The sequence below is a fragment of the Balaenoptera physalus genome, assembly GCF_965194825.1.
Source record: "Balaenoptera physalus genome assembly, chromosome: 18".
In the NCBI taxonomy this organism is placed as follows: domain Eukaryota; kingdom Metazoa; phylum Chordata; class Mammalia; order Artiodactyla; family Balaenopteridae; genus Balaenoptera; species Balaenoptera physalus.
The window spans coordinates 444154-556920 of NC_138899.1; the positions used below are offsets into that span (position 1 = coordinate 444154).

A 112767-nucleotide genomic window follows, 5' to 3' on the forward strand; every position below is an offset into this window, starting at 1 on the left:
TCTGAGCCCACAGCAGCCCAGGGCCAGCCCCCTGCCGTGGCTCCAGGCCAGCGCGGCCCCTGGTCCCAGGTGGCTAAGCCGCAGCCCCCAAGGTCGCGCTCCTCGGGGTCCCTCCTCTCCCGAGGCTGCTGGGGGGGCAGACGGCAGGGGTGCTACCACTCCCAGCATGGCACTCGGAGGGCAGAGGCGCTCAGGAAAGGGAGGGCACTGCGCCTGGCCGCCAGGCAGCTAACCCCACGTAGCAAGACCAGCCCAAAGCTGGCCCCAGGAGGGAGACCAGGAGAGGGCCAGGTCTTGCAGGCCAAGAGGCAGAGTCGGGGTGGGAAGCAGGTGCCGGGTGGGGGGAGAGAGCCGCTGGCCCGGCCTGTCTGCTGGGGGCGGGCAGCTTGTGTCCAGTTGTCATCAACTGGAGATGGTCTCGGGATGAGGAGAAGCCAAGGGGGGTGACTGCCGCGGTCAGCCTCACCCCCAGGCCCCTGGGCCTTCCCCTCCTCCCGGACACCTGGGCCCCGGCCGGCAAGGGGACCCCGCTGGAGACTCAGCACCGGCAGACGTGGAGATGGCATCCCCAACGTGCGGGTGGGGACCAGCCCAGCCCCGGCAGTGACCCGCCGGCTAGGGGCGGGGCCAGGCGCACAGTCCGGGCCTCTCAGCGGAGCCCGCAAGCCCACAGGCTGGGGTTTGCCGACCTCTGAACCAGCCCAGGGAAGGCGAAGGGGCCTGCGAAGCTGCAGCTGAGGTGCCAGGAAACCCGAACCGAGTCTTCACTCTCGCCGCCCAAGCCGCCGCCAGCTTGCATGTCCGCTCCAGGGCCTGGAGAGCCAAGCGTCGCTGGTGCATTCCGTCCCGGGACCACTGGATCCTGTTTGAGTGAAAGGGTGCAAAAGAGGTGGACTATTTACTGCTGGCGCTCCTGACCCTGCGCGGGAGGCCTGGCTGGACCGGCCTCCTCTGTCCTGCCTGTGCTGAGCGCCGGGCCACAGCCATGCGGCGGCCTGGCGGGAGGGGCTCAGCTGACCCACGAGGCGCTGCAGCTGGTCTAGCAAACCAGACACAACCCCGACTTGGACGAGGGGGCCGCCTCCTGCACGGAGATCCCCTTCATGTCGTCGGGCATCTGCCCGTCAGGCCGCCACACGTTCAGGTCCCCAAAGATGCCCTTCTCGATCATCTCCTCCTGCCAAGGGATGGGGCAGGTGCCGGTGGCGAATTCCTGGAAGAATTCTGTGTCCTCTTTGTCAAAGGCCACGCCCCTGACTGTGGAAAAGGCACCCACGTCCTGGATGTTCTTTGCATAGACAGTCCTGGAGTCTGGGACGAAGGGGGGGGTCAGCATCCCTGTGAGAGGACGGAAGACACGGGGCGTGAAGGGCCAGCCAGCGGAAGGAGGCGGCCGCGTGCCGAGAGCCTCCGCTCAGCCAGCAGGGCCGCTGCCCCTCATGCGGCCCTGGCGGTGACGAGGAGAGCGACACCCGCCACAGGGCGCTGAGCCAGGCTGGAGACTCAGAGTCCGGTCTGGACACACGTTGCCAGAAGCCAGCCCCTATCTGCGCCCCCTCCGCCCTGCCCAGAAGCCCCGTCATGAGGGTCGGCGGGCCCTTGGCTGCACTGCCCCCGACGCCGCCGTGCCCACCGTCTCTGCAGACCCCCCAGCCCCAGTGCCGGCCTCCCCATCTGCAGGTCTACACCTCAATCACAACGTGCTTAGAACTGAACTCCCTGTGCCTTCACCCCGTCCCTCCTCGGCACAGACCCTGTGGCCTCGGGACTCAATCCGGCTCCGGCTTCCCCGGTCCTGACCGCTCGCTCGGGCTGCCTGACCTCCCTGGGCCTGGGGCTGGTCTGGGCAGCTCACCCTGGCGCCCGGCACCTTCAGATCAGCCGGGGCTGCCACTGCCCTGACCCTTCCCCACCAAAGAAACTTCTCCTACTGGGGCATCGGGCCGTGAGGTCACAGGCTCGCACTTCCTGGGTGTGGGTTCTGGTGGGTGTGGTGGGTGCCACGCTTCTCTCCTGCAGACACGCGTGCACAGACACACTCGCACACACTAGCTTGCACGCGACATGACAGCAGACGCTGGTGGAACGACGGCTGGAGAAATCCCGCCTCAACTTGGATCACGGGCTCCTTCAAGGAAACGCCTGACAGCGGGTTCAGATCTTCAGCTCACAGGTGTTTCCCACACACCCCATCCAACCCTCGCCGCCTCCTCGGGTCCCCAGGAGACCCACCCCGTGAACATCCAGTCCTGGGCGCGCTGGGATGAGCAGGGAACAGGGACGGTGGTGTCATCGGGGGCAGAGGATGCTCGGGGGGGGGGGGGGTCCGCCCAGGCCGCCCGCCCCCCAACCTCACGCTAAGCTGCCGAACGCCAACGGGACGGGGCGGCCAGCGAGGGTCGCCCAGGAGCCCCCAGCCCCAGCTCCCACACGCGGACAGTACCGGCCTCCAGCTGCCGCCAGTTGATGTCCCTGAAGAGCGGGCTGGCGCGGAGCCCATCACAGGAGCCGTCCCTGAACCCCAGGCGCCTCTCGGGGTCCTTCTGCAGCAGCGCCTCGCAGAAGTCCTTGCTGGCCTGGCTGAACTTGTCGGGGTAGGTGACCACCTCCTCCAGGACCCGCTGCTTCAGCTCCTTGTTCTCCACCTGCACGGCGGACACAGCGCCGTCAGCCCACGTCACACCCCGGCCAGGCCCACCCGCGTCGCCCCAGCTGCCACGGCAGCTCCGGACACGGCAGCTCCGTGGGCCCGGCCGGCCCTGCTCTCGGGGGTGCCTGACGCCCCCCTCCCGCGTGTTAGCACTTAAGGGCTCAGTGTCACTGGTCAGGGCGTGAGACCCTGAAGGTGGACACCTTGCACTCCCACGACCACCCCCCCCAGCTTGCCCGGCGAGGTGGCAGAGGTTCGCCAAGGGCAGACGCCCACAGGGTCCATGGAGCCTTAGTCCAGACCAGCTTTCCCGAACGTGACTTCCAGACCACAAAATTCACTTCCAGTGGATCCATCCCCAGGGAGCTCCCCGACAATCAGCCCGAAAGTCTCCAGCCCCACCTCAACCAAACGCTGCCCATTTCCTCTCCCTGTCAGTCAGATTTGCCCTTCCTGAAACGTCCTAAAACTTCACGGAAGTGGGATCATCCAGAGTCACTCTTCCGGGGCCAGATCCTTTCATTCAGTGGTGAGTTTGAGACCTGTCCGTGTCATGGGTGTACCCGAGGTTCCTTCCCATCGAACACAGGGACCTCGGGTGGACCACAGAATGGAGGGACCACAGATGCCCTGAAGATGGACCACAGAAGGCATGACCCAGAGACGGGCCATAGAATGAAGGGGCCACGGATGGACCATGGAATGCAGGGACCACGGATGGACCATGGAACGCAGGGACCACGGATGGACCAGAGGATGGACAGACCACGACGGTTCACTTTCTCATGAAATCTCCTCCTGCTCATTTTCACCAGAAAACAGGGGTCCTGTCAGGGCCGTGGGCTCCGCCAGGGCTCTGAGGTGGCGCTCGTATGGTGGCCTGAGGGCAACGTGGACCCCACACTGTGCTGCTTTACCCTGCTCTTCTGAGCTGAGGTCGGGAGAGACCCGTTGCTGGAGCCCGAGGCAGAGGTGCAGACGCACAGAGCGACCCTTCGCGTTAGTCAGGGGAGGGGCTCTCACTCTCGGGGGACTGGAGACCGGACTGTCCCCACAACTATGTCAGGAAAGGAGCGGGGACTGGGCGGGGGCCCTCGGGGAGGTCCAGCAGAAGAAACTGATGGCTGTGACCTCCAGGCAGGCCGAGGGGCCGTGAGCATGGACGAGCGAGGGGCCACGTCTAAAGTACGGTTCACAGCAGGCCTCCCTCCTCAGCCCCTCACGCCTGCCCCACAGACAGCCTCAGCTCCGAGCAGAGTCAGCGCGGGGTCCAGGGAAGGGGCTGCTTTGCTCCTTTTGTTGTGAACAGTGGTGGGGGCTCTGAACGACACCTATTCGCGGTTCTGCTGGGCTGGGCAGAGCTCCCCGGGGAGACGTGGGGCCGCCACGCGGACAGGAGGCGGGGGGCGCGGGAGGCAGGGCCCCAGCACGGCCACCCCCTGTGCCCGCTGCCCCCAGGACGTCCAGGGAAGCGGCCGGGCCTGGAGCAGGGCCTGCAGCTCAGCACCCGGGGAGGCGAGCGCTGGCCTCCGGGAAGGGCAGGGAGGCCGCCAGCGGGTGAGCCACGCCCCCCAGAGCGAGCGCTGCTCGTGGGGGCGGGGCTTGGGGGATGGTCCAGGCTCCTCTTCTCCTGACACGCTCCTTGGCGCACGGAGACCCAGGAGATGAGGTCACCATGTGCACCATGAGAAGCCTAGTGGTCCCCGAAGGGAAGGTCACCAGGTCAGCTGGGGGACACTGCTCCTGTGACCCCAACAAGGAGGGTCACCAGGTCCTGAGGGGACCCTGCTCCTATGACACGCACACACACACACGCACACACGCGCACACACACACACACACGCACGCACGCACGCGCACACACACACACACACGCACACACGCGCGCACACACACACACACACACACACACACACACACACACACACGGAGCTGATGCCAGCTCAGCTGCAGGGACACCGCTGGCCACCTCCTACCTTCTCTCCGCGGGCTCGGAAAGGGCCTCTGGCCGCGATCATCTCATACAGCGTGACCCCCAGGGAGAAGTAATCCACGGCAAAGTCGTACTCCTCACCCCGCAAGAGCTCCGGGGCCATGAAGCCTGCGACAGGAGCACAGCGCGACTCGGAGACCAGCACCCGGCACGCACCTCCCGTCTCCCCGGAACCCAGCACGGTCCTCGCGCCGGGACACGCGGGGCTGCCCCGCGCCCACCCACCAGGAAGCGCTCCCCCGGTTGTGAGTGTCCCCTTGGGCACAGCCATCCCTGGCAGGAGCCCCCTCCACCCAGGGTGGGTCTCAGCCCCACTGTGGAGCCCATGGCGGACAGAGCCAGTGTCTGAGGCTCACGCAGGACCTGTGGTCAGAGGCAGGCGCTCAGGCCCGAAAGGGCACAAAAGGAGAGGCTGAAGCCCCGATGCTCCTAAGAGCGGTCTGGACCCCCAGTGGCCCGTGCGCTCCACTTCTGGGGAGTCGGGGCCACGTGCTGGGCCCTGCAGGCTGAAGGGGACACCCTGAGAACCAGCTCCAGCCTCCTTCCCTTTGTGCCCTGTGCAGAGGCCAGCCCAGCACGTGGGAAGGGTAGACGGGCAGCATCTGGGGCCCATGGTCCACTCCCCCGGGGCCGAGTAGGTAGTTGAGGCTGGGCGCCGGGGTGACTTCTGTGCTCAGATGACTAGACACCCCCCCAAAGGCAAAGCTGAGCGTGTCCTTTTGTTTCCAGCCCTGCCTGGTCCTTCAGCGTTTACGTGTGTTCGCGGCAAGTTCCCAGGAGGGACATGGCTGGATAACACGGGCCACGCTGCTGTGGCCACAGGACATTCTCCCGGAGGTTACAGGAGTCAAGTTCCAAAGAACCCCCTGGCCCTGAACACAGCCTCTTTTCAGGGATTACAGTGCTGGCCAGACGGCTCAGACTCTGGAGAAAGACACGTCCCACCAACCACAACTTCTCCGTGAAAATGGGCCCGAGAGGAGGGCCCGCCGACCACAGAGACGCCACATCCCTGCAGCAAATAGCCCGCTGGCCCCTCCAGTCTGCTCCACCCGCTGGGACCCAGTGACACATCTGTCTCCCGGGGTCTCACGCGGCGACGATGAATCTTTTTCGTGTGAAAGACGGCACGAGCGGGCAGTGGGTGAGTGAACGCAGCCTCGGTCTAGGCGTCTCCCCCGAGCCCCGCAGTGCTGGCACAGCAAGTGCCCCTCCGGGTGGACTGCGGCTGAACCGGGGGCGGAGGCTCGGCTCTGGGGACCTGGGCTGGAGGGAGCAGGGGGGCCAGGGGAGAGGGCACGGAGGGCTCCCCGAGCCTTCGCTGGACGCCCCACCTCCTAACTCACACCGACCCCAGCCTCTGCTGCCACTGCTTGAGGCCCCCGCGCCGCCTGACCCCAAACACACAGGCCAGCACAGCCCGCGGCAGAGCCCCCCGTCCAGGGCTCAGAGCCGCTCAGCAGCCGCGGCAAAGCCTGGGCGCCCCCTAGCGGCCGGTCGGACCTCGTGCAAGCAGGGCCGGTGACACCCCAGGTCCACCGACTCCAACCCTGGACCCGATCAGCCAGGAACAGGCGAGCGGCATTTCGCTCACACGCTCACGCCCTGGAGAGGAACCTCAGAGGATCCGGAAAATTCACGACAGGACCTCTTCCCAAACAGAGCCGCAGATGAGACAGACCCACCGTGGCAACAGGCACAACCCCAAAAGGAGCCCAAAGCGCAGGATGGGGGCTTCAGGGACAAAGCAAGACCCAAGCGGCCCAAGTCCCAGGAGCAGCTCTTTCTCCCCGAAGCCGGGCAAACAGGGAAGAAGCAGATCTGCTAAGAAGTCCTACAGAAAACCCGGCCATCAGGAGCGCAGCGTGCTCGGAGCGTCTGCCGCACCGTGTGTGAGCGCGAGCCTGGCTGTCACCCCGGCCCCTGCGGCGGGCACCAGCGCCCCCTGCCCCCCCTCTCCCGCTCGGATGCCTCTTCTCTGCGCCCACCTGCCTGGGGGTGAGAGGAGATGAGGTGGGGACAGGAGACGCCAGGCACGCACATGCACACAGACACACAGACGCACACGTGCACAGTCACACACACAGACACACGCACAGTCCAGGGGGCATCTCACAGCTGAGCACCTGCCAGGCCCTGCCCACCCACCCTGCCTCTGTGCTGCTTCCCTCAGTGCAGAGCCCCAGGCTCTGCCCGTGGCCGGCACCGGGGAGCTTCCGTCACAGAGGGCACGCGTGACAAACAAGGAGTGATTGTTCAGGGGGTCGGGGGTCATCCCTGCGTGGGTGCCGGTCCCCCGGTCTCACCCTGAGAGGGGAGGGATGAGGGAGCATCTTGCCGACAAGCCCCAGCCCTCACTGTGACGCCCACCCCAGGCCACGGGACCCCAGGACCCCGGGCCTCGTCCCCTTCGCCCCCCATAGCGGCTGCCCTCGCCCCGGCTCTCAGGCCCTAACCTGGCGTCCCCGCGAAGCCCTTGGTCTTGGTCTGCCCTTCCTTCAGCTCCACGGCCAGCCCAAGGTCAGAAATTCGGATGTTGCCTGGAGAACAAACATGGGCTCAGGTCACACGCGGCTCCACAAACAAAGGCCCCTGGGGTTCCTGGACACACACACGTGCACGAGCATGGCACACACACACAGGGGCCGCCGCTCCCCGCTCAGACTGCGGAGGGACCGAGGGTCCCAGCAGCGCTCGCAGCTGGAATCCGGGGCATAATCCCCCTAAAGCCAGCCTCCTCGTGGCTCTGTCTTCCCCGAGCTCTGCAGCAATGGCCTTTGGGGCACCAGTGTGTCCGTCTGACCTGTGATGGGGAGGGAAGGGGGGCTCTAAAGGGACTTAACGGGAACCTCAGTCTTGGGGGTTATTTCCTGACGAGAATCCCAGTTTGACTCCTCACGAAGACAGCAAGCTAAGTGATCGAGTGGGGACTCAGCCATAACCGTTAGCTGTTTACTAATAGTTCCACACCCTCTGGCATCCTGGACTAACTCCCTGTTGCCCTGGGCGCCTAGCCATGCACCAGATTTCACCAAAGCCCGTTAATAATCTCCCTCGGGGATAATTCCATGTGGTCACAAAATAGCTGAACAAACTTGAGGTGTGTCTTGGTGCCGTAAAACTATAACGAACATCTATCAAAGCTGGTCCCTCCCCTACCGATGACCAAGCAGGCTACAGAGGTGAGCAGGGCGAGGGGAGGCCGGGAGGGGAGGCCGCCTCACCGTCATCGTCCAGGAGCACGTTCTCGGGCTTGAGGTCTCGGTAGATGATACCCCGCTGGTGCAGGTGCTCCAGGCCGCTGATGATCTGGGCCGTGTAGAAGATGGCGCGCGGCTCCTGGAAGCCGGGGTTCTCCTCGTCCACGTTGTAGATGTGGTACCTGGGGGCAGACCACATGGAGCCTGTGCTTCTCTGGCACAACCAGAAGCTGCGTGCCCACGGTTTTGATGGGAAGTAAAATCTCGGGAAAGCGTTGAGGCCTCCGAATCCCACGTTGTGTCGGCAAAGCGTCCGTCATTTCAGCCTCGGCGTCCAGCCTGAGGGGCCCGCGGCCACCGGCCACTGGTGTCTGTGTCCTCACAGCCCCTCAGCACAGCTATTACAGGGGCAAGGCAGAGCAGCTGTCCCCACCCCACCTCCCCTGCCCCGGCCCACGGGGAGAGAACAGGGAAACAGGCCCCAAGGCCATTTTATAGCCACCGGTGAAGGAGCCAGGCAGAGGGAGGCGAAGGCGGGCCACGTGGCCAGCCCACATCCCATCCAAAGTGAGCGGCTGACCCAGAGCCCAGGAGGCATGTGGGCCGTTTCCCCAGAGACACACAGACTCCCCGGCGGGCCCTCAGAGGACGCCCCCCGGCCTCCCAGACTCTCCCATCTCCCGTTTCCCTGTCACGTTGTACAGAGACGCAAAACCTAACAAGCAAAGTATTTAAACTAGAGAACAACCAGGGAGAGGAGAGGCAGGCCAGTAATCTCGAAGAAAACAAGAGAGAAACCCTCACGCCAGCCGAAGCAACAGCATGAATGGCTTTTATGCTACATGTACATTTTACTACAGTGTCCTGTAGTACAGTGTGGGGTAGTACAACGCAGCGCGGTACAGTAGCACGTACGGTGTACTATAGTACAATGCAGTATAGGACGGGGTAAAGTAGTGCAGCATGGTGCAGCACAGTACGGTATACCGCCTGAGGTAGTGCAGTACAGCGTAGTGCAGGGTAGTGCAGTGTCGATACAATGTAGTATATATAGTGCAGTGGAATACAGTAGCATGTACAGCATAGCACAGCGTCACGGCCCAGCACAGTGCAGGGCAGGGTAGGCGAGTAAAGCGTCACGCTCTCTCCGCTCTCCAGCTCGTGCTATTTGCGCTTTCCAGACCCTTCGCTCCTCCTCCGTGATCTTGCACAGGTGGCTCAGTCAGGGCCTCAGAGCCTCACCTGGAAAAATGGGGCCAACACCTGGCCCCAAGCTCACCTGGCAGAGTTTCAATGCAGGCAAACCCAGGCCCGAGAACAGAGGCACAGCGACGGCCCCCTTGTGTGAGGGCCGTGCGAGTCGTCTAAGTGTCTCAAGTGTGTTAGCTGACTCTCCACAGCAACCTCGGAACACCAGTATCTCATCTCTATCCCCATTTTACAGACCAGCACGCTGGGGCAAGAGCGGCCGTGTTGCCCAGCTGGCACGTGGGTCTTTTCCCCTCTGAGAGCCAGTGATCCAACTTCTTCTGGGAGCCCAGGGCCGGGCCCTCAGGTCTCCGGCAAACCCAGGCCCCGTAGGGCGATGACGCCCTCTGGTTCTCCCTGCGGTGGATGGCCAAGCCACAGCTCCCAGAGTCGGCCACGCGGTGCTTCCTCTCTGCCACCACCCCCAGAGTGCGTCGTTGACGAAGTTTGTCTTCGTTTGCCATCCCTCCTGAAGCACGGCCCTCACCCCGCTTGAGGCCCCCTCCCACCCCTTTACCCACCCGTCCACTAGCACTCGATTCACAGCTCCACACGCCCTGCTGCCCACACCGTTCACCCCGCCGTCCACATGAACCCGAGGCCCACAGGACGGGCCCACGACTAGAGAGCTTAGGCCACCTCCCCCAGGGCTCCTGCACTTCGCTGGGACTGAGGACACATCGTTTCGAGGACCAGCAATCCGACGACAAAGAGGAGGGCTCAGATGGGGACCGGGCTTCTTGCCTTTATCACCACGTTCTCAGCACGTGGGAAGCAGCCCCCGGGGCCCCAGAGAGCCCCTCTGCACACTCGGCCGCGTGGGCCCTCCCATCCTGCTCCTACATCGGAGAGAGAAGCGCTTACCTTATGTCGCCTCCATTCATGATGGTCATCACCAGACAGAGGTCGGTTTTGGTTTCGAACGCATAGGCCAGAGACACGATGAACCTGCTGTGGACTTTGGCGAGAATCTTCTTCTCCACCATCGCGCCCTGGAAAGCAGGGTAAGAGCCCAGGGTTAGGCGGGAAAGTGATATTGCCAAAAAGGGCCAAGTTCCACAAACCAGAAAATGTCGCGATAAAACAGAATCAGAGTTGCCGGTATATTTTAAAAGTGGCTGTACAGAGCAATTGCAGATAACTTAGAGACATGCCTCACATGCCCCGTTTCACAGAGACAAGATAGGGCCTGGGAACCCGTCACATGCAGAGGACTTCGGGGTTCCTAGGGCCGCCAGCAAGAGGGCTCCTGGCAACCAGCCTTAGAAATGGGGCTGAGGGTCCCGGCAGGTCCCCAGGCAGCCTGTCGGCACTGACCTTCCCTTCCAGCTCTTCCTGCTGCAATCCCAGCCCCTCTCCTCCCATCCAGGCCTCTGAACAGCACCTTTTCAAGCCACCCCGCATCCCTGTTCATTTTCTATATTTATTTTAAGAGCCCATGAAGTCCATTTAACGTGCTTTTGAAAGCTGTGTTGGGTAAGGAGAAAGAGCCCTTTTGAAGGAGGAGTTCTTGATGTTGACAAGCCCTTTCTACCCCCTGCGTGGGAAAATTTTACTTTGTAAAAGTTAGATAAGTTTCCTGAACTCGGGAGAAGAGAGGCTTAATACCCTAACAGTTGGATTCAGATTGCAGGTAGATTGGTCCTGAAGGTAACTGCTGCCCCCAAAGGCCATCAGGCAGAGCACCATCGAGGGGCCCCGGGGTGGGGTGCGCTGGGGTAGCTGCTGTTTGCCCCCAGCATGATCTGTTCCGTGCAGCGGGAACGGGAGGGAAGCCCACGCAGGCAGAACGCGCGGCTGGAGCTTAAGCAGCTTTGGCTGATCCCGCCCGAGCGGAGCCTGATGCCAGAGGGAGGGTGGGCGCCGCTCAGAGCAGCTGCTTCCGCCACCCCCAACCCCCGGCCCAGACAGCGCTGCACGCGGGCACCTCGGGGCCTCCCCACACCAGCCCCGGGGAGACTCCCCCTGCAGCCTCCTCACAGCACAAGCCAGGGAAAGTTCCAGAAAGTCAGAGTAAAGCATCTGGGCACTCATCCCAGCAGCCTCCCTGACACCGGCTGCTGCAGCGCGTGGCCCTGGTGACAAGCCGAGAGGCGTGGTGCCGTGCGGCACAGGACCCGCGCCAGCCACGCAGGGCCGCCCTGCAAGGAGGGGCGCGGCGGACCCCGCCCGTCCCGGGCACCGAGGCTGGTGGTTTAGAGCGGCTGGACAAGCCGAGCATCCGAGCACCGCCGGCACCTGCCGCTCCGAGCCAGGGCCTTGGCCGCCAGGCAGACAGGCGGACTCGACGAGGGGGCGCGGGGGACCGACCCCGCCCAGGGCCGCACGGCGGGGGCGCCCACCACGGGGTGAGCCGGCCCAGGACGCCCCAGCCCCTACCCGCCCCCCGATGCCTCGGCGGCCCACCTTGTAGCCCTTCCTCTTCTTCAGCCGCTTCTTGTTCAGCTTTTTGCACGCGTACATCTTCCCGGTGGCCTTCATCTGGCAGGCAGACACCTCCCCGAAGCCGCCCCGCCCCAGGACCCTGAAGTCCAGGAACCAGTCCTCGCCCACAGGCTGGGCCTCCAGCCACTTCCACTGCAGGAAGCGCTGGAAGTACAGGCTGTCCAGGTACTGCTGGAAGGGGGCCTGGCTCAGGTGCGCCAGGGTGGCCCACAGGAGGGGCTGGAAGAGCCCGGCCCCGGCCCCCGCCGGCCCCTCCCGGGCCTGCGCCGCCGTCTCCTCGTCCAGGAAGCCGCAGAAGAGCTTGGCCTGGGGGTCCAGGTACTCGGCCCGGATGGCCTGGGCCTTCTGCGGCCGGAGGTCGTCATCGGCAGTGTCATAGTCCTCGACGTCCCTCCAGAGCCCCAGGGCCGGCACGTGCTGCTCGTGGGCCTGCAGGAACTGCTGGAAGAGCCGCTTGCCGATGGGCTGCTCCGAGCACACACTCTCGAAGCCCAGGTCCAGGCTCGCCTGGAGCGCCTCGCACTTGGACAGCGGGGGCAGCTTGAGCCGGGCCAAGTACTTCCTGTCCCGGGAGGTCGGGCCGCTGCTCGCGTCGAAGCTGGCGCGGGCAGCGATGAAGGCCGAGTTGGCCACCACCGTCTCCAGGGACCCGAAATCCATCCCGGCGCCGGCCTCCCTCCGCGTCCGGCTCCCACGTCCCAAGCCGGCCTAACCCACTGCCCTTGGCCTGTGGCCCGTCCCCGCCCTCTGGGGACAGGAGGCTGGCCGGGCACCGGGAGCCCCAGGAAGCCAGCTGACACAGCTCGGGCGAGATCCCGGCCGGAGTGGAGGACACGCAGGGCGGGAGCAGGTGCCAGAAAAAGACAATCCCTAAGCCGCTCGCAGACGGATTAGACGGGCCACCCTGCCCCGCTCCTTCCCACGGGGAAGGACACACCTGGCCCCAGGCCCAGCGCGCAGGAGCCCCGAGCCTCCCCGTCTGGCCCGCTGGCCCAAGCAGATGAGCTGGACCCTCCGCCTGTTTCCTGGTGGGGACACGGGGCCCAGCTGAAGGGAGGGGCCCAGGAGAAACCTTAAGTCACAAAGATGGCTGGTGTTTTCCCTGCTATGTGTCATTTTTTCTTCAGAAAACCCGCGAGTGAGAATAAAACCAGCTGATGGTAGGAGTTTAGGAATAGGCTTTCTGGGCGTCCACGGGTGAGACCCCTGGCCAGGGGACTGGTCAGTATGTGAGGACCAACATTTGTCCTGAGCTGACACTGAGAGCAGCTGCGTCATGCTGGTGGCTCTGATGACCTAAGGTAACCCCGGCCCTTGCCGAGGGATTAGCTTCACATCAGCCCCCTGCCCTCACCTGGGCTGCGCTGGCTGGTGGAGGAGAAACGCCAAGAGAAACGTTCAGGTGAAATTAGGACGGGGATGCAGGAGACCCCAGCTACACCCAGGCTGAGGTCCCACACAGAGAGAGGCAGGAGAGAGAAGGGAACGAAGAGGCCAGGGACACACCAGGGCACACCTGAGACACACCTGGGGGACACCTGAGACATACCTGGGACATACCTGGGGCACACCTGAGGGACACCTGAGGCTCACCTGAGGCTCACCTGAGACCCACCTGGGGCTCACCTGAGACTCACTGGGGGCACACCTAAGACACACCTGGGACATAGCTGGGGCATAGCTGGGACACAGCTGGAGGACACCTGGGACACACCTGAGGCACACCTGGGGGATACCTGAGACACACCTGGGACATACCTGGGGCACACCTGAGACACACCTGGGACACACCTGGGGCTCACCTGAGACACACTGGGGGCACACCTAAGACACACCTGGGACATAGCTGGGGCACAGCTGGGACACAGCTGGAGGACACCTGGGACACACCTGAGGCACACCTGGGGGATACCTGAGACACACCTGGGACATACCTGGGGCACACCTGAGACACACCTGGGACATACCTGGGGCTCACCTGAGACACACTGGGGGCACACCTAAGACACACCTGGGACATAGCTGGGGCACAGCTGGGACACAGCTGGAGGACACCTGGGGCACACCTGAGACACCTGGGGCACACCTGAGACACACCTGGGACATAGCTGGGGCACAGCTGGGACACAGCTGGAGGACACCTGGGGCACACCTGAGACACACCTGGGACATACCTGGAGCACAGCTGGGACACACCTGAGACAGCTGGGACACAGCTGGAGGACACTTGGGACACACCTGAGGCACACCTGGGGCACACCTGGGTACGGCCTTGTCTGCCTTGTTCTAGTACACAGTAGGTGCTTGGTACCTGTATGGGAAAGAATGACAAGGAAGTGATGGGGGTTGGTTACAGTTTAGAGAGGAGAGGAAGAGAAGGGCCACAGAAATGAAGAACACCCCAGCCAGAAGAGGCCAGGTAACCAACTCCACGCGGGGAGGAGAGGGTCGAGAGGGCCGTGAGATTCTGCCAGTGGGTGTGAGGAGACAGGCGGACTCTGTGTAGCAGCTGGGGAAGCAGAAACAAGAACTTGCAGCTGAGCAGGTGGGTTGGTGCGTCCAGCCTGGTGCTTACTAGCAGGCGACCTTGAGCTGATCTCCTCAAACCCTTCCTGCCTTTTCTTTAACCCATCAGTGTTCAGACGGGTCGGCGGCTCCGGCTCCAAGGCGTGTTGTGGACTGGAGCCCCTTCTACGTGTGTCCCTCACCGTGTGTCCCCAGACAGCGCCTCCCAGCAGTGCCGGGGACTCGAATCGCCTGGAGAAATAAAGATCTGCCTCGGTGGGCCTGGGGTGGGGCCGGCGCCCGGGTCAGGAGCCCCTGCGAGAGGCGGTGTCTGAGGACGGCAACTCCCACTGGATTAACGCTGAGCCGAACTACCTCCTGGGGAAGTGGGAAGCATTCAGATAAACGGCGTTAAATATGTTTCCGATCACGGGACTCAGAGATGGAAGAGTGAACTTGGCTCTCTAAGAGGGGTCAAGTACGCAGAGCTTCCCAAACTCATTTGGCCCTTTTTTAAAAGTTTTTATTTAGAGGAATTGTAGATTCACGTGCAGTTATGAGAAATAACCCAGAGGCCCCTGCACCCCTCACCCAGTCCCCCAGTGGTGGCATCTCCCCAAACTGTAGCTCAGGATCACAGCGCAGATACCGATGCCACCACAGCAAACGCTCAGGAGCCCCCGACACCACACGGTCCCCCTTTGTAGACTCCCGCCTCCCTCCCACCCCACGGTCCGCCTTTATAGACTCCCGCCTCCCTCCCACCCCAAACGCTGTCCTGAACCCGGGTGACCACTAATCTGTTCTCCATTTCCATGAAGTTGTCATTTCAAGAACGTTTTCTAAGTGGAAGGTTTACGCCTCAGCCCCGCTCTTTCTTCTCTCCTTGCAGGACTCCAGTGGCGCAGACGTTAGGCCTTTCCTACGGCCCCCGGGTCACTGAGGCTGGGCACTTTTTTTCTGGCTCTACTTTCTATTGTTCAAATCCGGAAATTTCTATTGTTTTTTCTTCCATGTCAGTGGTTCTTTCCTCTGTCCCTTCCCTTCTGCTCCTGAATCCATTCTTTGATCTTTTTATTTTGGTTATTGTATTTTTTGAATCTAAAATCTCCATTTGGTTCTTCTTTGTGTCTTCTATTTCTTTCCTTAAACTTTCTACTTCTCTTTTTCCATTTGTTTCAAGCACAATCACCATTGCTCGCTGAAGCATTTCACAACCTGTCAGGTGATTTCAGAACCTGTCACCTCAGGCTTGGCGTCTACTGATCATCTCGTTTTAACTTCATTTGGAGGTCTTCCCGGTTCTTGCTCTGATGAGTGATTATCCGTTGAAAGCTGGCAATCTTCCTATCATCCAGTCCTTCGGTGTTCGCGGGCTTCCGCTGACCCCACGGCAGCTGTGGAGGGGTGGGCTCCGGTCCCTTGCTGCCGGGGGGTGGGAGTCGAGCCCCCTGCATAGGAAGGGAGAGCTCCCGCATCGCCCGGAGCTCACTCTCTTTGGGGCGTCCGTCCCACGTTGTCCCGCGGGACACGCTGAGCAGCCCAGGGCCCCCCTCCCCGCCCCAGGCCTCCCCCCCCAACGGGCACGTGTCCCAGGAAGGTCATCGTGACAACGCGTGTGCAGCTCAGCACACACGCTCATGCTTCTGGGAATTCAGAGACTAAGTGTGGAGGATTTCGTTCAAAGACTTCCAGGAAGAATTCATACTGTGCTTGTCCCAAGAGTGTCTCTGTACTTTCCGGACCAGGGCGGCACCGATTCTGTGCCCAGCAGTTCCCACCCTGTGTCTTCAGGCCTCGGCGCGGGGGTCCCAGACCCACAGGCTGTGGATGGTGAGACCGCAGCCTAAGGCCACACTGTGTTTTTACTGCCCTAAAGTTCCGAACCTGTGAAGGGGAACGGTGTGAAGGAAAATACCTACGATTGGTCCATTCAGAGACTATGAGTCCAAGCTAAAATGCTGCGATTCCATCTGAATTTTAGGGTGTTCGTTTTGCTGACAAACTCTAAATCATCCTAAAGAAAATAAACATAATGGCTAGAGGGCTTTTCACTATTTTTATCCCCGAAGAACACTTCCAATTTGGCTACGTGGGTCCCTCAGAGGGAAAGTGACAATGGATGGACGCCCAGCTCTTTGTATACAATCCCCACCCTTTCAGTCGGGTCCTGACTTAGATATTTGTAAAGACGCCTCGGTGCCACGTCATATGTGCCCGGCGCTGCCCTTTCCTCCTAATCTCAGAGGTGGGTGCCCCAGCCATGTGGACCGCCAAGGCCGCTTGGTTCTGGCCACGCATTAGGTGGTCCGGGGGCTCGTAGTTGTCCAGACGCTCAGGCCACCCGTCAGGTCAGCTCCCTCAGAAACTTGGGGGTGGGACAGGTGTCACAGGTTTCCAAGGCACCCCAGGTGGCTCAGACGTGCTGCCAGGCTGAGCGTCCCCTGCCTAGACACTGCCACGGTCCTGCAGCCACAAGCGAGGCCACGGGAGCTCCCAGGTCCACTGGGTCCCCGCGGGGTCAGAGTCTGCATTTCAGCGACACGCCCGGGGACCGGTGTGCATTCGGTTTCGAAAACACCTGTAGATTGTATGGCTGTGGATTCCTCCATGGACACAAAGTCCTACAGGGCCCAACACTGGCTCTCAGAGGACGCCACGCTCATCACCGAGCTCAGCTCAGGAGTGACGGGAACCCCTGCGGCCCCGCGTCCGGCCGCCCCGGGCACCGGCAGGCTCGGCTCTCCAGCATCAGGAGTGACAGCGGCGGGAGCCCCAGCCGCCGCCTCATCGTGACCCGGGGCGCCTGCTGCAATCAGCTCAGAACAGGGGGCACCTCGGCCGCGGGTGGGCGTCGGGGTCCAGGCCCCTCCGCGTGCAGACCGCTCTCTTCACACCTCCCTCCCCAAGGAAGTGCGATGGGCAGAGCTGGGCACCTGGCAGGCCTCCTTGCTCATTATCAGAGCAGATAAAGTTCCGGGCCAAGGGCACCCGAGAGGAGGAGTGAGCCACCCTGATTTGCCCAGGGAGGGGGTGGAGGGGCACCTGACGGCAGGGGAACCCGCCAGGCCTGCCCGGGCGCCGGCGCTTGACGGCCGAGCAGTGATAACACCCTGCTGGGCTCGCCCCGGAACCCAGAGCCGCAATGCCCTTGACCTCTGAGGGGGAGACCATAAAACCCAAGGGGACGTCCTCCCCCAAGTGTCCTTTGGCAGGAGCGGGGCGATGGCGGCGCTGCAGGAGAAGAAGTCATGCAGCCAGAGGATGGAGGAGTTCCAGCACTACTGCTGGAACCCGGACACGGGCCAGATGCTGGGCCGGACGCTGTCCCGCTGGGGTCCGTGCGGCAGGGCAGGGGCGCCGGGGGAGGGCAGGGGACCAGCCAGCAGCCGCGTGGGGCTGGCGGTCTCAGTGCCCAGACGCAGGCCCTGGCCGGCCTCTCCTCCCCCACTGGGTGATCCCAAAGGCCCCCCTCAGCCCTGACGCCCCCCGACACCCCCGGGCACCTGAGAGCGGGGAGCAGCTAAGCATCAGCCCCAGAGGCTCAGCCTTAGATTTGAGAACAGCGGTTCTAAAGCTACGCTCCTAAAACTATAATTTTTAAAAAGGCTTTTAAGTAAGGGGTGCAGGGTTATCGGGGTGATGAGAATGGTCTGGAACCAGATAGCTGGATGGGTGCCCAGCGCCGTGCGTGAACGCTCACCCTGAGCGGTGACGCATTTGGTGGGCTGCACGCGTGTTCCCCGCGACCAAGCAGCTGTCGCTGCGTCTGACCCGCCTCTTCCCGCAGTGTGGATCAGCCTCTACTACGTGGCCTTCTACGTGGTCATGACCGGCATCTTCGCCCTGTGCATCTACGTGCTGATGTGCACGATCGACCCGTACACTCCCGACTACCAGGACCAGCTCAAGTCACCAGGTACTGGGCGTCGGGCCCTGCTCTGCCCGGGGCTGCCGGGTCAGGACACGACCCCGCGGGGAGGAGGTCGGGGAGGACGGCTACCAGGGGATCAGGAAGGGGGGCGAGGGGAGCTCGGCGTCCGTGTGGCGTCACCAGCACCGAGGCTGCCCTCCTGTGGAGGCCTCGCCTCCCCAGCAGCAAAGTAGGTCCAGAGCACGAGTGCCGTCTAAGTGCAGCGTGGCCCATGCGACGAGGGGTCGGAGCCAGCGCCAAAGAGGAGGAAGTCACTGGTGGCGAGACTCCCAAATCCTGGGGAGGGTGTTTGGACCGAGACCCCCCCACGCGGCCAGCTAACCTGCGATGCCTGCAGAAAACAAAAACAAAGGGAGGCGGGGAGAAACGAAGGAAGGAAATCTTCTTCCAGCCCAGCTACTCAGAGTGTTTGTCACCCCTGCGTCCTTAACTCTTTCTGAGGAAGATAATAACCCAAGAACATCCCACAGCAGCGCTGAGCTCTGCCTCCCTCGGTGGATCTTCTGCAAATCGTCGTGACAACTGGGGCTCAATTTTTTGAATCAACCAATGGATAAAACATGGAGGATTTCGATGTCATTTCAGAACAGAATGTAATAGATTACAAGCTTGAGAACACACTGATAGAATGTGCCCCAAACCCAGAGGCTGGCAGGCAGGCCGGCCTCCTGTGGGAGGGAGCCGTGGGCCCTGGCCAGGCCTCGTGGGACAGCGCGGCCCCCCAGCCCCTGGGCAGGGTCCCGGGCCCTGCTGGCTGCAGCCTCCTCGCCAGGGGCGGGGGGACCCTCGAAGGCCTGGCCCCGAAGCGTCCCAGGCATGGCCTCCCCCAGGCCGGGGCCAACCGCCCAGCAAACGGCCTGGATGTACAACCAAAGACCAAGCGTCACGTCCTTTTTCCAGGGGTGACCTTGAGGCCAGATGTCTACGGGGAGAAAGGCCTAGACATTTCCTACAACGTGTCTGACAACAGGACCTGGACAGAACTAACGCAGGCCCTGCACCACTTCCTGGCAGGTAGAGTGTAGAATGCACCTCAGTCTCCGTTCTTTCCTCGTCTCAGGAACCCCCGGGGGCGGGGAGGGGGGCTGCAGCTCGGGCAGGGCTGCAGGTGTGTCTGTCCCCCAGGCTACTCACCCGCGGCCCAGGAGGACAACATCAACTGCACATCCGAGAGGTACTTCTTCCAGGAGAGATTCCTGGCCCCGAACCACACCAAGTTCTCCTGCAAGTTCACAGCAGACATGCTGCAAAACTGCTCTGGCCGGCCGGACCCCACCTTTGGTTTTGAGGAAGGAAAGCCGTGTTTCATTATCAAGATGAACAGGGTGAGTGAGGGGGTCGGAGGTGAGAAGGGAACCGGGCCCCTGTCTCTCCTGCACGTGTGCCAGCGGCGAGCGTGCCTTCCCTCAAACACAACTGGGAGCCGCCATCCAGACCCACCACCCACTTGACCGTGGCGTGCGCCCCCCGCGAGCCGCAGAGCCTGGGGCAGCCCTGTGTGCACGGCGCCTGGAGGAAGCCGGGCCGCGGTCAGCGCGGGGAGGGCACCTGGGAACCGTCTGGGGACAGGCGCAGAGAGAGGCTGCCCGTGAGAACACAGCAAACCACGGGAGGCACGTCCACGCTGCGGGGAGAGGGGACATCTCGGCAGGGCCCCGGGGAGGGTGGGGTCTGAGGACCCGGCTCCACGCTGGCATCTGCGTGGCACTCTTCATTTTCCTCCCTAAGAGGCCGGGGGGGCCACGCACTGGCACACCACGCTGGGCCCCCGGGCCCAGCTGGGGTGCGGTCCCGGCTGCCTGGCAGGTGTGCAGCGAGGGAGGGCAGTGGTCCCCCACGAGCCAGGAGGGCACTGCACTGGACCCTGGGCACCAGCAGGCGCATCCGGGGGCCAGGCCGTCGGCACAGGTGGGCTTGGGGAGCTCAGACCCCCGTCCAGCTCTGCCACCTGCCAGCCAAGACCACGGCCCCGGCGTGGAGCTTCCGGCTTTGAAGCAGGAGTTGGTACACCCCCCCAGACCCTCCCCGGCACCTGTCCTCCACGCTCACAGACGGGCACAGAGGCCATGTCCGAACCTTTCCCTTTCAGATCGTCAAGTTTCTCCCCGGCAACAGCACGGCCCCCAGGGTGGACTGCACTTTCCTGGTGAGTGACTGGCCACAGCTGTCTTGTTTAGGCTGGAAAACCTGCGGGAAATACTGATCTGGTTTTCCCTAAAATCACCTCAACCGTCAGCCTAACAAGCCAGGTGCATGAATTGCATGAACCTTCACTTAAGAGTGGTTTTATCGTGGGGGATTAAAAACGTGGTAAGAATTATCAAGAAAAAATGTTCTATATGGTATTGCAAGATGCCAAATGGCACAGCTATATGATCCTGGAGAATAGTTTTACTGTCTCTGGAAAAAAAAACAACTTAACAACCTGGTAAGAAAAACAACGCTCGTCATTGTTTTACTTCAAAAAGCATTTGGGACAGTGTATCACTGACATGCTTCAAAATGTTTGTGGCTATTTGGAAAAACCAAGGCACTTCTACTACGCTGCTTTGTCCTTTTTATTTGCTTATTTACAAAAATATGCAAGTTACCGACAGCTACTGTTGTCTGGCAGTGTGTGTATATAAATGCTGCCAACAGTTGGCATTAATTTAGTCCAGTTTTTCTCAAAACATGCTTTTAAGTACAACATGAAAAAACTAAATTTGTCTTCACTGAATATTTTCTAAAGTTTGTTTTCACGATCACGCCCTCAGCCAAGGCTCTCTGCCGTCAGCACGGGAGCCCCACCGGGGTGACCCCCCCCAAAGCCTGCAGTCTCCCCGGAGCGCAGCATTCGTCCTGTTTTGTTTTTCCTCGTTGAGTTTCCTCGACCACACATGTGTAGGCTGACCCGGGATCTGCACAGACACCAAAGTACCCTTCCTCTGCCCTCAGACGAGCTCAAGCCGTCGGGCGATTCGCTGGCTCTGACAGTGAAAGGAAGCAAACCCCACGACAGCGTATGGGTCCTTCCCGAGTCTCGGCAGATCAGCCACCCAGCCTTGTGGGCCTTCATTCCCACACGCTCGGCTCTATTGCCTTTTTTATCCTAAGAGGGTTTAAAATGGAAGAAAATAAAGTTTGATAAGTCACCCGGGGTCTTGCTCGGCTGATGATAAAGATGAGATCTAGTTTACGCCAACTGCACGTGTGGTCACGGCGCACACGTACGCACACACGTGGACTTGCGTGCAGAAGCATGCGCGGCGCGGACACGAGTGCGCCACATCCAGCCTTTCTCACGGCGGCCTCTCGCCCGCAGGACCAGCACCGGGATGCCCCGGCCCTGCAGGTGGAGTACTTCCCACCCAGAGGGGTCTACAGCCTGCACTACTTCCCCTACTACGGGAAGAAGGCCCAGGTACGTGTGCGCCACTGTCCCCAGCAGCTGCTCCGGAATCGGATCAAACTGAGCAATCACCAGCAGAAGGGAAGCCCTAAATGTTCCACCTGTAAAAACGAAACAAGGCCGTACTTAGCCCAGCCGGACCACTTAATCTTCGGGTGCTTCCCAAACCCATGTTCTCGTAACTACCTGAAAACACATCGTTCTCACGCAAAATAAATATCAAATCTAATCTTTTACCTTCCAAGGGCCTCCTTAGAAGGCCCTTAGACAACTGCATATCCATTTAAAATCATTTTCTCCAAATCTCTTGCTTTATCCTCTGTGTTGTTTTTATATTAATTTTCATCAAGTGTGATTTCAAGTTGAATCTGTCACTGGTCTGTCCACCCCCCCCCCACCCCCTGGGCCAAGTCTCCTCGTTTCTAAGCAGGGACACATTTGTGTCCCAGTGAGTCCCGGGCGGCTCTCGGGCGACACGGGAGTACCCAGCCAAGCCCCCGGCCGCCCTCGAGGGTCCTAACGCACGTCCGCCTCAGCCCCACTACAGCAACCCGCTGGTGGCCGCGAAGCTTCTCAACGTCCCCAGGAACAGGGAGGTTGTCATCGTGTGCAAGATCCTGGCGGAGCACGTGACCTTCGACAACCCCCATGACCCCTATGAGGGGAAGGTGGAGTTCAAGCTGAAAATCCAGAAGTAGAGGAGCCAGGCGGCTGGCCCCCAGGTGCAGGGTGACCGCAGACGCCGCGTCCAGCTAAATCCGGCACCGGAGGCAGCTCCGCACCAGAGAGGGCCCCGTGCGCCCAGCTCTCAGAGCCACAATCCTGTGAAATCTCTGTCACTTTTTAGGTAGAATTTGTAGCCACGATAAAAACCCTGGGCTAACACGGTGACCCTAAGGCAGCAGCTGTGCAACTAACAAGACCCCAAAAGGACTCATCTCTTCCACGTGGACATCACCTTTCTTGCTGTAATTTATTTTTTCTATACGTTAATATGAAGACCGGTAGTGCGTTGATATGAAACGCGACTTAGGATTTCATGCATTCTGGTTGCCGGCTTTAAAAAATGCAGTTCCTAAACTGTAAAAATCAAGTTTATTAAATTCACTCTTAATCTATGTAAAAGAGTCATGTCTCTCCTGATGAGGGGGAAGAATTAACTAAAAACTCAAACTAACTGAAATTCAGTTAACTAAATTAACTTAAGAAGAATTAACTAAAATTAATGAACTAAAAAACCTCTCCCTTTAACACTTTCAGTTGCAAGTCAGGGACATTACAAACCGGAGTGGAAGGGGCTGCCCCGAGAGCGCACAGTTCTGGGACGTAAGGGTGTCCCCAGGCGGCGAAGCCCAAACCCCAGAGGTGACCTTCCTCGGAGCACAGTCTCCCCTCCAGCCTCCAGGGCGGGGGGCAGTCTGCAGCCCCAGCCCATTCAGAAAACCCTGAAACGAGAACATTCTGTCCCAAGGACAAACCTGCTCTCACCTGTCGCCCACTTTTCACCCCACCCGGAGCTGGCAGCCCGGAGTCCTAACCCCACGGAAGAAGCCCCGCAGAGGCTCAGGGGACAGGGGACCCGCAGCCCAGCCCCGAAGGCCGCCGGGGCCCGGGGTGCGGGCGTCTCTGCTCCACGTTGCCGACCCCACCGGCAAAAACCCTGAGCCACCTGGGAAGTGCCAGGTCAGGCCAGAGATCAGGCCACCTCAGGGATGTCACGACACATCAGAGGTTGGAGGTCAGAGGTCCAGCCACCCCAGAAGAGACACCGAGGCCTCGATGGGGGTGGGGTGGGGGTGCCCGTCGGGGGGCCCGAGCACAGTAGGCTGCCTGACTCGGGGTCCCTCCTCCAGCTGCCCTGGGAGGCCAGGGCTGCTGATTCCATTTCACAGGGAAGGAAACCGAGGCCCAGCAGCTGGAGGGGCTGCCCCCACGGGGGGTGCAGGGGACACGGAACCTCAGACCCGGCTACCTGCCGACCACAAAGCGCCCCTTGGAAAGAAGTGCTAGAACCTTCTGTCAGGTTGCTGTCGAATACACGGAACAACCAGCACCTGGCGGAGGGGTGGCACAGGCTCTGGGGTCAGAGGTCAGAGGCCTAGGTTCGAGTCCAGACGTTCCTCTCTCGGGAGCTCGCTGACACGCCCCGGGGACCACTGCTGCGCCAACACCCAGAGTCAGTGCTCGGCCCAAGTAGCCACAGGCCTCCTGGTTTGCAGAACCCCACTACTCACCAGCTTGTAAGATGTGACCTTTGGAATCAAACACCTCCCCTGGAGGTCACAGACCACACCGCAGGGAAGTGGGCGTGGACGGACGCAGGCTGGACACCCTGACGGGTGACGCTCCGGGATGCCTGGGCCGCAGCTGACCACCTACCAGGAGGAGCAGGAGAGGCGACGATGCCAGAACCTTGTCCCCCGTCCAAGGCGCTCCCGCAGCAGCGGAGCCAGCAGACCCTCGGCCACCCGGGTCACCACCAGTGGAAGGTCGGGGGTCTCCTGCCCGCGCCTGGGTGCCCAGCTTGGCCAGACCCGCCCGGGTGCCCTGGAGGAGGAGGGGCCGCAGGGGCGCAGCCGCAGGGGACTCGGCCGGAGATGCGGGGCTGGCCGCGTCCTCACCGCACGGGCGCCGACACCGCCCCCGTCTCTCCAGCCACGGCCCTCAGGACACTTCAGGCAGCCACGGTCAGGAAGAAAGGAGGAACTGCCGCATCCCTCAGGAGACGCGACTCTGCTCAAGGCCGCAACCGTGCACTGCGACGTCCACGGATGTCTTCCACCAACGTGAATAAAACACTGAGCTGCCCCACCTCACCTTACAATCTGACTCTTCTTCCAAAAGTCAAATACATAAAGTCTGTCTCGACTTCTAGGATCCGGGAGAAAGGCAAGGAACGACCTCGGCCCGGCTCTCTCACCGTGGGCGTGTCCGCGAGGGCATCCAGCCTGCACCCCTCCGCCCCCTGCTTCCCTGTGGAGCTTCGTGACCTTTCCGGGATGTGTTTGCAAAGTTCACGTTTTGTAAGGATTCGCACGTTAAAGGTCGTGGGTACGTTTCTTCTAAAAACAAGGCAAGGCACAAACTCTCTCCCCACCACCGGCCGCGTCCCCGGGACCTCCTTCCTCGGCCCCGCCGCTGGGCAGCGACAGGACAGGCTGGGGGCCTCGGCGGGTCCTGCGTGCACTGCTGGGCCTGGACCCTCTCCTCCCTCCAGAGAAGGGCACGGCTGACGGGACAAAACGAGCTCCCGACAGCAATCCCGAATCAGAGGGACACACGACTTGTTTAAAATGCCCATGCGCACTTTATTAATAAAAACTAACAGTGCCAAGTTAAACAAGTCAAACAATTAAAGTCTCTTTATTCCACAAAATATTACAGAAAAGTTTGTTTGTGTTCCAATAAAAAGACTATTATTTTAGAACAGGCAGCTAACAGCAACTGTGCAGTTAATGGTTCTTGGTGAATAAGTTTTAAAAGAGACTACTGCCTGTCCTGAAATTCCTTTTTCTTTTTATAAAAAAAGAACTATTAAAAATGATTGACAAATTTTGAGTTAAAAAACTGTTAAAACATTCTCTATATTTAATTTCAACTTTATAATAGATTACAGGAAGATGCTTACGAAACAAATACAACATTTGTTTCAGTACATGTCTTTAAATGACAGACTTATAAGTATGTAAACAACTATATAATAAAAGTTCCCAAACGCTGCCTGTAAGAAATCAGGCAAATTTTACTATAAGCAATAAACCATTCCAAGCTTTCAGACAGTTTCCATAGCTGCACCAGCATGGCAGTAAACTTTTACCAAACCAAACAAACAAAAACCAAAAAGAACTTCGCAATTCGTTGGCTGCAACACAGAGCAAAACCAAAGTAGAAACCCGATGGAGTCACGCAGTCAATATAATTTAAGGGAAATAAGGTCGTAATAAAACGTCGAGAAGCAGAGCCTCGCCATCTGCCGGTTCCGCGGCGCCTCCCCCTCGGCGGCTGCCTCGGGCCCGCCGGGCAGCAGGGCCTTTATCTCCCTCGGCGTGGACGGAGCACAACGTCTCCAGCAAACTCGGCAAGAACTGTGAAGGGGCGAAATGAACTCTGAATTTTAAAAAAACAGCAAACGAAAACACAAAATCCGAAAGAGTAAAGAGAGGCCGTGCGTCGGCATCAGACACTCGTCAGGACCCCGCAGAGAACGGCGCGTTGCTTATCGGCGGCGCACGCCGAGCCCAGCAGCTCAGCGCGCTCTTCTCGGGAGGAGGACGGAAGACACAGAAGGACCCCCGTTCACAGCCGTTCTCCTCCCGGACGCGTCCCTGGAGCCGACGGGGCTCAGTCCTCCTCCTCGTCCTCGTGGAAGTCCTCGTCCTCGTCCTCCTCCCCGACGTACGACACGGGCGTCTCCACCCGCGACCCGCTGTACTGCGACCCGCTGGAGCTCGTGGCCAGCGCCCCGTCCGCGCCGTTGGCCAGGTCACTGCAAGGACAGGAGGTGTCAGTGGCCGCGTCTGCGGCGCCAGAGACGGGCCGGCGTCCCCGGGAGGTCTGGGTGTTCTCAGCTACACGAACAGAAACGGAAAACCTCACCCACGTGCAGCACAGAACCCAACACTCCCGAGGCTGACCTCACCCGTCACGCCCCCTTCACACATCACCACCGGACGAGGGGCCCCGGCAGGGCGCCAACACTGAGTCCTCCCCATTTATCATCACGTCGGAAGCGAGACTCAGGCGCACCAACCGGAAGACCCCCGAGACTCTCCTCCCAGGCCTCCGCCCGTGACTTCCCTGCCCTCCCCGAAGGGTGGGAGCCGGGGAGTAAAGGGGCACCCAGTGAGCGTGTGCTGGCGTGTGCGTGTGCCCGCTCGTGGAAACTCCGTCCCAGGCCCCACCCTCAGCTCCCCCGGCGTCCGTGCTGAGCCAGGAAGCTGAGGGTGACGGGCGCGTCTTACTGCAGCCTGCGCCTCCAGGACTGCCCCGAGGACCCCACGGCTCTTGCAGGTTTTATTTTTCGGAATGCCGCCTGACGAGGGTCCCTGGGGCGGGCCCAGGCGGGGACCACGGACCCAGGGGGCAGAGCTGCGGGGCAGGGCTCTAGAGCAGCCAGAGCTGCCCAGCCCCGCGCCCCCGTCTTCAAATGGGTCGCCGGAACCCACCCGCGTTTGCATCACGCTCCTGGGAGCCTCATCCGGAAACACATGACAACCTCTGGTTGCCACAACTGGGGCTGGGGGTGCTAGCATCCGAGGCCGAGGGCACAACCCAGTGCCCCACAAGGCACGGCAGCACCCACAGCAAAGAGTGGTCCGGCCCAAGATGTCAACAGGCCCGCGGGCGAGACCCCGGCCTAGAATGGAGGGGCTTTAGGAGCCGGAATCCTGGGCAAAGACCCCCGCTTCAGCCACCGCCCGCGTCCCAGCACAGCGCACACGAGACGCGAGGGTCAGCTGTGGTCAGTTACGGTCCCAGGGCACCAAGGGGAGACGGCCACGCCCACCGCGAGGGGAGGGAAGGCGCCGTTTCTTCTGAGCTACAACTTGCTCAGGCGCCATCACAAGTCATTCAGTGTCTTCATGTCTGAGCTGAACAGCAAGGGAAGGTCCCGAGGGGACCCCGACCTAGGGCTACAACTTGACACAGGTCCTCCAGGCCCCAGACTCGGAGGAGGCCTGTCTCCACGCGGAGACACAGCGGCACCCCCGGGGGTTCCTCACGGCATCCTCTCTGCGCCCGACCTGTGGCCTTCAACCGCCCTCCACAAAACGGGGGAGCTTATTTGGTAAACCGTGAGTCTGTTTAAAGATAACAGGACACGAAAGGGTCAGAACCACCCTGGAAACGCGGCCGTGATACACTTGAATCAGACGGCACGGGGCAGGGGGAGGGCGATGACTGAGTAAAAGGGCTCTTGTCCCGCCACGCGGGTCAGGACCCTGAGAGGCCGGTGGCACCACAGAAGCCCCACAGGCCAGAGCTGCACAGATGCCTAACGTTAAAGGTGTTTTCCCGTTGGCAGAAAACCACACGCATGTATCTTAATACCTTTCACTGGTATTTACTGACGCTGCTCTTCGACAAAGTAATCCCACATCTGGGAAAGCCAGCCTGGCGACCAAGCCAGGAAGGGTGGAAAACTGAGCCATCAGGCTGCTCGTTGCAGCTTTTCTTGTAACTGGGAACCACCTAAATGTTGAACCAGAGGGCAGCTCAATAAACAAAAAGGGCCTTTGTAAAAACAGCGTATCCACCACCACGGTCAGTATCTCTTCTGAAATGGTAATGGCTTTGCTTCCCTCTTTAGAAAACCTGACGTGAGCCTCTGAAATTTAATCAATAAAAAGAATTTCTTAAAGAGGAACGTTTAGGAAATACCCGAATTCCACCTCTTGGTATAACCAGTGTTCAGATTTTACAAACTGGGCTACACACACAGCGGCAGATTCAGAGTTAAAAACGGAACCAACCTCAGTCAAAACCCAAACAGATGCAGACACCCTGCGGCCTCCCTCAGTCCCGCCGAGGTCAACACAGACCCCACGGGCGCTGGGACCCTCACGGGGCGACCCCGCCCCTCCCTCAGGGCCACACTGTGGCTGGGCCAGCGCTGCACGGGGACCAGAGGACACGGTGCCCGCAGAGCCCCCTCGAAGGTGTGCACACGTGACTTATCAGTCAATTCCATTTTGTTGGACCTACACTCTACTGATTTCACTTACACTTTAAGAAACTGAACATTTATTGATATTTAGAATTGATATAAATATGTATAACACATAATACTACACAAAAAATAAAACGACTGTTTTGTCACTACTTAACGTTGAAATTACTTTACATGTATCTTTAAAAAACTAAGACAAACCCTGAGGCCTGACATGGTTCTGCTCTGTGGGACTGCTAGGTCAAAAGTCAAATACACATTGATTTAAATGATAAAGCTCCTTCGATAATATAAAATACATTCAATACACAGTAACGTGAAAAAAAGGAACAATATTATATGCGTATTGTGACTTCAAGTGTGTTAAAAAAACAATTAAAAAAAGAGATGGAGAAATAGCCTGTCACTCAGGCTGCCGGCCGTGGGGTTCAGGTGGCTTTGCCCGCACTTCACTGAAGTACTTTTCAAAGAAGTAAAAACCATGTACTACTTTTAACCTTTAGAGGAAAGAAACCAATCAGAAAAAACAAATCTCCTTTGCACAACGGACGAGCTCTGGGGGGCGTCCGGAGTAGGGGGAGGTCTGCCCTGCACTGGGAGCCCCGTTCCGAGCGGCTGAGCAGCGGTTGTTCACACATGACTCCGGGCGTCCCGCTGCCAGGTGACAGTGGCCCCACCACCCCCAGGCCCCGCCGGGGACAGCAGTTACCTGGCAGAGAGCCTTGTGCCGTTGGCAGTTGAAACTGCCGACGTGACAAAGACACCGCCGAGTGATCCCTGAGCCATTTCTGGAAAGAGAAAGAAAAGAAAGCAAATTTCACAAAGCAGAGACCGCAGGAAACAGGCCCACGAGCTGAGACGGGACGGCTCTCCAGGCGAGGCCCCTCGGACCGCCCAGCGCCACGCCCGCTACCAGCCAGAAGGCAGCCCGCTCGCTGGGCCCGGCCACCGGACCAAGCCTCGCGAAAACAGCACGGAAGTCCTCCCTTTACGTCTTTGAATCGGTGCAGCCACTGACGCCGCCACCACAGTGCCACGGAAGGGCAACCGTCACCATAACGCAGAGGCGGGACCCAAGGGGAGAAAAGACCTATGTCGACCCCTGTCCTGGACGCAGCTGTATCACCAAGAACGGGGGCCGGAGTGAGGGCAGTGGGGGTCTCACAGGGCAGCTGCTGGCATCGAGAGGGGGTGGGAGGCGCCACTTTCACTGGACGCTCTGAGGCCAGACGCCCACTTATTCTGAGCCGCTGGGAGCGCTCAGGGAGTAAATCCACACCAGAGGCGCACGGGCTGCTTCTCCTCTCTCACCACAAAGCCCTTCCCCTCGGTGGCTGGGACGCCCCAGCTCAGCCAAGGAGCCGGCAGAACGGATGCCGGGGACCCAGCAGGCACCCCACACCTGCCGTCGGGGGCAGGCCCAGGGCTGCCAAGACGACACTTTTCTCGGTCACTTTGCTGCAGTGACTAAGCCACTCCCTGGGGTCGGGTCCACGCCTGCCACGCTCCTCACAGACCTGGGGCCCTACCTGGAAGGTGAGGTCCCGACGTAACACCTGCACCGCATGAACCACACGGCTCGGCCTTGTCGCCGCCCCCCGCCCCCCGTGTCCCGAGGGGACACGGCCCCGCCAGATGGCGTCCTACGGCTGCCGCACCGGCACCCCACAGCCCGCCACCGTCCCACGCCCCATTTGCCTCTGCTCTGGGCACCGGGCGGGAGCCAACCCCAGCGGAGGGGCGGGCGTTCCGTCCAGGACGGAGCGGACCTGTCACGTAGGGTTCCAGCGCCTTCGGCACCAAACTTCTCGCCACCTTCAGGTCGTCGGCGGAGCAGCTCCCGGACTCCAGGCCGCAGGCCATCCCCATGCGCTTCAGCACCTCGATGTCATCGTGGATTTCAAACGTGTTGTCAAAATTAAACAGGTACTCAAACCTCGAGGAGAAAGTCACCGTCAGAAGAGCGCCGTCTCCACGACGGAGTTGGACACCTGGCTCGGGGGCCCCGAGCGGGACACCCCGCTCACCCCAAACCCCCCTCAGCCACACAACCCACCAGCTCAGAACCAGCAACCAGGGAGCGCGGGCGGCACCTACGCAGCCCGGGGCTGCCCCCGCCCCCTGGCCGCCCCCGGCCGGGCCCCGAGCACCGCCTGCTGTCCTGACAACAGTTCTCCTTCTCAAGGAGACGCAGTCAGGGAAGCGAGGAGAACCCCTGCAAGGTAAGGTGGACGCTGGAAGACCGTACTCGGTGGCTGCAAGTGAGACACGCAGCACACCCACCAGACGGGCCACCTTCTCCCCCCACACCCCCCCGACCAGGCGTCTTCACGCGGCCAAGGCCCTTCCCGCCACGACCTACTTGTCGTTGGAAATGCTGCAGTCGATGACCGTCTTCTTGCTGGTGTTCACGATGATGAAAGGCAGGTGGATGACGGAGTTGGCGGGGGGCGGCCGGCTGGCCTGCTGCTCCGCCTGGCGGTTCCTCTGCACCAGGTTCTTAAAGGCGATTTGCTAAAAAGATGCACGATTGACGTGCAGCCACACCTGCCGCCGCCGGCCACCTGACCCTCCCTGGGCGTCAACGGCCCTGCCCGGCCCCCCCTTAGAGACCAGAGCGGCCGGGGGACGCAAGCTCCAGGGAGCCACCCAGCGGAGAACACATGTCCAAAAACCAAACACGTGGAGGGGAGACGACGGGGACACGGGCGCCCACGCCACCAAACAGCAATCACGCTGCCTCCACGGCAGGCGCTGCATTACCTGCAGGATAAGTTCCTGGAGCTGCGACTGTTTCTGCTTTATTCTTTCCAGCCTTCTCTGTCTCTCCACCTTCAAAGACAAGCCATCGACATAAAACATCACCACAACTGGTTTCCACAGCGTATTTTAAAATCCAAGGCAACACAGGGTCACCCAGGAAAGGTCCTCGCCAAAAACGTGTGCCCTGGGCCTGACAGTGGGGAAACAGAAGAACCTAGAATGTGGCAGACGCTGCGGGCACAGGCCAGTTTCTCTTCATCTCGAAACTACACAACCTTCTTCCATCTTCTCATCTTCTGGACACGGCTATGTTATCTTTTTAAAAACCCCACAAACTGGGATGCAGAGTTCACCCACACTGGGGGCACCCCGCCGCCCGGACTGGGCCGACTGCCCCGCCACCAGCGTCTGCAGCCCCAGACGGACGGAGGGTCACCGTCAAGTGGGAAAGCACGGACATGATCAGGGGCTTCAGGACACGGGGACACCTGCCCCCCAGCTCCGCCCAAGACACTCAGCAGGGGCCAGTGGTGCAGATGACCGACGCCTGCTAGGAACACGCGGCGGCCACAGGGCCGGAGATACCTCCAGGTTCTGACACTCCTGGGCGGAGTTGGTGGGCAGGCCGATCCACCTGATCTCCTTCTTCTCCTTGGAGATGATGTTCATGGCCATCAGCACGTTCAGGGCGTCGTAGACGCGCCGTCTGATGTTCTTCTGGTCGTAGGCCTGGCGGAGACGGAGGGGGTTTCCAGACGGCCCAGAACCCAAACACACCGGAGGCTGTGCACCGCCCGCCCCCCGTACGGCCCCGCTCAGCCCGCCGGGCCAGGCAGGGGGTGTCGCCACGGGGAGGCGGCCGACACACGGGGCCGGAGCCGGTGCGCGCCGTGGAAGCGCTGGGGACGCTGGGGCATCATCACACAAGCAGGTCAGGACACCTTTGGAAGCGTTTTCAGAACTTCTCCGCGTGCCTGAGGTTGTTCCAGACACGGACGGCGGGCCGGGTGCCCTGTCCGCCAGCCCCGCCGCGCACACACTCACCGACTCGTTCGGTAAGATGTGGTTGTCGGCAGCACTGAACTCTGCCACCAGCTCATCCGCCACCTCGTTGTAGGACGTGGTCCCCTTCCGCTGCACCTTCTCGCAGACCTTCATGGAGAAATGCCTCAGCCCCTTACCGTTCTTCTCCCCTTTCCTGTTACGCTTCCTTCAGAAACACAACAGAAAAGCAGCGGCCTCAGCACACAGCGCCAGCCCAGGATCCAGACCCGCCGCCTAGGACTGGCGGGCGCCTCGAGGGGGTCCCGCGGGCTGCGCTCGACCGAGCAGGGACGGGAGCCTGGCTCCGTCTCCCCGTCCAGGGACCCCCTCCTTCCTTTAAAGGCCGGAGAACAAACTTAAGTGGCCGGACCTTACATGTGTATCTTCAACTCTCGGGAAAAGTGGGGCACATGACCCAAAGGGCAGACCCCAGGACACGCCTGATGTGTATCGAGACGCCAAACGCTGCTTCTCAAAAAGATGTCGACCGACATCAGGAGTTATGGAAGTTCTGCTGCAAATACAGGAATCTGGGGGCAAACGTGAGCCGGCTGAGATGAGCCAGTGCAGACACCCTGACGGCCACGTGGCAGCCGGCGCCCAGCGCTGAGGCTGGGGCACTTCCCCTTGGCGGAGAGCCCCAGCGTCTGACCTTCCTGAGTCGCCACAGCGAGGAAACGGTCGCCCCAAGTTTCCAACTGATGAATTTCGGGAGCGGATGATTTTGGTTTAGAACCAATACAGACACGATTCTACAGCTTTGTTTTTGTTTGTTTTTAGGGAAAGTTGCACAGCTGACCTCTGAGTAAAATCGCTTTCACGTCACTTTGCTTTTGGAGGAAAGGATCAAAGGAACAGGGTGCTGTGGCCGTCACACAGGGCTGTCCCCACGGCCATGTTCAGCTGTTTAGGAGAAGCTGCTGAGACCCGCCACGTTTATTGGGGTTCGAGAAACGGTACTTTCTGGTACAGACAGCTCAAAGTGTGAAAGCTACCGCTGCGTTAAGAAGCCAGAGCCCACCCCCAAAACCACAGGGCGGCGTGGTCCACGCATCTACGCCGGGCACGCGCTGGCCAGTGCCCGATGCTCTGGCGTGCTGCTCGGCCACGCAGCCAGAGGCTGGGGGTAAATTCTAGGCAAGTGCTCACCCGGCAGACCAAGGTGAGGGGTCTGAAGGCTGGTTCTGGGAGACAAAGTGAGTGTTAGGGGTGTGTGGGCTTCCTACCACGATAGTGTTTGGCGCTGCAGGTCTCTGAGGCGTACCAATTACCTACAGTCAAAAAAGACAATTCAGAACAGTCAGAATCTCCCACACACGATGCTGTCACTTCATCATTTCTCATTACCTACAGCCGCCGCTGAGTTCCATTAACCACAAAGGTTAGAGCACGGTCACGTGAGCACCCAGCGGGGACACGTGGAGCCCTGGGCAGCGGGGGACGCCCAGCGGCCTGGCCGGGCCTGGGGACAACTCCGGGTGGGACCCTCACGTTCCTCTTTTACTTCCTTTCCTTTCAACGACACATGACAGGATAAAACTCTACGCTTCAGCGGTGCTACAATGAGGCCCAAAAATGAAGAAAAAAAGGAACGCAGGGCTAGCGAGGCTTGCTGCAGTGCCCCACCAGCCCACCCAGCCAAGCGGGGAGCCCCGGGCGCCCCAGACAGCACAGGGCGGAGGAGAGGCAATGGCACCGGGGCTAAGGCAGGGGTCCCGCCGCCCCCAACACACAGACACCCGTCCCTGCCCAGAAGGCCTGTCTTCTGACACCGAGCACTCGGAACCCTGGCCCGTCAACCGACCGTCACACGTTAACGGGGGACACGGGGACACTGCCTCACCCAGCCAAGTAACATTCTAGCTTCCCAAAGATCTCGTGCCCGACCCAGGACACCACTCGGAAGCACCGTTTCCTGGTGACCGCACGGTGACGTCGCCGAATGTGTCAGCACTGGGTCCCCAGCGCTGGGCGCGTGGAGAGCAGGCCGTGTCCGGGCTATTTTAAGCGGGACACTCCCGCTAGTCTGCTGCTTAGTGGGATAAGGGTTACCTGCCGTGGCCCTGGGACAGCTGACCTGGCACACTGCAAATTATCCCTAAGCCCAGGTCACCTGTCAATGTTAATGATCCACAAACCACAGAAAGAAAAACAGCTTAGCTGAATTTCATTCTTTTAATTCACGTTCCCAGTGTCACGATAAAGCATCGTCACAGTGTTTTTCAAACTGTAGGTCACTCTCATCCAAAAGACATGAAATCAAACAGCAAGTGCTCTGGAAAGGGAAACAGGATGGAAAAGAGGATGAACCCCCAGAGGTGAGGGCCTCACGGGTGTGCGCTGACGGGGCCCCGGGTCTCGGTGGGAGGTGCGTGCGGCCAAAGCCCGTGGTCACCGGCTCGGGAACCTCGAGACCCGTCCCTCTCAGCACTCAGCCCGCTACGTCCTCAGGAGAGCAGGCCCAGGACGCCGGCCCAGCCCTGCGTGGCCCGCACAGGCCAGGCTGCTGCCGCGCCCCCCAAGAGGGGTGCCCAGCCTCGGTGTGACTGCCCCAGCAGACACAAGCGCCCACTCCACCGTCCACCCCTAAGGACACCTCCCGTGGGTTCCACTGTTCTGCAAGGAGAACACAGCACCAGGCACACAGCAGGCGCCCAACAGGTGCTCACTACAAGGGCAGCCTCCTTCGACAACAGGACAGGGGAGCGGGGAGCACTCCCTGGGGCCACGGGCCGCTCACTGCCCACAGCCTCGCGGAGGACACCGCAGGTCTTCTCCCCTCACTCCCCTATTGTCACTATTTTCCATGGACTTCCCTCCTGTGGGAACCTGCCAGCTCTTCTGCTTTTAGCCCTCTCTGTCTGTAGAGGTGGGCAGGCCTCTGTGGCAGGCCAGCTTTAACTCTCAGAACTGGGGTTCTGGGAAGAACACATTTCCATAACTAGCTCGGCTCCGAGACGGCGTGGGGCAAGTCAGCGGTGGAACTTCAGGTTGACAAGCTGAAGGTCGGAAAGGCACCAACAGAAAACTCTTCACGTTGGTCTTCCTCCCAACTATTTAAACTGGCACTAACGACAGAACTGTTGCTACAATCACCGAGCTATTCTCAGGCGTGACTGCTCTAACGTAACGCACAGTACCTATAAAATAAAATGATGTGAATTATAACTTCTATCAAAAAGACATTTATTGAATATCTGTGACGTGCCCAGTAAGGCCTAGGACTCCCACACACCACGGATTTGAAAAATCACAGCAATGCCGCTGAGCAAACGTGGTCACAGCTCACCGACGGGGGCGAAGCGACGGGGAGCAGGCACACAGCTGCCCGGGGGGCCGCCTGGCGGGGCGTGGGCAGCAGGTGCAGGTGGGCGGTGAACGCCCCTCCTCGCACGGCCCCGTGGAGCCCGCGAGTCCCGTCAGGAAGGGAGCCGCCAAACCCCACCGGTGGGAGCTGATGGGCCGGTGGGAGTAACTCGGAGGAGAGGCGCCTGGCACAGTCCCAGGAGCGCAGACCCGCCTCTGACGCCCTCCCATCGGCCAGGATGCGCAGGGAAGCCCCCGCCCTGCAGCGCCTGACGGCCAGCAAGGCCCTGACCCCACCCTGAGGCCCGCACGGACACCAGTCTCGTGTCCCGGGACGGCAGTCAGCCCGCCCTGAGGAGGGTCCAGGCCCGGGAGCGGCCAGCCCTCGGGCTGCTCTGCCCGAGCGCACGCGTCACCCCAGGAAAACACCGTCAGGGCAGATTCGGGACCAGCGCGGCCGGCGGGGAAGCCGCCCTGGCCTGGCCGGGTCCCGCCGTCCAGCGGCACACGCAGGAAGGCCCAAGCCGGGGCAGGACACACGGCACTGGCCACGTGCTCCTGAAACCCGCGGGCACAGGAAGGGAAGCCACAGGGCCAACCGGGCACCACCCTCCCGGCCTTACCACTTGCTGAGCGATGTTGACATTGGACTGTCCGAACGTTTTTGGCAAGAGCTGCTTCCCAAGCGTGTTTACTGTGGAGGGATGGACAGCCACTAAGGACACCACACCTGCAACGCAAGGAGACTAGAGGTCACGCCTTTCCTGAATTGAGGCTCAGAGTGTCCATGTCAGGATGACGGTGCCCCTCGGGATAGCCTCACTGCCCCTCTTACCGTGTTAGACCCACGGTCCGCTGCGAGCACCGCTACTAAGCCCGATTCTCAAATCTGAGGCAGCTGCACCCACGCTGCCGCTCTCCCTACAACGACCCCTACCCACACCTGTGCCCTCACGTCCAGGGATCGGGGGCTCCGGTGCACCCAGGCCGTCACCAACCTACCCGAGCCCTGTGGGCTGTCTGCCCACCGACAGAATGTTCTGGTGGGACCACAGGCCCCGAAGCCAATAGCTCTTAAAGTCTGCAATTCTAAGACACTTACAGAACTTCACAGTTGGAATTAACTTGTATTCCAACACCTCTGTGTGCGTTTACAACCTGGCGTAGAAATCTAACGATCTGCTTTTCCTTGAGAAGTAGAATCCGTTTCTGTTTCCAGGAAGAGTGACTTGCAAGGAGCTACCACCTCTCTAAACACTCAGATAACCTAACACAGAGGCGGGGAAACACCTCAGCGGGGACGGAAACTTCCCTCCCCTCAACACGGGCCTGCTGAGAGCACTGTGTGCCCAGCACCAGCCTCGGCCCCAGGGATACAACAGTGAACCCCCTGCCCTGCCGACACCAGAGGGCACGCGTGCCCGGGGGAAACCGGCAGGCAGGCCCGGGTGCACGAGCATCCTGGAAGGGCCGGGACGGTCTCAGGTGAAGACATGGATTTCCAGCCCCACTTGAGGGAGGGAGAAAGCCCCCTGTGGACAGGACCCCCTGGTTCCCCTAAAGCGCACGGGCTCCGGTCCCCACAGGGTGGATGGCGGGGGTTCTACGGGCGGAGAGCCTTGCACCAGGCTGCCACCGGAGGGCGTTCTCCTTCACTTCCACCAGGTTCAGCAATAGGGAGAGACATGGTCTTCCATCCGGCCTGGTCTGAGGTCTCATTTTTGAACTCTTCACAATCCATGCATTTTAAATAAACTTCTTCAAATTCCAGTAAACAATGAATTTTGCTGCTACGTATGAACAATGAATAATTTCTATTAACCTAAGCTGACGAAGACAGATATGCATCCTTCAACTGCCTAAATATTAATATTTTTACCAATCAACCCAAAAAAATTTAAACTATTGGCTGTAAGCAAAATAGGTTTATCTGCCTTGAGTTTTTTATGTCCCTCTAAAAATAGAGATCTGTATCTTAACAAAAACAAATATTTAAAAAATTGTTTTAGATATGAGAAAGATATTTTTTTTTAATTATTTATTTGTTTATTTATTTTGGCTGTGTTGGGTCTTCGTTTCTGTGCGAGGGCTTTCTCTAGTTGCGGCAAGCGGGGGCCACTCTTCATCGCGGTGCGCGGGCCTCTCACTATCGCGGCCTCTCTTGTTGCGGAGCACAGGCTCCAGACACGCAGGCTCACTAGTTATGGCGCATGGGCCTAGTTGCTCCGCGGCACGTGGGATCTTCCCAGACCAGGGCTCGAATCCGTGTCCCCGGCATTGGCAGGCAGATTCTCAACCACTGTGCCACCAGGGAAGCCCGAGAAATATATTTTAAAAGACAAAACATTATTCTGTTTTGCACTGAGAGATTTAAAACACACTTAGGCAATTAAACATACCACTTTCAGATTTACGTACAGATGAGTAACTAGTAAGTTTCCAAAAATACGGAATTCGTTATTTTCACTAAAAAGAATAACTTTTTTTTCAATTCGGAAATGATTCCGTTTTCAACGACCTGTGAGCACGGAAGCTTGCTGGGTCAAAGCCCACAGCAGCTGCCCGGCAGGGCTCCCGGCGCTGGCCTTTAGAGCCCATCTGTCCGTCGTTACACGGAGGCCACATCCACGGAGGGCTGGGCGGCCACCTTGCCGCTGGCCTGCAGGTCTGGCTACGACACCCAGCCGCTACCCGGGCTCCCACCTTTGCCCAGCTCGGGGTTGTGGGGGGGGACTCGAGGGTGGACCGGGCCAGCCCCTCCTCACCTGCACCCACGCCGTCTGTCCCACCCCTGGGATCTTCCCCTTGAATGTTACTGTGTGAGAAACGCTGCAAATAGGAGTAGTTATTTTGCAGGCAGCCTTACGCCAGTACACAGCATGCACAGAATAACGAGTATCATTTCACTGTCTCTGCCGAAAAGCTCCCCACTCCACCCCGCCAGCAGCTATCGCACTCAGAGCGTTCGCTCCGTTTTCCACGCTTCCCACACACACCCACGCATCCAAGAACAACGTGAGTGCTGTTTGCGGGCCTTTAAATCTAGAAGATAGTACATACTGTACATATTCTGCAACTTTGATTCTGCTGTTTTTGAAACTGATCCACAGAGAGATCTAGCTGACTTCCTCTAAGGCTGGGCCAATTCCATTTTAATATCATATAACTTGTGTAACTATACAAACATACAGTGTAATACCTACGTGTTCCTGGGGCTGAGTGCCACTTCTCCAAGGGAACCTGGGTCCCAGGTGACCTTGTGCGTCACGGGATTCAGCCCGGCACTGGCCTGCGGCTGTTCCGCGGCACGAGCACATGCATGCACACACCCCAGCGCCCTCTCCCAGGTCCCTGACAACTGTTGACTCAGCTGAGATTTACCACTTTTGGTCAACAGCCGGCATGGAATGGTATTTCCCTTTTGGTTTAATCTGGCCAGAGAAATCAGAATGCTTCACACATTTTCCTAATAAAGGTGCCACACGCAACCCATTTATGGGGGCGGGGGCCTAACATCTCGGCCACAGGGAGGGTTAAATTATAACACAAGCTAGGAATCTGCTCCCTAGAAATGACATTGCTTTAGCCATAAAATGTACTACAAAGCCTTTCTTAAAGGAACTACCAAACAAAATATTTTCAAATATAACATTATGAATTGGAGAATTCCTTTCAAAAAAAATGAGTTAAGAATATATATTGTCTGACTTGTTATAACCATTAACAGAAAAAGGATTCTAAAAATATTACATAGTTTTATAATTAGTAACCATATCATTAATATCTACAGGTTTTAAGATACCTTAAGTATGAAAATGTGAGGTTTAGCGTTTTCTTGAGAATAATTTTAAGCAAACATTTAAAAGTTACCAGAACCTAATGTTTGCAGAGTTACTATTTGCCTGCCATGCTACAAATACTCTGTGGGCTAACGTGGCCAAAAGGGTCAGGACAAGGCGGCCACTCCGCACGCTGGGTCTTCCCAGCCCCGCCAGCCGCTGGCGTCACTGGCACTGGAAGAGCCCGGCGGCTTCCTTGGTTCTCAGTCATCAGCGGGAGCTGCCCTCCTGGGCCATTACAGCGGCCACACCTGCCCACGTGGACACGCCACTCACGGGCAGGCCCTGCAGGAGCTCCTGCGTGGATCAAGGTGCAGCACCCGCGGGCCTGGGGCACCCTCTGGCCGTCTTGGCGCCCTGACCCCGGCCACTCCTGGGCGACTCCCCACCACGTCCTGGGGAGCAGCCTTCCACCTCCTCGAGAACCGTCCCCATCTGGAACTTCCTCTGAGCGCCCCCTCCCTGCCCCAGGGGGCCTCTGTGGGGAGGGGCACCTCGCCCTCCTACAACAGGCCTCCCAGCAATAGCGGAAGCTGGTTGAGGTCACCCTGCGGGCGTGTGTCTGAAGGGCAGGTTCCGAGTCTCAAGAATCGTAAAGTGACACCAAGCCTCCAGCCACACGTCACTACTAAGTTCTCACTTCTGCTGCCCGAGAAGCCCGTCCTCAGGCTGAGGGACAGCGTGAACCAGAGTGACCCGCGTCCCCAGAGGACGCCCCTCACCAGTGAGAGGAGGACCCGCCCTGGGAGAGCACCTGCGGGGAGTGGAAGATGGTGGCCTACGCGCACCCCGTACTCGGGTGCCCAGAGCTGCCATCGGGCCAAAAGAGGCGGCACCAGATGTTGCCGGGAGAGGACGACGCAGGTCCCAGGACACCACGTACGTGGACGGACACCAGGTGTCAGATGCCCTCGAGGAAACGTGCACTTAAACACACGTTTACGTCTTCAACTACACCCTTGGGTATGATCAGCGTTTTTTTTCAGTGAACACGTATTATTTGTATGATGAAAACTTTCCAATTTGAGAGGCAACAGCAAGCGCGACGAAGGCAGACACAGATCAGAGGAAGGAGGGCCCTGCAGCTGTGGCCCTGCACGGCACGGCCTGGTCCGCCAGGCATCACAGGCCAGCACCTCGAGGTGGGCGTCCTTCTGGCCCAGCAAATCCACATCTGGGAAACCGGCTCAAATACACCCACTAGCAGGCGTCCATCCCGTGTCCCTACAGGAAGAAAACTGCAAAGCTTGGGGCCCCTGGGAAGAGGGGCTGCAACGACCCGTCCCACCCCCTCCCCTCAATCCCAAGGGTGCAGACAGACGTCAAGGCCCATTCAAGACACACCGCGGACGAGGAGACGCCACTCTCTCATGGGGGCACCACGCACCCGCAGGTGTGAGGTGGGCCTGATGGGCCTCAGCATGGCTGCCCTGAGGCGGAAGGAGTATCCGTGACCCGCGCTGTGTTCTCTTCCTCACACTTTGCTACTTTTCCCGAATCTCCGCACATAGCACGCAACTTGCAAACCAAAATAAACTGGGGCGCTGACCCCGGTCCTTCGGGGGCTCCAGGCAGCCAGCTCCCCAAGTGGGGCTCCCACCGCTGACAGGGGTCTTCACGTCAGGGGAACTCACACCCACCCCCCACTGAACACACTTATCCCGAGACGGGCGCCCTTACCTTTTCCAGGACTAAGGTTCTGGTCTATGAAGACCTTGAGTTCCCCGTTGGCTTCAATTAGACCGGCCTGCGGGGGCAACAACAGCACAGTGAGGGGGCGTCGGGAGCGCGACAGGCAACCCAGCAACCCGCCGCCCGCACACCTCGCGACACGCCTCAGAGGGACCTCGCTGCCCCCACGCAGCCGCGAGGCCCGGGGGCACGAGCCGCCTCACCCACCGTGATCGCTCGTCAGCAGCGGGGAAACGATCCTCCCAGCCCCTGAAGCTTTTGGGACACCGTGCAACGCTTCCCTTAGTTATCAATTAAGTCGCATGTCATTTTACACTTGGGGTCAGCGACGCGTAACCGCGGGTGGACCACCGGGAAAGCAAACTGGTGCTCTGGCCTGAGAACAGCGCCTTTGGCTCCATCAGAGCGCCGGGCACCGCGCCCCCAGCATCAGGACAGACCACCTCTGCGCACGGGGGGCGTGGGCCTGGGGCCCGGGCGTGTCCGTCCCTGCCCTTCGCGGCCACGGGGCCGCGGGACGCACCCAACACCCGCCAGCGCCCCCCTCGTCCCGGGGCGACCAGAGGGGCACAGGGCAGCGCCTCACGGTCAAGCGCATTTGGGGCACCAGCACAACGGGCCGCTGAACGGAAGGAGCGTGTGCCCGACACGTGCGACCACGGAGGGCTCGGAGCACCACCCGAACTGTCACAGGGACGGCCTCGGGTGGGACACGCTGGGGACCCGGACCTCCACGGGCCAGCCACGGCACCACCCTGCCCGCCCGCGTCAGGCCCGTGTGGCAGCGGCTTCCCACGTCTGAGAACCGCCGGCGCTTCTCTGCCCCGCCGAGCGTCAGGAGGGGCGCCCGCAGCCACCCCCTGGACACAGCGGCTCTGCCCGGAGCGGGGCCCCAAATCCGGCTCTCCCTACCGGACCTGGCCGCCAGACACGGACACGCGTGCGTGTGCACACACAGACGCACACAGACACACATGCACGTAAACACACACCAATGCACACCACACGCTCACACATCCACATACCCGTGCGCACTCACACACGTGACCCTGCATGTACACACACACACACGCTCACACACGCACATACACAGCAATGCACACCTCGCACGCGCCCGCAAGAGCCAGGTGTGAAAACAAAAGCTAACGGAGACCCTGCCCAGCGCCCCCCGAGACCGGCCGTGGAGAAGCTCACCTCAGCCCTGCACCGAGGTGGGGCTGGGCGGGCATGTCCGTGAGGCGCTCAAACGCATGCACGTCCCCCACGGGTAGGCAGGGGAGCCCCCCGACCTGCTGAGGCCCCAGACAAAGGCAGGCCACACGGGAGGGGCCACCCGCCAGCCAAGCCCAGCAATGCCCTGTGGCCGTTTCCTGACCCTCCGATCCCAGAAAACAAGGGGACCAAGTGCCTGACCACAAGGACCACGGGGGATCACGGCTGGGGAGCCCACATCTCACGGGTCCCAGAAACGCCCCAGTAACGCAGGCTCGGAGCCCCAGTGCCCCAGAGCGAAGACCCACCACGGTCAGAAAGGGCCGTATAAGGACACGCACACCTGACACAGGCGAGGAGGGAGCCTGGTCCCCCTCGCCTGGACGGCAGCACCAGGCAGGGGGCCCCAGGCCCCCCGCCCTTCCCTCCGGCTTCCGTGTCCCCCGTCCTGCTCCCCCAGAGCTGACTCCGCGTGGACGCTGCAGCCGCAGAGCAGAGACCCAATGCGGACATGCTGGCTGGCGGTCGAGGAGGTCTGCCCGCCCCCATGACGAGGCCAGTGCCCGCAGGGCACGGGGGCAGCCCGCCCTGGGGACCAGCGTCCCCTGCTCCGAGCAATGCCGCTGCCCCCCGTCGGCCAGGGCCCCGACGCCCCCGGCCTGCTCGGTTCTCACGCTTGGCCCACAGCGACGTGACCCACGATCGCTTGGCAACTCATGGCCAGGAAGCCCTGCGTTGGGGCGTTCGCCCCCCACCCTGGACGCAGGGCCCACCCTCTGTTCCTCGGCTGCAGGCTCTCCGCAGCGGCTGCCCGGCCAGAGCCGACGGGCACGGCCCGTCCCGCAAACTGCTGAGGGTGGGGCAAGGGGCCACCCTTCTCTGCCAGCCCCAGCCTCCCACCTAAGCCAGGGGGACCTGGACCAGGAGACGCACGAGACACGAGGCACATGGCACACGAGCTCTGAACCAGAGCCGGCTCCGCGGCGACACTGCACGGAAGCGCCCTCCTGACGCTGGATGCCACGCCGCCTGCACCCGCCGCGCGGCGCTCCCGAGCCGCTCACGCCCCAGCGAGGAGCCAACGTGGAGACGTGGCCGGAACCCATGGCAGCACCTGCGGCTCCCGCCGGGCTCTCGGCGGTCCCCTCGCGGGTGACAGGTGAAGCCTGTCTGGGCCACTGCAGGGGCCCCCCACGGGGGCCAGCTGACCCCCCGTGGTGACGTCACCCAGAGCCACGGATCAGGCTCCGCCGCCTCCAGAGAGACCCCCAGAGCTGCCGGGAGCTCGGCCCTGATCTCCCAGCAGGGGCGAGAAGCCTGTGACACCCGACACCCGACTGAGGCCCAGCGGCCGGAGGTGCCCGTCCCTCACACGGACGGCCACGTGGACGGCAGGCCGCACCCAGCCAGGCTCCCAGGCGCAGACACTCCCTCTACTTCCCAGCACAACGTGTCAGCATCACAGAGGAGACACAAGCTCGCCTGCCCGTGAAGGAAACCGAAATACCTGAGAAATCCTTCCTCCAGACAACCTGAAGCACAGCAACGCGCAAGTGTCCCACCAGCCCCGAGGGACCTCCTCGCTGAGCCTGGAGGAGCAGCTGGACCTGGAGCCTCAGAGCCGAGCGCCGGCCTCGGGGGACCCGCCCTCACCGGGGACCAGGGGGGACCAGGGACTGTGGCCCACGGCGGGGCCGCCCCTCCTCCTGTGCTGCTCGCTCCGGGTGCCGCCTCACCCCTCGGACGCCGCCAGACCCGGGGACAGACCTCTCAGCAAGGCCACCCGCACCCGACCCTCCCCAGCTGCTGGGAGAACACCTGTTTGCTGTCACTTTCAGCCACTGAATTTTGGGGTCATTGTTCCCTCCCAGAGATGACGCTGGTTACACGTTTCCTCAGAACATAAAGTGTTGCCGTTCACCCTCCGGCCGTCACTTCGGGGGCAAACCTCACAGCCGTGGGCAGCCGCGGCCATGACCCCTGGATGTGACGCGACCGCAAACCGTCAAAGACACGCGGTCACAGCCCAGCAATTTACCAGGCTGCCTGACCCCGGGAGTCCTTTCTGAGGGGCTAAGTGAGCGACACCGGCCTCAGGCAGGCGGGCGGCAGCCACAGGAAAGCAGCTCAAGGTGTCAGAGCAACAGCAGACCCTCGAGGTCACCCCGCTGCCAGGACGACTGCGACTCATCCTTCTAAACACCAGGGACGCTGCACACAGACGTCCCCCATCAACCCCGCACCCAAGGCCCCTCTCGCCCGGCTCTGCAGGAAGGTGACAGAAGGCATCTGCGGGCCTGAAGACGACTCAGGCCGACACCCTAGCCCGCCCCAGGCTCCGTGTGGGCACAGCATCTCTGCACCGCCCCTGCCCTGCGGGACACCGCACCAGAGCAGGACAGACCGCGGACAGCGCAGATCTCGGGAGAGGGGCCGGTCCATCCCAGGTACGCGTGGAGTGCTCGTGGGCATAGACACCCACAGGCCACCCTCCACCCCGAGTCTCGGCGGCAGTCTTTTCTAAAACACCCGCTTCAGGAGCAGGAGCCCCAAGGGCAGCTGGGAGTCCAAGGAAGGCCTCGGGGCCTCTGCCTGCACCTCGCAGCCCAGAGGCTACGACCTCAGGGCCTTGACAACAAGCATCAAAACACAGGTGGCGCTCTACCTTTAAGAGGTATTTCTGAAATTGCAGTTAATTGGAACGTAAGTGCTCTGGACTTTGTTTCTGACAAAATCTTGATATTTAAGATGCAAACCTGGCTTCCTCTAGGGAAATACCACGCTGCTAAATCCATTACATGTAAACCAACAACAAAGGCACTCGTTTGCCATAACTCACCTTAATTTTTCTTAGAAAAACCATATTCAGCCTTTTGTGTTCACATTTAATAGAAAAAGTTGGTTACTCAATTTTAGTAGGTAAAGCTATCCCATTCACAGTAGCAATAACGGTAAAACACGTGTCCCCAAAACACGTAATGCTACTAGAAAGAGCTGACCCCATTAAGAACGAAAGCTGAAAAGTTGACGACAACTACTTTACTTAAACTAGCAAACCTTACTAGTGCCGCCACCACCACGCTCCAGGCCTGAGAAATGCCAAGTGGGGCCCTAGCTCGTCACATGCCCCCAGGAGGCGTGACCTGGCCGAGCCCTGCGGCATCTCCTCCCCCATCTGCCTCCGCATCACCTCCCGGCCTCCTTCACTGGACCACGAGGATTCCGCATACCCCAGGGCCCGCCCACCGGGGAGGCCGTGAGCAGGGGGCTGGGGGCGGGGCGGGGGCGGGGCGGGGGGGGGGGAGGGCGGAGGGAGCCAGTGTGCAGGCGCACACCCCTCACCTCAATAACCACCTCCTGACTCATCCTGAAAGGCTGTGGCACTCCCCGAGCCGCAAGGCACACCCAGCGCATCAGTGCTGTCACGGTGACAAGACAAAAAGACAAAATCCATCCTCACTGGCCCTCGTGGAAATCATTAGAAAACCTAGTCCACAGCGTCCGGAACGTCGGCACTGACGCGCGTGCGGGAGAAACCTTAGGTCCTTCCACCACAGCGGTCACAGGAGCAGCCCTAACGTAAAAGGGCACGGACCCCGAAGAACACTGCCCGCCTCGCCGAGGGACCCGCGCCCTGTGAGCGAGCCAGGCCCCCGCCCGCGGGGCTTCACGCCCTGCCCGGTCCCCCCCCCCCCCGAGTGCGGCCTGACCTAGCGGCCAAATCTGCAAAGGCCAGGGCAGGTCGCCAGGGGCCAAGTCGCCTGCCCGCTGGCTCACCGCCCCTCCCACCTGTGTCTTGTGCCCGTCTCTGTCTCTCCCCATCTCTCTGTCTCCGTCTCCCTCTGTCTCCTCGGCCCCCTCACTCGCTCTCAGGATGTGAGGGCGACAAGCAGCCCCCGGGGGCCTCGGGGACCATCGAGGACACCTTTGGGTGCCGTGTTCCTGCCGCAGACGCCACGGGTGACAACACTGCTCTCCAGGTCCCTAGACTCTGGGTGACCTGCTACGGAGCTGACCACGGCCACCTGCCACGGAAGGGCCACCATGGAGACACTATGAACCAAGGAGGCCGGAGCACCAGGGCGAGGGCTGAGGTCCATCACGTGAAGAAAGACTCCAGGAGGAGAGCACAGCTCGGGAGGCTGTGCCTGGGACCTCAGATCCAGCTCCTGCCACAAACAGAACAGGCGAAACTGGCCCCTGGCGCTCGCAAGGCGGTGCAGGGGAAGCTGCCTGAACGGGGGAGGACCCAGGGCCACGTCCACGTGAAACACCCCACGGGGTCCTGGTGGCAGAGCCCCTCCGGGTCCGGGACCAGCGGGGAGGCACTCGGGACTCACCATTCAGTGTTTGGGGTATTTCTCTTCTTTACTTATTTGCATTATTTTTTGAGGTACAGCTGACGTACAACATCATACAAGTTTCAGGTGTAAAGGTGCCTTCGAGAGACACGTCCTGGAACGTTTGATGCCGCGACAGTAGGAGTGTAACCAGTCCCGGGGGAGGCAGGACGGTGGGACAGCCCTGAAGCGAGTCACTCGGGACGCGACAGGGGCGCGGGGCCGTGCTCACGGCCCCTCCACCCCTGCACACACTTGAGGTGGCCCACGAAGCCTCCTCTAACCATCCACGTTCATATTCACCAACACGAAAGCGTCCGGGACAAACCCGTGGAGACAAACAGCAGGAACAGAACGTCCGAGAGCACTTATGCAAAGCCGTGTAACGGACGTGTAAGTTATTCCCGAAACAATCTCCAAAATCTAACAGCAAGGCCACCCTGCACTGCGATTTCAGATGACTCTTAACTTTCTTTCCGACTCCACGTGGATTTTTAAATAAACCCTCTACTTCCGTAACTGGGCGAAACATAAGGCTACTGCCGCTTCCTCAACAGAGGATCCAGAGGCCCCAGGATCCCAAGATCCAGGAAGCACGAGGTTGGGGCTGCAAGCCGCGGCTCTGAGGCCGCAACCCCACCCCCGGCATGCACGGAGAGGAAACCAGGTGGCGGCCAGAGCCACGGCCACAGCGAGTGGCCTGAGCCACAGGCACAGGGCAGCATCGGCCACAGGTCTGGAGAGGAGACGGCCGGCGAGCACCAACACTTCCCGCGCCAGGCCCAGGGCCCGTCACCAGTGGGGGTCACACTCACAAGGCCCAGCGGGCTCCAGGGATCGGGGGGCGCAGGTGAGGCAGGCGGGGCCAGGAACCGGGGTGAGGCTGCAGAGCTCAAGTGAGACCCTGACTCCCTGCCGGGATGCTGGCCGCTGTCCCCGAGGGGCACACGACCGGGAGGCAGGGCACAGCCCAGCCCGCGTCTTCTGCTTCCTCCTTCGGGGCCCTGACGCCCGGCTCGGAAATGCCAGGGCTCCAGGGCCTCCTGTAGGGCATCAGAGCCCCACGCCCCCCAAGACCCACGTGTGAAGGAGCGCTTCCCCCCACTCCGCCCCAAGCTGCACCCAGCGCCACGCAGATCGTTTAAACCACCACCTTCCACCCACCAGAGAGCAGGTGCCGCCCCACTCCCCAGCCCCCAACACCAGGTCCTGGGTCTCCCGTCAGACCCGGGAGCCCCGCTCCCAGCCTCACCCGCCCTAGAAGGACGCGGCCTCTAACCCATGATCTGACCAGCCTCACTCATCACGGCCAGAAGAACATCAAATCCACTCCACAACAGGCGCAAACGCAAGACTGCCCTAAGAAAACGTGACATGGCTCCAAGACAACTTCTAAATACCTGCTTACGTCCTGCTTTCTGGCCTTTCTGCAGCAGATCTGCAGGGGCTAGCCCTGCTGCACCCCCTAGCAGGCGACGGAGACTAGGACCCCGCCCATCTGCAAGTCGCCCCCAGGGGAACATGATTTCAGGTTCTTTAGGACCAGAAAGGCTGACCCAATGGGCGGGCTTCTCCCCTTCCCCAAAGCCCCCGAGGCCTGTGCTGGGTTTGCCCCTCGTCCGCCCTCCCACCCACTGTGCCCGGCCACAGCCCCTCAAGGGGGACCCCTTCCCCCCAACAAGTCCCTGCTGCCCTCAACCCACGGGCACGTCCACACTGCAGCCAGGGCTGGAGGTGGAGGAGGCGGCACAGGAGGAGAGGCAGGGTCCCCCCTGCATCCCGATTCTGGTGGCCTGGGGCCCCTGCACCCCATCTCCGGCAGCCTGTGGCCCTCTGCATCCCGATTCTGGTGGCCTGGGCCCCTGCACCCCATCTCCGGCAGCCTGTGGCCCCCTGCACCCCGATTCTGGTGGCCTGGGGCCCCTGCACCCCATCTCCGGCAGCCTGTGGCCCCCTGCACCCCGATTCTGGTGGCCTGGGCCCCTGCACCCCATCTCCGGCAGCCTGTGGCCCCCTGCACCCCGATTCTGGTGGCCTGGGGCCCCTGCACCCCATCTCCGGCAGCCTGTGGCCCTCTGCACCCCGATTCTGGTGGCCTGGGGCCCCTGCACCCCATCTCCGGCAGCCTGTGGCCCCCCTGCACCCCGATTCTGGTGGCCTGGGCCCCCTGTACCCCATCTCCGGCAGCCTGTGGCCCCTGTACCCGATCTCCGGCAGCCTGTGGCCCCCTGCGACCCGATTCTGGTGGCCTGGTCCCCTCAGCTGCGCTAGTGGGTGTCCACCCCCAGAGCTCTGATCAGATCTAGATGCTATCCATTCAGCATAAGACATTTTCACTCAAACCCTGATTTTTCTGAAATGCAAATGAAACAACATAAAGATAAGACCCACGCCAGGTACTCAAGTCACCAAGACCAGGAAGCAGAGGACCAGCCATCGTGTAACAGCTGAGGCCGAGACCACGGCCCCAGAGGGGCAGGACCACAGACCCGTGCCGGCCTCGGTCACACTGCACCGGACGACAGGGAAGGAAGAACGTTCGGACACCTAGAAACTACCTGTTCTTAACATGAAACTTCCAGCTGTGAACTCTGGTGTGTTCTCCATGGTGTAGCCTGAAATGATGGTATATCTGCCGCTCGTGCTGACGACAGAAGAACCAAATCTTAACGTTTTGCTGTGAAATGACGACAAAGCTTTCACGAACATCCTTAGTTTCTGGAGTGGATGCAAATCAACAGGAAATCAACGCCCGAATGGAGGATGCAGCACAGGGCGTGTTCAATTCACAAAGAAACATGATGTTTTAAAAGGAAAATATTCAACCTCTGAATCAAAAAATGCAAACTAGAACAACGCAATTTAAAACCTCACCCATCAAATGGAGCGAGTTTGTGGGTTTTTAAATTCTCAAACTTGGTGTTGAAAGCGGGCGGTTAAAATGGGCTCCTACAACCTGATGGGAGTAGATGCGACCCGGCACGCCCGCCCTGGGAAGTCATCTGAGGACGCCTCAGGCACGGCACACACGTGTGTGAGCGTCCACACGCAATTACACTGCCAGGAACCCGTCCTGGGTTATCTCTGTGGATTTGTGCAAACGTGAGAAGACTGAACTGGAAGCCACCAGAATCCCCACGGCTGGGGCCTGGGCACGGGGGACACAGCAGAGGGGCTCTGCCGAGTTAACCCAGCCCCACCCCTTCGGGACCCTCCGAAGACCCACGCGTCAGGCCACCACTCGGCCGTGTTCGCTTCTAAGTGCCCACTTGTGCCACTTATATTTGTTATTAAACGCGTGGAAAAAACTGCAAACAATCTAGGTCGCATTCAGCGTCTTTAAACGTCCTCTACGTCCTCCCTCCATCCTGCAGAAATCAAAGCTGGGCCTTATGGGCTATGGTTTGTGCAAGAAACGTGAATCGCTGGACCCGTTGGCCAAGAAAGGGCCTTCGCTCTACAGCCAGGGGGCTGGGAGGGCGAGCGTATGTGTTTGAATTTTACAAGATGAGTTTAGGAATGTATCATTTTTTATTATTTCCCATTTTAGGTCACTTTTTCAGCAACTGACCACCTACGATTCCCCAACATGTCAAACGCACAGCTGCTAAAGATGACCCAGGAGAAAAGAAACCCTGACTGGGGGAAACAGCGGCAGTACACGGACGTGGACGGGGTAGACGCGGGACGCACAGAACGTTCACACGTGGGTAAAACACACCTTTGCTATGTACGACTAAGTGAAGATCCAACAGGAATAAACTACAAACCCCCAACAATCCCTCTCAGATGCCGGCTGGCAGATGGCTTCATTCTCTTCTTTTCATTTTCCTGGAGCTTTCCAACTCTGGCACAACTAACATTACGTTTACGATCACGAGAAACATTCCTTGAACTTTTTCAGTAATTCACACTTGTTCCTTGTGGAACTTCTGCTAAAAGGAAAACCTAAGGTTTGTGACAGAAAAGCCTGCTGGTGCGACGTCAACCAGCAAAGACAAACTCACGGCTGCCACCGAGAACCCCCGGGGTGGCGAGTCCTCTGCGGGATGGACCAGGAGGGGCCGGCAAGTCTGTCACCTGCGACTGGACGGGGAGGCAGAGGGCAGAGCTGCATGGCCGGTGGCCTGGTCCACAGGCGGAATCCCACCCCGGGTATCATCCAGCGAGCGCCCCGTGTCCGTCTTGGGCCCTCGGTGACACGAAGTCATCTGTCGGGACACCGGCGTACAGGTGTCAGGAGGTGCTGCGTTTCAGGGCCCAAGGGAGGCCCAGGGGTTTCACTCTGTTCAGACCAGAATCCCCTTAAAACCTGGATCCTGTGAAAACAGGACCTTGATGGACAGAGTCCTGAGCTCAAACAACAGAGGCTGAGAGAAAGAAGTCCAGCTTCATCCTGGACCCTCGAAATCACGCGCAGCACATCTGCTCCGGGCCCAGACAGCACCACGACCGTGGAGCCACCACCGGCCGGCTCCCGTCCAGGCCCGCGCAGTGTAGACAGACTCTGTACCGGCCGTGCCCGTCTGAGCAGAGCGGCCGGGGCGAGTCCCACCTCCACCTGGGCCAACGCGGCGCCGCACTGCAGAGGTCTGGCCCTCACGCCAGGAGAGACCCAGGGCTGCGGCCCATCCCTGCTCCCCCCGAGGCCCAGCCCCCCTCGACAAACAGCACAGAACCACAGGAGGAGAGGCCAGGGCTGGCGTCCGAGCGAGAGCCCCCCAGCTGCTCTACGCGGAAGAAAAACGTGACTCGCTCAGCACCAAAGACGAGAGCTTCGAGCAAGTGACTGTGTGCGGAAAACGTCCCCTGGGGGGTCACGACCCGCGTCAGGCTGGGTACCCAGCCCCAGGAGGGCTTCCTGGTCCACAGCGCACCCTGGGGATGACGCGCTCGCCGAGGAGCAGGGCTGAGAAAGCACCCTGGCTGTACCAGGAGGCAGACGGCATTTTACACCAGGTGCGACCCAGCCGCGGGGTCCCGGGCGGCACTGCTGAGCCCGGCATAACGTCCTGCTCGTCACACGGTCTCAGAGTTTCTGCAGTTTCATTCCGTGGGGAAAAAAGGTAATTCCGAAACAGGAAAAGCCCGCCAAGAGTCAAGCACAGCAGTGCTGGCTTTGCCGCTTTCGCCGGAGCGGGCTGAGCTCTCTCGCTCGTGTCTCAAGCGGGAAGAGAAGCGCCATCAGCGCCCGGCGGCCTCTCACCTCACGGCCTGAGCGACACGGCCGGCCCCGCCACCCCAGGTCCCCTTCCGCGGCCCGAATCTCATCGCCGAGGCCCAGGCCTGGGAAACAGCACTCAGGACGTGTGTTTTGAGACAAGCTCATTAAACCAGGCCTTGTTACGCATCCCTCCCAAACTTAGATTCCACGCGTGTTTCTTCGGTCCCCTGCCCTCAATAACACAATCCAGGGATTCTTCCATAAACTCACGGAACGCAAAGTGCGACCACAGAGCAGCTCCACGGTGAGGCCCCCGAGCCCTGACGGCAACTCACAGGCCCTCCCGGGACTGCTGGGGCCGAAGCGCAGCTCACCTGCCCTCTGGTCCCAGCCTGAAGCAGGGAGGGGAGGGGACCGTCCCAGGAACATCTCCGCAAAAGCAGGCCTGAGATTTCACAAATCGACCACCCCCTGCTTGCTCTTTTCAAACCTCCATGACACTGGATGAGGACTGGTCCTCCCAGTGGGGACGTTAGCCCCGTGTCCTCCTTCCGAGGGTCACTCCAACAGCGGCGGGGCGGGGGGGGGGGGGGGTGGTCCTGAGTCACGGGCTCTCTCCCTGCGGCCCCTCCGGTCCAGTTCTAGAACAACTACAACTGCTACACAGGCCCTTTATCTTAAACCCACAGTCTTCCAAAGGCCAATGGCACCAAAACACTCATCAGGGCCACAGACCAGAAGGGGAGGCAGCCCAGGCAGGGACACGCGTGCACCACACATTTAGCACGCGCAACGCTCAGCACGCGCTCAGCACACACACACACGTGCACACGCTTGGCCCCCTACACGCACACACTCAGGAAACACACACACACCATGCACACACTCGGCCCCCTACAGACACACGCTCAGGAAACACACATGCACACACACACACACACAACGTCAGACGCCATCCACTCTCTACTTCACACAACTGCAATTTTTAGTACAATGAGACATCTCTGACGGTGACAGTTTTCACATTTCCTTCCACGCCTACATTCACCGCAGGAGCGTCCTGGGCACTGGAAACCCTCCCATCAGGACGTGTGTCACGGGACCGGAGGCACAAAATAAAACCCACAGATACCCAGCTTCATAAATCAATAACCAATGAACTGCATTTTCACTCAGCAGGGTGACAAGTCCCCGTGCGGGAGGGAACAGGCAGCCCCAGGACGGCGCCGCCGACAGCGTCGCCACCGCCTTCAACCTGCGCGCCTCCGACCCACGGGCCTCGCCGCAGGGAATCGTGGCAACACCGCCACGTGCACGTCAAGGACAGTCCCTGAGCTCTGCTGTGAGTCCCGCACACGAGGGCCGAGGGTCCCGGGAGCAACGAAGGGGCCAGGGAAGTTAAGGACGGCGCGGAGACCCACTTTCCAAAGGGAACGGTGGTGGAGAACCACCAAGCCACCAGGCTTCTTTTCACGTATCGCCGGAAAATGGTTAAACGCCGGAACGACAGTGTTCTGTCCAGATGCCTTTTAGAAAAACACACAAAGGCTTAACTTCTCCGTGCACTAGGAACAGAAGCCCCACGGCGGGCAGGCAGCTCAGCCTCAGGCACCACCGGCCTGTGCCCTCACCCTGCCTCCTCCTCCTCCTCCTCCCCCTCCCCATCCCCACCCTCCGGGGTTCAGGGGAAACGTGCCGCTTCCTCCCCGACTCTGCCCCACCCTCACCGCCGGGGTGACCATCACGGCTCCGGCAAACCCCAAACCCCGAGCAAGGCCGGCAGCGCGCAGGGGCCCTCAGCCCAGCGGAGCAGGGCCCTGGGCCGGACGCACCTATGACAGGGTAGAGAAGCTGCAGGTGTGCCCGGGAGACCGGCCCACCTGCAGGGGGACGGCCCATGCTGCCCCGTCCCAGCCCCCTCCAACCCCCCTGGGCCCCAACAGGCCCCCACGGAGCCCCCAAAGCTCTGCCGAGCTGGAGTCCCAGCCCACCACCCCCTTCAACTCAAGGGGCTTCGATCTTACACCGGAGACCACACCGAGGCCCCACTGCTTAAGTTACCGCAGCTGCCACAGTCGGCTTCCCAGGCTGAAACGTCACACCCTCCTTGAGACTCAGGCAGCGGGACACGGGCCAAGCCCTGACCCTGCCGTGGCCTCCAGCCCACCGACCCCCAACCCCAGCGAGACCTGGTTCCAGCACACCTGACGGCCCCCAGCTCAGCACAGGCAAGGCCACTTCACCTGCAACTCCCCAGGCCGGTATCACCACGGGACCGACCTCCACGGTCAGTGTCACCTACTCACGTCGCAACGGATGGTCCTGCATCACTCCACCCAGCCACCGGGCTGCCCGCGCCTTGTGGGGCTGTGTCTCCAGAAGGGACCATCGGAAGAGGCCGCTCAGCAGTCCTCCTCCTGCGGCCGGGCCCGGGGCCGTGACCGTCCGTCTTTACTTCCCCAGACGCCCAGGAGGAGAAAGAGGGCTCTCCTCCGGGGGTTCACACAGGAGGGGAAGAAACGGCCCCCAAACACCAGCCCCGGCACCGCAGCGCCCTTACTGCGCGCCTGCTGCCCGGCCCGCGTCTCTGGGGCGAACGTAGCAGAGAAGCGGGCACGGCCTTCAACCGTCAGAGATGATACACTCACACCCACAGACACCACACAGGGGCACCTGAGTCCACACATGCTGGCGGGAGGGCTTCACACCTGTTATGTGGTCCCACAGATACAGACACATGTTATGCCTCCAGCTGTGTCTCGGGCTGTACTTCCGTGCAATTAATGAGTGAACAAGTCCACGGCCTCTTTTCCCTGATGTTCACAGAACAGCACGTTCTGAGAAACACTGAAGAACAGAGCTGGGGTTTCAGTTAATTTAACTATTACCAAGGGTAGTACAGGGCTACACGGCCCATAAAATATATTTGGGGGCCTAAAACCCTATTTCTTGCAAAATGTGAAAAAAAATTACTCACTATGTTCTATAGCTTCATGACAAATATAAAGCTAAAGTAGAATTTTTTACCACATTTTGTTCATCACCAAATTTCACTTTTTCTGAGAAAAAGAGTTGCCAAAAGCAGTGCTTAGCGCTTTACTGATCGAAGCTGAACTAACTTCCCACGTGGTACACAAAGCAGGTGCTCAGGGCACAGCCCAGGGCCGGGCCCAGCCCTCGTGCTCTCAGGGTGTCCTCCCACAAAGGCATGATTGATTTACAAGTTAACCGTCGGCAAAGACCCAGAAACCAGGCTGCGCCTGAGCCACATAACGGAGCTTACCGCCCGGCGTTCAGGCCCGCAAAGCCCAGGCAGAGGCCAGCGCACGGCTCCACACAAGCTGCGGGTTTCTTCCATCCTTTCCACCTTTACCTTGTTTCATGTGCTTTAAAAGCCTGAAAATCAACTCTCCTGTAGCTTATGTGCGGTCGTTCTGAAACAAAGTGGGAACCTACCAAGAACACAGCACTAGGCAAACGTCCGTCCAGCAGGAAGCAAACATACTTACATCTTTTGCCATGTTACCAGATCCGTGAAATCGATGCTATAAATTGTTCACCCTCCAGAGAAGAAAAATGGTTTTTCTGGTAAGAAGAAGGGAAAACGAGGAATGAGTAAGGATGAAATAAGAAGTAACACCAACGTTCCCCCAGCACCACCGCCATCCCCACTGCCCCTCCGGGTACCAGGCGCCTTCCCTTCCAAACCCTCACACCCCATCCCCAGAGCGCGCGCGACCCAGAAATGCCCCCTACCCTGGGGACTTTAAAGTCATCCCAGGCAGGGAAGCCCGTCCGCCACCAGGATGCCCGCCCGGCCTCCCCGACGCGCACAAAGACCCAGCGCGGATAAGCCTGGCCCCGCGGCCCCGCGCACACGCGCTCCCCACGGGCGCTCCCGGCCCACCCGCGACCACCGGCCGACCGGTAACTCTGACAGGTGGGCTTCCGGGGTCCCGGCCTCCGGCCTGTCACTAGGCCGCGGCCGCCACCCGCGAGCGCCCCCCGCGCGCCGGAACCGGCAGTCGGCGGGCAGGTGGGCCGGCGCCACCCGGACCCTGCGCCCCAGACCCCGCGCGCTCGGACCCGCCCCGCTCCGACCCCCGCCGGGCGCGGACGCGGACGCGCGCGCCGCTCCGCCTGGAGGCCGCCCGCAGGCCCCGCCCGGGACCCCGGCCCGCGACCCCGCTGGGCCGGTCACCTGGGCGCCCACGCGGCGGCCCTCGGCGCGCGGGGACCGGGTCGGCGCACGCGGCGCGGGGGCGGGGGGCGGCGGGGTCCGCGGGCGCTCAGCGCGCGCGCCCCTCCGGGACCCCGGCCCGCCGCACCTGGCGGGCGGTCGGCGCGCGGACACCGGGCGCGCACACGCGGGCGGGCGGAGGGCGGCGGTCCCGGCGGCGCTCGGCCGGGGTCCCTGCCCTGCCGAGGCGCCGGGGCGCGGGGCTCACCCTGCGAGCGTCGGGCGGCGTGACGTGCGCGGCGCGGTGACGTGGGCGGCGGCCCGGCTCCCGCAGCGCGCCTGCGCGCCTTTTCGCGCCTTCGGCTCCCTCCTCCTCCTCCTCCTCCCCCTCCCCTCCCCCTCCCCTCCCCCTCCCCCTCCCCTCCCCCTCCCGCCTGGAGGCCCGCGCTCAAGCTCAGAGGGGATGGGCTGCGCCTGCGCGTGCCCGCGTGTGTGCGCGCGCCGACCGGGGATGGAGAGGAGGGCCTGGCCCAGGACGCGGCGGTGCGCGCGCGGGGAACTGGGCCGGGGATGTGTGCACGTGTGCGCACACTGGGGATCGGAGCCGGGGGCGCACGGGCGAGTGTACGCACCCAGGGGACAGGGGCTGGGATGTGTGCACATGTGTGCGCATCCGGGGGATCGGAGCAGGGGGTGCGCGGGCGTGTGTGCGCACTTGGGGGACAGGGACCAGGGTGCAAGTGCGTGTGTGTGCACTCGGGGGACAGGGGCCTGGTGTGTGTGGATGTGTGTGCACCCGGGGGACGGGGGCTGGGAGTGTGTATGCATGTGTAGGCACACGGGGAACAGGGGCAAGGTGTGCAGCTCAGTGTGTATGCACACGGGAGCCAGGGATGGGTGTGCACGTGCGTGTGTGCCCAGCCAGGGGCAAGGTATACAAGCGCACACGGAGGACAGGGGTCGAGTGTGTGTGTGTGCACGTGCAGATGTGCGGACTTGGAGGAGCGGGGTTCCAGTGTGTGCGCAGCGTGTATGTGTACTCGCGGAAGAGAAAAGCAGGCTGGGTTTGTGCCCGTGGGCGTGTATGGGCGGGTGCATGTGTATGTGCACAGGAAGGAGAGGAGGCCAGGCGTGTGCGTGTGCAGGTGCGCGGAGAAGACCGGGTGTGTGCGCGCGCAGCGTGGAGGGCCCTGTCCACTGCCCTGCCGGTGGCCTCCACGCCCGCGCCCGGCCTCTGACCAGATTCCGTGTCCTCGGGGCGGAAGGGTGCGGGTTCGCTCCTTATCGCCGGGTGGACTGGACCTAGTGGACACTTGTCCCTCCTGTGACCCACCACCGGCAGGGCCAGGGCATGGGGCCCGCTGCGGAGGCCCAGCAGAGGGTGGGCGGGGCCTGGGAGCCAGTCCAAAGTTCAGGGCCGCGTCAGAGGCCTGGAGGGTGGATAGAAGGCCTCTTCCCTGCACGCTAAGGTGTCGCTGCCCCCACCCGGGACTGGGAGGGTTTCACAATTAACCACTTTTATGCTGATCATGCCCACACCTGCTAGCAAAGCCACTCCAGTCTTTTTTTTTTCATCTATATGATTGCACGGGGTCTTGGTTGCGGCTGGGCTCCTTAGTTGGGGCACGTGAACTCTCCGTTGCGGCACGCGTGTGGGATCTAGTTCCCTGACCAGGGATCGAACCCGGCCCCCTGCATTGGGAGCGTGGAGTCCTATCCCCTGCGCCACCAGGGAAGTCCCACCACTCCAGTCTTGAACTGTTAACGCCCTAGTTAGCGTTGGTTTCTTGAAGAGCAGAAGTCTTCCCATTCTTTCTGCTGATTAGTACACCGCACTTAGAGAAACAGGGATGGAGAGGGGAAGGGGGGAATAAAAGGCTTCAGAGGGACAGTCCTGCTTTCCTGCAGGCAGAGCACCTCGCTCCCCTGTGGTGAAAGGTACACAGCTCCCCAGTGGTCAGCAGGGCCCCATGGTGTCGGAACCTACAGCCCTCCATTCTGTTCCTCAAGTGGTCATGTGTTACTAGCCCCACGGTTCTTTCCCAGGAATTCTTTCTTGTTTACCATATTGGAATCTTCACCCCCAGATAGCAGGTGGAAGCCCCCTCCCAGCCCTTGGACCCAAGTGCACAGGCAGCAAGCCTCTTGGTGAGGGCTGCGGGCTCAGAGTGAGGAAGAAACGCTGGACCAGAGTACGACTCTTAGACCTCTCCCTACAGAGTCAAGATTCCAGTAATTCAACCACATTTACACGGATAACTAGCTCTCATATTCAAAATAATTTCTGCGCGAAAGTCACTAGTGAAACATTCTGAACTCGCAGGAGCTACCGCAGCGCTGAGTCCGCTGAGGCTGGTTTGCGTGGAACCTCTCTGCCTCCATAGTCAGGTGCCCCACAGAGCCCCGTGCCTGTGTTAAAAGGGAACAGAATATAATTTGGGGTTGAGGCTCCAAATGCTTTTTGCCACTGCCTCACCTCAAAACCCCTAGGCTGGCAGAAAAGTAACCTTGGTGTGTGATGGCCGCACGCCTGCGTTCATCTGATCGCTCCATATCCGGTCTGCATCAGGGAGTGTACAGAAGCACAGCCCGTAGTGATGCTTCCCTTCAGTGGCGACTCGCTCCTCCTCCCAGGGGCTGTATCACTGCTGTGTCGTCCAGGACACCACAGGAAAATGGTGCTGTTCCGTGTTTTATTAGAAGGAAGTGACCAGTCCTTCCCAGGAAAACGGCTCACCTCTCACAAGCTACCTCTTTCTTTGGGCACCTGCTCTGTTGAGTCTCAGAGTGTGATACAAAGCCTTCCCCCACCCCCATTAAACTCTCCTTTAAAGAGAGAGAAAGTTTTCTACTCCCTTGAAAATTTGAATTCTAAATCTGTTTGTTAGATATCCAGTTTGTCTTCGATTCCCTTCTCAATGACTGGCCTTTTCTCCAGCAGTTTTCTGTTTTCCACCTTCTTGGGTAACCATGGCAATGGTGACATCAAGAGGTAGGAAGACAGGGAGGGGGGCAGGGGCTCATGGGACTTATGGGTGGGGTTCTGCATATGGACAAGCGACATTTTCTCTTTCTTTGGCCAAATATCAATAATGGCATCTTTAGAAAAATTTTTTCTACTTATTTGTGTGTAACATGAAATGTAAGTGAATTGGGTGACTTGTTTGCAAACCTCAGGAAAACCCCCCTGGTCCTCTCCCCACAGAAGTCGCCACCTCTGAGCCCCACCCACCGCCCAGACACACGAAGACGTCGGTGTTTCTCCCTTCCTTACATCACGACTCCTTTCGAAAATTTCTGGTCAAAGCCAAGTCCCCCTCTGGGAAGGAAGGTCAGTCCTCGGCCTTCTGGCATTACTATGTCCTTAGCATCTTAAACACCTGCACAACCGCTTACAGGCTGAAGCCACAGTCCTTCGAAAAGCTCCCCTTGGATCCGACAAATTCTAGAAGATCACGGCATCCAATTTGACTCAAATTTACTCAAACCCCTTTCATTCCTTTGCCCATTAATTCCGCAGTTCACCCCAGTGTTCCTTCTGGGTGACTTGGTGTTGCTCCTGCTAAGATGACATCCAGGTTGTTTTCCACAGAATCCTACAATGTAAGGTTGAAGGTCCACCTCTCCTATGTCACTTCCTTCCTCGATAGAATCCATTACCATCAGCCAGGAGGGAAAGCACCAAGAGCCCACAGCACAATTTTAGGAAACTTCACTTTGTGTAGAAGCAAAAGCCTTTGGTCATTTCCCCACTGCTGTCCACTTACCTTGCTGATTCAGAGAAGGGCCCTACAGCCCACCTGCTATGATGAAGCTGAGATGAAGGGAAGTCAAATGACCTTGGACAGGTCATCTCAGCCTCTCTGATGCTCTGATTCCTTTAGCTGAGAAATAAGTAGATAAAAATATAGTTCTTTGATAAGAAGACACAATTTCAAAAGCTTTACCTGTCCTACATTCCTCACTCACCTAACAGTTCTGAGGCCTGAATACGTGCCAGGTAGCATCTGAGTGCTGACACTGTGCAGATTAATAAGACAGAGGATTGGAAATTCCCTGGCGGTCCAGTGATTAGGATTCCATGCTTCCATTGCAAGGGGGGGAAGAGTTCAATCCCTGGTTGGGGAACTAAAATCTCTCAAGCTGCATGGCACGGCCAAAAAAGAAAGAAAGAAGATACAGGATTGCTGAGAGTCAAACGGGAGAGACAGACTGCCGCAAATCAAATACGACGTACAGGGGCAAGGCTCTCTTTGTGATTGGAAGCTGGAATTGTGGAAGCACAGAGCAAGGAACGATTATGTCCCCTGCAGGCAGTCAGGGAGGGCTTCACAGCAAAGGTGACGCTGAGATGGCTATGACCAGCTGAGGTGTGTGTGTGCGAGCGTGCGTGTGCACACATGTATGTGTGTGTCCCTGCACGTGCAGAAAAGGACACATCCTGGAAAGTGCCTGTAGCTGCTTACATCTGTGTCTCAGGCAGGGCAGCTACAGCCAAACACGACAGACTGGTGGCTTATAAACAACAGGAATTATTTCTCATGGTTATGGAGGCCGGAAGTCCAGAATCAGGGTGCCAGCCTGTGCCGTTCGGGTGGGACCCTCTTTCTGGCTCACAGACAGATGCCTCGTTTTACCCTCACAGGGCAGACAGAGTGAGCTGGCTCCCTGGCCTCTTCTAACACGGGCACTAATCCCATTTATAGGGCTCTGCCCCCACGACCTGCTTACCCCCCAGAGACCCCCACCTCCAAACACTGCCTGTAGCAGAAGAAAAATAAGTTCCCCTCTATTCTAAGTTCTAGGCTGTGGCCCTTAGATCAACAAGAGAAAAGCAGAAGGTGAACGTGTGTACCTCGTGTGCACAGGGGAGCACCTAGGGAAAGACAAGTAACTCCCAGAGTGGCTTAGAACTCAGGCTTAAAGACCACGTCCAGCTGAAGTCAAAAGAAAAAAGGGTGTGCGGGAGGTGACAGGGAAACGCAGAAGACAAGTAAGGTGCCTGTGCAGATTACACCCCAGTCCTCTTCACTGACACGCATTTGCCCTGATTTCCTCACCCGCGTCCTCCTGGGACAGAGAGTTCCTTATGAATGTAGCTTTCCCGTGCAAAAGGGTAGCCTCTGCCCTGTTCCCAGGGCTTCTCCCAAAGGAGTGGCATGTCCTGTCACCTTTCACACCTCACTGGGGCTGCAAACATTCAGATCATAACAGTCCTACTGGCTTAGCTGGGGCCACACCTGGCTGTAAGTGATGCTAGAGATGCAGTCATCATTCTGGGCCCTTTACCCGCCTAAGCATTTCAAGCTCTATAGAAATAAGGGGGCAGGGAGCAGGCATTCGGAGACAATTATCAGTTTGTTCTGAACGGTGAAGAGAGATTTGTGTTTCAGAGAAATAAGGCATGTGGTGGGCAGAGGAGAGGTTGTAGAGCACAGCTCTGGGGACTGACCAAGAAGGGCCACAGCGTCAGGGGTCACTTGAGGTCTGGACTCAGAAACAACAAGGGCCGAGGAAGCTGGGCGCCCACGGACGCCCACCCGGCAGCACCGGCGCACAGATGGGGCCGCGGAGGCTGGAAGGGCTCTAGGTGGCACCCAGCCGGAGCTCCTGATCCAGAGTCAGAACTGTGCACAGGAGCCTCGGCCTGGGTGGGCCTGCTCTACCCTCCAGCTCCCGGTGGCGGTGCCTCTTGGGCTCCCAGGGTGGGACGTGGCACCCGCCTCCTGCCTGTGTTAATGAGGGCACATTTCCTAACTATAGGGAGTTGCTTCAGACACCAACAGCCTCCAAAACGCAAGTGCTTGCTACCAAGAGCTGCACCTGTGGACGCCGAGGGACGGGGTAGGGGCAGCCCCCGGCCCAAGTCCACAGGCGCCAGGCGAGGACCCGGAAGGTGGATGTGGGCGGGCTGGGCAGCTGGGCAGACGGGACGGGTCAGGGAGGTCGGGGCAAGCGTTCCTGACGGTCGAGTTGCAGGCTGTGGAGGAACATGACAGTGAGACATGGACAGACGTCCAGGGCCCAAGACCAGCACCCGGACACGCTCGGGTTGAAAACGTGCCCGCGCCGTGGGCAGCGTGCAGAGGCTGGGGTGCTCTGGGAGCTCAGTCCCCAGAGGAAGACAGAGGACGCACTCCCAGGAAAGAAGACCTGCTGGCCCTGCCCCATCCCCACCTGGTCCCTGGGGGGCTCTGCCCACCCCCTCCCCCACCCCAACCTGTGGACCTGCGGCCCACTGGATTGGCCAGAGGAGAGAAAGGCGGGAGGGAGAGGCTGGTCCGCGTGGCCCTCGTCCTCCCTGGCCACACTGGCTGCTGGCTGCATCCCCCTCTGTCCACGGCTCCCGCAGGGCCCCTCAGCTGTGCCTCTTCCACGGGCCCAGGCCCGGTGAGTAACCTGCCCCAGGTGCTCACCACCTCCTACTGCAGTCAGTACCACCACCCACACCTCTGCACACCTGCCCTCGCCCCTCGCTACAGACAATGGAAAGTGGATGAAGACACTTCCTGCTTAAAATTCTTCCGTGGACTGCCCTGCTTCTGAGCTGATGAGAGACGAGGGGCGCCTGAATAAATAGACTCCGAGTACGACGTATGCTTTAGCGCATTGCTGTCTCACAAAGTGGAGGCAACGTCTCCTAGGACCCAACTCTGGAGAATGTCCCATGTGCACTTGAGAAAAATGTGTATTCTGCTCTTGTTGGGTGGAGTGTTCTATACATGTCAGTTGGTGCCAGTGCTCTATAGTGCTGTGCTAGTCCTCTGCTTCCTTGTTGACCTTCTTTCTGGGTGTTCTATCCATTATCGAAAGTGGGGTATTAAAACCTCCTATATTATGGTATGCTGCCTATCCCTTCAATTCTGTCAGTGTTTGCTTCATATATTTAGAAGCTCTGATGTTTAGCATATGTACATTTATAATTGTTATTATCTTCTTGGCGAATTTACCCTTTTATCATTGTTACAAGAGACAAGGGACATTATATTATCATTATTATAATCATATAATGTTCTTCGTCTCTTGTAACAATTTTTTACTTAAAATCTATTTTGTGTGATATTAGTACAGCCACCCCTGCTCTCTTTTGGTTACAAATTGCAAGTAAAATCTTCCATCCTTTCACTTTCAACCTATGTATGTCCTTAGGTTGAGAGTCAGCCTTTTGTAGATAGCATATAGTTGTATTCTACTTTTTATCCATCTGCCAATCTATGTATTGTGATATGGGAATTTAATTCATATTAATACATATTTATACATTATTTTTTCAATAACATTTATAATTATATTTATGCATTTGCCATTTAAGTCATGTAGGAGATAAAAAGTGGAGTTGATAATCAAAAATGTAATATTGGCTTTTATATTAGCCTGTGTATTTACCCTTCATGTAGGTCTTTACTTCTTCCTATGGCCTCTGGTTATTGTCTAGTGTCCTTACATTTTAACCTGAAAGACGCCCTATAGCATCTTTTGTAGAACGGGTCTAGTGGAAATGAACTCCCACTGCTTTTGTCTACCTGGGAATAGCTTACTTTCTCCCATATTTTTGAAGCACAGTTTTGCTGGATATAGAATTCTTGATTGGCAGGTTATTTTTTTTTCTTTCAGTACTTCAAATATGTTATCCTACTGCCTTCTGACTTCCATGGCTTCTAATGAAAAACTGGCTATTAATCTTACTGAGAATCCCTTGTAAGTGATGAGTCACATCTCATTGCTTTCAAGATTCTCAGTCTTTGTCTTTTGAGTTTGATTATAATGTGTTTCAGTGTGAATCTCTTTAACTTTACCTTACTTTGAGTTCATTGAGCTTCCTGGATTTGTAGATTCATATTTTTCATCAACTTATACACCATGACCAAGGGGAATTTACTCCAGGAATGCAAAGATAGTTCAACGTAAGAAAATCAATCAATGTAATGTATCACATTAATAGAACAATATATACACACACACAAGTATATCTGTTAGATACTTGTATGCTCTGACCTGCACACTGGACTCCAGTCTGTGCTTTCTCTACTGAGGGCCATGGGGTGTAGAGGACGTTCTCAGGTCGTGCCTTAGCTGTTTGCCTACGTATCCATGCAGACTATCCCAGAGGGTTATGTTAAAGCTGATGGCGTACCAGTGCCCTCACCAAGGTAAAAACTTCTCTCTTCCGTGTGGGAGTCTGGCCAGACTGCTAAGGGCTGGTATGATGCTACATGATCACACCTTCCCCTCTGATCTAAGTGCTCATCACTCCTGGGGATCCTGCCGCAGCTAGTCTTTGTTCTGTGGTTGTGGTCGTTGTCTTATTGAACACCACGATGTTAGTTCCTGGTGCACAACATAGTGATTTGATATTTGTATGCATTATGAATTGATCACCACTATAAGTCTAGTTACAACCTGTCACCAAAGATATTACATAGTTATGGACTATATTGCCCACACTGTACATTTCATCCCATGACTCATTTATTTTATAATGGGAAGTTTGCTCCTCTTAATTTCCGTCACCTATTTCACTCATTCCCTCACACTCCTCCCCACTGGCAACCTGTTTGTTCCCTGTATTTATGACTCTGTTTCGGTTTTGTCATGTTTGTTCATTTATTTCATTTTTAAAGTCCACATATAAGTAAAACCATACAGTATTTGTCTTTCTCTGACGTATTTCACTCAGCATACCCTCTAGTTCCATCTATGTTCTCACTAATGGCCAAGATTTCATTCTTTTTATGGCTGAGTAGTATTCCATTGTATATAAAAACAACACATCTTCTTTATCCATTCATCTATTGATGGGCACTTAGGTTGCTTCCACATCTTGGCTATTGTAAATAATGCTGCAATGAACATAGGGGTGCATGTATTTTTTTGAATTAGTGTTTTGTTTTCTTTGGTTACATACCAAGAGTAGAATTGCTGGGTCATATGGTAGTTCTCTTTTTAATTTTTTGAGGAATCTCCATACTCTTTTCCATAGTAGCTACACCAATTTACACTCCCACCAACAGTGCACAAGGCTTCCCTTTTCTCCACATCCTCACCAACATTTGTTATTTGTAGTCTTTTTCACAATAGCCATTCTGACAGGTGTGAGATGTATCTCATTTGTGGTTTTGATTTGCATTTCCCTGATGGTTAGTGATGTTGAGCAGCGGTGCCTGCTGGCCATCTGTATGTCTTCTTTGGAAAAATGTCTATTCAGATACTCTGCCCATTTTTTAATCTGTTTTTTTCTTTTTTCTTTTTTTGATGTTGAGTTGTATGAGTTCTTTGTATATTTTGGAATATTAACCCTTTATTGGATACATTGTTGGCAAATATCTTCTCCCATTCAGTAGGTTACCTTTTCATTTTGTTGATAGTTCCCTTAACTGTACAAAAGCTTTTTAGTTTCATGTAGTCCCATTTGTTTATTTTTCTTTTGTTTCCCTTGCATTGAGACAGATCAAAAAATTATTGCTGAGACCAATGGCACAGAGTGTACTGCTTATGTTTTCTTCTAGGAGTTTTATGGTTTCAGGTCTTACATTTAAGTCTTTAATCCATTTTGAGCTTACTTTTGTATATGGTGTAAGAAAATGTTCTAATTTCATTCTTTTGCATGTAGCTCTCTGGTTTTCCCAACAACCACTTATTGAAGGGGCTGTCTTTTCCCCCTTGCATAATATATTCTTTCCTCCTTTGTCACAGATGAATTGACCAAATAAGTATGGGTTTATTTCTGGGTTCTATTCTGTTCCACTGACCCATGTGTCTGTTTTTGTGCCAGTACCATAATGTTTACTGCAGCTTTGTAGTACAGTTTGAAATCAGGGAGCATGACACCTCCAGCTTCGTTCTTCCTTCTCAAGATTGCTTTGGCTATTTGGAGTTTTTATGTTTCCACAAGTTTTAGAATCATTTGTTCTAGTTCTGTAAAAAAAAAAAAATGCCATTGGTATTTTGATAGGGATTGCATTTAATCTGTAGATTAACTTGGGTAGAATGATTATTTTAGTATTAATTCTTCCAATCTATGAGCATGGAATATCTATTTGTGTGTTGTCTTCAATTTCTTTCATCAATGTCTTATAGTTTTTCAAGTACAGGTCTTTTATCTCCTCGGTGAGATTAATTCCTAGGTATGTTATTCTTTTTTGATGTAATTGTAAATAGGATTGTTTTCTTAATTTCTCTTTCTGATAGTTCATTGTTAATGTACAGAAATGCAACAGATTTCTTTATATTGATTTTGTATCTTTCAATTTTAGTGAATTCGTGTATTAGTTCCAATAGGTTTTTGGTGGAATCTTTAGGATTTTCTACATATAGTATCACGTCATTTGCAAACAGAGCTTTACTTCTTCCTTTCCAATTTGGATGCCTTTTATTTCTTTTCCTTGTCTGATTGCTGTGGCTAGTACTTCCAATACTACATTGAATAAAAATGACAAAAGTGGGCATCCTTGTCTTGTTCCTGATCTTAGTAGAAATGCTTCCAGCTTTCACTGTTGAGTATAATATTAGCTATGGGCTTGTCATATATGGTGTTTGTTCTGTTGAGCTATGCTCAATCTATACCCGCTTTGTTGAGAGTTTTTATCATAAATGGATATTGAATTTTGTCAAAAGCTTCTTCTACATCTATTGAGATGATCATGTTTTTTAAAAATTATTCTTCAATTTGTTAATGTGGTATATCACATTAATTCATTTAGATATTGAACCATCCTTGCATCCCTGGGATAAATCCCACTTGATCATGGTGTATGCTCCTCCTAATGTGTTGTTGAATTCATTTGCAAATATTTTGTCCAGGATTTTGCAAATTCATTTGCAAATATTTTGTACAGGATTTTGCATCTATGCTCATCTGTGATATTGGCCTGTAATTTTCTTTTTTTGGAATATTGTTGTCTGGTTTTGGTATCAGGGTGATGCTGGCCTCATAGAATAAGTTTGGAAGTGTTCCTCTCTCTCCAATATTTTGGAATAGTTTGAGAAGAATATGTGTTCTTCTTTAAATGTTTGTTAGAATTCACCCGTGAGGTCATCTGGTCCTGGATTTTGTTTCCTGTGAGCTTTCTGATTACTGATTCAATTTCATTACTGGTCATCTGTCTTTTCGTATTTTCTATTTCTCCCTGATTCAGTCTTGGGAGATTGTACATTTCTAGGAATCTATCCATTTCTTCTAGGTTGTCCTTTTTATTGGTGTATCATTTGTAGTCATCTCTTACAAGCTTTTGTATTTCTGTGGTGTTGGTTGTAACTTCTCCTTTTCCATTTCTGATTTTATTTGGCCCTCCTCTCTTTTCTTCTTCTTTTCTTCTCTCTCTCTTTCTGCTCTTTTTCTTTCCTTCTACTAGCTCTGGGGTTTGTTTGCTCTTTTTTCTAGTTCCTTTAGATGTAAGGTTAGATTATTTGAGCTTTTTCTTGTTTCCTGAGGTAGGTTTGTATCACTTTAAACTTCCCTCTTAGAATTGCATTTGCTGCATCTCATAGATTTTTGGATCACTGTGTTTCCACTTTCATTTGTCTGCAGGTATTTCTTTTTTAATTTCCTTTTTGATTTCTCCAGTGACCCATTGGTTTTTTAGTAGCACATTGTTTAGCATCCATGTGTTTGTGTTTCTGCAGTTTTTATTCTCATGGTTGATTTCTAGTCACATACTGTTGTGGTTGGAAAAGATGCTTGATATGATTTCAATTTTCTTAAATTTTTGCAGACTTGTTATGTGGCCTAGCATATGATCTAACTTGGAGAATGTCTTGATTATCTGCAAAACTTCATTTCTCCTTCAAATCTGAATAACAGCCTTACTAAGTAGTATTCTGGGTTGTACGTTTTCTCCTTTCATCACTTTAAATATATCATGCCACTTCCTTCTGGCCTGAAGAGTTTCTGCTGGGCCACACACAGGCCCAGAGGAAATGGTGATGGGTCAATGCTGGTATCTGGGAGGCAGGTGGTCTGCAGCCCCAGGTGCGGGGGTTAGAAGGGCTCTGAGCCTTCTGCGAGTCTGCACGGTGAGGGGAGAGAGAGGACAGGGGTTGAGAGAGGGCTCTGTGAGTTCACCATGGGGGCAGACTGGAGCAAGTTTACAGATGATAAGGACCAAGAGAGGTGAGGGTGAAGACACCGGTGAGTAAAAGGTGACGAGGCCAATCCCGGGGCTGGAGCAGAGTGGGCCTGGTGGGGGAAGCCCCCATGGCTTTGGGGAGTCCTGATGGTCTAGGCCTCTCCAAGGAGCAGGGCTTTTCTAACAGCATTTCCTCTTGTCACAAAGTGTACATCTTTATTAATTACTTCAGTCTCACAGAGTGATATTAGTTCCACATTTCAGGGAAAACTTTATGTCAGCACATCAGATAGGTTTCATTCAACAAAATTTAAGAGGTCCCAGCTCTGCTGTGGGTACTGGAGATATAAGAGAAAATAGAACACATGCCAGAGGGAGAGGCACATGGACAGACACGGTGCAGAGTTACAGGCAAGGCAGGAGGGCCTTGGTACCTCAGGTAACACCTCCCACTCCACCCAAGGATCCGGAGGGAATGGCACCGTGTGAAATGGTTTACAAATGAATAAAACCAATGCTAGTTTCTAAAAATATTTAGTTAATATTACTGCAACCCATAATTTACATCTGCGATCCGTAATCACACCTAACATCTCTGTCCCTCTACACCAAGTGTTCTGGACAAATCACTGGGCTCTTAAAGCCAGTATTTATAGGAAAACTCAACTTAGGTACCCCTTAGGGAAATCTGTGTAAGGGTCAGATCTTCAGCTGTGTGGTTTTCTAAAATGGGGCACACTTTGGCCGCAGCTGTGGCTGTCTTGCCGCTTTCAGAGCTGGGAGACGGGGAGGCTGTTGTAATTGCTGACCCTGTGAGCACGTGAGACTGGATAATATATGGAATGAAAAAAAAAATCATCGAAAGTAAAAAACAAAAGGGTACATAATCACCAATACACTTTTAGAATTCAAAGTCAGAACTTAGCTTATACAAATAGCTCTGCATTCATTTAGTCTCTATAAAAGTGAGGTAATAGGTGACACACCTTAATTTTCTTTTTCTTTCTTTTTTTTGGCCGCACCATGCTGCAAGCGGGATCTTAGTTCCCCGACCAGGAATCGGACCTCCACCCCCTTCAGGGGAAGCGTGGAGTCTTAACCACTGGACCGTCAGGGAAGCTCCCCCCCTTTTTTTTTTGCATCTTAATTTTAAAAACTGACAAAGATTAGTTCAACACAAAAATCTAATTAAAAACAGGTTTTCAATAAATTTCAATTAATTATACTGATCATAAATGATTTTTATTAAGGAATGCATATTCTTGTGATTCAAAACCAAATATTTTAAAAGAATGATTTACCTGATAAAAACTGACATGAAAGTGTTGTTTAAAATTGTAATAAAAAGCAAAAGACATTTAGAAGAACTTATCTCATTTTAGAAAACATAGACTTTAAGGATTAAAAGTAACTTTCCAAACACATTGTGAGAATTAAAAGCTCACGTCACAGAAACGTTTAACAACAAATATTGACCAACGGCTTACAAGTTGTACAATAAATAAAAAAGCCTCCTAGTTTTTTTCTTTACCAAAAAAACATGAACTGATGAAATAACAATAGAAAGTTAACATCAATTTCTGAAGAAAAGGCACATCCAGGCAAAAGAGTCAAGGCGATTTGTAAAATGCAGAGTTACATGTAGACGGCGCATAATCACTGCACGCAGAGGCGGGCTCTGGGAGACTCTGAGGTCCGGGAAGGCGGTGACAGCTCCGGCCGGTCGCCTGGCCGCAGTCCTCAGAGGCTGGACCTTCTCTCGGGCCGGGGCACACACCTGGCGACGGCCGCTCGCCAAAGCAGCGGGGCCAGGAGGAGGCTGAGCGTGGTCACACTCAGGATGAGGAGGTACACCTGCCGGGGGCGGGGCGTCAGCACGGCCGGGGGCGTGTCTCTGCATCGCGGTGTGCGAGCCTCTGGTGCCCGGCCAGGAGGAGGGCGCCCCCTTCCCCAAGAGGCCCCGGGGACTGGGGCGCCCCCCCACCCCAGCCCTACTCCCCCTAACAACCCCGCTCTGCCAGCCGGGCAGAGACTCACCTCCCGAGAGATGACACGTGCTCTGCGCGCCCGGCTCCCCAGGACCAGAGAGAACTCGCTGACCTGGGCCAGCCCCGCGGCCACGATCCACTTGACGTACTGGCTGGTCTTGGGCAGCAGCAGAGACAGGACCAGGGCTGCCAGGACGAACTGCCAGAGCGGCAGGTCACGCTCGGCCAGGCGGGGCCCGGAGCACCGCCCGCAGGAAGCAGGGCGGGTCCGGGGGGGGGCCGCCCCAGCACCGCGCGGGAGGACGCAGGGAGACCCCCCCGCCCGGGAAAACCAAGGCCCTCCCGCCAAGCAAACATCGTGCAGCGTTCAGAATGGAAACTTTGTTTTTAACAAAACGTAAAGAAAGCGCAGAGGAAAGCAGCCTGCAGCGGGCAGTGCCGTTCAGCCATCATCGGGGCCCTGCTCCTTCTCCTCCGCAAAGCCAGCGGCCACCGCCCAGGCCACTTCCACGCCCAGAATCCCACGCTGACAGGGGCACCTCAACAATTTGTAGTCACAGAGATCAGACAAGTGGAAAGTGGCAAAATAGTTCTCAGTGGCCGTTAAAATGTACGTTTGCGTCACCAGAGCTGGGTTGGCGGTTCTTTAGACTCACTTAGAAGTCAAATTACAGAGCAAGGGTGTCCCTGGAGGATCCAGAGAGCGGTTTCTCCAGTCCCAGCTTCTGAAACCCCCATTTTCAACACAAACTCTGAGACAAAGGACCATCCCAATCCAAGAAGCCCCAGCTGCCCGGGCTGCGCTGGGCGGGGGGTACACACAGGCAGGAAGCGAGGCGCGTGGTGTGACAGGTGAAACCAAAGGCAGCGTGGACTTCGCAAGCAGGGGCCCTACCTTCATGACCACCACGGACAGCGTGAGGACCAGCAGGACGGTGAGCTCGTACAGCACGAAGGTGGGGAACACGTGAAGGCCTGTGGGATGGGGACGGGCGATCGTCCGGGCTGGGCGGCCAGCCTCCCTGCCGCCCCTACATCCCCAGGCTCCTCCGCCAGGACGGGAAGGGGCAGGGTGTCTCCCACCCACTCCACCCCGAGAGCCCGAGCAGAGGGCCGGGCGACTCAGTGCTCCCCGCCCTGTTTCCACGGGCTTCAGAACCTGCCTCTCGAGGCACCCAGAGTCTCTGGGGCTCTTGGACCCACCAAGCAGTGGAGGGTGTGGGCGAGAGGCCAGGTGGCCGTGCTGTGACCACGAGCGGGACTGCCCCCCTCCACGGGGACATTCCCAGGGCAGCAGCCTCGACACACCAGTTTGATTTTTTGTATTAAAATTAGAATTTCTTCCTGCATTTGATGTGGACGTTCTGAACTGGACCTGCCACCCTGCCGAGCGGTGGACCCTCAGGACCCCCAGGCAGGAGCCCCCGTCCCACAGCTCAAACCTTCCCTCCTTCTAAGGGAGAGTCCCTCAGACCCTAGTCGCCATGGGAACTGTTTTCGCGGCACAAGCTAAGTAGAAACACGTGTGAGCAGATGAGACCCAGTGGGAGTGTCACCCCTGGAGGAGGAGGGTCACCTATGGACGCAAAGAACACGATGGCCAGGAAGTCGCGGACGGGCTCCACGTAGGACACGACCTCCTCAGCGACCACGTGACCCTGGGAGGACACCAGGGCTCCGGCCAGGAAGCAGCCCAGCTCCATGGACACGTCCAGGAGCTCGGTGACCTGAGGGGAGGAGGACACAGGTCACTCCGGGTGCACCCGCCAGCCTCTCTGCTGAGGACACACGAGAGGGCCTCTCGGATGTGGTGGGACGTCCCCATAAAACCGCGACAAGCCAGCTTCCCTGCCCCTGCCCAGGCCCCTGCGGTGTGCTAGGAGAACCCCGCAGAAGGCACGGCAGTGGACGTCAGCTCATTGACCACGAGCGAGAGGAAACGGTCATAAAAGTTGCAACCATCGTTTGTGTAGACTGCTGTGGACGTTTTGAGTGAGACTATTTTCCAAGATCTAAGCATTTGTGACACACTTTCTTTACCCTGAATCAATTAACAGCCCGACTCCCCTGGCATTAAAAACGTGGTGCACAAAACTATTCCCCGCCCCCCCCGGCGCCTAGAGGAAGGAAGCGGACAAGGCGTTTAACTCGGGGAGGTAAATCCAGTGACGAGAGCAGCACAGACAGACGGACGACGTTCCAGGAAGCCCCGCTGACGACCGTGTCAGAGCCCATCAGACGCCTGGGAGCGGATCCGACACAGCGCTCGCTGCCGCCACACACACACGACACACGCCCGGCAGCGCGGACACGGACGTGGGGAGCCAAGGGCACCTAGCGTTACGGGAAGTCACAGAACCCCCTGTGCGTGGAAGCGGACCAGCCGAACCCGTCCCCGTGACCCAGGAGACCACGAGCAGACAGCCTGCGGAGAGGGGGCCGGGCTGGCTGCCCGCCCGCCTGGGGACAGCCAGGCGTCTGGGCCACCCATGCTCGGCCACTCGGCTTCTGTGCTGTGACCTTCGACTTCGACTTCACGGGGGTGAGGAGACGCTCGTGGAGAACAGGTCCTGACCACGGCCATCCACGCCGCGCTAGCTCGCCTCCCATGGATGGCAGGTCTCAGTGAGAGGAGAAAGCAGTACGTTTCCAGAGGACAACGCAGAGCGTCTCCGGGACCTGGGGCCGGAAAGCGTGTGTCACGCGGGATCCTGAGGTGCTGCCCCCGAAGAATGATCGCGGCCCTACACTAAAATTAGGAACTTCCGTTCAGAAAAACGTGGTCAAGAGAGTGAAAGGCAAGTCCCAAACTGGAAGACATTAGCAAAACTGTATCTGACAAGGAATATCATTCAGCCGTGTAAAGGAATGAAGCACTGACACGGGCTACAGCTCGGGATCAGCCTCTGAAACGTGCTGGTCGGGGAGAAGGGCACGGCCACCTGGGGAAACCAGCCACGGTCACGCAGGCCCACACGGCCCGGGCCTAGACCCGCACGTGCAGCCTCACTTCCACGGCCTGGAACGTCTAAGCACAGACGGGGCGAGTGAGCAGAGGCCCGGGGCGCTAGGCACCTTCCCCGCAGCAGGTGCTCAGGAGACACGGCCACAGAGCGAGGCTGCTCCAGCTCAAGGGCCGCTGGGTGGCAGCACGGAGCACTGGGTCGGAGCGCTCTGCTGGGTGTCACTCCAGAGGGGACGCTCCAGATGGGGTGGAGCCACGCTCAGAAATGAAGTCAGTCACGTACGTGAACGGCTTTGAGCAAAAGCAAACCTCAGTCTTCTCCCAAGATTACGAGACACTAGCAGGCAACGCAACTGTGTAAGGAAGTTATTTTCCTCAGTTTCCTTTATAGGATTAAACTTTTCTCTTGAGCTAACTGTAGGCTCACGTGCAGTTCTACGAAGTCATCCAGAGACCCCGGTACCTTCCCCTGGGCCTCCCAATGGCAGCATCTTCCCAAGTCACAGCATGAGTCCTGTGGATGTGACACCGTGGGGCCACGTGGGCCGCCCGTGGCCTCCGGGGTCCTCCCCGCCCCCCTCCCTCCTCAGCACCCTGCCAGCGGCCTTCCCCCATCTCTGATCTGTCTTCACGAACTGCACGGAAGTGGAGTGACACAGCTCCTGACCTTGGGGACTGGCTTTTCGAGTCAGCACAGCTCTCCGGCAACTCACGGACCCGCGGTTCAAAGCTGCGTGGCCACCCTGGCGTGGAGGGCCGTGGCCAGCTGAACTACGCGCCTGAGGAAGGCCATCTGGGCGGTCTGGCCCGATGGGAGCACAGCTGTTGTCACGCTCACGTGTCAGTTTCCGCGTGAACACGGGTCTTCACTTCTCCGGCGCACGTCGAGGGGCGCATCTCTTCCGTGCAGGTGATGCCCCAGATCTGGGACTGTTTATGGGGTCTCCGGCCCCTCCCCTGCTCTCCCATGAGAAGCCTGTCCCTTAACTGGGATGGCCGCCTCCAAAACAAGCCTCTATGGTGAGCTTTTCACGTTACAGCGAAAGAAGTTATGCTGCTGACTAGCTTGTTCTCATCAAACAGAACGAAAAGTCGTTTTAAACTGTGATTCTTGCTTCGGATGCAAAGCATCTAAGACAGACTCGCACGGTTTCACACTCACAAACACCATCCCAGCAGAGAGCCGAGAGCGCGGGCAGAAGTGCCAGGCAGCACGACTGTGCACGGATAAAAACACCAACAAGTGTCTCGCGTATGCCAACTGTTAGTAGAATGAAAGAAGAAGGACCGATCACAAGCTCTCGGTGAACAGAGGATAAGTCAGACGATGTACGTGGCGGGCATTTGGGGCCTTACCGTCAGCATGAGGAAGATGAAAGCGGAGATTCCCAGGATGAGGATCTCCTTGTTCCCCTTGCTCTCCGCGTGCAGCTTCCGGCAGTACGGTCCCACGAGGTAGGTCCTCATGACAAGACAGAAGAGGAGAACCGCAGCAAGCGAGAAGAGGACCTGCCCGACCAGGCCCAGGACCCGCAGGATCTCCATGGCGACGCTGGGAAAGAGAGGGAGACGCCTGATTCTCCTCAGAATACGCTAAAGTCCAATGAAATGACCTTTCATTCCTTTTTAACATTACAAAATAAATGACCCAAATCGCAGACATTTTCATTTCTAAATGTTAGAATAAAATCCATCAAACATTAACCTCAGAAATTAAGTTACTTGAATCGAATATAGAAGCTGAATGGTGTTGCAATTAATACTTTGGAGTAAGTACATTTTATAGGGTGTAATGACTCGTGACTGACAGCTTATGTGTCTCCACTGATGACAGATGATAAAAGTCCTCACTAGGAATTAACCCCCGTTTGAAATTCTTCGTAAGGCAACAGTCGCTCTGTAACACGACACTGCAGGCTCCCCACCAAAGCATGACTGGGGGATGCCAGCGACTTTCAGAAGAGCCTTCCCTTATCCCGAGCCAGAACTCTGAATTTTCTGTTATTTAGTCATGGAGAAAAGGGTTCTGCGTGAAGCCCTTTTTAGAATATACTATTCAGATCTCAATATATTCTTAAGATCTCAACCTAATGACTTTCACAAGATGGGCACTATTGTGTATCTGTTGTGTTTATGGTAACATACATATTTTTTAACCCCAGTTCCCCATCACATTTAGGAAACCGTTCAGTCCAAAATTCTGGCTTAAAAGTTCTTGATGGAAGAATACAAATCAGGTTGCTAAGAGAGGGTTCACCCCAGCAGCCAGGCCTAGACCAGCAGCCCAGACACGTCCCAAGGTGTGTGTGATGCCTTCGGGCATCAGAGCAGAGTCTCTGTGAACATCCACGTCTGCTAAGGCTCAGGATGACAGCCCAGGGGAGAAGGCGGGGTCTGTGGCCTCGGCAGGAAGAGAAACCTGCTCGAAGGCCCAGCCAGGCCCCCAGAGCCCAACAGCTGACGCCGAACTCCTCACCCACCCCACGCGGCAGGGCTCCACTGCCCGCGACCCGGACCCGGGCCTCAGGGCCAGCACCAGGCGCCCCTTCCCCAGCAGCCCTCTTCCCCCTGTACCCCAGTGACCCCTGACTCATCCCATTCAGTTGGCTGCAGAGACCAAAGCAACACGTGGGGATGTGGTCTGATGCCCGTGACCCGAGGGCCGGGGCCACGTCTCCCGGGCTGGACCCGGGAATAGGTCGTCCAGGCTCAGCTGCACTGGGGGCGGCCTGTGGGCGAGCCCGTGCGCCGTCCATGTCCACCCTTGACGGACGGCCCCGCCCAACAGGGAGAGGCGCCCCCCGACTTCCTTCCGTGGGGGGCAGGGGGCAGGGTGTTCTCCCACCCGCGTGTGGCTGAGTTAGCGTCTCTCGGCGCTCCCCTATTTGCTAACTGCGTTAGTCTCATTTTTCTCGTTGATTTGTAGATCTTCATGAAATGAGAAACTTAGCCCTCTGTCTTAAAATCAACTATACTTCGATTTTAAACAATAAGACAGAATGTGTACACACATCTCTTCCCCATTTGTCTTTGGCCTGCTTACCTAATGTGTTCCTGTACATGTATGTGCGTGTATACATGTGTGCACACATGTATGTGTGTATGTGTATGTGTGCAGGTCTCTGTGTGTGTGTGTATCCATGCACGTGCGCGGGTGGATATGCGTGTGTGTGTACATGGACATGTGCGTGTATTTAAACATTTAAAGTATGAAACTTTAGTAGCACTGATCACATTTCTTGTCCTTTATGGCTTCTGGAATTTGTGTTCTGCTTGAACATCTTCAATATTTAGTAATACATTCATCCATACTTTCTTCTAGAATTTTCATGGTTTTGAAAGATTTTAATGCTAATAATTTGAATTACTTTATTTTTTTTTTTATCATAGTCCCTGTGTTCTGTTCTTTACCTGTGAAATGTTTGGAGGGAAGAAGATAATTCTTTCCTTTAGGAAAGATCAAGATTAATTCTGAATAAAGCTGAATTAAGAGGCAAAGCTTATATTAACATTACTATTGATCTTATTTAATATTTTTTACTATAAATTTTCCCTGGTTATCAAAATTGGAAAAGAGGTTTTCCCAAGTTACACAGAAAAGTAAATAAACAGTAAAATTACTGTAATCTATTCCTCTACTAGTAGAAAAATCCTTAACACTTTGTAATACACATTTCTAGCCTCCATCTTCTCCTTTATGTAGTTAAAATAATATTGTATGTAATTTTTAACAGCTTTATTGATACATGCCTCATTTCTCACAATTCACCCGTTTAAAGTATACAATTCAATGGCTTCTAGTCACAAAGTTGTGCCACCACCACAGTCTCAGAACGTATTTCATCCCCCAGAGAAACCTTGCGCCCCTTGCACTCACTCCCCAAGCCCAGCCCCCGGCACCACCAACCTGCTGTCTCCGTGGATCTGCCTGTTCTGGACGTTTCACACAAACAGAATTGTTTGTGGGAACCATGGTGTGGCCTTTGGCGTCTGTCCTCAGGGCTCATCCGCGCTGCAGTGTGTGTCAGCGCGTCGTTCCTTTTTATGGCTGAGTAACATTTCACTGTATGTTTTATTTATCTGTCCATTAGCTAATGGATATTTGAGTCGTTTCCACGTCTTAGCTATTATGACTAATGCTGCCATGAACATTCACACACAAGTTTTTTTTACTGTGGTAAAATATTCGTAACATAAAATTTACCACCTTCCCCATTAGTGTGTAACTCATGGCACGAGGGGCATTCACGTGGCTGTGCCGCCTTTGCCCCCCAAAGGTGACACCTGTGGACAGGTGTTCCCATTCCTGTGGGGTACACACCCTGGAGCAGAAGAGCTGAGTCAAATGGCAGCTCCATGTTTCTCCTTCTGAGAAATACTATATGTGGTCTTGACTCTTTTTTACAACCTAACACAATGCAGGGCAGTTTTCCACGTCATTAAAATTCTCGGTAAACATGGCGTCTCATGACAAAACGGGAATGAAATCAACAGGACCAGTACCAGTACTGAATGAATTTTTAAATTAGGAAGATAAAAAGAAAAGCTTTCCAAGTCTTCTGCCTGAGCCGTACCTGTCTACCTGGCAGGGGGCCTGGTTCCCAGGGGATACCCGTAGTTCCCAGGGGGCCCGGACACTCTTGGCTGCGGTTCAGATTCTGCCTAGGAAAGGGGGTTCCCGCCTCTCCCGGGAACAACTTACTGCACATCCCAAACAGAACTCAAACGACTTTCAGCTAAAGTTACAAATCCTTTTTCTGTCTAAATTTTTGTTCAGTTACTTACCCTGAAAATCTGTAGCCGGGAGGACTAATGTGACAAAGGGTCGCTTTTCTGACAGTTAAAGAACTTTGGATCAAAGAAAAATGGCAGACAAAGGGCCTTCCTGACAAACGGCCTTTAACAGCTGCACATACGAGGGGCGTGTTAGGTGCCCTACGAGTCTCTCTGTTGACAGCCAGCACACGGTCCAGGTTCCACCTTGTTCCCATCCTACAGGTGAGAACACAGCCTGCAGGGCTGGCAAATGGAGAGCTGGGGCTCCAGGGTGGCCGCACACCAGGGCCGGAGCCTTCACCTCTGGGAATCTCAGTTAAAAACCATTCCCTCCTTCTACTTTCCCCACCAGGCTGAGCTTCCTGAGAGCGGAGAAAAGATCTTGATCACTTTAGATTGCTGAAACTTAATACAATATCTGGCAAAAGGCAAATATTAAAAATACAAAACGCTTCCACCCCGCCGGTCAGCTATGAGGCAGGCTGACGATGCCCCCCCCGGACGGGGCCCAGCAGGAAGATGAACACACACCCACCCACCCTCAACCATGCCTCAACATGGGGCTGCTGGCTTTAAAAAATGATTAAAGGATCCAGAGACTCATATTATCAGATACAAAATGTCCAGGATACGATTGGAAATCACTCAGCACACCAAGAATCAGGAAAACCACAACTTGAATGAGACTCCAACATCAAGACCGGTCATCAGAATTATCTGACAAAGATTTTAAAGCAGCCATCGTAAAAATGATTCAATAGCACTTAAAATATTCTCTTGAAACAAATGGAAAAAATAGAAAATCTCAGCAAGATACAGAAGTTATAAAAAGAAGAATCAAATGGAAATTATATAACTAAACAATATAATAAGCCGAGCAAAAATCTTGCTGGATGGGCTGAATAGTAGAGAGATGACAGAGGATGGGGACCACTGGACGTGAGGACAAACGGACAGAATTTACCCAGTCTGAACAACAGGCAGAAAACAGACCGAAAAAGAAGCGTCTCAGAGACCCATGGGACGACAGAAGAGCCACGTTTGCATCACTGGGGTCCCACGAGGAGGGGGCAAGCGGGACTGAAAAAAAAAAACACCTGAGGAAACAATGGCCGAAATTCCTAAACTAGGCAAGAGACGTAAAGCTACAGCTTCAAGAAGATGAACGAACGCCATACAGAACAAACCCAAAGGTGTCACGGGCCGAAGGTGTGTGTTCCCCCAGAGTCATCTGGAGGTGGGGCCGGTGCTGGGACTAATGGCCTTTATCAGAGAGACCGGAGGGCTTTGCAGCCTCTCCACCTCCCCTACCGTGGAGACACAGGAGAAGATAGCTGCCTGAGAGGGCACCAGCACCCTGATCTACGGGGCCCAGCCCCCGGGACTAAACGTCTGTTGTGTAAGCTGCTGCATCTGTGGTGTCTGCTGTAGAGCCTGAACTAAGACACCAAGACACAGCGTAATTAAATTTCTGAAAACTAAAGGCAAAGTCTTGAAAGCAGCCAGAGAGGAGCCATGCGTTACTTGTGGAGAAACACAGGTCTGAATGACAGCCAGTTTCTCACTGAAGCCATCGGAGGCCAGGGAGAAGCAGCACAGCATTGCCAGGCATTGGAAGAAAGAAATGTCCGCTGCAGACCAATGCCCGGTGGCCACGTCCTCCAGGGGGAAGGGAGATAAGGCTCTCAGATGAGGAAACCGAGAGAACCTGTGGCTGGCAGCAGACTAACCATGAAAGAATGACCAGAGCCCCCCAGCAGAAAGGAAACAGAGCAGAAGAAACCTTGTACTTGAGAAGGAAAGGAAGGTCGGTATTTCTGACCTCATCGGAAACGATCTGGAGCCAGAAGAACAGACCGCGAGCTGAAGCACGGCAGCAGCCCTACCTGGCATGTGCGCCGGCTCCCGCCTGGATGAGCGTGGGCAGGACGGCGATGAACAGTCCCAGCTGCACGTCCTGCGTCACCAGCATCCCCAGCAGCACCGCGCCGTAGTCGATGTCGCCTGCTTGGGGAAAAGTCACTAAGGGCGTGTGGACTCGAGTCGGTTAACCTCGGCACACGCTCAGAACACGCGGCCACCTACCTTCCCTGTCACTGCGGGTGCTGCCCACAAGGAACTTGGACACCAGGGGTGTGCTCGACAAGGACAGGCAGGTGGAGATAAAGACGCTCTGGGTGGGTCTGATCTGTAGAAGGTGGCCCCAGACCAGGCCGAAGGCCACCATGAGCAGAGTCATGTAGCAGGGCCCCTGCAGGGAGATCTTCCACACCTGGGAGAGAGCACAGGGGCGTGCACACACCTCAGTGCCCGCGGCCCCACAGAGCGCGTGCACACCTGCCCAGGAACCGGCCGGCCCCGCAGCAAACACACCAGCGCAACACCACGAAAAGCGGGGGCGGTCCCACGCGGTCACCGAGCGCTGGACGTGGTTAGGGACGAAGCAAGCCCTCCAACCTCTCCGCGTCGTGCACCGCCATCCTCAGAACGCAGCTAGAGCTGGGGAACCCCTCTGCCCCCGGAAACGGGACACACCTGGGCGGCCCAGGTGATTCACGAATAAACGACAGACAGTCGAGGGCGCGAGCATCCTCAGGGACAAGGCCCGGGAAGGATCTCGCAGACTCGGGCGTCTCTGAACTGTCTCTAATCAGGCCTCTAGGAGATTTCACAGAAGACTGAGAGGGGCCTGCCAGCAACTGCTGATACTTCAAAACCCCACCAAGTAACTTCCCACCGTGACAGGGTCACACGGGTACCCCACAAGGCAGGAGAGCCACCGGTACCTCAGGCTGCGCTAAAGCTGTCAGTCATTTATCCCTGAGAAATAAAAGAAAAATAAACGTGGACTTACTAGCGTAGTTATCAATGGATATAAACTTTCTGCACGCCAAGCCCACGGGCCTGCCTACGAAGCGGTGGGATGCGCTCCTGGTGCGGGTCAAGGGTCAGGGCCGCCAGGCGGGCAGCAGCCAGGCTCGGTGGCGCTCAGGGACATCGGAGCTAGGGGACATTAGAGACCCCAGCTCGCCCCAGACCCAAAGGCACCCAATAGGGGCCGGTCCCCGTCCACGCCCCTGCCCTGACTTACGACACACACCTGCTGCCACGAACCCTGCCTCAGGCTGCATCGCCAGGCGCAAAATCCCCAAAGCATCACAAAAACGTATCACACTGATGAGGGCAAGCAAACATCATGGTGGATGATGTTACTTTCTCATTTAACCCTGAACACCACAGTGCCGCGGAAGATAGTTATGAGACTCTGCACCCAGAGGACACCTGAATCTTCCCAACCCCTCATAGCCCAGATGAGGACACTGCCAGCTGAGATGGCTGCACCAGGGACACGGGAGGACCAGACGCTGCCCCTCCTCGCTCCTAACCTCAAGGTAACACGGCTGCTTGCTGTGAACGTCTGTCAACTGAACACACATGAACACCAAGGGGTCCAGGCTGTGCTTTCACAGTGCTGCCTGGGAAGACCCTCCCGCTCCCGGGAGACCCCACAGGTCCTCGCCAGGCCCCTCTGTCCCAGCCACAACACACACCTCAACGGAATTAACAGGAAGAATTTGGCCACTTCCCTTAGGACCCAGAGAAGTGGCCAATTTTCTTTATACTTTGGATTCAGAAATTAACACATGGAGGTGCTTGTGCCAGAAGGATGAAAAAGATACCAGAGTACCAGGAGAAAACCCTGAACTGACTCAGTATGCTGTATGAGGAGGAAAACTGACAGGAAGTGAGTTGTCAATGGATGGACAAATGGAGCTTTAATAGAAAAAAAGGGGAAGGGACTTCCCTGGTGGCGCAGTGGTTAGGAATCCGCCTGCCAGTGCAGGGGACATGGGTTCGAGCCCCGGTCCGGGAAGATCCCACACGCCGTGGAGCAACTCAGCCCGTGCGCCACAACTACTGAGCCTGCGTGTCACAACTACTGAGCCCACGTGCCGCAACTACTGAGCCCACGCACCTAAAGCAAGTGCTCCGCAACAAGAGAAGCCACCACAGTGAGAAGCCTGCGCACCGCAACAGAGTAGCCCCCGCTCACCGCAACTAGAGAAAGCCCGCGCACAGCAACGAAGACCCAACGCAGCTAAAAATAAAAATAAATAAATAAATTTATTAAAAAACAAAAAGAAAGAAGAAAAAGAGGAACTGGGGAAAGGGGTGGGCAGGGCCGGGCACAGCTGCTCCCTGATGGCAGCGCAGGCTCAGGCCGAGCTCACTTCCCTTCCTGTAGGAAGCATGCTGGTGGTCAGAGAGGGCTTGGAAAGCAGCATCCACGGCCGTTTGGCACATTATTTCCTGTGCTTCTCGGCTCCTTCGGTGTCGCCACGGTCACACTATATGCTCACTTTTTTCTTCTGAAGTTCAGCATTTAACATTTTTTTCTTTGTTATTGCACATTCTTATAACACTTTTAATGGCTACATAATACTCCATCCAGCAGCTACATCACAGCTTAACCTTTAGACACTCAGGTTGCTTTGGATCTTTTATAAAAATGCTACAGTGAGGAGCTGAGTACCTTTTAGGGGCTAATTTTAAAAACAAAAACCAAAACTTGGGTTTGACTCTTCCCTTTGCCTAGAAACCCAGGAGCAGAACCACAGATGAAAGGACGTGAACCTGGCAAGGCTCTTGGATCAAACCGCTGGACTGCTCCCCAGAAGGGGCACGAGCTGTCCCTCTCATCAACCTGGAGCAAGGGCGCCCACTGACCACCCGCAAAGTCACTGAGACCCCTGCTGACTCGACACTAGTGTCCTGGTTAAGTTGGTGGGCGAAACGGAGCCTGGATGGAGCCGCCCTTTCCTGTAACCAGCAGCTTCTCTGTGATTCCCCACCACCCCCCAACTGCTTTCTCATCAGCTTTTTCCTCTTCTATGACCTGTCTGTTCAAACACAAAGTAGCTTTTCATGAATTCACTTCCAACCTAACTCTGTTTCCATTCTCGAATAGTCCGGCTTTCAAAGTAACCATTCTAAAAGCCAACAAATTTAGGAGGAACTGTTGCTTCCACTACTTTAACATTTATTCATACATATGGTCCTAAATACTATTAACCTTTCAGATATTTTCATCTTACAGTGACACAGCAATAATCAAAATTTGCCACTTATTTAGGAAAACGAGTTTTTCCCCCAGAGTAACACACTGAACATTCCATCCCTATGATATTTCGGCCTCTACCAGCGTTGGACCCTCTTGGAGGGACTCAAAAATCAGTAAGTTTGAACACAGCACTTCTCAGACCTGGTTTGGAATTAGCCACTGAAAGCTAATTCCATTTATTCATTGAATTTTCACTCTTTTTTTTAAACATTTTATCTTCTGGAGTTTATGTTCCAAAAATAACATCAAACTACAACACCATATTCTACTCTAAACAGACTTAATCTGCTGGGCAAGTCTCCAACGAATGTGGATGGTGATGGCGGGGCACGTTAATCTCAGTGGGGCAACGACACAAGCACACTGGTGGACTCACCTTTCTCAGCTTCTCTGGGGAAAATTCTAAGCCAACGAGGAAGAGAGTAAAGAACACGCCAAATTCTCCTAACGTCTCCACCTGCACAACTGACTGAAAAACAAGAAGGTTTTAAAACCGTAAAACTTAACGTATTTAAGGTACCACGTGTACTTCACAGAAGCATCTTGTCCTAACACACTCAGCGGGACTCCACCAAAAAGCCCAGTATTTAAAAAAAAACAAACAACGATCTGAATTTCCTCTATATCTGAGATAATCTTAAATTCCTGATGGTAGTGCCTTTTTTCCTTTTTCTTGATTAGCCAGAGGAATATTTTTATTTGTTTTCTAGGAAATAGCTCATGAATTCACCTGCTTTCCAGTTCATTAATTGCCACTGTTACTTCCATTACTTCCTTCCATTAGCTTCCTTTGGGGACGGGGAGGCATTAAACCTGAGTTTAACACTTAACTAACAGGAGTGCTTTACTCTCCTTGGGTCTGGGTGATACTGAGTGTGGGACTTTCTCCTGGACCCCATCTGGCCACTCCCCACAGGTCCTGACGTACAGTGCCCCTCATTTGCTATTTACCATCAATGTTCCTGCACTACAGTAGACAGTGTTGTTCATACCAGTATATTTGGCACTACTTATATTATTTACAATAGAGGTTTGCATTATGGCCACTAACTTTTTGATTTCTTCAATGTTCCCTGAACACATGAAAACAGAGTCCAGGCCTTCGTGTGTCGGTGTGCTGGCGGGCGTGCACCTCCTCTGTCTGCTGGCTGTGAACACCACTGATTTGCCCTCTTTCTGTCAGCACATTTCCTCCTTTCACTCTCAACCTTTTAGTCACTTTATTTTTATTCAATCTCGTTTGTTGTACTTTTTTCCTGACACCATCTGCAAACCTGTATCTTTTCATAGAGAAGTTTATTCCACATATATTTGTTATAAAACAACATGTTTGCTCTCACTTCTTTTATGTCTTCTGCTTTTTATGCTTCCTTACTGCTACTATTTTTCTTTCCCTTTTGAAAATTAGGCTGCAACCTGACTTCAAAGTAACATACTTAAACCTATACTTCTTGACTTAGAAAATGAAAGCCTGTTAACTCCCTACTAAGAAAAGATAAATACTGAAGTACAATTATATACAATTAGACTCTCTCCATTAACCACTCCCACTTTCGGCTAGTATGATCTTGGATTTTTATTTTGGTAATTTTATCTTGGTATTTTTGATCGTTTGTTTGGGTTTTTGTTTTTGTTTTTGTTTTTGGCCACACCATGTGGCACGCAGATCTAGTTCCCCGACCAGGGATGGAACCTGGGCCCCCTGCACTGGGAGCACGGAGTTGTAATCACTGGACCGCCAGGGAAGTCCTGATCTTGGTATTTTTATCTACAGTAATTATACTATTTTCCCATGGTATAGGTAATTTATTAAGAAATACAATATTCATAGTATCCAGTTGGATCTATTACCTAGTTATTTAGCCTTCTTTGCTTATGAGCTATCTTTGCTGTTAAGTAAAAAGGAAAAGGAAAATACATTTGTGTTTTCCAGTGTTTGCAAACGTTCTGGAAAGGGAGGGATGGGACAAGGTCAGGCAAAGCTTTTTCACCTACAGCTTTTTATACCGTTTCAATCACATGAAAACTACCTATTCAAAAAGCTGAGAGAAAACCTTAATTCAAAAAGAGTCATGTACCACAATGTTCATTTCAGCACTATTTACAATAGACAGGACATGGAAGCAACCTAAGTGTCCATCAACAGATGAATGGATAAAGAAGATGTGGCATATACATACAATGGAATATTACTCAGCTATAAAAAGAAATGAAATTGAGTTATTTGTAGTGAGGTGGATGGACCTAGTCTGTCATACAGAGTGAAATTAAGTCAGAAAGAGAAAAACAAATACCATATGCTAACACATATATATGAAATCTAAAAAAAAACGGTTCTGAAGAACTTAGGGGCAGGACAGGAATAAAGATGCCGACATAGAGAATGGACTTGAGGACACAGGGAGGGGGAAGCGTAAGCTGGGACGAAGTGAGAGAGTGGCATGGACATATATACACTACCAAATGTAAAATAGATAGCTAGTGGGAAGCAGCCGCATAGCACAGGGAGATCAGCTCGGTGCTTTGTGACCACCTAGAGGGGTGGGATAGGGAGGGTGGGAGGGAGACGCAAGAGGGAAGAGATATGGGGATATATGTTTATGTATAGCTGATTCACTGTGTTATACAGCAGAAACTAACACAGCATTGTAAAGCAATTATACTCCAATAAAGATGTTAAAAAAAAAAGTTGAATTAAAACTTTGGTGGACCTTGGTGGACCCTGGTGGTCCTTGGTGGACCTTGGTGGACCCTGGTGGACCCTGGTGGACCTTGGTGGACCTTGGTGGACCCTGGTGGTCCTCCTCACCAAGGTCCGGGCTCCAGCCTGCAGCATCCAGGTACCTCTCGCCCGGCAACACCGTCTGCTGTGAGGATCAGTCAGCGCGAAGACCGCCTCGACCCCCCCGCGTGTCGTCCAGTGGGGGGAACCCTCAGGACCCTCCAGACCCGGTGCGGGTGGGCTAAGCCGAGGAGGGGATGAGGCTGCAGGTGGAGCCCCGGCCCCCCGCCCCCACTTCACTGACTCGCGTTCTACCCAAAGGGGAGCGTCAGGGAGGGCGGGGCACGCCGCGGCCCCTTCCCACGCCCTGCGCTACAGGTTCCTCTGGGCTGGGACCAGGACAGCTCTACGTGGCATCCTCTTACCCTCTGTCCACGTGGCGTTTTCTTTTCGAGGACCCAGCTTGAAGCCCACAGGGCTTGGGACCCTTTGCTCACTGTCAAAAGCGCCACCAACACAGGACGATGCTCCCCTCAACCTGCTCAGCAAACAGCCTTCAGCAAGAGCAGCCTCAGCACCCACGTCCTCCCGGGCCTCCCGACGCCCACAGCCAGGCTGGGTCGCTGCTTACTACTTTACCAGCTTCTCAGGGTGTTAAGCATGGGTTTCTGTTTTTTGGTTTTTTTAATTTTTATTTATTTTTTCGCTGCATTGGGTCTTCGTTGTCGCGCACGGGCTTTCTCTAGTTGCGGCAAGCGGGGGCTACTCTTCGTTGCGGTGCGTGGGCTTCTCATTGCGGTGGCTTCTCTTGTTGCGGAGCATGGGGTCTAGGAGTGCGGGCTTCAGTAGATGAGGCGCGTGGGCTCAGTAGTTGTAGCTCGCGGGCTCTGGAGCGCAGGCTCAGTAGTTGTGGCATGCGGGCTCAGCAGTCGTGGCTCGCGCGCTCAGTAGTTGTGGCTCGCGGGCTCTAGAGCGCAGGCTCAGTAGTTGTGGCGCATGGGCTTAGTTGCTCCACGGCATGTGGGATCTTCCCGGACCAGGGCTCGAACCCGTGTCCCCTGCCTTGGCAGGTGGATTCTTAACCACTGCACCACCAGGGGAGTCCCAAGCATGTTTTAAAAATACATTTAATCCAGGATTTTTAGTTCCTTTCAGTGTCCAAATAATCCAGTCCATAATATTACTGCAAACGGAATCTTTAAAACTAATATATTTTAAAGACACAAAGAGGATCATTTTGTCTGGTCAAGCTGCTCACTCATTAATGAACAAAGTGACTTTCTTACACTTTAGAGATTCCTCAGGAAACTTTAAAAGACATCTTCTTTGATGTGATTTATAAGAAACTGCTATCTTCATTAATTCAAGTTCAACAGACACTAACGAGTTCAATTTTGTTCTTACCTTAATACTGTTGAGTCCAGAGGGCCCCAGGAGCACGCCGCAGATGATGTAACCAAACATGGTCGGCAGTCCTATCATTGTGCAGAGCCAGCCGCATGGTAAGGACAACATCCCTATGGTGACGATGTCCTAACAGAAGGATAAACAGACAAGAAACACACACGTAAGATCACAGGCAGCAAGAGGAAGGAGAAGGTAGGGTGGGACGGGACCTGACCTCACTGCGTGGGAAGAAAGGCAAGTGAGGGGGCAGCGGGAGGGTTCTGGGAGCAGGTGAGGCCCGCTCCTCAGTGTGCAGCGATTACAGCGGTGTGTCTGTTTCGCACGGACCCCGTAACAGTCCTCTGAGAACTGTGAGTGCGAGGCCTCCTCTCGGCGCTCGAGCCCGGGAACGCTTCCCCACTGTGCTCCCACGGCACGAAGACCATCTCACCTGCACAGTGTTAACCGATCCAGGAGAGACTCGTGGACGGTGCTAAGGCTGTGGCCCGAGGGTGGCGAGGAACGGGGTATTCACGTGGCCTCACGCCGCCGCCCCAGAAGCTACGCTACGTACAAAGGCGAAGGGGGGCAAATGCGCAGTGGAGACCCTGCCCCTTCGCGAAGGGCACCGAAGTCGCCGTTCTCAGACTCAGTCCCTCCCAGTCCCCAGCCTGGTCAAAACCAAGGAAGGCGACACGCTTGCTGTCTTTTACCTCTCGATTAGATCCAGAAGTACAGGGATCAGCCCCTCACACGGGACAAGCCCGTGGGGAGCGTTTATCTATCTGCCCCTCGGCTGTCTGTGCTGGCAGCGCCTTGAAGACTGAGTTCTTTGCCTCGGTCTCTTCTCCTGAGCAGATTCCAGCGTCGGGGAGTTTAGCTGGAGACCTAGCGACTGATCTGGACCCTGCGCAGGCTGCACCGTGTCACTCACACGGGCCAAGTCCAAACAGTGATCCCGAACCACAACACCGTCTACCTCGAGCCTAAAGAATTCCACGTCCTCCCACTAGACCAGCTCCCTCCAAGGGCGCAGGTGTGCACCTCAGGCCGCCCAGGGCGCCAGCCAGCCAGCACTGGAGAAGGCGGCCGCACCCCACGTCTACACAGGCCACACCCTCTCTGCCCCTTGAGAATGAGCTATTGTAGCGACGTCAGCTTTTAGGCAGCGGACGTGGGTGCCGGGCGGCGGCGCGGGCTACCTTTATGAGGTGGGGGTCTGCCCGCGGGATGGTGGCGTCCCTGGGCTTGGTCAGGATGTACTGGTTATTCTGGGAGTCGATGAGCATGCTCAGGCCCAGGTCCTCCTCCACCTCCCACTTCGTGAGGTTCTGCTTGGAGCTGGCCTCTTCCTCTTCCACCCGCAGAACTGCCTCAAAGTTCACCCCTCTGACCTGCAACAATGACCAGTGTTATGTCACTAAAACCAATCAGACGTGTTTAAGTTCAAGGTCAAATGTTAGAGAGTAAGTCCCATACAGAAGAACGACAGGAACGTTTTCAGCATTCTGTCAAGTGTGACCGAAGACCAATAAATTAGAAAATTAGAAAAAGTTTTTCAATTGAAAAGAGATTTAAGGATGGAAGTGTTCAGGATTTCCATTACTTCCAAACACCTACTCTACCTGATTCAGGGCGTGGCACTGTGATCTGTAACAAGAAACCCATATTTGGTCTTAGGCCCCTTTCCCGCTCACAGCCCGCAAACCTGCGGGACTTCCTGAGTGATAAAGAGCGATGCAAACATCCTGTCCTATATTTGGTCTTTTGGCCTCGGTTCCTGAAATCGCTCCAGAGCAGCAGAGGTGAAAGGAGTGTTCTGTCCTTCATAATAAGCCCTTTGCGACCTCACCTGCCCTCAGGTGAGTGAGGGGTGGTGGAGAGCCCCCGGGTACCCATGGGAGGGGCTGGTCACCAGAGGAGCCGGCCACGTGATGAGGGCTGAACTTGCAGCTCCACCCCGGCCTCTGGGAGGGCAGAGGGGCTGAAGGCCGAGTCTGTCAGGAGCCTAAATAACGAAGCCTCCGTGAAGACCCTTCAGGCACAAGCTTCCGAGAGCTTCCAGGTTGCTGAACGTGTGCAGGTGTTTGGGGCAGGCCACCGTCCCCCACGCCCTGCCCTGGCACCTCTTCCATCTGAGCTGTGTCCTTCGTGGCCATCTGCCAACCTAGCAAACAGACTGAGTTCTGTGGGCAGCACAGCAAACGCCGGAGGGAGCCCAAGGAGGGGCGGCTGGCATCTGAAGTGGGGGCCATCCTGGGCCGGGCCTGTACCCATGGGGTCTGTGCCAGCCCCATGGGGGTGGTGTCAGGCTGAACTGAACCACAGGACGCGGCTGGCGTCCCAGAGGACTGGGGGAGGGCCAGTGTGGGAGAGCCCGGAGCCGTGGAGGGCAGAGTGCCTGGTGAGCGGGATAAAGGCAAGGACACTCTTCCCCGGCGCACGGCCCTCACACACCCAGAGCCTCGCCCGCCCCGGGGTCACTAAGGGCCTCACTCCTCTTCCCTCTCCAGCCTTGCTCTGGTTTGCTGTCATTACCTAACCCTTTCTTGAGTCCGTCCCAGGACTCAGTCTGACATGCTGCTTGGGACCCAAAGGTGGTTTCCTGTAAGGAGCGAGCCTCTCCCCGGGCAGATCCGCACCGAAACGTGGCCGCCCAGGGCCAGCTTCCTGAGACCAGAGCCAAGGCCGGGGAAACAGACGAGCTGCTGGGGGCGGGGCAGTCGGGGGCGGGGGGCTGACCAAACACGGGGCGGCGGGGGGAAGCAGAGGAAACCGGGGCACGTCTTCAGGGCCACACAAGTTACTTGCTACGGCACACAAGTGCTTTAGCCTCATCTTCATTTTCAGCCTGCGCTACGGCACACCTGCAAACAATTCCAAGTACACCTCCTTTCAGTGGCTCAGCAGGCCAAGAGGACCTTGCTCTGGGTGCTACTCACTGACTTATTGTCATCGAAAGCGCGCTCCTCTGTCTCCTTCTCCAGACGGTCTGCCGCCTTCCTCACGTCCTCAAGAATTTCATCCAGGAGCGATAAACTTTTGTTCCGATGCTGCATGTTTTTAAGAGCTTCAACTTGATGTTTTTCTGCTGCCAGAAGTTCCACATATTCTGTCTCTTCCTATTCATGTGTAAGAAATGAAGAGTGGTGTTTATTACGAAGGAAACCTGGGTGACCCGCCTGCACCACAAACACGGCAGGGGAGGCCGGGTGCCCCAGGGCACTCAAACTTCTCAGAGCAAACCCTGCAGGAAGGCTACTTACACACACACGAACGTAACCCACAACCGTAAAGAGATGCTGAAGGTCATCTCTTCACACAAAAACCACCCGCCGAACCCTGATGCTGTTCCAGCCACTGTGCCTACTGCGTGTGGAAGCCCAGCTGTGGCACTTGATTATTTAGCTAGACATTTCTAAGCGGAATACACAGTCGAATTCCAAGTTACCAAGGGGAGATGTTCCAGGAGAATCTGACAGCATTACTTACTTGCACAGTTGATGGGTGGTGCTGGGAACAGAGTTTAACACGTGTATGGCACACAACTGTATTCAAGCTCGAGGGATCTCAAATCAGTACCCTTACTACTTACTCACGTTTGAGGCGGAGCGGGCGCTGAGCGGAGGATGGTCCCAGGCACAGGCTCAGCTGTTTTGCGGCCTCTACTCAGCGCCCCCAGTGCCTAGACCGCCTTAGACCCGTGAGGCCAGAACCAGCAGAGAGCAGGCGTGTGGGGTCAGTGCCACTCAAACTCATGTTTGTTCTCTGTTCTACCGTAAAACTACCGCAAACCGACACCCCTGCGACTCCCTCTTTAATGCCATGGAGTTTAATGTCCCACCTGTGCAAAGGGTCTGGTGAGGCGGTGATCCCGCTCGGAGGGAGCAGTCTGTTTCTAACAACAGACAGTACGACCGAATCCAGGGGGCTACTTACCCCATCACCATATTTCTACCCAAAATACCACACTTGGGTAAAAAAAAGTTTAATAATTTGTATCTTCTTTACTTTTTAAGCTGTATAATATTATCATAGCCTTTCCATGAAGAAGAAATGATACTTCGTATATTTAAAGTGCCTGGCACATAATAGATGGCTTAAATGATAGCTTTAAAATGTTATATAACTATCACATCTGACGTAATAATAGTTTCTTCTCATCATTTTAAAAGTATCCTTCAGGGGCTTCCCTGGTGGCACAGTGGTCAAGAATCCACCTGCCAATGCAGGGGACATGGGTTTGAGCCCTGGTCCGGGAAGATCCCATATGCCGCGGAGCAGCTAAGCCCGTGCGCCACAGCTACTGAGCCTGCGCTCTAGAGCCGGCAAGCCACAACTACTGAGCCCACGCACCGCATCTACTAAAGCCTGTGCACCTAGAGCCCGTGCTCCACAACAAGAGAAGCCACTGCAACGAGAAGCCCGCACACCGCAACAAAGAGTAGCCCCCACTTGCCGGAACTAGAGAAAGCCCGTGCGCAGCAACAAAGACCCAACGCAGCCAAAAAACAAAACCAAATAAATAAATTTATTAAAAAAATAATAAAAATTAAAAAATAAAATAGGGCTTCCCTGGTGGCGCAGTGGTTGAGAATCTGCCTGCCAATGCAGGGGACACGGGTTCGAGCCCTGGTCTGGGGAGATCCCACATGCCGCGGAGCAACTAGGCCCATGAGCCACAACTACTGAGCCTGCACGTCTGGAGCCTGTGCTCCGCAACAAGAGAGGCCGCAATAGTGAGAGGCCCGTGCACCACGATGAAGAGTGGCCCCCACCTGCCGCAACTAGAGAAAGCCCTCGCACAGAAACGAAGACCCAACACAGCCATAAATAAATAAATAAATAAATATTTTTTTTAAAAAAAATTAAATAAATAAAATAAAATAAAAGTATCCTTCATCAAAATCCTTAATTCAAATGTATACATTTGTTTAAAACTACCTTTAATATTTTTGTTTTCAGCATGTGGGCCTTGAAGAAAGTCAGCCTTCACACTAAAAGTAATTCTTATCAGAAGCTCAAAACCCTGACAGCAATTACAATGGGCTTATTTCCACGTCAGTTCACTGGGAGAACATGAGTAACTCTTTTCAATACCCAGGGATTTCCACCATGGAGAAAGCATGAGAGACTCCTAGAAGTGCTCAAATGTGGCTCTGCTAAGTGACTGTGCAAAGGGACCGGCTCTCCTGCACCTGCCGGGCCAGATCGGAGGCCCTGGGTGGCTCCCACCTGCCGAGCCCCCTTCCGCCGGCGCACGCCGCCCCCGCCCTGGGCCCACCTTGATGGCTGCCTTCCGCAGGGCCTCCAGGCGCTGCCTGCTGCTCTCCTTCACGTTGACCACGTCCCTGTAGTCGCCCTGCAGGGCCCTCTGGAGTCCGTGGATGGCCTGGAAGACGGAGTTTTCACTTTCATTCAGCTCTTTCTGGAAAATTTCAAACATGTGCACCTGAAACAGCTTCTCCTCGTCCGAAAGGCTGGCGTCTTTTTCCACTGCTCTGACTGCACTTTTGAGTTTGTTAAGAACCACAGCCTTTTGGCGAAGAAGCCCGGAGAGCTTTCTGCAACCGTCCAGGACCCACTGTCTCCTCTGGGTGACGGCCGCCCCTTGGCCCCGGTGCCACTCGATGGCGTGTCTCACCGCCTCTTCGTGCTCCGCGCCGCTGGCCAGCAGGTGAAGGAACGGGAGCCACATCCAGAGGTGGCTCTGCCCCAGTACCTTCATGATCCAATTTTAGGGACAGGGCAAGGCAGTCCAAAGATTCCTGCTAAGTCGGGCTCGCATTTGAGATACGCATTTTCAGCTGAAAAAGAGATTTATTGACACATATAGTTGAACGATGATTCATTGCTATTGAGATTAAAGTGTTAAATAATTACTAAAAACTATCACTTTTCCGAGGAAAATGTTATTTTTCGTAGATCAACATCTGAACTACCTGCTGCCCTTAGATTACAATCAAATACTGAATTTAAAGTATGGTGCCTGATGAAGAGTTGAGATTAAAGATTACATCTGAATTTAAAAGCAATTTTTTAAAGTGAAACTCAGCCTCATATATCTACTAAATCCACCGTGTGCAAAAGACAAAAACCAATTCCATTTAAGAGGGTCCACGTGTCAAAGGCCGCGAAACACCACCTGCTTCCCCCATTGCAGACGAGGGGCCCCGGAACCAGGTCCGAGGGGCTGGGAAATGCAGCCGAACTGCTATGAGCTGGCTGGGCCGTACCGTCTGCTTTCCTGAGTCACCTGGAATTCCGTCAAATTTCCAATGTCAGTCTACCGTTATGTGCTAACAAGATGTCAAGGAGAGAAAAAAAAAATCACAAACTACAACCACACTCAAACACTTTCTATCATGCAGATTCAGGCTCCTCCTCTTCTCCCTTAAGGAAGACTTCAAGCAGTGCCTGTGAGCTCATCCTGGCGGCGGGGCGCAGACAGGACCCCGGCCCGGGCGAGCCGGAGGTTTCAGCGCCACGAGCGGGGGGAGCTGCAGCTGTGTCGCCCAGAGGAGGGCTGATCGAGGCGCAGGTGGAGGCCGGGTCAGCGGGGTCACCAAGAAAGAATGACCTCGGAGGCAGGAAGATAGAGAACAAAGACGGAAGAGGTGACAAATGCAGGAGAGCCCAGTAAGATGCGCCCTGAAATACACCCACTGAGCCTGGCAACTAGGCCCAAGTCCTTATGCCAAAAAGAAAAGAAAACAAAACTAAACCCACCCTTTCCAAGGAATCATGTTATTCTAGAATATATATATTTTCATTTCACTGGTAATCCCAATTCTAATGAGTTTAGTCTGGTTTCCCAGGAAAAGTAGATTAGCAAAAATAAGAGTGTTCATTTCTAGAGATAGAATCCTGACCAAACCAAGGAATGATAGCCACAGAAAGTGGACACCGACCGAGCTTACAAAGACACACACGGGAACGCAGCAGAGGGCAGCAGCCGGCGGTCTGGGGGGCCGCCTGCTCCATGCCCCCCAGCAGACCCTGAAGAGGCGACCGCTGAAGGCAGGACAGCCACCCGTGTTCAGAATGACAATCAGAAGTCGCCCATTAAAGACTGCACACTGGCTCACTATTCTGGGTAAAAAGTCAGGAAACTGTCCGATTTCAATACTTGTTTAGATACTCTGGGCCCCAGCATCTCCCAGAAGATCCACCGGTGCAGGACAGCGCGCTTCCTAATGAGGTGGGATAAACGAGTAGGGCTGTCTGAGTTACTGGGTTCACTGGCACAGTTTTAATACAACCTTAAGTAAACGTTACCACCTTAAGCAAACAAACCACTGATCAATCACACAGACAGCCGGCAATATCGCTGATCTGTTATTTTATTGACTCAGTTGCTAAGCTCCTACTGTTTCAAGGGAAAGAAAGAATTCAAGCGCTACTTCAGACGTGCACACAGTTAGTATTCTTCAGAACCGAGACACAAATTTCAGGTGCTTTGTTAACTGCACAGACCTAGGCACGCACATTTTCTCCAAAAGATCTCAGAAAGTGATTCTTTTACAGATTTCAAACCTCAGGAAAATAAACTGCTGCACAGCTGGTATGTAACACCCCTCCATCCACTTTGGGCCCCTCCCTCAGACAAGTTCCTGAAGTTAGCTATCCCTCTCCCCAAAACACCGAAGACAGCTACTCACTTTTACGAAAAACCTCTGAGGATTTTAGTTGTAGTCATACTAATATTTCCACTGAAAAGAGCTTTTACCATGAACATGAAGCTATTTACAGACCTTAAGATATGAACCAGTCCTTTTTCATAAACATCTCATTTTACCTTCAAACTCGGCTACCAAATCCTACAGACTACTAAACTGTAACATGTTTTTTTTTCAGTAAACAGTGCCATTTTGTTATTGTTATTTTTAATTATAAAAAAAGACACTCTGGATTTGTTGTGGTTTTATAATGAATTCTTAAAATTTCCACATCTTGAACGACTGACGCAGTAACCCGGGCGAACTCAAGGCCGAGGAGAGCCTGCCACGCTCACGCGTGATGCCATTTACACAACTTCTTTTCTTTCTTCTTCTTTTTTTTTGGTCGCAAGTCTTGTGGGATCTCAGTTCCCTAACCAGGGACTGAACCTGGGCCCTGGCAGTGAAAGTCTAGAATCCTAACCACTAGGCCACCAGGAACTCCCTACACAACTTTCTTAAAATGACAAACTGCAGAGACGGGGAAGGGACAGTGGGGGTCAGGGCCCAAGGAAGGGGGAGGACGGCTGTGGACCTAACAAGGCAGCAGGAGGGACCCAGTGGGGTGGATGCGTTCTGTGCCCTGACAGTGGTGGTGGCCACACACGTGTGCACATGTGACAGAATCACACAGATCTACACACACACATGCGTGCGTGCATGTGCCCTGGTGCACCTGGATTGGGCAGTGGGCTGTCTCTCTCCCAGCTCCTGCTTATGATACAGTTTTGCAAGAGCTCCCACTGGGGACACTGGGGGGAGGGTCTATAGGATTTCTCTGTATTTTCTGAATTTATCTAATTTTTTTAAAAATTATTGGAGTATAATTGCTTTACAATGTTGTGTTACTTTCCGCTGCACAATGAAGTGAATCAGCTATATGTATACCTATATCCCCCCTACCTTGGACCTCCCTCCCACCCCCGCCATCCCACCCTTCTAGGTCATCACAGAGCACCGAGCTGAGCTTCCTGTGCATTATAGCAGGTTCCCACTAGCTATCTATTTCATACATGGTAGTGTATTTATGTCAAACCTAATCTCCCAATTCATCCCACCCTCCCCTTCCCCCACTGTGTCCACATGTCCGTTCTCTACGTCTACATCTCTATTCCTGCCCTGCAAATAGGTTCATCTGTACCATTTTACTAGATTCCACATATATGCATTAATATACGATATTTGTTTTTCTCTTTCTGGCTTACTTCACTCTGTATGACAGACTCTAGGTCCATCCACATCTCTAAAAATGACCCAATTTCGTTCCTTTTTATGGCTGAGTAATATTCCATTGTATATATGTGCCACATCTTCTTTATCCATTCATCTATCATTTGACATTTAGGTTGCTTCCATGTCCTGGCTATTGTAAATAGAGCTGCAGTGAACATTGTGGTACATGACTCTTTTTGAATTACGGTTTTCTCTGGGTATATGCCCATAGTGGGATTGCTGGGTCATATGGTAGTTCTATTTTTAGTTTTTTAAGGAACCTCCATACTGTTCTCCATAGTGGCTGTAACAATTTACATTCCCACCAACAGTGCAAGAGGGTTCCTTTTTCTCCACACCCTCTCCAGCATTTATTGTTTGTAGATTTTTTGATGATGGCCATTCTGACCAGTGTGAGGTGATACCTCATTGTAGTTTTGATTTGCATTTCTCTAATGATTAGTGATGTTGAGCATCTTTTCATGTGCCTCCTGGCCATCTGTATGTCTTCTTTGGTGAAATGTCTATTTAGGTCTTCTGCCCATTTTTTAATTGGGTTGTTTGTTTTTTTTATATTGAGCTCCATGAGCTCTCTGTATATTTTGGAGATTAATCCTTTGTTCGTTGCTTCATTTGCAAATATTTTCTCCCATTCCGAGGGTTGTCTTTCCATCTTGTTTATGGTTTGCTGTGCAAAAGCTTTTAAGTTTCATTAGGTCCCATTTGTTTATTCTTGTTTTTATTTTCATTACTCTAGAAGGTGGGTCAAAAAAGATCTTGCTGTGGTTTATGTCAAAGAGTGTTTTTCCTATGTTTTCCTCTAAGAGTTTTATAGTGTCCGGTCTTAACATTTAGGTCTTTAATCCATTTTAAGTTTAATCCATTTTGAGTTTATTTTTCTGTATGGTGTTAGGTAGTGTTCTAATTTCATTCCTTCACAGGTAGCTGTCCAGTTTTCCCAGCACCACTTATTGGAGAGGCTGTCTTTCTCCATTGTATGTTCTTGCCTCCTTTGTCATTGATTAGGTGACCATATGTGCGTGGGTTTATCTCCAGGCTTTCTATCCTGTACCATTGATCTATATTTCTGTTTTTGTGCCAATACCACACTGTCGTGATTACTGTAACTTTGTAGTATAGTCTGAAGTCAGCGAGCCTGATTCCTCCAGCTCCATTTTTTTCTCAAGATTGATTTGGCTATTTGGGGTCTTTTGTGTTTCCATACAAATTGTAAAATTTTTTGTTGTAATTCTATAAAGAATGCCATTGGTAATTTGATAGGGATTGCATTGAAACTGTAGATTGCTTTGGGTAGCATAATCATTTTCACAATAATGACTGTATATTTCTCCATCTGTTTAAGTCATCTTTGATTTCTTTCATCAGTGTTTTATAACTTTCTGAGTACAAGTCTTTCGTCTCCGTAGGCAGTCTTATTCCTAGGTATTTTATTCTTTTTGTTGCAATGGTAAATGGAATTGTTTCCTTAATTTCTCTTTCTGATTTTTCATTGTTAGTGTATAGGAATGCCAGAGATTTCTGTGCATTAATTTTGTATCCTGCAACCTTACCAAATTCATTGATAAGTTCTAATAGTCTTCTGGTGGCATCTTGAGGATTTTCTATGTATATTCTATAGGATTTCTTTGTATTATTTTTTAAAACTTCATGTGACTCTATAATCATCTCAAAATAAAGTTTTAAAAACTCTATATAAGTTCTTCCTGTTTCCCACTACACCCCTATTGTGTGTAATGTGCACCATTTACACTGCAGAGCATGGCAAACATGCCTGTGACATTTTATTATTTTAAAGTAGGAAACGCCCTAAAACCAAAGGTTTGCAGGATGACTCAACTAAAGTGAAACCCAAGGTTACTTTTCATTTAGTGTGATAGCAAAAATCAATACTTTGAGCACAAACCCTCCCTCCTAAAACTTCTTATTTATACATATTCCAATATTAATTAAAATATATCTCCCCAACTTTGCCAAATTTCTAGCAGGTTTGGCTTGTTTTTTTAAAGGCAGAACAGGAATCCCAAAACTAACTTTAAAATCGATGAGATTATTTGATTAAGAAAAAAAATTTGTAATAAATGATTCAGAATAAAAAGGCATATGGGTTCATTATTAAGCCTACTCAAAAACAAAGAAACTTCCAATAATTTTACATAAAAAGTCCAAGATCTGGGGCTTCCCTGGTGGCACAGTGGTTAAGAATCTGCCTGCCACTGCAGGGGACACAGGTTTGAGCCCTGGCCCAGGAAGATCCCACATGCTGTGGAGCAACTAAGCCCATGAGCCACAACTACTGAAGCCCGGGCGCCTAGAGCCCGTGCTCCACAGCAAGAGCAGCCACCGCAATGAGAAGCCCGCGCACCACAACCAAGAGTAGCCCCTGCTCGCCGCAACTAGAGAAAGCTCGTGCACAGCAACACAGCAGCGAAGACTCAACACAGCCAAAAATAAATAAATAAAATTAAAAAAAAAAAAGTCCGCGACCAGGTGTTTTCAGAGCAAAGTCAACAGGTGAAGATTTCTCTCTCGCCTCCACTCTGAAAAAGTCCGCGACCAGGTTTTTTCAGAGCAAAGTCACCGGGTGAAGATTTCTCTCCCGCCTCCACTCCGAGTTCTGTCGAGACTGCAGGGCGTGCAGCGCTCTCCTGGGACACCCGCTGCTGGACCACAGAGCCCTAGACCATTGCTGGAGGCCCTCCGGAGACTGGGGGGCCGGGAGGCAGCGCCCCTGTTTTTCCACTTTACACACTGGGCTAAAATAAAATGCGAGAACCTGGCAGCCCTGCCCCCCAGCCTCCTGCACACGTGTAGCCAGAGGCCCCTCCATCTCTCTTCCTCAGGACCTTCCAGACCCACCACCTCAGATTTATCAGATCCAACTGCTGAAAGTCAGTCTGGTTTATTGACAGCAGCCTCTGTCTGTGGGCGGAGGCCATCAGGACCAGGTGGGACCCAGCTCCCGGGACAGCCCACCCTAGGGGCCGGCCGTCTACCCAGCTGAACCCAGACCCTAAAGGGGGGAGGGGGCTGACCTGGTATGGGAGCTCCAGGCAGGAACTCCAGAGCGAGCCGCTTGGGTGGGGCAGGATCAGGGTTAGCGGGTGCAGGGCCTCTGGAAAAAGGAAAGCAGGAGGGTTGTCTGTAGTGTCTCTTCCTGATGCCACCAGAACTTCCAGGCCAGGCACAAAACGGGCAACAAAGGGGGGAGCTTGTGGGAAGATCCAAGGAAGCAAAGAAACCCCCAGTGGAAGCAATCTACCTCAATGTAATCTGTGGAGGATTTTACTTGAAAAGCCCATTTTTCACTTTAACAAGTTAGATGATGTAAAGTCTATTTCTTAAAAGATAAAGCACTTATAACCACTTATAAGCACTTATAATACAATTTATGGCTCACTTCTAATCAGTAAAATTGGAGAATGAGTTAAAAAAGGGGGAGAGGAAGGAAAGAAGAAAATTCTTACGGACAGTAAAAAGTTTTAAAGTATTTAATGTTAATTAAACTGTACAAAAACCCAATATTCTGTTAATAATCCAATCACTGAGACACTATCTTTTCAAAAATTTATATTATAAAAGAAGTTTGGGACCAGTAAGGCAGTAAGACGCTCTGGCCGGAAAAATGATCAGAAAAACGTATAAAAAGGCTGTGAACTCATTAACGTTATTCACCATCCGGTTCCCCCGGCCTTGGGGCGCCGGGCGCCCACAGCGCAGCCCGAGGGGAGCGCAGACCCAGGACGGGATGAGGCCTGGCGCTTTGGGAAAACAGGCCCTTCGACGGTTACACTTTAGGAACAACATTTACAGACCGGATCCTTGCATCTTCCCACCCTTAGGAAAGCGCTAGCCATTCACGGGGATACCTGTCCCCGTGACAGGCAGCGACCCTCCACGAGGCCCCCCTCCTCGGAGCGGCTCCCCGGAGCTGGATGAGGGGCTGTCCCCGAATCACGCGGAAACTCGGGGTTCACGTCGTGCGTCCTTTTCAGGGGACCCGGCGGGGCCGCCTGACACCTGGACGAGAGCGTGAACGGGGACCACGGGTGAGGTCCGACGGGAACCGGGGAGCGGCGCGCAGAGCCGGGACCCCCAGGGGCTCGTGGAGCGGCGGCTCCTCCGCAGATCTGACCCGAGGATTAGGCGCCGGGAGAGTGTAGACGGTCCAACCGAGTGGTCCGCAGAGTCCGAAGCCTCGCCAGCTCCCGCCCGCGCCCCCATCACGCGCTTCCCGCAACCCCGGGGCCGCCGCCAGGTGCGGGGTCTGGAAAAGGGCGCTCAGGTGCAGCACCGCTCTCGGCGCAAAGCCCGGAGGAGGAAGGAGCGGGCGCGGGCTGAGTGAGGCCGAGGGGGTGGAACCTCGGGAGAAGGGGGAGAGACCCCTGGGAAGGAGGAGGGGAGACCTCTAGGGAGGGGAAGGAGAGACCAGACACCCCTCCCCCCAGGGAGGGGGAGAAGACATCCTCGGGAAGGGGAGACCCCCGGGGAGGGGAGACCCGGGAGGGGGAGGGGAGATCAGACTCCCGGGGAGGGGAAGAACTGACACCCACGGGAAGGGGAGACCCCCGGGGAAGGGAGGTGAGGAGAGGGAAGCCCTGAGGGCCGCACTTCAGGCCGGACCCGGGGCCCCGCGCCGAAAGCTCACCCGGACGTTCCGGCCGCGCCGCGTCCTGGGTCCGGCTTTCCAGAGGGGAGGACCGGGACGCCGCTTATCCGCATCCCTTCCCAGGCGGCGGGGCCGCCCCCGGGGCGGGGACGAGGACGAGGACGGGGTCGGGCACGGGGAGGGCCCAGGAGGCCCGCAGTGCTCTCTCGAACGCCCTCTGAGCCGACGCGGCCGAGAGGGAGTCACGGCCCCTTTAAGGAGGCGGGGCGTGGGTTCTGTCTACCCCAGGGCGGCGCGGTGCACGCCGGGAGTCGGAGGCGCAGCAGGGCCTGCATCCTGGCGGCGCAGTGCACGCCGGGAATTGGAGTCCCGCCGGCCTGGCCTGACCAGTCGCTGCCTCCCTGGGCGGGTGTCCCGGGGGCTGAGGACGGGGACGGGGATGGCGCGGCCGGGCCGGGGCGCCTGCGCAGACGGCCGGGGCCGGCGACAAGCTGGGGAGCGCGGGGAGAATGGTAGGTGGCCCGCGGCTCGCCTTCCTCTCGGCCGCTCTTGGGCATCCAGGTCTGGGGGGCGGCGAGGCGCTGCTGGGGCCGAGGGTTGGGGTCGGAGGTCGTGGGTCGGGGGCTGGCGGTCGGGGCCCGGGGCCAGGCGCGGAGTCCTCAGGCGCGGCGGGGAGCACGCAGGTGGGACCGGACCGGTGACCCTAGTGCGGCGGTGCTGTCTGACGAGACGGAGGCACAGAGCGGGCCGGGGACTCCGAGCACTGCCTCCTCGGGAGCGCGAGCAGCCGGGTGACCCCGGAGGGAGGACGTTGCGGGAAGGCGGGCGTCCTGCCGGGAGATGCGGTGGACCGGATCGTGCCTGAGCCTTGCCGGTGGTTCAGAGCGGCCGGAACGTGGACTTCAGGGTCGAGAATGGCAGGGCTCCTGAGCAGGGCCTCGCGTTCCCCGCCGAGGAGAGCAGAGTCTCCCAGGAGAGAGCGGGAGCCTGGAAGGTGTTTGAGAAGGAGGGGTGTGTGCGAAGCGATCGCCTTTTGTCCCGAGGACAGGACTTGGATGGGAGGGAGTCAGGACTGCGGGTAGGGGAGGCCAGCTAGGAAGCGGTGGTAATAGCTCGGCAAGAAGAGGCGAAGATTTGAACGGAGACTGTCGGTAGGAACAAGGGACATGAGAGGAGGGAAGGGTGGGGAATTTTGCAGAGCCGTTCAGAAAAGGAGGAAAAGGAGAGGAAGGGCTCTGCAGGCCCTGGTTGGGGCGTCTGAGCAGACGGTCATGGTATTGACCAAAATAGGGATTGTAGAAGGAAGCGCAGGTTTCTGCGGAAAGATGATGCAGTAAGGAGGGGGAGATAGCGGGATCGTCTGGTTGGTTAGAGACGTAGATCTGGCGCCCAGGAGAGGGCGGGCTTTCTGGAAACGTACAGTTGCTTTGAAACGTCGTGGAAACCATGGTAGTTGAAGGGTTTCAGTGTTCATTCTGTAAATGCAGTGGCTTCTGCGTGCAAGCGAGGTGGTGTGCAAGGTGCCAGGGCTTCGACGCTGAGCAAGGCAGACGTGGGTTTGGTACTGATGGAGCCGATGTCCCAGCAGGAGAGACGGGCACTGAACACGCAGCTACGTTATTGCAGCTGGAATAAGTGCCAGGGAGAGGCACAGGTTCCAGGAACCCGCAGGGTGGAGTGTGTGGTGTCAGATGCCCAGCCAGTGAAGGCTTGGCCGCAGCAGCACGGTGTGAGCTGAGCTGAACTCTCGAGAATGAGTGGGGCGTGGGGCAGCCAGATGTGCGCGGCGCTGCGGGTGGGAGGGACAGGAATGGGAAGAGGGCCCCGCGGAGCCCAGAGAGCCAGGGAGCAGCCGCGGCGGGAGGCTGTGATGGGGCACTCAGCTGGTCACAGGGAGGAATGGCAGCCTTTGTCCTCGTGGTAGTGGGAGGCTGGGGAGGGGCTTAAAGGCCGGAGAGAGGTGGTCCAGGAGGAACGTGCCAGGAAGAGGGGAGGCGTGAGAACAAACCTTCTGGGTGGGGAGAGCAGCCAAGAAGGAGATGGAGAAGCGCCGGTCAGAGAAACATGAGGGCCCGAGAAAGCCGTCCCAGAAACCAGGAGCGGGCGGTCAGCAGTGCAGCCCGGAAGCTCGTGCCGGCCCCGGGGCAGCAGCTGCACTGCCCGGCCGAGTGCGCCCGCCTTGGCCGGCGAGACCACAGCTCCAGCTCTTAAGGGGAAGGGGCTGGGTGGGCAGGAGCCTGACTTGCTGAAGAGGTTGGAGAGGAAGGAGAGTGAAAGGGGGCACTTGGGTGTGACTCCGTGCCCCACCCCCGCCTGCTGTACCCGAAACCGTCAAGGCGACTGAATTGATGCCACGAACTGGGTCAGTGTGGTTGCCCTGGCGGCCCCTTGTAAGTTGACCCTAAGAGGAGATTTTGTTGTATTCAGTGTCTCTGGAAGGGCATTTTAAGGATAACATTTTCATTTTGTATGTGGTCAGTTTTGGTGCCCAGATCACATGAGTGATTTTTTACAAGGTCACAATTTAAACGTTTGAGACTTTTTCCAGAGGTAGAGAATTTATCTGATGTTTTTCCTGGATTGTCCAGATTTTTATTTCAAGAATTTTGTACATTTTAACAGGGTAAAACAAAGTAGAAAAAGCCCTCCCACTTCCCTTAAAAGCTGCCGTTAATACTTTAATTTCCTTGGCGTGGTGAGCCTTAGTGAAGGCCATCAGAGCTTGAAGGGCAGGCTGTGGCCCTTCCAGGTTATGGACCTTTATTAATTTTAGATGGATTTAGTCCTAAGTAGACCCAGAGCTTTCTTTCTCTGGTAAATATTTAGTTTATGAGGCTTTTTTTTTTTTTAGAAAGCTTTATGCCAGGTCCCTTTTTTTACAAATTGCAACTTGAATCTCTTCGTCCCTTTTGGGCAGGAAGCACATATAGTCTTTAGATTTAGCTGTTGGTTATTGTTTTAATCACTGTAGGGGTAACACTGAATCACTGGAACTTTGTTGACCGTCCCTTCCCCTTTCACCCTGGCCAGAGACCTGCCCTGGGCTCGGCTTGGACCCGCGGCCGCTGTTGCTGATTCAGAACCGGCACCTTCGTGCCACTGTGCAGTTCCAGGTGGCAGGATCTGTCTTGGAATAGACAGATCCTACCACCGGGAATAGACTGATTCTCTATGTGCACTTCTCCCCGCTTTGTAACTCACGCGGTGACAGTTCAGACCGCCCTGGGCGGCCTGGGCCACGTGCTGCCCCTGCCCCTCTCCGCCTGGGCTTCCCGGAAAGCGTCCTCCTTTATGCTGTCACAGAGCCGCCGGGTCACGGTTTAGGAGGGGCTGCGGGAGGCTACCGTCAGGAGAAGGACCTCGAGATGGGACCTCGTGCTGGGCAGCACCTCCTTGGCGGGGATCTGCCGGCTGCATGGTTGTCACCTGAGCAAATGTTGCTCTGTTGGCTCATCTGGGAGAGGCTCAGGGCGCTAGGGTGGGTTTTTCTGAGGTGAAATCACATCACATCAAGTTAACCGTTTCGAAGTGTACGGTCCAGCGGTGCGTAGGACCTTCACCGCGTTGTGCTACCGCTGCCTGTGTCTAGTTCCAGAACATTTTCATCCCCCGAAGGAAGGCCCACACCTGTCAGCAGTCCCTCCCACGCCTCCCTCCCCCAGCCCCTGGCCACACCGCCCGCCCTCCGTCTCAGGACTTGCCTGCCATGCACGTTTCACGCGAATGGAATCTCACAGTGTGTGACCGTTTGTGTCTGACTTCCTTTGCTCAGCATAATGTTTTCGAGGCCCACCCATATCGTAGCATATATCAGTACTTCATGATTTTTTATGGCTGAATTTCATTGTATGTAAGTACCGAATTCTGCGTTTACAAGCCTGACAGAATGTTAAAATCTAGCACTGATGGCAGTTTCCATAGTAAACATGTCATGGTTCTTCTGAACGGTGCACCATCTTGGGGTCGAACACCTGTCACTGTCTTAAGGTGTCTGCGGTAAGCCTTGGCTTTGCCCACCTCCCCTGGGGAAGCCATCGGTGTCATCAAAGATGCCAGCATTGTCTTTCGTCAGTTTACTGTCAAAGCATTTGGGACCTGACCGCACTGAGTTAAATTTAATCTTCCCAGAGAATAGAACCTTGAACTCGTTGGTTTTTCTCAGAGGCTCACTTTCAGGAAATAATGTAGAGAACATGCACTCTACGTGTGCCCCCGGAACCCGGGCTGTAGGCTGCAGTCGCAGGGTAGCTGCGGGTTTGTAAATGCAGCCGCGTGGGGCACGGTTCGCCCACCTCTCTGTGTGGTGCTCTCGCTGCGGCAGAGACCAGCGCCTCCTGCCCTAGCTCCGGGGTTCTTAGCCCGAGTTCCACCTTCCCCCAGCCTCTGAGAAGCCAGGATGGTCCTAAAAGGTCCGTGAAAACCCTGAATTTCTGTGCCAAACCATATGCCCACCTGTGTACCACATACGTTTTCCGGGAGAAAGGATCCGTGCTATCATCAGATTCCAAAAGGGCCCCAGGGCCCCAGATGATCAACAGTCATTGTTCTAAGTAGCCAAAATATTAATTCCCTGGGTTACTTAGATCAGTGTTTCTCAAACTTCTAAGTCCCAGGCCCCCTATACACTTTAAAAAATTATTGGGATTGTAGCCATTGGTATTTACCATATTAGAAATTAAAATGGAAAGTTTAAAAATATCTGTGTTCAAAAATAACAATAGTAAACCCGTTATATATTCACGTTACATTTTTGCAAACATCTTTAATCAAAGTTAGGTTCTCCAATCTTCTGTGTTCAGTCTGTTGTGATGTCACCAGTCAGGCAGCCTCTGGAAGCCTCTGCTATACACCAATGAGAGTGAGAAAGGTGGGTAACGGCTTGGAGGCATTTGGAGATACTTTTGTGACCGCGGAACCCCTGAGACATCTTGGGCCCCCGGGGTCCCCAGCCACACTGGGAGAGCAGTGTGTGTAGACTGCAGTAGCGTAACCCCTGCTCAGTCGTCCTCTGCTCTCCTGGCACCAGCAGGCACTGAGGGAGGCCTTAGCAAAACGCTTTGCAAGCTTGCTCTGCTGTTTCCTGGTGGCATTTGGTGCGGAGCTGGTCTGGTACAAAGGGGACATTTCATGTCTCCACTGCCTTCCAGTTTCAGCGCCAGGAGGAGCTGGGCCACTTTTGGGCCACTGGTGGGTCTTTAAATCTTATGAAAACAGATTTTCCTAACTAATCCTCTTCTCTTCTTTACGTTGGCAACTGAGAAGCTCAGAGCCTAATTTTCAGCTCACTTTCAACTCATATATGGTATGCGTGTCTGTGTCTTATCTCTGGCTTTCTTATTTTCCTTATTTCCTCTTCTTGATTTCCTCATCTACATCTTGTTTTCCAGTTACACATTTCTGTAAGTTATCATTTATTCTGTGTGCTTCTATAAACTCATCTTTTTTTGAACAAGAGTGAGTATAAATCATTTTAAGTAAAACTTTTCCCCTTATCATATTATTGTGTAAAGTGTCTTTTAAAGTATTAGCACCCAGTAGATTACAGAGTCTGTTTTGATTTACAGAAATTAGTGAATGACTGTCATTTCTGCTGTTGTTTTCATCAGGCTACCTTAGATAAATAAAACCTTAACCGTTCAATACCTGGAAACATTAAAATGCTATTTGGTTTCATTATATACTATATATAGTACTGTTACATGGCAGTTTTGTTATTTACTACCTACCGACAGCCTCTGCCCTATTTTTCCATCTTATTTCTGTCTCATGTACACAGGCATTCTCATTATTAGTATCATCTTCATTTAATCATAACAGGCTTTTTGTGCCTGCTTTTGGAATTTCTATCAGTTATTTTTCACACAATTCTTTGTTATGTGTGTTTTCATCAGTGTTGTTCTGCTAATTTTAAACGGAGAAAAACTTAAAATAATCATGTTTACAACCATGAGGTCCTCCTCCTGGTCATTAGGGCCTGAAATTAATTGAAGCCAAGGAGGACCCACAGGTGGGCTGTGGTGATGTGGTCCAGCCTTGGGTTAGCCGCATTTCATCAGAGGGTACATACGTGTTATAAAGAGGGATTTCACTGAGACTTAGAAAAAAATTAACATCCTACTTCATGCAAAGTGAACCAGATAGAGATCAAAATGTATTCTGTATAAAACATTGATTCTTCTAATTTGGGGGAGATTAGACTTTGTATATTTATTACTGTGTAGATGCTGTCATTTGAATTTTCAGAAGGCTGTGCAGTCTTTTTAACTGATGAAGAACAAGGCTTTGTCTTCCTGTAATTCTGAAGTGAAGTCCAGTCACCCAAGGAAAAATTAAGTCCAGTTACAATATAGGCGTTAGTGATAGAGCTGAAACAGCTCTCTGGGCTGGCCTCATTGGCTTTCCTGCTTCTTTTGCTTCCCACAGCATAAGCTTAAATCATCTCAGAAGGACAAGGTCCACCAGCTCATGGCATTCACTCAGGCTGGTGAGAGAACTGCCATCCACTGCTTAGCCCAAAGTGAGTGGAAACTGGACACGCCACGGACAGCTTCTTCCAGAACCCGGCCTCGTTCCACAAGGACTCCACGAGAACCTCTGCCGTCAGGAAGAAGCTGGAGCCGCTGTATAACAGGTACAAAGGTAGGGGGCGCAGTGGCGACTGCGTCCGTCTCCAGGGAGCAGGGTGGCTGTTCTGGAGTCTCCGTGCTGCGTCCCAGGGCCCCCGACGTGCAATTCCTTCCCGTGCAGATGTTCAGCTGCACGATTCAGTCAGTGTAAGTGGGACCGTGGCTGCTGATGGCGCGAGGCTGGGCTGGGACGAGACGCGTGGGGTCTGAGGACTGACGAGCAGCGAGCCCTCCTGCGCGTGGCCCGGGCGGAGGCTCGTGTGCCCCCGGTCAGCTGCGGGCGGTCACTGCCCGGAGGCCTGGTGTCCCGGCCAGGTGGCTACACTCGTTAAGACAGTGCTCTTCCCCAGCACTTCCATGTAGGCAGGAATACGTGGTGAGAAGGCCGTTTCAGAACGATACCAAATCGTAAGAGTAATTCTGACGTGAGGGTACAGGACACCGTGTGCTGGTGTTGGAGCCCTGGAACAGCTCCAGCTGCAGAAGCTTCTGAAAAAACTCTTGGCAAAAAAACCTTTGTGTTGTCAGTTGGGGACAGTTGTTATTTTTATTGAAATTGGCACTTAGAATGGAGCTTTCCCTATCAAAATACAGTCATGCTGCAAAAATAAGTCTGCATGATAAGTCTGTTTAGATCCAGACTGCTCAGCAGGCTTTAAATTCCACATCAAATGTCAGGTCTATGCTGTAATGGGAGAGGCGGCAATGATTCAAGAGCTGATTTTTTTTGTTTTTCTAGCAGTTTCTAAGGTTAATCTTATCTTTCCAAAACTTAAAAAATAAAATCCCTCATTTAAACAAGTATTAACACAAACAGAGTAACTCCCTTGGCTTTAAGTTCTTGTTTATTTATTATTTTCGTTTTTTACTTTTGAAAATACTGTGTATAATCTGTCTATTTAGATCCAAAAAATCAATTGAAAATTGCATTCCTTTTTTTTTTTAAAAAAAATCTTGGTTCAGAAACATGTTCTGTGGTTTGAAAAACAGATTTGTACTTGTTGTAGTTCTCCAAAAATGAACATTGTTTTCAGTGTGCTTTAAATTTTTTTGGCTAAGTTAATTACTGAGCTAATTTTGTAAGTCATATGCTATGCAGATTTTAAAAGTTATTCAGATATGTGCAGCTGCCTTTGGAAAAATATTTTTATGTGAAAATTATCTTTAAGCTTCATCCCTTATCATTTAATTTTATTCATGCAATTCTAGTCATTTAAAGTAGACATATGGTACAATCATTTTGGGCCCTAAAAATAGATGTATAGTTCAAAGACTATTGACAAATAGAACAACCGTTGTTACACAATGTATACAAATGAATGAGTGCTTCCAAACTACTTTAAAGCATTCAAAATCATTGTATATGAAGTTTATCAGGATGGTTATTAGGTGAGGGCATCGTAGACCCATTTTTCTGTTATCCTGAAGGTCTGTCGTGTTCGGAGCACAGGCCTGAGTCAGGAGGTGTGTGGGAATCTCTGTCCTATGAGCCCACAGCGGCAGGTTCTCACGGACACAGGAGCGTAGAGTTGGAAGGGTCTGTGTGATTTTGCTCATTTAAGGTAGGTCAGCAGTTCTTCTTTGGTAACAACATATGTATATATAAATGTGGCACTGAGCACTTAAGAGTTCGATCTTGTGTGATGGAAGAAGAGTTTGCTGCACTTAACCTTCCTTTGCGGGAAGGTGCCGCAGGCCTGCTTCTCGCACCTTCTACGGCAGCAGGTGGGCTGTCATTGTGATGCCGGTCGGGAGACACGGGCTGAGGTCACAGGGCCTCGCTTGGTGAGGCCTTGCTGATTCTTTTAATGGATTTCACGGTTTGATTTTCCCATGGAGAAATGCTAAGTTCCTTAATTTTATTTCTAAACTAGAAATTGCCGGGGGACGGGCGGGGGAGCCTGAATTTCTAAGCTGTTAAATGTGGGTGCATAAACTAAATGACTGAAAAATAAGTATTGTGCAGTAGTATTAGCACTATAGCAAATGAAATCACTTTTAAAAGAAAAACATCTTTCTTTTGCTTTGACAAGGTGGTGATAAAAACTTAAAATATTTTGAATACTTTACAGTGTTTTTCGTAGCAGTTTGCCTTTGGGCAAGGTAAAATTCTGTAAACTTGAAATTTTATTTTACTTTAGGGAGATTAATTAATTTTTTCTTAATGATGAAGTCTTCAAAGAAGTTTCAATGATTTTTTTCCCCCCTAAATACCCAGGAACCTAGATTTTAAAAATAAAGAGTATTTTCTGGATAAATCATTATTTGTTGCTATTTCTTTCACATATGGTAGAAAATTGCAGTGCATTGATGGATGAATTTGAAACACACTTGCCAGAACTATGTAGTCGAGGTATGATTCTTACCACCCATTTTAGTAATGCTTTTCAAAATACCCAAATTTTAAACTTTTTTCCCTTAATTTTAACTATAGACCCACAAGATGAAAATAAAATTGGAATTGATGGAATTCAAAAGTTTTGTGATGATTTAAGTGTAGATCCTGCCAGTGTCACCGTTTTGGGTATAGCTGGAAATTCAGGGCCACGACTCTATGTGAATTTAGCAAAAAGGAATTTGTAGATGGCATGACAGAGCTTGGGTAAGTAAATTGGTCTCAGTTTAAACTTTTTCAGAAAGGAAGATACTTTCAACATTAATTATGTTTCAGCAACCTGTAAACTTCATATCAATTTATGTCCTTTGAATATTTTACAAATTTCTTATGCATTTGTACTATTAAACCTTTGGTTTTCTTTTAAATTCCAGTTAAAGTTTTGTTCAGTGTCTTTATTCAGATTAATTTCTTTTATAACACTTTCTCCTTTTTAATCTTTTTCCTTCCAGTTTTGAATTGACAGTAAATATCCAGGTGTTTTTGTTTGTTTGTTTTCAGCCATTTAATTTATTTCTTAATACTGTGTGCTCCATGTATAATTTGTTGTGTTGCTGTATTAAGCGTTAATAAAACGTCATTCTGTCTTTTTGCTTGTAACACCTCTCTGTTCTACCTACAGGGTTGGGATAAAAGCTACATTCATACCTTAACATGTTTCTTACTTGCTGGATGAGTCGGAGAGGTAAACGAAAGCACATAAACACCTTCTAATCACTAAGCTTATTGAACTGTTTCAGGAGGTGTGTAAAAGCTGACTTGCTGACTTGCTGCTACTCTGATATCTCAGTGTTGACAACTTAAACTCACTTATTTTTAGCTCCCAAAGGAGCTCAAAAGCCTTAGGTAAACATGTTCTAAGGCTGGGCGGACAGCGTGCTTGTTTTCACTAAACCCATGTGTCTGTTGTGATGTTAAACTCTATGAGACTTTATTTCTAATATCTTACCACATTCCTGGTAGTTGAATAAAACCAACCAAACAAAAGGTATCATTGTAACAATTTGTAACAGCATATGTGTTCGGCATTCTTTTCACCTAGGAAAGCCTAGATGAGTTACCAGCAGTTTTAGAATAGGAAAGACCTCGTAAAGAAGCGTTCCATTGGCATTGGACTACAAGTTGTCCCACCTGTTAAAATCTCCCCCAAAATGGGCCATTTTGGAAACAAGTGCTTCTTATAGAGACAATTAATGGCATTTCTTAGACATTGTCTAGAAATATGCTATACAAGTAAAATTTTTAAATTCCTATTATCCTATGAAGTATCATAACTTAAAAAATATATTTTAAAGATTTTGAGAGTGAATCTTCCCAGAATGTTTTAGATAATCTCACGCCCTCTTATCTGGAGTATACAGAACATAACTTTAGCTTACAGGTTAATGGTGGTTGGTGGACTGCTCTCTCTCTACACCTCAGGGAGCAGTTAAAGGTGAAACTATTTTTCAAAATATTAAAAGTATTGTGAATGTATTAGTGAACTATATTGTGGAGATAACCTGTGTTTTCAGAGATGTGAAGGACTTTGCTTCTAGTCTAAATAGCACTAACCTCTAAAAATACTTTGGCTTTGGCGTCTGCTCTGTTAGGACTTCTTCACGTTTTCCTGGCTGTTAACTCCTGACTGCGGTTGGAATACCTGCCTTTAACAGTTAATTCTTCATCCTTTCTTTGGGGGCTGGAGGATTCTTAGGTAAACTAAATAAACTCTATGAAATACCTTGACATCTTTTTAAAAACAAAAAACTCTGTGTGGACCTTCTCTGTTGTATTCCATGGGTCTTTTTATCTGTCTTTAACCCAACATCACATATTCTTAATTGCTGTAGCCTTAGAGTAAGTCTTGAAATGAATTAGTAAAGTCTTCCTACTTTGTTCATCTACTGCAGGATTGTTAGTCAGCTTTCATTATTTCAATGGGGGGAAAAAGAGCCTTTTCAACAAATGATGCTGAAACAACTGGGTAAAGGTGAAAAAATTTAACCTCAGTCCCTCTTTCATATCATATATAAAAATTAATTGGGGCTAGATTGTACACCTGTACAAGATACTGACAACCATAAAGTTTTAGACAAAACATGAAGAGACTATCATCATCTTTGTAACCTTGGGTTAAGCAACACTTTTTCAGGGAAGACATAAAATGCACTAGCCATAAGGAAAAAATTGATAAATCGGACTCCATCAAAGTTAAAAACTTCTGCTTATCAAAAGATGCTTTTAGGGCTTCCCTGGTGGCACAGTGGTTGAGAATCTGCCTGCTAATGCAGGGGACATGGGGTGCGAGCCCTGGTCTGGGAAGATCCCACATGCTGCGGAGCAACTAGGCCCGTGAGCCACAACTACTGAGCCTGCGTGTCTGGAGCCTGTGCTCCGCAGCAAGAGAGGCCGCGATAGTGAGAGGCCCGCACACCGCGATGAAGAGTGGCCCACACTTGCAGCAACTAGAGAAAGCCCTCGCACAGAAACGAAGACCCAACACAGCCAAAAATAAATCAATCAAATAAATTTTTTTAAAAAAAGTTGTAAATAGAAAGGATTTGTAAAGCCGAAAGCTTGTTATGTGAACACTTATAAAGTAATGAATAACAAATAACCAATATAGAATGAAAGGGGGACATCACTATAGACCCTACAGATTAAAGGACGAGAGTATTATGAACAACTTTATGTTAGTAAATTTGAAAACCTGAAACAGAGAAGTTCTTTTAAAAATGACAACTTACTGAAATGGGCACATGAAGAAATAGTTCCATAACTCTTACAGAATCTGAACCCATAATTTAAAATCTTTTCAAAGAGAAAACTCTTGGCCAGGATTGGTTCACTGGCACATCCTACCAAGCTTTTAATAAAGAGAATAGCACCAATTTCACACCACCTCTTCCAGAGAATAGTACAGGAAGAAACACTCCGCAATATGTTTTGAGGCCAGCACAACCTAGATAATAAGACCTAGAGAGGACATTTTGAGAATGGAAAATTATAGGCCACTCTCAGTCACAAGAATCAAAAGATGCATATGATGAACATAAGATCCAAAAATCCTAAACAAATTTTCAGCAAAATAAATTAAGCCCCCAAAACAAATCAACCAAAAAACCAGGATAATTTGTCATGACAAAGTTTGCTGTAGTCCAGGAATGCAAGATTTTTTTAACATTACAAAGTTGATCAATGGAATTTATCACCGTAACAGAAAAGTGAGGGGGTGGATATTATCTCAGTGCATAACATGGGACTTTTCAAGCTACAGTAGTTAAGAGTACATGGCATTGGGGGCCAGATTAGATGAATAGGCCAGTGGAGCAGAATGGAGAGCCCAGAAACAAATCCATGTTTACAGGAACACTTGATTTATGGGAAAGGTGGCCCTTTGGAGAAGTGGAGAAGGGACAGCTTTTCAGTAAATGGTCCTGGGAGAATTATCTAGTCGTATGGAAAAAAATGCATCTTGATCTCTGCCTCACACCATACATGAAAGTCAGTTCAAGTGGGTTGTAGATCTCAGTGTGAAAGGCTGAAGGCAGAAACCTTTAGAAAATAATGGAGGAGAATATCCTTATGGCCATGCAGTAGGGCAGGT

The 112767-nt window shown here is 54.7% G+C and overlaps 4 protein-coding genes across 32 annotated transcripts; 1 reads left to right on the forward strand and 3 right to left on the reverse strand.

Moving 5' to 3' along the window:
- Positions 1-630: 630 nt before the first annotated feature.
- On the reverse strand, positions 631-12196 carry GRK1 (G protein-coupled receptor kinase 1; the record flags this gene model as incomplete). The annotated part of the gene is made up of 7 exons (XM_082435344.1): positions 631-1338; positions 2444-2645; positions 4627-4751; positions 7100-7183; positions 7868-8025; positions 9956-10083; positions 11498-12196. The coding sequence occupies 7 exons, from the start codon at positions 12194-12196 to the stop codon at positions 1040-1042; spliced, it is 1695 nt and encodes a 564-aa protein (XP_082291470.1). The 3' UTR covers positions 631-1039.
- Positions 12197-17120: 4924 nt separating this feature from the next.
- ATP4B (ATPase H+/K+ transporting subunit beta) lies at positions 17121-22894 on the forward strand. Its single transcript, XM_082435806.1, has 7 exons — positions 17121-17378; positions 17832-17960; positions 18876-18989; positions 19101-19300; positions 20065-20121; positions 21280-21378; positions 21903-22894. The coding sequence occupies exons 1-7, from the start codon at positions 17267-17269 to the stop codon at positions 22062-22064; spliced, it is 873 nt and encodes a 290-aa protein (XP_082291932.1). The 5' UTR covers positions 17121-17266; the 3' UTR covers positions 22065-22894.
- Positions 22895-24650: 1756 nt separating this feature from the next.
- Positions 24651-55911, reverse strand: TFDP1 (transcription factor Dp-1). 16 transcript variants are annotated; one of them, XM_082434999.1, is made up of 13 exons: positions 55845-55911; positions 54906-54981; positions 40669-40735; positions 35773-35879; positions 32993-33114; positions 31844-32009; positions 31385-31528; positions 30800-30868; positions 30399-30550; positions 29806-29972; positions 28746-28824; positions 27418-27558; positions 24651-25451 (listed from the first exon to the last, which is right to left on the reverse strand). In XM_082434999.1, the coding sequence occupies exons 2-13, from the start codon at positions 54915-54917 to the stop codon at positions 25277-25279; spliced, it is 1401 nt and encodes a 466-aa protein (XP_082291125.1). In that variant the 5' UTR covers positions 54918-54981; positions 55845-55911; the 3' UTR covers positions 24651-25276. The 16 variants fall into 16 exon arrangements, with proteins under 16 accessions (XP_082291125.1, XP_082291127.1, XP_082291116.1 ...); XM_082435001.1 differs by having other exon boundaries at positions 32993-33027; positions 55725-55860; XM_082434990.1 differs by having other exon boundaries at positions 55725-55860.
- A 12950-nt stretch (positions 55912-68861) lies between these two features.
- TMCO3 (transmembrane and coiled-coil domains 3) lies at positions 68862-100667 on the reverse strand. 14 transcript variants are annotated; one of them, XM_082435194.1, is made up of 16 exons: positions 100197-100667; positions 99418-99568; positions 98584-98663; positions 91885-92407; positions 89543-89722; positions 87803-87994; positions 86619-86747; positions 82869-82961; positions 81425-81469; positions 79456-79642; positions 79257-79374; positions 73951-74167; positions 71206-71356; positions 70525-70604; positions 69679-69828; positions 69235-69495 (listed from the first exon to the last, which is right to left on the reverse strand). In XM_082435194.1, exons 4-16 carry the CDS (start codon positions 92326-92328, stop codon positions 69382-69384), a joined length of 2100 nt encoding a protein of 699 aa, XP_082291320.1. In that variant the 5' UTR covers positions 92329-92407; positions 98584-98663; positions 99418-99568; positions 100197-100667; the 3' UTR covers positions 69235-69381. The 14 variants fall into 14 exon arrangements, with proteins under 14 accessions (XP_082291322.1, XP_082291311.1, XP_082291320.1 ...); XM_082435195.1 differs by having other exon boundaries at positions 73951-74146; positions 79257-79377; XM_082435190.1 differs by having other exon boundaries at positions 79257-79377.
- Positions 100668-112767: the final 12100 nt, after the last annotated feature.

Coding starts and splice junctions, on each gene's coding strand:
- TMCO3 (XM_082435193.1), bottom strand. CDS start 92,328: ATGAAGGTACTGGGGCAGAGCCACCTCTGGATGTGGCTCCCGTTCCTT. Junction 79,378..79,455: donor CACCCGCAGTGACAGGGAAG/GTAGGTGGCCGC, acceptor CTTTTCCCCAAG/CAGGCGACATCGACTACGGC. Junction 70,605..71,205: donor CGTGTTCTTTGCGTCCATAG/GTGACCCTCCTC, acceptor CCCATCCCACAG/GCCTTCACGTGTTCCCCACC.
- TFDP1 (XM_082434999.1), bottom strand. Junction 32,010..32,992: donor CCCTCACCTTGGTCTGCCGG/GTGAGCACTTGC, acceptor GTGTTTCTGAAG/GAAGCGTAACAGGAAAGGGG. Junction 27,559..28,745: donor GGCACAAGGCTCTCTGCCAG/GTAACTGCTGTC, acceptor TTCAACATTTAG/GTGGTTCCCAGTTACAAGAA.
- ATP4B (XM_082435806.1), top strand. CDS start 17,267: ATGGCGGCGCTGCAGGAGAAGAAGTCATGCAGCCAGAGGATGGAGGAG. Junction 17,379..17,831: donor CCGGACGCTGTCCCGCTGGG/GTCCGTGCGGCA, acceptor CTCTTCCCGCAG/TGTGGATCAGCCTCTACTAC. Junction 19,301..20,064: donor TCATTATCAAGATGAACAGG/GTGAGTGAGGGG, acceptor TTTCCCTTTCAG/ATCGTCAAGTTTCTCCCCGG.